Source organism: Eulemur rufifrons, chromosome 17, assembly GCF_041146395.1.
Source record: "Eulemur rufifrons isolate Redbay chromosome 17, OSU_ERuf_1, whole genome shotgun sequence".
Taxonomy (NCBI): Eukaryota; Metazoa; Chordata; class Mammalia; order Primates; family Lemuridae; genus Eulemur; species Eulemur rufifrons.
In genome coordinates, this window is record NC_090999.1 from 52,924,803 (window position 1) to 53,068,981 (window position 144,179).

The 144,179-nt window shown below is 42.5% G+C and overlaps 1 protein-coding gene across 2 annotated transcripts; it reads right to left on the reverse strand.

Moving 5' to 3' along the window:
- Positions 1-22,617: 22,617 nt before the first annotated feature.
- On the reverse strand, positions 22,618-115,343 carry SERINC5 (serine incorporator 5). Of its 2 annotated transcripts, none has more exons than XM_069492151.1 (12): positions 115,204-115,343; positions 69,178-69,345; positions 51,696-51,874; positions 51,146-51,228; positions 49,660-49,753; positions 43,625-43,836; positions 41,705-41,800; positions 38,686-38,812; positions 32,668-32,734; positions 29,659-29,698; positions 28,786-28,930; positions 22,618-26,894 (listed from the first exon to the last, which is right to left on the reverse strand). In XM_069492151.1, exons 1-12 carry the CDS (start codon positions 115,228-115,230, stop codon positions 26,747-26,749), a joined length of 1,386 nt encoding a protein of 461 aa, XP_069348252.1. In that variant the 5' UTR covers positions 115,231-115,343; the 3' UTR covers positions 22,618-26,746. The 2 variants fall into 2 exon arrangements, with proteins under 2 accessions (XP_069348252.1, XP_069348253.1); XM_069492152.1 differs by lacking the exon at positions 115,204-115,343 and adding an exon at positions 114,824-114,859.
- Positions 115,344-144,179: the final 28,836 nt, after the last annotated feature.

A 144,179-nucleotide genomic window follows, 5' to 3' on the forward strand; every position in this document is an offset into this window, starting at 1 on the left:
GAGATCTCCACAATACCTGCTGAACTGGGCCCCAATCTCAAGTGCACAGAAAACAAACTGTTTTTCCATCACTAAATTGAATTCTGTTTTGATCCCTGTCCCCCCAACGTGGCAGAAACGTAATCTCAGTTCATTTGGAATTTACCCACGCCCTGAACCTAGGATCTTGTCAAAGTTCTACAGAGCTCTAAGGGATGGGGTCTTCCATGTCACACAGGTATCCTGTGAGTGCCACATACTGTCATTTTCCTTGTGCCCTGCACAACTGCAGATGCGCCATGCAAAGGCTATATAGTTTGCTATCGCTGCTGTAACAAATTACTACAAATGTAATGGCTTAAAACAACACAAACTTATTATCTCACGGTTTCTGTAGGTCAGAAGTCCAACACGGGTCTCACCAGGCTAACCCGGGTGTTGGCTGAGCTGGTCTTCTATCTGGAGACTCTAGGAAAGACTCCTCTTCCAGGCGGATGCAGGGGCTCACACCTGTAACCCCAGCACTTTGGGAGGCTGAGGCTGGAAGATCACTTGAGGCCAAGAGTTCAAGACCTGCCTGGGCAACATAGTGAGCCCCCATCTCTAGAAAAATTAAACAAAAAATATCTTGTTCCAAGCTTGTTCAGGTTGTTGGCCCAATTCAGTTCTCTGTGGGTAAGGGACTGAAGTCCCCGTTTTCTTGCTGTCTGCCAGGGTCACCCTTTCTTAGTCTTAGAGGCCTTTCTTCAGTCTTTGCACGTCACCCATGTGACATCAAATCCTCCTCACGCTTAGGTCTCGCAGGCTCTTCTGCCTTCCTCTTCCCCTAGATGACATTGGGCCCACCTGGATGAGCCAGGCTGGCCTCCCTATTTTAAGGTCAGCTGATTAGTAGTAACCGTATCCCACCTGCAAAGGCCCTTTCCAATAGAACCTAAATTAGCGTTTGATTGACCAGCCGAGGAACTGGAGAAGGGGCTGGTATCTCTCAAACTCCGCCTACCGCACAGGCCACGGAGTTTGCTGCTCCCTGGAGGAGGCCGTGCAGCGGCCCTGCACGCCCAGTGAGCCCTCGCTCTCCCTGCAGCCACAGTCACTGGGCAGGAGATGCCCTGTCAAAGTCATGGTCCTTTCAGGGCTGAAAGTTTGCTATTACCTTGGCCGTGTTAGGGAGGAACTCGTTCCATTCTGAACCACTCTGGGATGAGAACCTCTAGAAGGGCAAGGTCCACCTGCCTGAACATACCACGCAAGCCATGTCTTCTCTGTGGTCTCCCAGGGCTCTTTCTTATTCACAGGGAACAGGAAGACCCCCACCCCCCAAGGAACCACCATCTCTGTGCTGTCGTAGCATTTCTTCTTCCCCCACCAACAAGAAAATCGCCCTCTCATCCAACCCTCCATATTTCAAATACTTTGGGTGCATCTGGAGTGCCATCCACTCTAGAGTGGTGTTGGGCTTTTAGAATCCCAGGCCTAGTCCTGCCTTCCTGCCTGTCACATCCCACACCCGAGCCACGAACGGGGAAGTCAGCTGCTTGGAGATTGGAGCGGGCAGGGAGCTGGAGGATAGTATAGTGGGGTTAATGTTTCCAACATGTTTTCACACCACTCTCCTGATGTGCCCTGTTCTTTCAAATGCTCTTGGCACTTGGTCCATCACAGGCTCCCATCCTTGGTGACTAAGAAATGGGGTCTTTCTGTCAGTAATGTGTCCCCACATGGCCTGCACCTTCAAGTACCAGACACCAGGGGCGGTGGGCAGCTCTGAGGTATACGCCTTCCCTGTGAATCTTTTGTTCACTCTTCTGGGCCTAATTCAAATGTCACCTCCCCTGTGCAGCTTCTCCAACCCTTCCGGTGGCTGTGATCACTTCTGCTCTGGGCCCCCAGAGCACTGTGTCTAGTTCCTGCCCTGACCACATGGGCAGGGTGCTGGGCCCACATAAAATCAAAAGGGAAGGTTCCAAGGCACAGGTCGGGGCTGGGAGGTTCTACACTTTGTGATTACTGAAAAATTTCTCAGGGACATCCTTCCAGGATTTTAGGAACATCTTCAGGGCCCAAAGACACCTTATTGGGCAGGGCTTCTTCATGCATGCCCCAAGCGTAGGGGCAAAAAAACCCTGGCCCCTGGGGAGTCTGTGTCCAGCCATGGGCATCAGAATGAAGCCAAGATGTCAAACATTCCTACCAAAGGGGAAGCTGCTGGGAGTCGTGAGGGCCAAAGTGGAGATGGGGTCAGAAGGCAAGTGGCAGCCAGTAGGGCAAGGCGGAGGGAGGACCTTTCTCCCTGACCCACCCCACACAGACAATGGGCTGTATATATATGCCCCCAAAATTCATATGTTGAAATCCTAAACCCTGATGGCATAAGGAGGTGGGGCCTTTGGGAGGTGATTAGGTCATCAGGGCAGAGCCCTCATAATTGGGATTAGTGCTCTTCTCAGAGAGCTAGCTAGCCCACCGCCTCTTAAAATGACAGTAGCCCATATTTGTCAACTATATCTTAATAAAGCTGAGTGGCAATAAAATAGACTGCAAAAAAAGAAGAAAAAAAAGAAATGGCCCAGGTTTCTCTGCACTTCTGAGAAGCCCCACGGAGGGCCTCAGCTGTGATGAGAAAACCCGGCAGCGTGATCCCTGGCGACGCTCCAGGGATCTGGAACGCTAGTGCCTGGGCACAGCCTTCTATCTGCCCGAGAGCCAGCTGGCACCGTCAGCGCGGGGAGAGGGCTCCGAGCTTCCTCAGTGGGCTGGCAACATCCCAGCCTCCCTCCCCCCGACCCCTATAAACCATCTGGAAAATGAAAATAATACCTTATGCTTCCTACCAAGCTCCGGGGACCCTGCGGGGGCCAGGGAGAGACTATCCCCGCGCCCCTCACAATCCCACGGCAGGTTGCCCTGGAATAGGCCACTGCCCGGCCTCTAGTGCCCTACACGGCAGAAGTGAGAACTGCTCAGGGCTCTGTCCTGGCCTCCCTCTAGGAGCCCCTTCTACTTCCATCCCACCTGATTGAAGGGGGCTCCCCCAGCCCAACCCAGTCTGACCTTCAGCCGCGCCCCCCAGGGGTGAGCTGAGCAGTGCTGCAAACTCCAGGTGCTCTGGAATCACCTGGGGATTGTTGGAATGCATGTGCTCATTCCGTAATCTGGTGCTGAGCTGCTGCATGTCTAACCTGCTCCCCGGGGATGCTGATGCTACTGGCCAGAGTGGAAAAGTGCTAGACGATACAGCAGGAGGGAATTTTAGTCTCAAATGCATTCAGGCGGAAACCTGGACTCTCAGTCAAGTAGCTCGATGGGTTTTTGGAGCAAAGTGTGGTTCTCTTCCCAGGCTGCTCAGAGGCAGACACAGAAGCCGGGTCTACCTGAGCTTCTGCCCAGCCACCTTCTCTCACAGCTCCAGAGTCAAGGTGGCACATAGCCGGGCTTTCAGTCCAGCAGTTAGTCTTTAAGTTAGGGACCTGGGAATTCGTAGGCAGGCACAGCTCAATTAGGGGATGCTCCTGAGAAACAGCACTGCCTCTCCCCAGATGGCTTCTCTGCACCTTCCCTCCCTCCACTAGGGCCTTGCCAGGCCCGGGGTGAGTTTGTTCTGGTCAATTGCACTGTTCCTGGCAGGGCCTCCCGGCTCATGAAATCCGTCTCTTGCCCAAGGCAGAGCTGGCAGCACAGAGCAAGGGCTGCAGCTAGTCAGGTGTGATCATTTTTTAATGACATCTTTTTCCCCCCTAATTATCAAAATCATGCAATTCACTCTGGAATATTTAGAAAATGTTGAAGAGTATAACAAAGGAAGTAATCTTGAAATGCTACAACTCAGACATGATCAGTTTTAGCATTTTGGAAAACGTCCTTCCAATCTTGTATGTGATCTGTACATGGTTCTGCATTAGGTTCCCCGACACCGAAAAGTTAATGTTATAGAGAAAGCATTTATCCATGTCATTAATTCTTTGAAAACATTATGTTTAATAACTTCATAATAGTCCATCCTACGGTTTTGCCATGATTTACTTAACACTTGCCCTATTTGGGGGCATTGAAGTTGTTTAATTTTTTTTCTAATACAAATAATTTTATGCTGGCCATCTTTCTAATGAAATCTCTAATCCTATGATCTTTTTATTTCCTTAGAATAAGTTTCCAGCATTGGTACACTGGAAAAAAATAGAATACTCTTAAAGTTCCTGATAGACATTGTTGAATTGTTTCCAGAAACCTTTAACAAATCCATCCTCTCTAGCAGTGTGCCTGTTTGAAGAAATGATCAGCATTGTGCATCATATTCTTTTATTTCTTCCCAATTTGGTAGGTAAAAGTAGTATCTTTTCTAGTCTGCATTCTGTTTGACTTCAGTGTGGCTGAACATTTCTCTCTGAGTTTGGTAACCATTCATGTTTCTTCTGTGAATAGTCTAGACGCATCCTCAGGGCTCTCGTTTTAAGGGGAGAGAGAATGGGTCACCAGGTGGTGTGGCATCCACCCATGGCCCCTGCCCGGCTGTGGCCCACCCTGCCTAATGGCGAGGTCCCCCATGCCTATGGCCTTAGTCCTAGCCTCTGGGTGCTTCCACCAATGTTCCTGTCTCCAGATGCCCTCAAGATCACCCAGTGTTCCCAGGGTCCTTCCCTCAATGAACAGGCACCTGTCCTAGTATCTTCAGATTCCTGCTCCATGCTAATTGACAAGGAGTGGGGCCAAACAAACTAATTAAAGCTAAACATCTTCACCTAGTCAAAATATTGGCCATCCACAAAAGCTTAACAAATAACCCTGACTAGGAGTTGTAAGCAAATGTTTCCAATTGAACCAACCATCATTCCCATTTTATAGACAAGAACAGTGCGTCTCCAAAGCTGTGACACTCCATACACCAGGGAAAAAGCAGAGACAAGTCTGATCTTCCTCCCAATCCAGTTGCTCAGCTCCTGGGCTCAATGCCAGGACTCCCCTGTTTTTAATTAGGGAAAATGGAGCCACCTACTGCCCACGTGCAATTGTTACACACCCAGTGTCCCAAAAAATGGCTCTCAACTCCAGTGTGGTTACTGCCTTTCCTGACATCATTTTTAGCAGACGTTTTACCATTGAAATGGCGTGCGGAGGAATCAAGCCGATGAGCTGCTGCCAAGGTTCCCTGTTGCTGGGGTGAAACCAGGGCACGTGGGATAGTGCAACTGCACCAGGGCCAGCCAAAACCTTGCCCAGTGTCCAACTCAGGAACCAACCCAGGAACCTAACGTGCTGTGCAATTACAAGGTTGTCCTCCCAGGTGAGATCTTAGTGGATCCAGAAAGACCCTCTAATAATCATTTATTTTCATTACTTATTATGAACCCATCAACCATTAATTCAATCTTCTTTGAATTCATAGTTTTCAGTGTTTCTCTTCAGGCTGTGGTACATAGCACACTGTATCCTCATTATTTTTCATTTTCTGTTTACTCAACTAGACTTTGAGTAACTTAAGGGTAGGACTTATTCCTTTTCATATTCCTAGAGTTTGACAAATAGTAGCTGCTCTCAACATAATTTTGTTGAAGGAAGAAAGGGATGAATAAAAATGTTCCGAGTTTACTGCATAAAAGACTATTTTTGCTGCTTTACATTTTCTTCTTTTAAGGTCTGCCATCAGTATGGTGACATTTAGTGAATATAATTTCAATCCCAATTGCATCTCTGAAGGCCAGGCAAGAATATTACAAAAAGTATAAATAGAGGTCAAGCACAATTGCCCTCTGCAAGCACACCCGGAGTCCCATTTAGAACTCTTCTATGGCTCTTTGATAAACCTTCAGTGGGATTTCTGCCACTGCTGACAGTGGGGAGAATTACAGAAAGGAGAGAAATCCTTGATCAGGGGTGCTCACTTAACAAGTTGTTCACAAAGTTAATTCAGCATGGAAAGGGATAGAAGGTGTTAATTCCACACACGCAAAAGAAATCAACAATATGGGCTCATCTGGGAAACCCATGCTGGGAAAGGCTGGGGCTGATGGAGGAGGGGTGCGGGGCAGGGCGGACACCCTTCGCTCGTGCAGCGATGCAGAAATAGGCACCTTACCTGAGGCGTCTCTGGCGCTCCATCTTGTCTCTCTCCTCCCTGGAGAAAAGCAAGCTGTATTTAATCAACTTTTCAAATTCTAAAACCAGGCTTTCCTGTCAGAGTTTGGGCCAGAGATTTTTCCATTTCCTCTTGCACTGAGGATATTTAACTCGGGCCTTAAGTCTGTAACATTGATAGTTTCTGGGCAAGAAACAGAAATTCACATCTAGCCTGTGTCCCCCTCCTCTTCCTGGACAGAGAGTAGAACAGGCCCAAGCAGTCCACTGTGAACCTCACTGGAAACTTCTGTCCATGTTCTTGATTCCCTTCTCTAGGGCCTGCATGCCGGGCCCCGCCTTCCCCACCCTCAGGCTCTGTGGTGAGGCAGGGAGTGGGAGCCAGGGCTCACCTGCTTTGTCCCCCACGGCGGGCACAAGCTCAGTAACGGATCACAGACACTGGTGGCTTACCTGTCAAGAGGATGACATAAACTCCCGTGGCCTGAAACAGCCAGAGCTCAGCTGGCAGCCCACCCCATGCATTCACTCATTCATCAACAAACGTCCGCGGATCCAGGCTGCTCTGGCTGGAGGAGAACCGTGCCCCCTTCCACCCCTCTAACAGGGGTCACCTGAGGTTGTAGAGCTCTTGGCTTTAATGACTAAGCAAACGCAGGAGAACTAGTTAAAAGGGAAGATGGTATGGGGACCTGCTTAAGGCAACACCCCGCAGTAAGACCTGAGCTCCAGTCTTCACTCCGTCACTTATTCACTGTCCAACATCACCTCGCTGAACCTCAGTTTCCTCACTTGTAAAATAGGCTAATACTAGTACCTACCTCACAGAACTGGTGGGAGGTTTAGCTGAGGTGATTCAGGTAACATGCTTAGGCTGGTACCTAGTGCTCAATGATAGGTGATGGTGATGAAAGTCTCACACAAAGAAGAGAAAGGGACAGATACTGGTTAATTACATAAGGCCAACTGACTCACCGATTTCAGTTTTTCTTAAAATATGTCAGCATACCGTGCTCCTTCATTCTTGAACTATATCCTCCCTGGTGGTTTTGCTTTTATAAAGCAAACAGAATGTATTCGTTTTCCTGAGGTTAAAAATTACCAAAAGCCTGTGACCTACAACACAGAAATTTATCCTCTCTCAGTTCTGGAGGCCAGAAGCCTGAAATCAAGGTGTCATCAGGGCTGTGCTCCCCCCAAAGGCTCTGTTTGTTGCCCTTTCCAGCTTCTGATGGCCGGCAGCATTCCTTGGCTTATAGCTGCGTCACTCCAATTTCTGCCTAGTCTTCGTATCGCTGCCTCCTATGTGTCTGTGTTCTCCTCTGTGTGTCGCTTATAAAAATACTTGTCACCCAGTGGATAATCCAGGACAATCTCAAGAGCAGCATTAACTTCCTTACATCTGCAAAGTTAACATTTACCGTTCTGGGGATTAGGATGTGGACATCTTTCTGGGAGCCACCTGTCTTAGTCTGTTCAGGCAGCCATAACAAAATACCAGAGACTGAGTGGCTTATAAACAACAAACATTCATTTCTCAGCAGCAGCAGATTTGGCATCTGGCGAGGGCCTGCCTCCTGGTTCAAAGATGGCTGTCTTTTCACTGTGTCCTCGTTGTGAAGTGGCCAGGGTTCTCTCTGGGCTCTCTTTTATAAGCGCACTAATCCCATTCATGAGGGTTCCACCCTCATGACCTAATCACCTCCCATATATCATCACCTTGGGGGATGGGATTTCAACATATGAATTTGGGGGAGACACAAAAATTCTGTCCATTGCACCATTCAGTCTACTACTCAGGGCACCTAGGAACGTGGCCTTTAGAATCAGACTGACCTGAATTCAAATACTGCATCACACACACCCCTCCTCACTAGCTGGGTGATCTTGATGAGATCACTTAACATCTTTGAACCTCAGCTTCTAGAAAAGGGCCAAGAACGCCTATCCCTCAGGGTTGTTTGTAAGAATTAAATAAGCTAATATGTAAAAAGTACTCAATAAATGGTAGCTTGCATTGCTAATGGTAGGTTTACTCTGCCAGGATGCAAAAGCTCCTAAGAGCAGGCACCACTTCTGCTTCCTTCGCAGATATAGCGCGAGTCTGCCAACAGTCCATCCTCAGTGAAGATGGGGCAATAAATTGGCTGACCAAGTGGCCCAGACAGCCAATGTCACCAATTACATAAGATTCTCATTTAATTAACACCACAAGATTGGGTTCAAGTTTTCCAGGGATCTAAAGGAGGGGGTGAGAGGTATCCCCCGACCTGAGACTTGCAGGGACCAGTTGGCTGGGTTTGGGGCAGGAATAGGGCCAGCAGGGCAGGTATAGAGCCAATTGCACTCACTCTGCACAGTTGTTATCGTTCTTTGAAATCCCTCCCCATGACCACATTCCTGGAAATGGGAGGGCGGCTGCACTGGAGAAGCTCCAGAAATTCATAATGAGATTGTGATCCCAAACCAACCCCAGAGAAGGGCACTTTTCCAGACCACAACTGGGAATCTACCTAATCATTTCTGCTGTCCCAGAAGGGCTAGCTGCACTAGTGTATTACAAATATTACAGCACATCTGAATAATCCAGGGAGCGTGTTTAAATGCACATTCCTTGGCCTCAACCAGACTGGCTAACCAAAGCTTTAGTGGGGTGGGGATGGGAACTAACCATTTTAAACAAGCTTCTTAGGTAATTCTGATTCTCTTGGAGAAAACCAACCACAATAATCAAATTATAATCCAACCCATTCCTAGGCTTGGGCTTGATCTCCAAACATTCTACGTAGGAGCCACATGTCATACTGGAAAGAGTAAGAGTTTGGAAGTCAAACGGGATTAAGGTCCAATCCTGGGTCCTCCATAGAATAGCTATGGGACCTTGGGCAAGTTACTTGATTTCCCTGAATCTCAGCTTCCAGTCCTATAATGTGGGAATATACATCTCAGGGTTGTGGTGTTAATTAAACAAGAATTATGTATAGTGCCAGCACATAGTAGATGGAAGCATAGACTGCTCCTATTCACCAACCTATTTCCTCTTCCCCATTGAAACACAGCTAGACTCTATTTCCCAGCACCCTTTGCAGCTGGACATGACCACGTAGCTTGTTCTCACCAAAGGGATGGAGTTGCAAGTTTTATGGTGCCTATTCTGGACAAAGGCTTAAGGAACAGATCTGTCTCCTCCCTAGGGAACTGGGAGCTACAATATGGAAGGAGCCTGGGTGCCTGAATCACTAGGTCAAGGAGAGCCATCCGTCAACCAGAATACCTGCCATGGACTTTTCTACAAATGAGAAATAAGCTCATACACTTTTTGGATCTATTTTTTTTTTTTTTTTTACAACTAATATGTAGTCAGGAAATGTTCACCTCCCGTCTCCACTTCCAAATAATAATTACACATTACCCAGCATTGGTGCAAGAGTTTTATTCTAGTTAAAATTCCTTCATAGTGTAAATCATGATCTCTCTGTAGTAGAACAAATTCTAAGGATGACCTTCCTGAGATTCCTGTCCCCTGGTTATTCAATGAAACACAAATCTAGGTACTTGCATGAAGGGATTCTGCAGATGTAATTAAGGTTCCAAGAAAGTCAACCTTAAAATGTGGAGGTTATCTGGGTAGGTCTGATCTGATCACAAGAGCCCCATGGCAGAAGGGAAATTCAGAGAGATTTGAAGTGTGAGAGGGACTCATGTGTCATTGCCATTGGAAGATGGCAGGACTGTGTGAGAAGGAATACTCAAGGGAGATGAAGGAAACAGGAACCTCAGACCTACAGCCACAAGGAACTGGATTCAGCCAGTATCTTGAATGAGCTTGGAAGCAGATTCTTCCTGGTGACTCCAGGTAAGAGCTCTGCCCAGGTAACGCCTTGATCTCCAGCCCCGTGACACCCTGAGCCTGGGACCCAGTCAGGCCCGGCAGAACTTCTGACCTACAGAACTGTGAACTGACACACTTTTATTGTTTTAAGCCATTAAACTTGTAGTCATTTTTTACAGCAGCAATAAAAAACTAATCTAAATCTGAATCTGTTTCCCCACCCATAGGTGGTAGAAGTTAGATTAGATGACATCCAAGTAACCTTTCAGCTTTACGTTTGCTCAGTTCCTTTCTATTAGTGAGCCCCTTGCTCTTATGGCACTCATAATCTGGTGGGGACACGACATGGTCTGGGTACCAGTTGCAGCTATAGGAACAGAGATGATCCAACTCCCAAGTCACAAGTCTCCAAATCCAGAACTTAGAAGTGGAGCTGCTGTCAAGGAAAACAAAGTTGGGTAAAATGATTTCAAAGCCCACAATGTGTTCACCCTCACTCTCCCAGCAGATTCCCAAGCCCGAGAATGTTAAGGACCCATCAGTATAGACGCCCCCTTTCCACCGAGCCACATGTCATGGGAAGGGGGTGGCTCATTCTGATTGCATGTCCTGGAATAATGTCTCCTGGGCTGGCACATATACCCTTATTTCTGTGCCTCTTGTCCTAAAACACCTCCCTCCAAAAGCTGAAACTGTTCCTGCACACATTATGCACTTAAATTTAAGTAAGGTAAACTTCAGAAGTGTTTAAAAAGCTTCCCAGTGAAGGAAGTAGAAAGAGGTTTTGTCATGAGATACTGAATATACAAATGGCCAGACTATATATAAAAATAGAACTCTCATCCACAACCTGTTGCAACTAGCCCAGGAAGCCAACCTACTATCTGCAATAACCAGTCCAGGAAGCCAAACAATAACCGCTGTAGCAATGGGCCACAAATGGCCAGGACTCGATTAATAACTGACTACTTCCCTAATTTTTGCTCCCACTTCCAACTTTGGGCTAACCAAAGGCCACGGTGTGATTGGCACCCCTAACCAATCACATAGAGCACCTCACTTCTTCCTGGCCAATGTGCAGCTTTCCCAGGCCAACAGCTTTCAATCAGGGCATGCCCAGAGCCTTCTGTTTGTTCCTTATAAGGCTTTCCCACTCTTCTGCCTGCCTTTAAGTCTTTGCCAACGCAAGTGATGGGAGCTGACTCCCTTGCTCTAGCAAGCTCTGAATAAATAGCCTTTGTTTGTTCCCATTTGGGTGGTCTTCATTTATTTCCACCGTCCTTATTTTTCAGGCAGATTTAGGGCTCAGATATAAGGAAATTTCATAAAAGCCTGCAAGAGTGTTTCATGGAACCTCAAGGTCAGGAAAGCAGATGGACCATGGGAAGATCCTAGAATCAGAATCTGGAAAAGCAATCAGAGCTCTTTCTCTCTCTTGCATCTTCTCTCAGAAGTCTTTATCTTGTCTGCTTGCAAACAGGCTTCTCTGGTCCAAATGGCTGAAAATGTGACCATGGACAGGGACTGTGCTTATCTGGTCACCTGCAGAGACAACTCTCTGGGTCCTGAATGCAAGTTCCTGGGGAAAGAGATGCAGACTGAACCAACTTGGGCCCAGTACCATCCAAGACTGATTCACTGAGTGCCTAACCCCAGCCCTGGGTGGGAGTGGTTGCAGGCAGGCTTACTTAAGAATGTGGCAATCAGGAGCCCATCCCTGTAACCATGCGGAGGGGAGGGAGAGAAGAGGAACAGTTCCCCAGAAAAATGTAGGGGACAGACAACCCAAAGGGGTCCACTCCATTCCTGATGGCACAGTGCAATAGGGGTCATGTCTCACACGCTAGACTCTGTGCCTTCCAGTATCCTCGGATTGTAAGTGCACCCCCAGGGCCATTTGGACTGTAATGCTAGGCCAGCTAAAGGGAAGCCATTTTGCTTCCAGTATGCTTTGGGCTCAGGATGCAGCTGACAAGAAATGCTTTCTAGAAAACATGATGCCTGAATAAAAGTCTTGAAAATTAGGGAGGTTGGTAGAAATAGGGGAAGAAAGAATGTTCCGGGCAGAAGCAAGGTTCATTGTCAAGGAGAGCATTTGGGGGAACAAAAAGGAGTGTATGGTTGACATTAGGTATATTGGGGTGAGAATACTGGGAGATAAGCTAGAAAGAGGGACAGAGGTTGTTATGGCCCAGCTGGGTTCCTTGGCCACTGCCCAGTAAAGGCCAATATACTGAGACAGCAGGTGTTGTCTCGGAGAAAGAGTTTTATTTCACAAGGTGCCAGGCAAAGAGATGGGAGTAATTTCTCAAATCCATCTCTCCGAGAATTTTAGGGCTAAGGTTTTTAAGGGTGGTTTGTAGAACAAAGGGCTAGAGAATCGAGTCTGCTGATTAGCTGGGGATGAACTCATAGGGTTGAGAAGCAGAAATCATTTTCTTAGTTGGGAGATTTCCTGGGTAGGGGGTCTTAAGGCTTGTTGGATCCGTTTTCATGCCTACCCACAGGTCTGGTTGATGTCAGTGGGTTCCCCCTGAATGCAGAGTGCAAAAAAAGTCTCAAAGACCAGTCTCAGGCTTTGTACCAGCAATGCTATCTGTGGAAGGAGTTGGGCAAGTCACAAATCTTGCACCTGTCAGGGAGGACATGTGCCATTAAGCAGTAAGCAGTTACAGCAGTAAGGAAGTTAGGGAACAATGGCTGGTTAACTTTTGGCTATATCTATACTTTATCAGACTTTTATTACTATTTTTGTCTTACAGCTTTACATTATTGTAATGTAGGCAGTTTCAAGACTAGATCTGAAAGGACTTGAAAGCCTTAAGTATATGATGAAAGCAATGGGCTTCCCTCACAGGAGTGACCTAGATGACTTGATCTGCATTCTCAAAAGGTCACCATGGCTGAGAACGGATTGCGGGGGAGCCAGATGGGCAGTTGCTGCATTAACCTTGGAGTTACAAAAGTGACCTACTAGAGCAACCTTAGATATGTAGAAGAGTAGGCTGGGGTGGGGAGGCAAAGATATGTAAATAAATTTATTAGTTGAAATAAGAAAAGACAGATTGAGAGAGATTAATTCTATCAGCATGTATGTGGCAGAACCACAGGGCTGACTCAAGAGCCTTCCTACAAACCTAGTCTAGTTTGTTCCTTTCAGAGACTCTGTATGAAAGGGGAAGAGCTTATGAGTCACTGGTCAATATGGTCTTGTGATTTTTCTTGTGTCCATGGGACAAAGGAAGAGTACTTTAGAGTCATCATTATGAAAATTCAGTTAAATACACTGAAATGCCAAAATGAACGGAGGAAAAGGAAAGAACCAAAAATCTGATTTAGTCTTGACCACCAAGTAGAATTGGGAAACAAACACTCAATTAGGCAGAGATCCAATTTGGACTTAAAAAGCTTTAGTTCATCAGTAAGATAGGTACTCATTGTAAAATCAGAAGCAAAGTCAATTGAGCACAAAAGTTTTCGTGACAATATGCAGTGAGGTCCAAAGTGTACTAAATAGGAAGTTTCCTGCCAAAGAGAAATATAATCTTCCCTGGTGGCGTAAGTCAAAATTCCATGATGTCAGCCAGATAACCACAAAAGAATGTATTTTGTAGTGCAAGATGCTTCTAACCCATTCTCCACCCAGCTAACCAACATTCATCATTTACTGATGTACTTATTTGTTTAACACACGCACTCCATTTCATAGCCACATTCTTTCAGAGCTGACAGGTTGAATAGATAAACCTAAAGTACAAGCTTGCCAACATGCATTTTTTCCTTCAATGTTGTGAGATGTATTTTTCTAAAACACTGTTCTACACACACCACCCTTCCTATATTAAAAACAAATTATTTAGTTATCCCCTACCTTTGTTTGTCCAAACAAAATTTATAAATTTTAATCTGGCTACAAAAGAAGTTTTAAATTTTTACTTTGGTTACAAAAAATAAATACTCGTTGAAAACTTTCAAAGAAGAAAATTAAAATCACCCATAATTCCAACACCCGGACACAATTACTTCTGTAAGGTAGGACATATTGATATCACAGGTGACAGGGAGAAAAAATAAGTTGTAAGAATTTTTAAAAATCTCCTAATCCCCATTATGGTAGGTTGCATTATTCAAAATATTTGAACCTATGGGAGGATAGTACTTCCCTGCTTCGTTGCATCAGCCTTAGGTATGTGATTTGAGATGCCCCTCCTCGTGGGAGGATTATATATATCCTCACTCTGTTGACCTCAAGGGTGGCCATGAGACTTGCCTTCATCAATGCAATGATTAAAAAAAAGTGATGTGTGCCACTTCTCAGCAGCAGCTTTGAGTCATCATGTAGTTCTGCTGTGTTCATTCCCTCTTGCATGAAACCAGCAACATCCCACGTAGAGACTGCTACATTAGCTTCAGTCTCAAGAGTGGAGAACTCAGAGCAGAGCTACAGACAGCTCACAATTGATACGTGAGCAAGAACTGAAATTCAGTCATTGTAAACCACTGAAACTTTTGGTTGCACGTTACTACACAATGTAGCCTAAACTGACCGATACACCTACCTCCAAAGCGTCAACTGAGTTCTTATGCCCAAAGAGAGCTTTTATGCATTGAAATAAACATTTGCTCGAGTTGCAATTTATATTTTAGATATTTAAATTATGTATTTTAAAACTTAATATTGAAGGCTTTCAACTTGTGTTATTTTATTTATAAATGAATTACTTTTGTTAATATTTTAGCTTCTTTTATTTGGCTTTAATGCCAAATTGGCTTACAGATTTGATAAAGTACACCCAAATATTTATCAAACTTTTACAATTCAGTTTTAGAATTTTAAATCTAATTTTAATTAACTTTATCAAAGAAAAAAGCCCAATGAAGCAGACTCACATGTCTATAGACAAAATCTTACTAAACACTGAAAACATACTAAGCCTAAAAAGTATAACCTTATAAATTTAATAAATTTTAATAACTTAAACATTTGAACATTGATTCCAAACTTAATTACCTGTATCTTCTTATACATTTTTACTAATATTTTGAGTCTAATATATCACAGTCTCTTTACTCACCATAAAAAGCAGGAACATATATACAAAATGCTGTGATTATAAAATGTCATCTCTAGATAAAATTTATGGCTAGACATAACTTAGCTTGTCATCAAAAGTTTGTTGAAAGTACTGTATTTTTGTTTTCTGGCAATAACAAGATATGCTAGACTCATCTTGATATTTCCTGCCCTAAAACATGCAATACGTTTTTGTTCAGAGAGCCCAGCGCCCTTGCTTAGTCTTGGGGCTGGACTATGGATGAGACGGATCTGCAAAGCAGCCCCTGGGGACCACAAGATTCAGTAATCTTTGGCCTGACACCCTCCAGCTGCTGAACCAACATCCCAGGTGTTTAAGTCCCTGCGGTCCATCTGTTAGTCAAACACAGCTCCTTACTGATACAGTGGTTACCCAGAGAAGCCGGAGAAAGCGCTGCTTACGTGAAGGAAAGGTTGACCTAAACGGGAAGATCTTGCAGGAGAGGAGGCAGTGGAGAAGGGGAGCTGGGAAGGGGGGGTGGGGAGGGAGGAGCGATTTGGCAGCTTATGTACTTAGTAAGGACTTAAAGAAAAGTTTGCTTTTCCTCCTCATGTGTAGAATGAGAATTAGAACAGTAAGGTCCATGGGATCACTGTGAGAATTATGCCAGGCACACATTAAGCGCTCAGTGAACATCAGCTATCATTATTTCATCAAGTGGCCTCCAGAATGGATTAGAACTGTAGACTGGAACGTTCTAAGGAAATCCAGGAAGCTCATTGCCTTACTCTCTCCCTCTGTCTCCTCTCTTTCACAGTAGCTCCTCTGAACATCTGTTTTAATCCTCTACCTGCCTGCAAATCGTCTTTCTTTCTGTGTCAATGATGCTTAAAACAGTCACTAATAACATCTTTTTTTTTTTTTTTGAGACAGAGTCTCACTTTGTTGCCCAGGCTAGAGTGAGTGCCGTGGCGTCAGCCTAGCTCACAGCAACCTCAAACTCCTGAGCTCAAGAGATCCTCCTGTCTCAGCCTCCCGAGTAGTTGGGACTACAGGCATGCACCACCATGCCCGGCTAATTTTTTCTATATATATTTTTAGCTGTCCATATAATTTCTTTCTATTTTTAGTAGAGGTGGGGTCTCGCTCTTGCTCAGGCTGGTCTCGAACTCCTGAGCTCAAACGATCCGCCCACCTCGGCCTCCCAGAGTGCTAGGATTACAGGCGTGAGCCACCGCGCCTGGCCCACTAATAACATCTTTTAAGTTTTTCAATTCCTCAGTTCAAGACAGCAGCCATTCCAAAGCTGCACTCTTTCAGCCCCAAGTGCAGATTCCCGGAGAGAGACTGACTGCCCAGCGTAGATGGAAAGTCCACGCCTGGATCAGCTGACCGACTGCAGCTATGCCTGGAGAGTTGTGTGGGATAAACATGGCTGCGCCTGCTAGAACAGCTCCCAAAATATGGAGGGGGAAGCAGGGTGGGGTGCTGCTACGACACGACTTTATTAGCTACCTATCATTTCCATGCATAGAGCCTCTAAATGAATTTAAATTATTTATATTATTTTGCTTTTATAAACACTGTTCGTAGGATATTCTTGTAACTAAATCTATTGTTAATTCCTTAAGGAAACTCTTTACCTTGGAATTGCCAGGTCAAAAACTGTGCCCTTTTTAAGGGTTTTGACACACACTGCTAAATGTCCCAGGCAATCTGAGCCACACTCACAGCACAACATACAAAAATGCCATTTTCCTCAACATCACCTTCAGCACTTAGTTGAAAATTGTTTGCCAATTTGATAGGTGAAACAAAATTTTCTTGATTACCAGTAACGTTGAACATTATTTTCATGTTTTTTTTTTTTACTTTTTTCTATTAAAGTTTGTTTTTCTTATTGGTTTTTAAAAGATAGTTTAATTATTAAAGATATTAACACTTGGTCAAGTTGCTTATATTGCTTACATTTTCCTGGTTTGTCATAACCTTGATATCATTTTTTTAAAGTCTGATACTCAAACCTCTTCTTTCCAGCATCTATCTTTACATATGCCTAGAAGAGTATCATCTATCTATCACCTACACCTACCTATCACTCTGTCCCATAGCTCACTGCCTAAAACAGTTCAGACATTTCAATTGGCTCTTTTTTTTTTTTTTTTTTAGAGGTGGGGTCTCATTCTGTCACTCAGGCTGGAGTGCATTAGCACAATCATAGCTCACAGTAACCTCTGGGCTCAAGAGACTCTCACGTCTCAACCTCCCAATGAGCGGGGACTACAGGCATGCGCCACCACACCTGGCTTCAGTTGACATTTAAAGTCCCTCACAGGGCACCAAAATCTCTCTAGCCTTGTCTTCCACTACTGACATTCACCAATACTTCTTTTCATCCATTCATCCGTCACCTATTTATTGAGCACCTATTATGTGCCAGCCACCATTCTAGACACCAGGGATACAGAATTGAACACAATAGATAAAAACCCCTGCCCTCAGGGAGCTTATGTTCTTCTAGTGTCCGGGAAGGCAAAGGGACCAAATAAGAAAACATAGTAGGTTGGAGGGTGATGAGTCCTATAGAAAACAGTAAAATAGGAAAGTGGGCTAGGGAATTCAGGGAAAGGGTGAACTCTTAAGTAGAACAGTCAGGGAGAACTTCACTGAAAAAGGTACTATTTGAGCCAGTGTGAGGATGGTGAGGGAATGAGCCAAGTGGCTATCCAAGGGAAAAGCATCCCCGTAAGGAAAGAAGTATGTGCAAAGAGCCTGAGACAGGAGCACACCTCATGAATCTGGAGGCCACAAAGAAGCTGGTAATGTTGGGACAGGGTGGGCAACACAGAGGGACAGGAGATGCAGTCAGAGGGGTGGCTGAGGCAGGGATGGGGGCTGGGTCATGTAGCGTTGCAGGCCCCTGGAAAGACTTTGGCTTCTACTTTGAATGAGATAGGGAACCATTTGGAAAGTGAGGTCAATTGCTTCCAAAGATGGCTGCAAAAAAACTCATACCTCACACAGTCTTTTGCAATGTGACCTTGCCACTCTCCTAGGAAGAGATAGAATCTCTTTCCCCTTTCCTTGAGTTTGTGCAGACCCTGTAACCAATTCTGACCAACAGAATCTAGCAGAAATAATGCTGTAACTTCCCAGGCTGGGCCTTAGGAACTCTGCTTCAGGAACTTTGCCTCTTGAAATGCTCCCCCGTGGAACCCAGACGACATATGCAGAAAAGAACCAAAGATCAGAGCCAATAGTTGGAGCCAAGGCACAGATTCATTGATCTGGCTGAGCTCTTCCAGTCAGCCCCAGCCTTTCTTGTCACCCCAGGTGAGGCTGCAGACACTGGGGGCCGAGATGAGCCATGTTCAATATACTCCACCCAAATTTCTCAGCCACAAATTATGAGCAAATAAAAGCAGTTGTTTTAAGCCATTAAGTTTTTCAATTGATTTGTTACACAGCAATAAATACCTGAAACAAAAACTGGTACCTGAAAGTGAGATGCCACTGTAATAAAAACCTAAAAGCTAATTGCTACACCTCTGGGACCATAAGTAACATCTAAAAGACTGAAGAGCAGAGAGAAGACTGTTGGTAAGGTCTGGAAAGGGAAGGAAGAAATTGCTCTTGGAGGCTAGAGAAAAGGGAACCCACGTTATATATCGACAGATCAATTACAGAAACTATCACTTGCAGCAGTGTGGAAGATAGAAAATGTATCAATGAACTTACACATTGGCTAAGGACTTTTCCATGTGGAATGGTGAAAAGGCCAACTGGTTTCTGATAGTTGATAAAGTACAGAAAAACAGAGAGATAAACTAAACAAGGAAATGCTCACTTTTCAGGCAAATTTTAGAATAATAAAGAGGTCCCAGGATTGGCTAGGCCAGTTAGCAACAGATTCTAAAAGCAAAATAACACTTTAGAGGCAAAGGTCAAATCTAAGACACTCCATGTAAATCGTGGCCTCTGGTCAAGATAAAGCCTTTTGTTAAGATTTACGGAGGGGCCGGGCGCGGTGGCTCACGCCTGTAATCCTAGCACTCTGGGAGGCCGAGGTGGGCGGATCGTTTGAGCTCAGGAGTTCGAGACCAGCCTGAGCAACAGCGAGACCCCACCTCTACTAAAAATAGAAAGAAATTATATGGACAGCTAAAAATATATATAGAAAAAATTAGCCGGGCATGGTGGTGCATGCTTGTAGTCCCAGCTACTCGGGAGGCTGAGACAGGAGGATCGCTTGAGCTCAGGAGTTTGAGGTTGCTGTGAGCTAGGCTGACGCCACGGCACTCACTCTAGCCTGGGCAACAGAGTGAGACTCTGTCTCAAAAAAAAAAAAAGATTTACGGAGGTATTTCTTAAACTCTCATGGCTAAACAGGCTTCTGAAAGAATACATGTGTTGTCACACAGTACCCTGACTTGCAGTCCAAAGTAGAGGGTGTTTCTTGAAAAGATTGGTAGACGTGTTTTTTTTTATCTAATGTAGTGAACTCTAATAAAATTTACAGAAAACTCACAATGGTTTTAAAAGAACTGTATTAACACAAGCACCACCAGCTTGAACTAAGTGGACAGAGACAGTTCAAAATGAAGCCACTGGGCCCCCAACCATTTATGGGCAGAAAGCAGGCTGAAGAAACTATTTAACTGCAAATAGGCTTTTTCATATGGAAAAGAAAGATAACCCCAAAGGAGGAGCTAAGAGCTAAATCAGGTCCAACTGTTGAGGTCCCTGGCGGGGGGCGGGGGGGCGGGGGGGGGCGGGGTTGACTCTTGGGTATGGCTCTGTGAGCGCAGAGACCTGAGAACTAAAAAAACAAGTTAGCTGCCTCGCACAATCCTACTCACAATGTGAAGAGGGAAAAGATAACCATAATAGATAATCCCTTTCAAAAAGTGGGGATGAGTGTACATAAAAACCAGTGGACTGTGAAGGTTTGTAGTTTAGTTAACAGTTAATAGTGTCCAAGGCCTGGCATGGTGGCTCATGCCCATAATCCTAGCACTCTGGGAGGCCCAGGTGGGATGATTGCTTGAGGCCAGGAGTTCAAGACCAGCCTGGGCAACATCGTGAGACCCCTATCTCTATAAAAAATAAAAAGTTAAAAAAAAATAGGATTAGAAGTATCAAGATTAAATATCATAAAAGATATTTTAATAAAAACAGAATTACAAACACTACTACAGAAATTAAAGAAGCTCTATATAAATAAAAGATAAAATCATAGATCAGAAGACTCGATATTGTTATAATGTCAATTCTTCCCAAATTGATCTAAAGACTCAATGCCATCTAATCAAGAGGATTGACAGGTTACAGTGGTCCCCCCTCATCAGCAGTTTTAATATCTAAGGTTTCAGTTACCTGTAGTCAACTATGTTCCAAAGGTATTAAATGGAAAATTTCTGAAATAAACAACTCATAAGTTTTAAATTGTACACCATTTGAGTAGTATGATGAAATCTGGCATCCTGTTTCATCCCACCTGGGACGTGAATCATCCCTTTGTCCAGCATGTCCACACTGCCTATACTACCCACCCATTGGTCACTTGGTAGTCACACCTTAGTGATCAGACCGAAAAAACACAGTATATATGGTACTTGGTACTATCTGTGGTTTCAGGCATCCACCGAATAGATCCCCCGGGGATAAGGGTGGACTACTGTAATTCTCAATTTTAAATGGAAACACACAAGACCTAGAACAGCCAAATTTTGAAAAAGAAGTACCACATTGGAGAACTTATACTACCTTTTTAAAAAACTTACTCTAATTATTGTATTCAAGACAGTGTGACACTAGCATAAGGGTAGGAAAAAGAAAGTTCCATCCACAGGAGATTTCAGAAGAAGATGACAACAAGCGTGGGTTTTCATATTTGTATTTTCAATCTTGACAATTGGCATGACATTGGGGAAAGTGTCTTTCATAAATGGTGTTGGGAAAACTGCATACCCACATGTAGAAAGAAGAATGAAATTAGACCCTTATTTCATATCATATACAAAAATCAGCTCAAAATGGATTAAAAACCTACATGTAAGACCTGAAACCATAAAACTACCAGGCAACAAAAACAAAAGTAGACAAATGAGATTACATCAAACTAAAAAGCTTCTGCACAGCAAAGGAAAAAGAGTGAAGAGAAAACCTACAGAATGGGAGAAAATACTTTGCAAATCATACATCTGATAAGGGGTTATATCCAAAATATCTAAGGAACTCAAAACTCAATAGCAAGAAAGAAAACAACCCAATTAAAATGTGGGCAAAGGACCTGAATAGATATTTCTCAAAAGACATACAAATGGCCAATAGGTATATGAAAAAATGCCCAATTATCAGGGAAATGCAAATTAAAACTACCATGAGATAACACCTCATCTATGAGAATAGCTATTATTAAACAGGCGAAAGGTAAAAAGCATGCGGAGAAAAGGGAACCCTTGTACACTGCTGGTGATAATGCAAATCGGTACAGCCTTTATGGAAAACAGTACGGAGGTTTTTCACAAACTACCATATGATCCAACAATCCCACCACTGGTATATATCCAAAGGAAATGAATCAGTACGTCAAAAAGACGTCTGCACTCCCATGTTCACTGCGGCATTACTCACGACAGCCAAGATATGGAATCAACCCAAGTGTCCGTGGACACATGAATATAAAAAGAAAACGTTGTACATACATACAATAGAATATGTATATATTCAGCCTTAACAAAGAAGGAACTCCTGCAACATATGACAACTTGGGGAAACCTGGAGGACATTGTTAAGTGAAATAAGCCAGACACAGAAATACTGAATGATCTCACTAATATGTGGCACCTCAAAGAGTCGAACTCATAGAAGCAGAGAGTAAACGTGGTTCCCAGACATGGGGGTGATGTGGGTCAAAGAGCCCAAAAATTTCAGTTGGACAGGAAATCAAGAGGTCTATCATATAATATGCTAACTCAAATTAATAACATTGTATTATATACTCAAAAATTACTGAAAGTAAGTGTTCTCACCACAAAAAACATGAGGTAATACATATGTTAGTTAGCTTGATTTAGCCATTGCAGAACGCATATCTATTTCAAAACATGTTGTACACCATAAATACATAAAATTTTTATTTGTCAATTAAGGAATCAGCATAAACTCTACCATGCTTCAGAGAGAACTGATTAACATTTGAAGGCAACGTCTTTGGCAAACACCCACTGGGGGACTTTAATTACATATGTATCTAATAAAGGGAGAAAAAAGCCACCATGGTTTTCAATTTTAAATTTTATTAAAGTACAGAGTTAACAAGTTTTGAGTTTTTTACATAGGAAAAGACTGGTAAACTTCAGATGCCTTATACAAAAATTAACATTCAAAAAACATATATAAATCCACAATTGGTTTTCTGACTAAAGGGGAAAAGTAACTATTTTAGAAGTTAGCAAAATTCTAACCATATCAGAGACCATTATAAATTTCAAACAGTAGATTTACCACACATATTGCATTTTCGAATTCTAATATAGTAAAACATAACCAAATAATTTGGCTATAGCTTGTTGTTTCAGAAAAGTTTAAAAAATTAACAAAGTTATATCTATAAAACTTTTGTAGAGTTTTTTTGCAAAGTAAAAAAGCTTAAATCTTTAATAAAGTAAAACAAAACAATTCTCTTAAATTTCTTATAAATAGCCCTCAAGACATATATTACACATCTGTCGTAAGCTTTCTTTACCTGAGAGAATTTCCCAGGATCCTTTATCCCAAAGGATACCTTCAAGAGTTCTTCCATCACGTCACTCACATAAATACGATGAAACCATTCTATAGAAAAAGGTTGGGACATATGCATTCTCAATCCACTCTTCCCCCATGTAAGTTTTTCTCTGAAAGAATTGTTTTTTTAAAAAAACACTCTTTGGTAAAGCCAAATATTTCCACTTTTCAAAATGACCACTTTTGTGAATGACTTACTGAGGAAGAAAAAAGAGAGAGAGATATAAAGATCTGTGGGAACAGCTCTCCAGTCTTGTGAAGTCAAAGGTCCAACATTAGAAAACCCATCTCTGCCTGAAATGCAAAACTAAGTTTATTAGCAGGTTATGGAGAACATCCTACAGAGAATTCTGTGAGCCCAGTGGCTGCTCCATTGTCCTTGATGAAGGAGGCCCCGGTGTCCTTTCTGGGTGTGCAGGGTCTTACTTAGTTCAAGGCCAGTCCCTCTTTCATTGTGAAGAGGAACAGGATGTGCGCGGACACCAAAATGGGACACTATTTAGAAAGGCAATAAAGGGAGGGGGAAAGCCCAGGCGGCTTAAACACAGGCTCTGGAATTCCCTTCAGAGGGTAACAGGAAGCACCAATGGTGGTAAAACTTGTGGCAAAAATTAAATAAATACATCACCTTAAAAAGGCAGAGGGTGACAATGTTGGGGTGAGCTTGGGGAATTAACACCACACTGAGGTCATTCGTAACGTAGGACCCTCTGAGGAAACAGAAATAAGCAATGTCGTACGGCAAAGAGAACCCCAAAGTCCCAATAACCCCACCCTCCACCCGGCCCCGCGTGCACCGCCTGTCTCCTCCACGAAGCAGCTCCAAATACCTCTGGCAAACAATTACTTCAGACAATTTCCTAGGAAACTGTGAGGACAAAAACAAAACCAATTAAACAGTATTTTAAAAAAAGCTCAGCTGGGTAGGAGAGTGATAAGGTTTCCAAAGTCTCAACAGCAACAGTCTCTAGTGTTCAGCCAGGTAACGCGTCTAGGTAGAACACTCCCCTAAGAACCACTCCGCCCACTCATGTTTGTACTCACGAAAGTGAGAGGGAAAAATTGTCTACATCAGATGAATGACACAAAGAAACGTATACATGCAATTTTTAAAAATCTTCTTCAACTTTCATTGCTAAAGGCGTCTGACCAGCAGCTTCTGGGAATACACTTTTTAAATCCTGTACAAAAAGTTGTAGGAACCAAAGGTCTATTATTTTAAAAAGTTACCAGTGAGTTATTCAACTTAACATCACTATTATAGCAACTCAAAGCAATTGGCACAATTTTTCCAGTTTCTTAAATCCTAAGAGCACAAAAATGTAGACTCTTTAAACCCATGAATGTTGACTCTTCACCTGAGTATTGTCACAATTAATAATCATTAATGTCAACTTATTTATATGCCCTCCGTCCTCAGAGTAGTACATCCACCTCTTTTTCAGCCATCCAGATAAACCTGCTAGCATTTTCAGTTGGGAATAAAAATCAGCGCAATTGGAACTCTTCCTCTTGCATCAGACCAGCCTTCAGAAGGGAACTGCATGCCACGAGACTCACGTGGCTAGAAAACGTGGGCCGGCTGGGCTGGCCCCAGAAGGAAGCTACAGGGGCCTTCCACTGGCAACGTTCCCTGTTTGTGTTTCCCTGAGCTTCTTTCTGCAGAGGACAGGGGGCTAACAAACGCCAGGCAAGGAATACATGGCCTTGTCAGCTCAACCTTGACCTGGTGGAAGGGCTGGTTGTAAAGCTGTATCAGCTGGCTGTCAGACCCAGCTGGGAAGACGGATCAGGGACTCTACCAGACCCCAGCAGGAGGGAAACACGCTGACACCAGTTAGGACACTACCCTGGCTCTTCATCTGCTTTTCTCATGGTGTTTCCTGAAGACAGTTTTGGCTCACCCAGAGCCCCAAGTCACTGCGCCACCCACTGTGTGTGACATACAGCCCCACTCGCCAACCCTGGTCCTGGCCCACAGAGCTTCCGCCCCCACTGGCCTAACTAGGGTGTCCCGGGTTAGCACAGGGCTATTCATTTTGAGACTCCAGATGGATCTCTGAACTGCTGAGTACAAAGAGCTTTTGCTCTTCAAAAAGAAATTTGACGAAGTTTGCCAAGCAAGGTTCTCTCACATATACAGAGTACCTTTTAAAACTGAATCTCAAACACTGAAAATAGCAACGTTCTAAAGGAATTCATCCCTTGTGTTTGGTTCTCCCTTGGTTTTCTTGGGAGGAGGGCAAAGAAGTGAATAGAAATTAAGAGTTTGACAATTTCTCCCACCAGCATTTTGGCACACGGGAGCACAGCTCAGGTGGGTTCCAATTCTGCCCAACTCGTACAGTAGGCCACAGAAAAAACGTCTAGGCTGTCCTTTTATTCTCAGACCCTCGCTTCCAGAGAGCTCAGAAGATTCTTTCTACCCTGCATGAAATACTAACAGAAGAGCCCCCAGGGCAATTTCACTAGGTGTCTTTAACACATTGACTGCCACACTAGAAAAAAAATTTTTCCCTGGGGCCACGGTGTTTTAAAACAAAACGGTCCTTTCTAATGTGTTATTTTTTATTGTTTTCTGTATGTGAGTTATATGCAATGCAATCCACACTTTTAGAGTTAAATTGTCAGTGTTAATTACAACAATAAGAACATCAACAAGTAAGATTTCCGTGAACCAACTGCAGGGTTTGGTTCACGAGGCCCCAGGCTCAAAACCACTGACACGGCAGTCAGTGTGTCAGTGGACTTTGCACTGAGCACAACTCTTCCCTGGCGGGGAACGTCAACACTGAAAATGGACACCTTGGGTAGCTGCCCAAAGTCAAGTCTGTAGGTATTACTGTACGAGTATGTGTTTTGCAAGTTTCTGTGGAGGTTGTCTATGGCTTAATGAAATACCTTTTCTGAAAGTACATTTGGTCACTTCCACAACTTGTCTGTCTAACAGGCCGCATCTGCCTGAGGGCCGTGTGAGGTGGTGCCTGGCATCCTCACCTCAGGAAATTCTCCCCTCGGTCAATCTACCAAGGAAACCATAATGGTCACATTATGGATCTGGAAAACAAAAGCTCTTTTGCTCTGACAATTTTAAAGGCCTCAAGGTGGAGGAGGAACGGAGGGGCCGACCTTAACGGCCGAGAGAGGGGTGCAGCAGGCTCCGTCGGGAAGCGTCTTTTCAGGTAAGGTCCTTAGAGCATTATTATTATTTACGGCACAAACAAGTGAGAGTGACAGCCCTCCATGGCACAGGCAAAGGAAACAACTATAACCCTGGGAACAACAACACAAACAAGCGCCACACTTATTGCAGTTACTCGGACCAGGTAGTGATAACACGGTGGGGAAACACACGGTGGAGATCGGGCAAATTGTGCTTTTTCACATTATTATTGAACACGAAGATGCTGAGCCCGGAAAGGATGGGGAGACCCCTGGGAAGAGAGTCAAGTCTGTGATTCCCAGTATCACACCCTCACAGGGAAACGCTGGGCGGCCACAAGGAAGCAGCTTGTACCCTATAAATATCCGGGGCCCTGCAGGCCGCGTCCTGTGCTCAAAGCCCACCGGGGACGAGGCTCCAGGAAGGAGAAGTGAGAGGGGTCTGGATTCTATCAGGGGCCGGGGGCTCAAAATGGTGGCATGTTTTGCCATTCCAAGGATGAGAGTGACAGGCCACACAAGGTAGGTTTTTATCCCCATGAAAAGACGTTGTGCCCCGAACTCTGTTTTAGTAAAAACATGCAGAAGGAAAATACCGACATAACTACTATCCAGTTTCTAGCGGTAAGACAAATAAAAACATATATTATCACCCATGATCAGTTTGGCTGAAAATTTCAAATCCTTTGGGACAAACTGGTAGTTCCTTTCTGAATGAACAATTAAAAAGCTGATCAGGAGATTTTTTTCTGAAAGCCTTTTCAGACCCACTCAAGCACAGGGCACCAGTGACTGCTCACAGCCCCGGGACACTGTGCACAGGATGTCTTCGCACGGCTGCAGGCCTGCCGAGCCAAGGGCGCTGCCGACGTCCTCACACGGAGAAGTGCGGGGTAGGACGGCAGAGAGGAGCGACCAGCGTCCCCAGGTACAGCAGCACACAGATCCAGCAGGAGGCCATCTTGACCCAGAAGATGGACCAGCTCCCGCTGAAGAAGGCTTCGATGTGGGCGCTTTCATAGCTGTGGAGACAAGAGACCCAGCTGTGGTCGGAGCGGGAACGGGGTGGGGGGGGGGCGGTTGTTCACTGTCTCCCTGTCTCCCTGCTTCCTGTTCCTGTCCCGCGCCCAGCCTTTCTTCTTCCTTCTTTAACAACTCAATTCTGATATAATTCACACCCATTGCAGTACACAATTCAATGGCTTTTAATATGTGCCTAGACAGACGTGTGCAGCTGTCAGCACAGTCCATGTTAGAACATTCTCATCAGCGCAGAGAGAAATCCTGCACCCCTCAGCTGCCCTCCTCTTCCCACTGCCCCCACCCCCCTGCATTCACCAAACTCATCTACTGTCTGTCTCTGTGGACTTGCCTATTCTGTACAGTTGATATAAAAGGAATCATGGGGCCTCTCATAACTGGTTTTTTCTACTTAGCAAACTGTCTTCAAGGCTCACCCACATAGTAGCACGTATCAGTACCTCCGTCCCTTTCATTGCTTCGTTGCATGGATGTAGCACGTTCTGTTTATCCATTCACCAGATGATGGACATTTGACTTGTTTCCACTTTTTGGCTATTATGAATAATGCTGCTATGAACATTAGTGTACAAGTTTTTGTGCGGACATATTTTTCTTTTTGTCTTGGGTATATACCTAGGAGTGGGATCGCTGAATCATACCGTAACCCTGTTTAATGGTTTAAAGAACTGCCAAACTATCTTCCAGAGCATTTTACATTCCTACCAGCAATGTAAGAGGTTCGAATTTTTCAACTTCCTCGACATTTGTTATATCTATTACAGCTCCCTCCAGCCAATGAAGTCTTTCCCAATCACTGTGTTGAGACTGCCACCCCCACCATCCCACCCCGCTGGGTATTCCTCCTTCCCCTTCCTCATTTTATGTTTCTCCCCAGGACTCACCACCAACTGACACGCTGTATTTGATTCGAGTCACGGTCTGTCTCTCTCGCTAGACTATAAGCCCTGCCACCTACAACAGTGAGGCACATAGAAGCCACTTTGCACACATATTGAATGAATGAATAAAGGAAGGCACAGTGGGTCTAAATGGCTAAGCCTAACTTATCACGCAAATTGTGATACAACTCAAACTTTGGATCTGTAGAAAAAGTATAAACCTTTGTGTAGTGACAGGGAAAGCCAGGCCCATCATGCACTGCCAAGTTAAAAAAAAAAAAAAAACTTCAAGAGGGAAAACATGTGCAATGTCATTTATGTTACGAAAAATTCCACAGGCTTGTAAATGCATAGAAAAGGAATGAAAGGATACAACACCGTAGCAGTGGTTATCTGAATATGTGTGGAGGTGTCAGTTTGTCACTTTTCATAATTCCACATTGGTTCATTTTGTAAAAAAAAGATGTTTCAAACTTTGTAATGAAAATGTAGAAAAAATGGGAAAAGAGACACACAAAATTGAAGTAGGGGGGAAAAAAAGGGATATTTTCTCTTTCTTAGAAGCACATGATTGCTTAGGAATTCCACATTTTTGCTCCATTACTATTACTATGTTTTCCAGAGTGCCCATATAGAGCTCACCTTCCATTTGCTTAAAGTTGCAGTAACCATCACCAATTTCCAGGGTTAAAAACATGCTAATCAACTGTTAAGAACTCAGAACTGAGATAAGATTGAGTTCATTCCAGGAGATTTGCTGAGTGTCACAGCATTTATTTATTTATTTTAGAGATGGGGGTCTTACTATGTTGCCCAGGCTGGTCTCAAACCTCAAACTCCGGGCCTCAAGCGATCCTCCCACCTCAGCCTCCCAAGTCTCTGGGATTATAGGTGTGAGCCACCGCACCCAGCCTGTTTTAGCACTTTAAAGAAGGGTACTCTTAACTTCAAGACTGCCCCTTCAAAAATGTCTCAGCAAAGGGCCACTCACTTGAACCAGCTGGTGATGGTCATCATCACATAGAGGGAAGCCAAGAAGAACACGAAGTGGAAGTAGGAATAGTTATAGACGGTGCCTCTCTTCTCGTCGTAAATGACTCTTGGTCCCTCCTTTACCTGCTGCTGCTCTTCAGTGTCTGTGGATCACAGAGGAACCCAAGTTCAACAAGTGAACGCACGTAAACTTGACCGTTTAGCAAAGCCACACTCACCAATTCAATCTCAGGGGCTGTTGAATAGAAAAGATGTCAAAAAGCCACTTGTACCCTCAGGCAACTTAAATCTATGCCATGGGCACAAAACCCCATCCTATCCCAGCAACTTCTGTAATAGGATAAGTTACCTAATGTCACATTTATTTTAACAGAGCAGAAGAGAGCCCTAAAAGACATAAAACTTATTATAAACCTAGCAGAAAGTGAGAGTGGACCAAGAATTCTCAAGCTCTTGGAATCCTCTAATCCAAGAAGGAAAGTAAGTTGAAGGAAAGAAATGGTCCCCAAATAAGGTGACACCTTATTTTGAGGACCCTGTGGTATTTTCCAAATTATTCCTTAAAAAAAACTGTACATTTGCTTCTTCTAGACCTCACTATATAATTTGCTTCTCTAAATCTCACTGTATAATTTAACTTAAATATGAGCCAAAATATAGACTGACTCTCCTTGCCAGCATACCAACACAAACAAACAAAACCCTGCTGCCCCTGAAGAAGAATGTGAAAAGTATATAAACAGTAAACCAGTTTTGGAATAAAAATTTTTCCTTACTATTCAACTTATTTGTGTCTGAATCCGAACTGCCTACAGACTAGAGCGCAGGCCTGCAGGGCCACACAGATGCAAAGAGCAAGTGCTCTGCTTACCGTCGCCACTGGGATCAAAGCAAAAACAGCACCGAGCTATCTGTGAAAGCAAAAGAGACAAAGTCAGGCAGCTTATTTTCTATTCCCTCCCTCCACACCAGAAAGGCACAAGGGGCCGCCTTCCTGCCAAACCTTCCCCGACTGGAGCCACATCCCACGCCCTGAACTGTACACTTTATTCCTTCAGGAGGTTTTGACTAAGCATCTCTTCTTTCCCAGATGTGCTGGGTGCTGGTGACAGGAAATACCATGGATGGAGATGTGCCATCAGTCCCCTTCAAAGGACCTGGAGCTCACTCCTGGGAACAGAGCCTCCAGGCGTCAGCCCCTTTACTCTTCCTGGGTAACCCCCATTGAATGGCTGATGACAGTAGCGGGATAAAGGCCCAGCCACTCTGACCCCCTGGGGACAACTCTGCCCCACAAGCTCTGGCGCATCCCCTGCGAGGAGGGAGGCTTTGTCCCTGCTCGGCCCTTCAGCTTCACTTTCTACCCAATTTTGCCTCCTTCGCCCTCCTCCCTTCGTGCCTTCCACATACACTGATTCCTAATAAATATCCTGCCCGACCAGCTCTGCCTGGGTGTCCGCTTCTGCAGAACTCAGCGTGGACCACACAACGAACACAACAAGGGCCCGCTCCCCTGGCACTCCCTCCGTCCCAGGGCTTTGCTCCACATGCTACTTCATGAAATCCTCTTCCACCCGCGAGGCTGGGATTACTATCCTGTCTACAGTTGAGGAAACAGAGGTCAGGCAGGCTAAATAATCGGCCAAAGTCACCAAAGTAGCTTAGTGACAGAGGGGGACACACCAATGCAGGAATGCAGACTCTGAGGTCCACGATTCACAACCGGTGACACACGGTATCTAGGATATGGTGAAGCCCACAGAGCCCGAGATGGTGAAGCTAACGAATGCGGAAGCAGGAGGCCTGCCCACATTCCCTATGAAAACCAGCTGCTGCGCCAGCCATGGACAGGGATGGACCGGATGCCTTTGAAGCATCTTTGGTACCTTTCGAATTTCATTTCATTATTTCTTGCCTACTCGAAACAGTGAACTTAATTTTTAAAAATCAGGTTATGAAAAATTAGTTTATGATTCCAGAAGGACTCTGGTAAACACAGTAAGAAAAGTACCACGTACCAAGACAGTCTGGGAAGTACTTGGTCCTCAGCACTTTCTGACTCAAAACATCTGAACTGCAAAGAGCAGAGAGCCCGGGACGAGGATATGGCAGCTGAGCCCTCGACCCATGTGTACCTCAAGGCCAAGCCCCTGTTTCCCTGCTTGTCGGGGACACCTGCAATAGAGGTTTTGGCCCTGACAGTACCTTGGGCCAAGTGGCACAGTCAAAAAATCACAAATTAATTCGGTGGGCCCAAGATATGGTATGCTGGGGTCCCAGTTCCTTTGAAGCTTAAGTTGCCACAAGAAACTATAACTCTCCCTTGCAAAGTTATATCCTGTGGAACGTGATGCAGGAGAGCAAAGCGACTTCCACCCCGCATACTCTCCAGTTCAGAAGGAAACACTTGGAGGTTTTTCCTTGGACTGAGAAGAAAAACATCCTCTCTTAAATCTAACTTAGTGACTTGCTTTTCTCTGAGCTTGAACTCTGTACACAATAGGGACATTGAAATTGTAGCCGTCCAACCTCAGCAGGTGGTCACCCAGTCAGTGGTGAGAACAAAGGCCTGCCTTCTAGAGACCATTCCCTTCTGCATAACAGGCGGTAACGTATTCAAACTCAGCACAGTTTTCCCCTTGAAGCGACAGAAAGAGCTGGTGAATGACGCTGGCAGACTGACAAACTTTCATAATGGTTCCCTATCTCCAGGTCAGGTGCGGAAGACCATCCCCCGACACCCAGCTGCAGAGCAAACTGCTCATATCTGGACAGATACCAGGGTCCTTCCATCCAGAGAAAGCTATTAGGATGCAGCCGGTGGCCGGACGCCACACCAGGTCAGCAGCAAAGGCCAGGGCACAGTCCCCAAGCCCCAGGGCAGCCGTGGTCAGGAACACAGACTCTGGGGCTCAAGTGTATGATCTCTATCCTGGCAAACTGAAACCTGCAAGGTTTAAATGATTTAACTTTTCTGTTTTTCTCCTCTTTAAAACAGAGATAATAGCCCCTCACTGGGTTTTGATGGGGATTAAATGAAGTCACATGTGAAGAACCTAGAAGCGTGCCAGCACATGGCGAGTGCTGTAAGTCTTGGCCATCATTGGAACCCCTGGTTCTTTCCATTTTTGGGTCAGGGCTGTGGCTTTTCCTGGCCGCCTCCATGGGATTAGACCTTTCTCACCTTGGAAGATGGTCCATTGAGAGCCCCAGAAAGACTTTTGCACAATCAACACAATAACAGACATTTCATTGACCAACAGGCATCAGCTGAACATCCCAATTCTTTGGATGTGCAGGTGAAGGGCCTCACAAAGAAATGAAACCAATGCATTTATCATTCACAATTCTTTACCCTGAGAAACGCCCGCCTGATGAAACTGACACACAGTTAAACGAATTAATGTACCTACACTGTTCAGCACGGCATCTGGCACACGGCAGATACACTCCCCTCCCGTCCTGCCTTTCTCTCTTCCTTCTGAACAGCTGTTACATAATCTCACAGTCATGCCATGTATGGAGGGCATGGACAGGTACAAAACAGATGAATAGACTAGAAATAAACCCACCCACACTCTGTTATGACAGAGGAAGAGAGCAGGGTGGCAGCCTGACAAGGTCACCTCTGGCAGGGAGTGGGCAGCAGGATGCCACACAATAGGCCAGCTTTGCTGGAGGAAAAATCAAGAACCAACTGATTCATTTTAATCCCACAGTACACACAGGAAAACATTTCTTTTTTGATACCAAAACTTTCTTTCTTGAGCAGAAAAACAGGATCATGGAGTGCAGACCGATAAAGACACAAACACAAAAGGTCCTGCTGTGAAATGGGTCTCTTGAAATGAAGCAGGACAAGAAAAGGAAATGAACTTACTTCCAGTTCGGGAGCTGCGTAGCGCCCCTGCAGGGCATCAGAACTTGATCTTGTTGTGGATGTCAAACTAAGAAACAAACAAAAGTCAGCAGGGCTTACGTGCTATATCACATGGACTAAGGGGACAGCTGGGTGGCCAGTGCTCCAATGAGAGGCTCACTGTAACCTACAGTTCAGGCTGACTGAATAAAAGCAGTCTATTTTAATATCCCACTTTATTCCCAAACTGGCTGGCTGATTCTATAGTTGATGCCCTTTTACATGGATTGCATTAGATCATTTTATGCAAAGAGAAGTTTTTAGGTAGCAAAGTAAGATGGGTTTTGGTCCCACACCTTGGTTTTCAGTATTGGTTTTTGCCTCTCCTCCCTCAAATACCGTAATGATAGTCTCATTTCACTTTATCTTTCCCTCCCTGTGAGGAGATCAAAAGCGATGAGAGAGCCCAGAGATGGCAACAGAAAGCAGGGGCACGAAAGCAAAGGTCACGGTTATTTGCTGCGACAGCCTATGGCACCACAAGGTTTTCTGTTTGGAAATTTAACATAGAGTAGCTGTCAGTGTGATTAAGAAGAAAAAAAAAAAAAAAAAGAAATCTTCCTGTCATTATCCCCATACCTAGAGAGGTAAAATGTTAGAAAATTTGGCTTACGGGGTAAAAGAATATATTTTTCCTAAAAACAAAAACATGGCAACATTTTAAGCAAGTAGAAATATATAAAAATCTTAGGGTTGCAGCTAACTTTATAGATGCATTTAGCAAATATGTATTGGAAGGCTACTACGTGTCAGGCCTGTTCTAAGCACCGGGATTCACCGGTGAGAGGGTGGCAACCCCGCCCTCATGCAGCCTCTGGGCTTCCTGGACAGGCCAGGGAGTGCTGGTGCTCAAGAAGCTGGTCTGCTAGTGGGCATTCATCCCAACCAAATGAACCTCGGGGGGGGCAACACTGCCTTCTCTGTGTGTTCTCATCTACTTTCCCAGGGAGGGATGAGATCAATGAGATGCCCAAAAATGATAAGAAGCCTGCCTTACAAAGAGGTCCACTGGGATCCAGGCACATCTCTTCCCTTGTGGTCCGGCTCAAGTACAATAATATCACTTTCATTTTGGCTTTGAACTGACGGATGCTAATCTAGGCCCTTCCCGACTGTGAGCCTGGTCAGAGGGATGACAGCAACATTTCCCAGTGGCTGTGTCCCCAAGGAACACATATGTGCTGCTGCATTTAAGAGCAGCCCACACTTTGTGAATACGAGTTATGATTCAGTAGAATATATACCGGGGAAAACATTTTTCCGTAAGGAAAACTATTAACTTTTAGTTTTAAGAAGAGATCAGTATCTGAAATTTTCATCTGAAAGATGGCATTCATTCTTTAAAATAGAGTTAGAATAAATATTCCATTTTATAAATTCTTTGGACTAAAATGGTTTCCGAAAAACAAAGTTTTTGATTCTCCTTCCTTTTCTACTTCACCTCACCGTCAAAGAGCACTAAAATGGGGAAGGTTTTGTTTTTATTTCTAAAACTATCTACATTCAGTTCATCATTAGTGCCACGTGACTTCTACAAATAGATGTTATCCTAAATTAAGGTCTTTATTCAATCATAGCCTTTCCCCATGAAACACTCTTGGAATTATCAAGAAAAGATTGTTTTTATAAACTCTTTAAGCCTAGGAAATTCTCATTGTCTGCATTCAGGCTATTACTACAAAGACCCATCTGTTTGGTCAGCACAGCACAAACTGCTAGAAAACGACACCTGGGTTAACTATAACTTCTCTTCTGGGCTAAAGTATGTGTGACTTTAACTCAGAACTTCCCACAGGGGCAGGGGGAGACTAACAGCATTGGGTTGGGACGATGCTTTATCATATGGAGAATATCTAACACACCGCAGTGTGTTTACTGTTTCTGGCCCCCTCCCACAAAATGCCAGCAATGTCTTGCAGTCACTGTGACAGCAAAAAAAAAAAAAAAAAAAAAAAAAAAGCTTCTCCCTTCCTCCACCTGAATCACTGCAGCGTCCAGAACTCCTTCTGTATTGGCAGAATAGTGCACAAGTCAGGTGCCACTCAGCACCTGCAGTTGCTTTTGGAGCTCTGCTGGATCACAGAAAATCTCTAAAGAACATGTACAAACTTCCCCGTTAGACATAACAGATTCTGCTTCTCTGACAAGCTTACAGGGCAAGCACTTAATAGATCTCATGACTATTTCCAGCCTTACTGTGATGAAGCTCAATCATGTTCCCACTGTGCTATATAATCAGCGACTCACAGCCCCAAAGAAGACCCAAGTTCTGTGTGAGTAGGGGTGGGGGCTGGGGGGCACACACCACGCTACGGATACGGAGCCATGGAGATTTCTAGCTGGCAGGTCAGGCAGGGGCAGGATTGCCAAAGTGAGGATACAAACCTCCCCATTACATTTTTTCCCTTAAAGCAGCAGGCCCAGAACATACCAAAACAATGAATATCCCTCCTTGATTTTCCAATTTTTCTCAGTTTAAGCCAATCTTCTCTGCAACAGCATCGTAACAACCTTGTAGCTATTTCCACGTGGCCTGCCGTGCAGCTGCGAATATCCCATTTTGAACTAGGGAGCTGTCTGGCATTTAGTAAAGATTCGTAGTTTTTCTAATTTTATATTCAAAAAGATATTTTCAAAGATAGTTTAAACATTAAGATTTTTTTCTCTTAAGCATAGCTAAAAGTGAAATAGCCAGGAAACATTTTATAGCACAAATGCCTCCTAATAATATAATCATGCAAGTCATCCAGCTTATCTTTTGCCCAAGAGAAGGACAGACATTACGCCAAGCCATTTCAGGAAAAAGAGAGAGAAAGAGAGAGAGAGAGATTATCCACTGTCTCCCTAAATACTCCAGCAAAGGAAACTGAAGGAAAGGTTTCCTGGAAGGAAGTAGAGAGTGACAGGAATAGGCTCCAAGCCTCTGTTTCCTCATCTGCATTAATACAGTGATGAGACTGGACCTGATCAATTCCAGGATCCTGCCCAGCCTGACAGTTTGAGCTTGAAGATAGCAGAATAATAATTTCAAACAAAATCTGCAGACTAAGGAGGGAATTAAGGAACAGCTGGCGGAAGCCAGGGCTCTCTGCAGCAAGGATCCAGGACTAAAGAGGAGTGGATGGATGGGGCCTATAGAAAGAGCCATCAGGGAACCGCCACAGCGGCCAAGGTGAGGGCCTACAAGGGGCCTGAGCTGTGACGCTCCTTCACAGCAATCATTCCTGGGTGCAACCGAACGAGTCCCTGGAGAAAAGGCAGCCCCAGTCCGAAAGCCAGGGGCCAGGTTTTGGCTGAGCCCTTCTCCTGAGCCAAGACAGCAAGGAGTGGAATATATTCCTAGTGAGTAACCCAGCAGTAGGACTCCGGACACAGACGGTCCCCAAAGAAATAAGTGTTTGATGAGCAGGGAGGAAAGCAGAGCAAGTCTTCCAGCTTTCTATAACCTTACAGAAAGTGGAAGTTGCTGGTTTCTTCTCCCTCTAATCCACATACTACCTATAGTCTCTGGTTGCCTACAATTTCTATCAAGAATTCTAGAAATTCCTGCAATCATGCTCAAATGTTAGTTCCTGCCCAGACAACGAGGCCTCTTTTTGCAACATCCTCCATGCCTCTGAGTCAGGAAGGAAAATGTAAATTCTAAGAAGTGAAGATTTGAAAAACCCCTAATTGGGCAGGCTCCCACCTCTAGCAGCATTCCTTTCCTCCCAGGCCCTCCTAAGCCTGAATTCATGTTCTCCTGGAGCTGCAGTGGGTAATTACAGAAAACATCAATCACACCGACCCCTGACAGGTTAACTCGGAGGAGGCATAAACTGCCCGTCCCCACGGAGTTGAGTTCCTGCTCGTGGATTACAGGAGCACCCCACGGAACAAGCTGGTATTCCTCATGTCCACTTTGCGCAAGCTGCTGTTTTATGTCTCCTCATCCCATCCAGCACTACAGTTTTATAGTTTAATTAATAGCATTCAATAACAACATTTGTTGCTGGCATTTAGACAGATTTTAGGTAGCAGCTGTCCGCTTTGAAAATTGACATCTTTTGGGAATTTGAGACTAGCCCTTGCCAGCCTCCACTACGGTGCCTCGATTCTGAGAGAGACAACATTTTATTTATCATCTCTCACTCAAGGGCAGACTTAAGGGTGGCTAAAAAGTGAATCTTCACACCTACTAGAAACTGAAAATCTCAGAGGGCGAAAAGTCCATGTTGTAAAATAACTCCACGTGCGGTAATTCTACACAACACACTAAGTAGAATTTTTGCCATCTTTTCTATTGATGAGTTTATGGCAAATCCAAACTATTTTATCAGAGGGGAAAACTTTTTCTTTTTCATATGTTGTTAGGCACCCAGCAACCCACAAAACCATGATTTTAGTCTGTCAAATACCTTCATTGTTTTTTTTTCTAATAATAAAAAAGTGAAGAAAAGAAATGCTAGCTCACTGTAAAAAAATATATTTTTTTAAATAATAAAAAGAAGAGGAAAAAAGTTATCCGTAATGCCACTGCTATTACAAGTTTGGTTTATTTTCTTTCAGGATTTTTTCTCTATATATAGACACAATTATATTTTATTTTTAAAATGTAATAATTCTATATATACAGTTTAGTAACCTCTTTTCTCCTCACCTGATTTACAAACACATGCCAATACAGAAAATAACTAAGCGACAAGTCGTGAAATTAGCTGACGTTGCTGCCATTTCTCTCCCAAAGCCCAACATTAACAGATGCAGGAAGGAAAACATATTCAAGAAAGGAAGAACTATGGATCAGGATTCAAAACCTCGGCTTTACAGCTTTACTGAAAATGTTCATTGACTTGGGCCTGAATCCCATTCACTGCTTCCTATGTTATAGGTACTCAGTGAACAGTTTATGGAATTAATACAAATGAAAGGCCAGAAAGTGGTCACCATGGTCCCTTCTGTTACAACAAGAAGACTGTCACTGTTATAGACAGATTGAGAATCAATGTATGCAACCATCACCTTAACAACCACCTAAAACACAAGCAAGCATTTCACAGCTTGATGCATAACTCTGAGCAAATAGACTCTCAAAGGTCTGTGTCCTTGTTGGTCCCTTTCTAACAGTAGGAACTGTTAAAAGCTAAAAGAGAAAATACCAACATACTGGGAAAGACATTGTATTTATATAAGCTATCACCGACAGGATTGCTTAGTTTCATCTTTTAAAAGGAAGATTACAATGTGCCTATGACAAGTTGAATTTTTTATACTGAAACATAACAAACAAAATGTAAACAAAGAAGTAAAGGCTAAATGTGAAAAGGTTACTGTCAAAGGGAAGCTTAATTATCAGTGAAAAATATGCCCAGAATAGGTAACTAACCATTTCTATCCTTCACTTTTTTCCTTCTAGCAATCTTTAAACTTTTTAAAGGTGATGTGACCCCCACCATACTGAAATACAGCCCGTTTATACATCATCACACCTACTTTTGAAGAAGCTGACTCGAACTACTTAACAATAGCATTGTGGGTTTTAGCAGAAAAAGGACATTTCCTGTCTTTCCTGTACCATGCACAGAATGACATTTGTAGCACTTTGCATTCTTTCCATCAACAACAGAACTAATGCTATTTCCTTTAGATCAGAAAACTGCCAGGACATTCTGCCACGTACTATCTCTTCCTCCCTTTGGGCTCCCATGCCCTCCATAATACTGTAGCAACCACTTCTCAACCATCTTTTAAAGGCGTTAGGCAGTGGAGCTGCAGCATACCGTATTTTTATGTTATTTACCCCATATAATACAAGTAAGGTAAATGAAGTTCAAACATCAAGAGTTCATGCTTTGATACTACCTTTTTACTTTTAGCTATTTTCCTGCTTCCTCAGGTGGTATTTGTTTTGTTATCTCACAACTGCTGAAACTTATTTAAATTCTTTTCCTGTAATTGTAAAGTCTGCAAAAATGACCGTAAGTGACTCTCCAGACTTACCATGAATACAAGATGCATCCGATCAAGAGACCAGTACCCAGCACAGTCACCAAGGTTTCATCTCTGTACAGGTCTTGACCAAAGCTGGGCACACAGATGGTAACATTCTTCCCATGCTCATCTAGAACTTGTAAAGAAAAAACAAAGTAATCACAGTCAAATTAGAAAAGTCTATTTTAACTCACAGAACCATTCATTTTGGGAAAACGCAGGTAGCTTTGGTGTTCCTCCTTAGAACAATGAACATTTACCACCGGAAACTTCTACTCTCTAGTCTCCTTGCATACAGACTGGACTTTTGCTATTTCAAAGAACCAGACTCCCATGTCACCACAACACACTTGGAACAAGACCCTCAGATTCCAGCTCAGCGCATTGATTTTGTATCCTGACACTTCACTGAATTCATTTATCAAGTCCAGGAGTTTTTTGGTGGAGTCTTTACGGTTTTCTAGATGTAACATCAAATTATCAGTGAACAGAGATAATTTGACTTCTTCCTTTCCAATTGGGATGCCTTTTATTTCTTTCCTTTGCCTGACTGCTCTGGCTAGAACTTCTATCTTCAAAAGGAGAGGTGTGATAGTGGACATCCTTGTCTTGCTCATTTTTAGAGGGAAGGCTTTCAACTTTTCCCCATTCAGTGTGATGTTGGCTGTGGGTCTGTCGCATATGGCCTTTATTACTTTGACGTATGTTCCTTCTATGCTTAGTTTGTTAAGGGTTTTTATCATGAAAGGATGCTAGGTTTTACCAGATACTTTTTCTGCATTTATTGAGATGATCATATGGTTTTTGGTCTTCATTCTATTTATGTAATGAATCATATTGATTTGCCTATGTTGAACCATCCTACCATCTCTGGGATAAAACCTACTTGATTATGATATATCATCTTTTTGATGTGCTGTTAGCTAGGATTTTGTTGAGAATTTTTACATCTATGTTCATCAGGGATATTGGTGTAGTTTTCTTTTTCTGTTGTGTCCTTGTCTGGTTTCAGTATCAAGGTGATACTGGCCTCATAGAATGAGTTAGGGAGAGTGCCTTCCTCTCTGATTTTTGGAACAGTTTCAGGAGGATTGATAGTAGTTCTTTTTTGTATATTTGGTAGAATTCGGCTGTGACTCCATCTGGTCCTGGGCTTTTTTTTTTTTTTGTTGGGAAATTTTTTTATTACTGATTCAATCTTGCTACTCATTATTGGTCTGTTCAGGATCTCTATTTCTTCCTGGTTCAATCTTGGGAGGTTGTACATTTCTAGGAATTTTTCCATTTCCTCTAGGCTTTCTAGTTTGTGAGTATATAGATGTTTACACTAGCGTCTGATGATCTGATGATCTTTTGTATTTCTGTGGTATTAGCGCTGTGATGTCTTCTTTTTCATTTTGATTTTGCTTATTTGGATCTTCTCTCTTCTTGGTGAGTCTAGCTAGCAGTTTACCAATTGTTTATCTTTTCAAAGAACCAACTTTTCATTTCGTTGTTCCTTTGTATTTTTTTTAAGTCTGTATTTCATTTAGTTCTGCTCCGATCTTTGTTATTTCTATTCTTCTGCTAGCTTTGGATTTGGTTTGTTCTGGTTTTTCTAGTTCCTTGAGGTGTGATGTTAGGTTGTTAATTTGTGCTGTTTCTACTTTTATTGCTGTAGGTATTTAATGCTATAAATGTCCCTGATTCTACCGTGACTTAAGTAATCTTTATTGTTAGGCTAATGAAAAATGTTTTTTTTTTTTTTAAAAAGTAGTATCACCTGAAATTAAAAATAAAGTTTTTTATGTTTTTAATTGATACCTGCCTTTAAAAAAATACTGTAAACAAAAATTTCACTCCGTTAAAACCAGAAATTCATATATAAACAGTCATAAAAGAAAGTCTTAGGCTGGGTGTGGTGGCTCACGCCTGTAATCCTAGCTCTCTGGGAGGCTGAGGTGGGAGGATCGCTCGAGGTCACGAGTTCGAGACCAGCCTGAGCAAGAGACAGACCCCCGTCTCTACTGAAAAAAAAAAATAGAAAGAAATTATCTGGACAACTAAAAATATATAGAAAAAATTAGCTGGGCATGGTGGCGCATGCCTGTAGTCCCAGCTACTCGGGAGGCTGAGGCAGAAGGATTGCTTGAGCCCAGGAGTTTGAGGTTGCTGTGAGCTAGGCTGACACCATGGCACTCTAGCCTGGGCAACAGAGTGACATTCTGTGTCAGAGAGAAAAAAAAAAATCATCATTGCATTAGCTTTCCAAATTCAATAGGAAAAAAACTTTAATTTTTAGAGCCTAAATTTATTTAATTTGATTTATACAAGCTCAAATATTCCCAAGCATACACACATTTATATATGCTTATGTGTATCTATACATGTGCATGCACATCTACTTACATATATATGTATCACAAAAGTGATAAAGAGAGAAGGTAAGTAGCTTTGTGTACGTTACTAAAGCGGCAGAATCAGGCTATAAACCCAGGCAGTCCGACTTCAAAGCTCATGTTCTAATCGGTGTGTTCTGTGGTCTGTGTATATAAATGTCATTTAAGGTGAGCAATTCAAGGCCAGACAGGCAGTAAAGGGTGGACCTGGGCTCAGATCCTGCCCCCTGCTTCCCACTCCCCCATGTGCTTTCCACTCTCTCCATAACTTTATTACAGTCAGAAAAATGACCACCTGAAGAAAAGGAAATTAATAACCAAAACAAAGAATAACAAAATAATAAACAAAAACAAAATAAAGCAAAACAAAAATGTTCCTGGAAAACACAGAACAGCAAAGTACAGATGGGGCCTAAAAACAAACTCAACAGCCCCCCTTCACTCATGTCTTCCCTACACACCACAAAGACTCAAAAGAAGGAATTTCCATTTTCCTAGCCCAAGTTAAAGACTTTTTATCATGAAAAAGTCTAGATCATCATCTCTACTGTGATTTATTACATCTCTAATATTTAAACAGCAGCTCACTCACTACTCCACGCATGAAAATATCCACACCACACACACGTCCCCTAACAAGGCTGGCTTACCTACGTCTACAGGTTTGCTGGACAGGGCTGAGAAAGTGAGGTAGGTGACATAGCAGCTTATGAGCCCTGACTGCAGGAGCCCTGAGTGCGGCTGCCCTGGAAAACGAGGAGAGAAACACTGAAGGCAGGTTTTACATTTGAACGGTAACAAAGCATATGCCTCAAAAAACAGATACCTCCTCCCACAACAGTCCTCAAATTTGAGTGTCCACCATTAAAGGAAAGAAAAGAGGTACATGTCAGATATCACTAAAAAGGTATTAAAGGGAGGGAGTCATACACTGGGCCTAAGATGGCTATTTTCAGAGATGCCGACTTCTCTACCAACACCTTATCAAACCTACGGCTGTACTTAAACATACCAGCTAGTGTTCCTGAGGTTCATAACATTAATTCTTAAATCACAAAATCAGGAAAACATTTACCATCATGATTTATCAGACCACTTAGCTTAGTGGGTTAAATGGTAAGACAGATTTCACAGGGCATATGTTCTAGATTCTACAAGGTCATCGGACACAGTCCATAACAAGGTAAAAAGCTCTTATCTGTCAATGGACAAAAAAACCTTTGGGAACACTGATGAAATACAAGAGCTGGTCCAGGCTATTAGGAAGGCCATGGGGTTCAGCATTCATTGGGAGAAAAGCATGCAAGTTACAATGTTTAAATTAAACTAAGAGTTTGGATTGTTCAGAGTAACCAGGATGTGACAGGGGACTTCTCTTTCTTTGGTGAAATTTTCAACCACCTGTAGACATGAAAGGATTTAGTTTCACCCAGGTTTCCCTCTGGTCAAATTTGTTTCCAGAATTATCATTATTAATTATAATTACCAATAAGGGTATAGAAATAGACCCTTTTGATGTTGCTCTTTGGCATGGGACTAAAACATACCTTAGCAACTAATGGCATTAAACCAAATATTTAAAAATATTATGGCTATTTCAAAAGATTAGATTGAACTCAAAGATTTTAATCTAAAAACCAATAGTTTGCTTTAGGAATTCTTAAGTGATCAATTAAAGGGATTGGGAAAATAATATTCTCAATTTCATAATGGACTTGAAATTTTTAGTACAGAAAATCTTTTAAATTATTTGCTATTAGTTGCCTTTTAAAACCACTGTTTTAGAAAGGATTCAAGGGGGCTATGAATTTATTGGCTATGTTTTCCTTTTCCTACCTAGAAACCTGAATATCAGTGCATTTTCATCACCTATACAATAAGATATCTACAAGAAACATCAGATAAGGGACATGCTCTCTATAATCCCAAGGACAGCATACTGCCTAAAGACATCAAGAGCAGCTGATAAATCACTGTTCACACATATACTTTCTAAAGCACTTTCATATCCCATTGTCTTCCTTTTGTCTTTGAAAGAACCATGAGCAAGGCCAGGCTCCTGTGTTGCTGTTGACTTCAGTGAGGAAGAACCTGGGAGTGAGGAAGGCTGGCTCAGCGGGCCAGCTACTCTCTGAGCCAGGATCAGATTTCCTGCTTCCTGACTCCTAGACCACAATGTCCACAGGCTTGAGTGAAAGATGACCCTGGAAACAACTCCTTTGGAGCCCTCTCATTCAAGTTTTATACAGAGATTATAGGCAAGCTCATAAACACTAAGCTTGACATACACTGAGGGCATTTCACATTTAAAGGCTCTATGTGGCACATTATTTAATAAAGGCACAATCTCCCTATTCACTGCCTTCATAAGTTCAAGTCTTTGATGTATGTTTTGGCAATCACACCCAGCCCAAGCGTGGGCTATGAGGGGACCGAAGCCCACCTTTCCAATTGCAGACCTATCCACGGTGAATTAAGAAATGATCCCAGTTTCCAAAATATCCATTGGGTTTGCTCAAAGACACTTACAAAAAATATAAATAGGAAAGAGTAGGAAAAAACATGCTTACGCTCTTGCACCCAGGGTGAGATGGCTACTACAGAGATGAGCAGACAGAGGCCTCCATTGACTCCCAGGAGAATTTTGTTTTCCACGCAGCCGTCTGTTTGTGTATAGAAAACTGCCATCAAAACCAAGCCTCCAGTGGCAATGGAATACATGACGAGCGTCACCAGGGCCAGAGAGGCGTACCACAGCTTGTTACTGGCTGTGCCTGCAGTCCTGTTTCTCCAGGAAGTGGGAAAGAGGGACAGGAGAGGAGACAAGTCAGTGAAGCCCACCATTTGGGACAACGTTTACCATCCCTCAGGCAGTGACGGATGCTGTCGGGCCCCAGGGCTCAGGCCGGCGTCACCCAGCTGCCCGGAAGACACATGGTTTTACCAGTGTTTATGCTCCGACAAAGCTAGAAGGTCTGGTAAATATGCAAACTTCTTGGTTCAGGCTTAGAATTTTCTCTAAACATGGAGAGAACTCCATTTTCTGACTCAAACATATTCATTAACTAAAATGAATACTGTCAACCCAAATAAGAGACTGAGGCAAGAGTCTCCATCAAAGGAGGTTTACTGAGCCAGAGTTTGAGGTCATGCCCAAGAAAACATTAGTCACAGAATTGTCTGTGCCCTGTGCTCCAGGCTCAGTATTTATACATTTCTTTAAAGGGGAGAAGGCAGGCAGGAAAAGGGGCGTAGGTGGTGAGCATTCCTGTGATTTGAATTAATGCCAAGTAAACCTAAGTTATCCATAAGATAAACATTCAAAAAGGGAGCAAAGGAAGAGTTAATTATGTGAAGTCTCAGCATAGGCAGAGGAGAGGAATGATAGATCTCATCCTGTCTTTGTTGTGCACCTGGGAAAAGAAGCTTGTAATTGACATTATCAGTGTAAAATTTAACAAACTTCAGATACAGTTGATAAGTCCTTGTTTATGGGAGGATATGCATCTTGAAAGGGTTAGGGGCCAGCAAAGAGTTAACTTATGAGCGATTTGCGAGGGCAGCCGCAGGGAGGTGCAGAGTGGAGGTGCACGAGGCCTCTCATAGGGGTCTGGCTGCTGTATAGAGCTTTGACAGCTATCTGTTGGGTAAAAGGACAGCACTGCTGCCTGACTCGGTCTCCAGGCTTAACTTTCCCTTTGGCACATAACGAGTTTCGCTGGTCCTGAGGCCTTTTACTTTCCTTTCCAATATCTACGGACTGTATTCTAGCTTCTCCATTCTGAATGTGAACTACCCTGCGACAGTTTCGGGCAGTATCAAGAAGCTCTTCACTGGGGTTCTGTGTTCGCTACAAACGCAGAGCCCAGGAGTGCTGAGAGCGAGTGCTGAGAGCGGCCCTTGCTGGTGCCCACCTTGTCCTTAGGGGGAAGGGAATTGACTTCACTCAGAACCAGACGGGCTGGCCTGAGCCCTTTTCTTCGTGGACTGAAAAGGGCGACCCGCGACAGTACTACTTCTCCAAAATAACATCAGGAAATATTAAAGGAAAATTTGAAATTTTAAAAAAAAGTTAAACAATCAAGAGGAGTAAGTTCTGGTGATCTGCTGTACGGTACGGTGATGACGGTTAACAGCGGGTCTTGTATATTACAAAATAGCTAGAAGAGGGGCTTGGGAATGTTCTTACCACAGAGAAATGATAAATGCATGAGGTAATGAATACGCCAACTACCCCGATGTGAACATTATACAACATGCATGTACCAAAAAGTCAAACTGTACTCCATAAATATGTACAATTATGATGTGTCAATTAAAAAATAAAAAGAACAAAAAAGTGGAGAATAAAAACATTCAGGAAAAGAGTAATGGGATACATGATAAAGAAACTAAAGTGAAGGATTAAAGTGCTTTCATTAATATTAATAAAGGGATAGGAGAATAAGTGGTTTAAATCTATAGAAATTGTTCAGAACAAAGGAAAGAGTGTTCCTAAATGCTAAATGAAGAGGACAGAACAGCACTAGGGAGAATGGATTGAAAGAATCGCTATCCTCTGCCTTATGATTAAATTGCTCTTTATAACCACATTCTCCCAAACCTTCCTTCGCAGAGAAAGCAACTTGCTTAATGTCTTCACAAAACTGGAAAGGGTTCAAGCAACCCAGCTAAAATGTTTTAATGATGAAAAAGTTACTGCAGCCAGAGCCTGAGAAAATAGGGAGGAAAGGCCAAAATGATAATGACCATCGTATTCCTGAAACCGAGCCAGGCACTCCAGTGACCTCGGAATATTCTAACATAAAAGGTACACTAAGGAAATGAGAGAAAATGAGATTTTAAAGGGGGTTGGGGGTGGAAATCTAAGAGCCAAATAATAATTGATGACAGGAGACAGCATGAATTATATATAAAAAGGTAAACACTGCTGACTGTTGTGTGGGTGGGAGGGGACCAATTTTTTCTTTACTAGTCTTTTCAGTTATGTTATTAGTATGCAAATGACTTTCTTATAGTTGATTTATATTTATAGTTTCAAAGGGTTGTATTATCCAACTGCTAATGTCCCCACCTGGAGGTCTAATCAGCATCTCAAACTGAGCACAGGCAGGCTCTGTAACTTCTGTGTTCACACCTCCACCCCTCCATCCTCGAACCCCTTCTTATACAATCTTCCCAACCTCAGAAAACAGCAAGTCTATTTTTTCCAATTGTTGGGGGGGAAAGGGATTTTTTTTAAAAAAAGAGGAACTGTAGTCACCATCCACTCTCTCTGCTGCTCTCCTTTCTCCCACCCACTTCTACCCAGAGCCATCTTCAGAATATACCAGAATCTAACTACTGCTACCACCTAGTTCCAAGCTACCCCTCTCTCCCCTGGATTATCTCCCACTGGCCCCCTTACTTGTACCTCTGACCCCCACTAATCTTTCCTCCGTCTAAAACATAGATTGTATTTCTCCCTTTTCAAAACCCCCTGGTGCCCTCTCAGGTCACTTAAAAACCAAAGCCTTTACACGGCCCCCCCAAACCCTTTGTATTGTTATTTCAATTTTGATACAGCACAAACACTTCAAACCACAATATTTGAGTTAGAAGGGAAAAAACATGTCAAACATTTAGTCTAACCACATCATTTTACAGCGTGAGAACTGAAGTCGCAGAGGCCAAGTCACGTGCCCCACGGTGCAAGCTAGAGCATGAGGGACACTGGAATCTGCGTTTTCCCAGTTTCCAGGCCACGGCCTTTCTATCCTACTGCTTTTGGGATCTTCTCCTTCTCAAGAAGTTTATAAAGAGAGAAAAGAAAGAAAAAGAGATGAAAAGTACTTTAGTGCTCATAGTTCCACCAAGCATATTTTCTAGACTTGTAAACAAGAGTCTCTGATAAAAAACACAGTAAAAAAAAAACTATAAAATTAGATAAATTGAAAGAAAAATAATATTAGTGAGCTTCCTGGCTTATTCTTAATTTTACACAGACAAACCAAATATAAATATTTTGACAAAGGGGATTTTTGTTGGGATATAGGCCTCAAAGTCTGGATAATAACAATATTATTTGTTGCAAAGCTCTTAAGTCATTCATATTGAGTAGTTTCGAGGAAGTTTTTAAAGCAACCAAAACTCTTCTAAAATGCCTGTTAAAACTTGGCATCAATAATTAGTCCCAGCAAATGGCTTCAAAATCAAAACATTAAAGTCAAGGAGAAGTAGCACAAGTATTCTCAAGAGAACATACAGTTTAATGGGCAAATCAGGCACTCAGTATCAAAGATGTTAATATTTTACCATGAAGTTCCCTATTTGAAATATACTTGTGAAAATATAAGGATGATGTATTTCTTCCCTAATAAAAAAATTCAGAGTGAAAGTACATTAAAAATTATCATGGAGGCCAGGCACAGTGGCTCATGCCTATAATCTCAGTGCTTTGGGAGGCCAAGGCAGGAGGCTGCTTGAGGCCGGGAGTTCAAGACCAGACTTGGCAACACAGTGAGACCCTGTTTCTATAAAAAATAAAAAAAGAGGCCGGGCGCGGTGGCTCACGCCTGTAATCCCAGCACTCTGGGAGGCCGAGGCAGGTGGATCGCTCGAGGTCAGGAGTTCGAGACCAGCCTGAGCAAGAGCGAGACCCCGTCTCTACTAAAAATAGAAAGAAATTATCTGGCCAACTAAAATATATATAGAAAAAAAAAAAAATTAGCCGGGCATGGTGGCACATGCCTGTAGTCCCAGCTACTCGGGAGGCTGAGGCAGTAGGATCACTTAAGCCCAGGAGTTTGAGGTTGCTGTGAGCTAGGCTGACGCCATGGCACTCACTCTAGCCCGGGCAACAAAGCAAGACTCTGTCTCAAAAAAAATAAAAAAATAAAAAAAGAATTGCCAGGCACAATGGTGCACACCTATAATCCCAGCTGCTCGGGAGGCTGAGGCAGGAGGATCGCTTAAGCTCAGGAGTTTGAGGCTGCAGTGAGCTCTGGTCATGCCACTACACTCCAGCATGGCCAACAAAGCAAGATATTATCTCAAAAATAAATAAATAAACAAATAAAATAAATCATGGAAAGAATGAAAAAATTAAAATTCATTTCTAACCTATTGTGGGTATTTCTTCTATACAAGTGAGAAAATAGGGTAACTTAAAACTATAGTCACCCGTTTGGCTTATCTTTAAGAAAACTCTGCTGCCTCAAAATAAGATCTAGTAGAGGCATAAATTACTAGGTTTCAAGGATGACTCAAAAAGCAGAAGTTGTATAATTTATATAAAAGTATAGTTCAAACTTGGAAATCTGTATACATGTAGAGATTAAGACAAAAAAATACTAAAACACATATGGAGTGCCACTTGTATGACTATTCAATGTTTTATAAATCTTTTAAAAACTCGTCATATTTGGCTGTGCTTAATCCAATATTTACCAAATAATAAAATGACTAACACTATCCTTTCACTCATTCATACCAACAACTACAACTGCATCTCATGATTTGCTCTTTAAAACCCCCCAAAAAACAACTACCAAGCTGAAGAACAGATTCACAATAAAAAGTACTTAGAGAATTTAGACAACGTGTTTTGTTCTGTCCAGGATAAAAATAAAATCCACATTCACATGGCACATTGATTTTTTTTCAAAATTCAGTATACAATAAAATATACAAAACAACAAAAGCTTTATTGAGTATAAGAGGCAGTTATTTTTGTTTATATAAGTAAAGAAAGTAAGGCAGAGAACAATTAAATGTTTTGTCCAGAATCAGAGAGAGTCAATCTGGACTTAGAACTTAAGGGCTAGATTCTTGTGTACTTGTCATTTCCTTAATGTGGCTTAGCAAGAAATAAAACTAGCTACTAATAGTTGGGTACTTCCCATTTAGTTTAGGATATGAATTCCAGTTTCAAGGCACTTAGAAAGAGTATATCTTTTTAAAAGGTAAGATGGTTTTCTAAGATAGCACAGCAGATCTTCCTAATGAAGGGGTCCTTCTTTCCCTCTGGGAAGCTGAGAAGAAACAAAAAATTTTTAAAAGGAAAGAACTATTCTATCTCATACTCTGCAGAAGATGAACTTCCAGCTCCAATGTATGGGTTTTTGTTTTTGTTTATTTTGTTTTTAACCTCATAACGATAGGAGCCTAAGATGAAGCCGAAACAAGTTTTCAGCCACCACAAAGCCCACAGAGCCAGGATGGACAGGTACCAGCAATGGGGCTGAGTGTGGCTAACTTATACCACTGGTTGACTGACAGCCCAAACAAGACGGGGTGGGCGGGTGGGGTCAAAAAACTGAGAAGAAAATAGGTGCAAGAAGGAAGGGTTAAAAAGGATAGAAGACATCCAACTGGGGCTAGCTTTGAGTAAAAAAAATAAATAAATAAAAATAAAAAAAAGGATAGGAGAAAGTATTGGAGAAGAGTAAATGAAGAGGTCCAAAAAACAGACGTAAAGAGAAAGTGCCAGCAAAAATTGTATTTGGTATAAACAGGCCACTAATTCCTGGCAGAGTAATTCAGAGCAGAGCCTTTATCAGCACTGTGGGCAGTTTCTCTGAGTCAATGAGTGAGTTCACTGGAAGCTTTCCACAAGGACACATACCAGTTCTTGTTCCACTTATGTGCAAACTCCACGAGCAGGAAGAGCTGGATGCCTATAAAGAGGAAGCCTCCAACGGCTCCCACATAGCGCCAGGCTGCAAAAGAACATCGAAACAGCAAAGAAGTGAACTTTCCATGTGATTAGCCCAAAAGAGAATAACTCCAGTAATTTTTTACTGAATGCTCATTGTACCTGTTAATGCATTTAATTCCCACACAGCCAAATCAAGTGGGTATTACTGTTATACTCACGTTACAGATGAGAAAAACTGAGAGTCTATGTAAATGGACAAAAATCGCATAGCCAGGAAAAGGCATAGCTGGGATTGGAACACAGGCAGTCTGGCTCCAGAGTATCCAAGCTTAACCTCCATGCTACAACTTCCAGATATCCTAACAGATGCAGTAATTAATAAAATCCACAATAATCCACAACTTAAAGGCAAAAACACATATTGCCAGAAAAATCAAAGGTTCTAATTTTATTGGGTTTAAAAAATCATCAACATCCAGGGAGGAAATGAGGCTCAGACTAGGGGGACAAGAACTGAGGTCTACTTCTGGCTCTGCCACAAGGGAGCTATAACCTTGGATGAACCATGTCACATGGGTGACAGCTTGTCTATGAAAATGAGCAGGATTAGAGGACTTCTAAGTCTCTACTTAGTCTAAATATACTATTCTAATACATAAAAATATCTCTATGGATAATTAAGAAACTAGTTAACAGTATTTTAGATAAAAGCAAGACTTGGATACAACATCATTAAGGAGTATACGGAAAAACTAGCTGGACCCTGATATGTAACTATTTGAGGGACTAACACAATCTAAATGTTTTTAATATTCTAACTAGGAAAATGAACCCATTTGAGTTGAAGAGTGGTTTCCACCACTGAAACTCAGGCTTTTGACCCCAGCTAATATGAAGGGCCCCCTGTTTCGGCTATGATTAAAGGCTTCATATTAACAAACTTTGGTAGGCTCTAGGAATAAGGAATATAATTCAATGTTTCATAGCTTCATGCTTTCCTTATCCCATTATAGCTGCAATAGATTTTTAGTTGCTAAAAAGCCCTATGCTGCCTGGATTGCTGGGTTTTCTGTACAGTGCTCAAAAAGAACAAAGTCTCCTGGGCTGGCAGGGTCATGCTAATATGCCAAACTGGTTTTCAAACAAATTTTAAGTGCTTCATTTTCCTTTCAGGCCAATAACCTTAAAATTAAAATTCTAATTCTTCAGCCAGCAGAATAACAAAGGTCCTCTTACATCTGCCTGGAAGGTGCCAAGAATGGGACAAGGACAAGGGGCCGAGCACAGGGAGTGTAGAGGATAGAGTGTGGGCAAGTGAGGCAGGAATTTTTTTTTTTAAGCCACGAAAATATCAGTAATGCAAAATACCAAAGGCACCCTGGACTAAGTCTTTAAACAATTTCACAAAATGAGTGAACAAAATAAACAAGTACCCAAAATACCCCATTAGTACCGTGCAGAAAGGTCTCCTGATCTGGAATGAAGAAAGCTCCAGAGCATAGGGCCCCCAAAAGCAGAAGTTTAAAGAACCAAAATCTGGAAGGGGGGAAAAAAAAAAAGAGGAAATGTATTTAAATGATACTCAAGGAAAGACATAAGACTTCTTAGAAGGTAAGCAGGTCAATCCCTGATTCTGCCATAGGCAATATGCTCTCCAAATGGAAGGGGAGCAATTAGGTGACTGAAGAATGCCTTTCCTATAATCCAACAGACTAGGTACAGCCTCTCATGGTGCAAGATACCATCTCACTGCAGGCGAGAAAATAACCTGGGGGGAGGTCTTGATACCTGTCTCCATTACATTTCTCCTCAGGTATCAGGTGTTACAAACAGGATTCTAGCTCTTTGGCAACTGTGTGGTGACAAGTTCCACCTTCTCTAAAATCAGTAATTTCAACTAGAGAAGAGCAGTTAAAGGATCTGCCGAGTAGAAGGGATCCCGGAATAGTGGACTGAACGTAACGGAAGGAGAAAGCTATCCCCACGAACACTGAGAGACTTACCCATTGTGAATATAAGCTCTACAACTTTTGCTGTTGTCAATTTTCAAGGTCAATAGACAGAAGATGAAGAAGAAACAGGCCATTCCAAAACAGACTCTGTACACTGCAGAATACCCCACCAGCTTCTCGCAGGTGTCTCCAGCTTTAATGCCTTTACACATATCTTCAAAAAAAGGAATCTGAGGAGAAAGAGTTTAGAAAAGTCATGTGTTAAAACTGGGTCAAAGGGAGGCTGGCCATGGAGTGTTCACTCAGCCTGCAACTCCAAGTCCTCTGTGGAAATGGATCATGTGTGCAAAGAAAAAGACTGAGGAGGAAAATCTACCCTCTAAAGACTTTTTCTTAATTTTCTCCGAATCTTCTGTAAAGATACAGTGCTCACAAAGTATCAGTCAGCCTTTACTTGCCCCAAATGATTTCTGAAATCTAGCAGCAGAATTTTCAAACATTACATTTGTAATATATGCGCATGATTTTCTTAAAGTGTGTAAATATATAGAATAAAAAATGAGAGACTTGCTTTACTATCACCCCTAAATGTCATTCCCCTCCTCTGAAGAGTTAACAATTTGGTGGTAGGGTATTTTTATTAATTCACATACATAAATGTGTATGTATACATATACACAACACACACACATTCACTTACATCGTACTGTATACGTCATAGTAGGTATATCCAAACGGCTTTTTAAAATAAGATTGTATGTAGTGTTCTGCAATGGTTTTTACCAATTAATAAGCCATGGAGATCTTTCCCTATTAATACACAAAACCCCACCTCATTCTTTTTAACCACTGTACAAGATTTTGCAGTAAGACTCAAAATTGATAACCTTTCCCACATTGATCTTATTATTTTTGTTCGGGCAGGGTTTTTGTTTTATTTTACTTTATATATTTGTTTTTTGCTATCACAAACACTGATTCAATAACCACGTTGTGCAACCTCATTGTACATGTGCCATTATTTACGTAGGACAGACTCCTGAGCTAAAAGTCGAATTAGTGGCTCAAGTAGTACAGGTTGAGTATCCCTGATCCGAAATGCTTGGGGCCAGAAGTGTTTCAGACTTGGGATTTTTTTTAGATTTTGGAATATTTGCATTATATTACTGGTGGAGCATCCCTAATCAGAATATCCAAAATCCGAAATGCTCCAGTGAGGATTTCCTTTGAGCATCGTGTCAGTGCTCAAAAATTTTAGAATTTTGGAACTTTCTGGATTTTAGATTTCAGATTAGGGATACTCAACCTATATCTACATTTTTAAATTTCAACAGGTAAAGTCAAATTGCATTTTCAAAGGCTGCACCAATTTACATCCCACCAATAATAACTGAGATTAGTCATTTTCCCAACCTGGGCATCCAATTTAAAGGCAAAAACCCAACATCCTGTTTTAATGTACACCTTTTTAATTACTAGTGAGGCCCAATATCTTTTCTTAAGTTTATGGCCATCTGCATTTTTCTCTAAATTGACTGCTAATTGGGTTTTTCCTTGATCCACTAGAGCTTTTTGTTTATTGGTCTTAATCTTCTAATAAATGTTGATAATAATGTCATAAAATAAGGATTTAGTCAGTGGTAAAAAAAAAAAAAAACTTGCTTCTTATCAACATCAAAGTTGAATACTTTTCAGAACAGAAAATAAGTTAAATCACAAATATTAATAGCTATTATTCACAAGAAAAAGATATCGCAGAGAAAAAAATGACACAAAACTAAAGGTAAAATTGAAATGTGATAATGAAGAGACTTTTTTAAGACTAGAAAAGATCTTAAAGAAACAATAATAACTGAGGCCATTAGGATTTCCATAACCAAATGTCAACCCAAGTAAGAGACTGGGGCAAGAATCTCAATCAATTAAGGTTTACTGAGCCAGAGGTTGAGGTTGTGCTCAGGAAAACATAAGTCACAGACTCGTCTGTGGCCGGTCCTCTGAGGGATGTTTCAGGAGGCTCAGTATTTATTCATTTCTTTAAAGAGAAGACATGCAGGAAAAGGGGGGTAGGCAGTGAGGCAAAAGGTTACAGTCTCGTGATTTTAATTAGAACCAAGTAAACCTAGTTATACATAAGATAAGGTAAACATTCCAAAAGGGAGTAAAGGAAGAGGTCATTATGCAGACATCTCAGGGTAAGTGGAGGAATGATTGATCTCATCTTGTCTTTGTTCTGCACCTGGGAAGATAAGCTTGTCACTGACATTGTCAATGTGAAATTTAATAAATTTTAATTCCTGGACAAGGAGTTGGGCTTAGGCTGCAGACCTAAAGATACAGTTGCTATGTCCTTGTTTATGGGAGGATACACTTCTTGAAAGGGTTAGGGGCCAGCGAAGAATTAACTTATGAGCAATTTGTGAGGGCAGTCATCCAGAGACGCATGAGGCCTTTTGCCTTTTGCAGGGCTCTGGCTAATGTATAGCACTTTGACACGAGGTTGGGAAGTAACAGCTATTTATTGGTTAAAAGGACAGCAGTGTCAGACTGAGTCTCTGACTCAATCTCCAGGCTTAATTTTCCCTTTGGCACAATGAGTTTGAATGGTCCTGAGATTTTTTATTTTCCTCCATGTAAGAAAAAAAGATTGCCATAAACAAAAGGAAGACTAAATATAATTAGAATTCAGCTTCCTCTAGTCATTACTACATCTGAATATGAAACATGTTTTTCCAAACATTCCCAACTAAGTGACTCAGGCAAAAATGCATCATTTCTGAGCCCCTATTAGTGGGGCTCCATTTTCACGAACAGATGTGAAAACTTTGTGAAGAAATGTCCAACATTTTGTTTTCAACAACCTCCTAAAACTGCAAAAAACTTTTTACATCAGAGCAAGATATAATGGCATATAGAGAGATGTTATTGCGCTGATTTGACTGGGCTGTCAAACTAACACATGTACCGGGTTGCCAGATAAAACACAGAATGTCTAGTTAAATTCAAATGTCAGATAAACAACAATTTTTTAGTATAAATGTTTCCCATATAATATTTGGGGGCCATAATTGGAGTGAATATCATATGGGACATACTTATACTAAAAAAATTATTCTTTGGCAGGAGATGAAACTCAAGACAAGGTACTGGGGCTCAGGACACACCACCCCAAAATATAGACTGTAGGAGACCAGAATAAACTATATTTTGGTATATTTTGAGTAGCTCTGAAAAGCTCTCCCTTTATATGAAAGAAATTTACATTTATAAAGGAATTTTACATTAGTAAAGTTCCTGTACCAGGAAAAGGGTTTCTCCCCAGGAGATAACTTTTATTACACTGAGAGACTTTATCTGCATAATAAGACAAACTTATTCCCCATACACTTCCTCCTGCCACTCTCCTACAACTTGGGTCAACACCCCCCCATGCCCCTCCCCAGGGGTCCCAAGCCTCTCTTCCTTTGGGTAGCTCAGGACGCTACATAAGCTTCAATCATCTCACATTTTGTGAGAAAGTTGAAAATGGTTTTCCTCTTATTAATCAGTCTTACATCAATTTAAGGAAGGTAAACCAGTGCAGGGAAACAGAAATTCTATAGGTAGAACTCACAGTTGGCAGGACTGGATGGATGGCAAGAATGAAGTGAAGGATGCGGGGAGGGTTCTTTTCTCTTTTCTTTTTAAGGCACTGCTTTTCGGGATGCAGGGGGAATACAGCAGGCAGGGGATAAGGAACAGGAGTTTAACACACAGAGTTCGGGACATCCTATGGCATCACTGTGGGGCATCCCAGTGAGATTGTCCGGTCTGGAAACTGCTTCAGACAGCAATCAGGGCTGGACACAGGGAGACAGTCAGCACCCACAGGCAGGAAGCGAGAAGTTGCTCAAGTGCTTTTGGAAGGAATCTGAATTTTTAGCTGTGTTTAATGTGAGTGAGCAACCAGCATGGTTCAAATCTTCAGGTATTGAATGGAGGAGACACACACAAAATGAACATCTCAGATATTCTAGCCCGAAACAAAAGTTAACCTGTATGAGTAGCACTGGTGACAAGGAGGTGACATTGCTTTAAATCTGTAAAAGCAATATTCATGAAGGAGAACCCACAAAACACCTCGTTCATTAGGGTTTTATTTCTATGGGATTTATTGCCTCTATAATAATCGTAGAATTCTTTTCTTCCTCTCTTCTGTCTTCTACTCTCAGCAACACCAATTCCTGAGCCCACCCCTCACCATAACACCGGACATTGTCACCTCTTTCATCTACACCAGTCCTTTTTCATCTTTAGACTCTTCTCTACCTTCCTGCCCCAAACCCACTTCGCTCCTTTTCTTCTCCTTCTAAAACCCATTTCAAAGAGGACGCTAACAGCAGCAGGCCTGAGCTTCTGGCCATCATCCCCAACAAATCCCCTCCCTTGTTTTCTCCAGGCCACCAGGAATGTGCCCAGGGCCCCTCAGCTCTTCAAAGGGTGAGTATGTGGCACTACAGGTTTCCTTTTCTTTTTTTCTTTTTTATGACCCAGAACATTCCCGCAAGTATGCGGCACTGCCGGTTTCATCAAAATAAAAGTAGGCAAACAGCCCCCCAGCTCCAAATACTAACCAAGACCTCCTTTATGCTCTGTGGGTGACTTAGCACTTTTAGCCTTCCATAGTAAGTGGTGAGTATTTTGGGCAAAGAACCTCCAAGTTGAACAAGCTGGCAGTATTTTAGCAAGGGAAATTTGCTCTGATTAAATATTTGCTGTTCCAAACTCCATCCCAGTTTTAGAAAAAGAAAACACACATCACATACAGAGTCCACACCACAGGGGGAAGGGGATGTGCCCGTTAAGGGTGTTTGTTACCTCTTAAGTCTGGCTCTGGGCATCCAAGGACACAGCACGTAAGCCGGGCTCACACACTGCGTCTGTGTTGTTTCTGTACAGACCTGAGAGCAAGGGGTTTCCTTCCAATCCTCAAAGCCACAAATTATCGAGCAAGAATAAATAGTTTACGCAGACCTTCAATCCTAACTCCACTGCTAGCTAACCTGGGCAAGTTACACACACACACACACACACACACACACACCCCCCCTGTGAGCCTCAACAGCCCCAACCTGTAAAATGAAATAGTGCCGCCACCCATCTCGTGCAGCTGCCCTGAGAATTACATCAGATAATCCTGTGACGTGCTTACCACAGTTGCTTACCCATAGCAGTCATTGGGTTAACTTGCTTAATTCTAAAGCGCTACCTACTATATAAAAGAAATTTTCAGGGGAGGGTCAGGCACATCACATGATCCACTGGCTGATATGTTCCGATGTAACCATGATGGGAAACTGAGCACCTTAGAACTCAGAAGATGCTCTACTCACTTTCCTAGAGGATACACTACAGATTAACTTTCAATAAGGTGAATCCTTCCCTGTGTTGGGGCTCAGAAAACACCCCAAAATGAAGGCCTCACAAGCAAAGGTTTTTCTCTGACCTTCTCCTGCCCTCCTGTCTCTCAGTCCCATTCTCCCCCAGGCTGGCCATAGCAACTAGAATCCCTTTTCCCCAAAGCCAGCCATAAAACCTATCATTCTAACTTTCCCCCTAGGCTTTCTGTGTAAAAACTGTCCATAAAGAAATTATCTGACCTACCTTGTTTGACTATAGGTCATAAGACCCCTATTGTAGAAGGGGTCCAGCCCCACACCTGGGAGGAAGGAATACTGCTCAGAGAGGCCAAGAAGAATCTAGACAGGCCCTGCTGGGTTTCCCCACTCAGTGCTAGTAGCATCAGATCATACCCTTTTTGTCCAATTATACTTCTACACGGCTGTCCACACTTTGCAAAACCTAACCATGAAAATGGACAATTTCCCCTGTATCTCTGGGTCTTCCTTCTGAAGGCTCCTGTGTATATACATTTAATAAATTTGTATGCCTCTTCTCCAAGTAACCTGCTTTGTGAGTTGATTTTTCAGTGAACCTGCAGAGGGCCAAGGAGAACTTGCCCCTCGGCCCCTACATCTGGTACATTTGTATAAGAACTAAGTTCTAAAACACAGCACTCAGCTGTCTTTCAGAGACCTAATCACAACCCAAAAGAAAGTACATCTGAACTCACAAATTAGGAAAACTATTTCCAAAACATGAATACATGTATTAGGCTCAAAAGATGGGAGCTAGAAGAAAATTCACATAATTCTGTCCACATAAGAGAGATGCCAGTGTGTCCTTCAAACAACTTCAATTTCAGGCAAATAAATATGAAGAATTAACAAAAGAGCTATAAAAAGGCCTCCAGGTCTAATTGGCCAAGGGGCCCAGATGCTGTAAACAGAGGAAAAATGTATAGGCTTTGGGGGTGGTTATCACAAAATGGAGAGCAAGAAGATGAGAGTTGTGGTTCTACAATATAGTATTCCTTGAGAAAGATGAGAAAATGCAACATTAGCAAAGCTAATTATTCTTACATTTCATCATGTCAAATTTCTAGAGCATTGAATGAAACCAAGCTTCAAAGAAAACTGGGCAGCTCGGCATGAGGGATGAACTAAGCTCATGAAAACCAGAAGAACTAGATCTGCAAGTTCTGTTCAGTATCCCTCGTTTCAAAATTAATTTCGGACAAGAAACTCTCAGTCTGTCTCTCCCTTCTCCAATATTCCCCTTATCTGCAAACTTCCCAGGAGAGTTTGGTTTTCTCCATGTGGTAATTCCAGGGTCTGTGACAGTGATGTCTGCCTGTTACTGACTAGGGGACACCGGTCACGAGGTGGGCAATAATAAAATCGGCTTCCATCTTCCTGAGACAGCCTCTGGGCAGCCAAGGCTCAGTAAGTGATTATCTTTGAGGCCCTTTTGGGGATCTGGGGCTATTTAAAAAACAGTAACAACAACCAGTACTCGCTTCTCTCTTGCGTGGGTATCGGAACATTTTTAAGAGAAAAGTCTACATCGTGTCATTAAAATCCAAAAGAGGAACTAAAATTCTACAGGGTCTGATTCTCTGTGACCCTTCCACCTCTCAAATCAAGACCTACTGGACTTTTGTTTTGAGTGGAAAATACGGTTATGGCCCTGCACAGAACACAGGGTCTATGCAGGGCACAGAACACAGCAGACAACGTGCCGCCCCGAGATGAACAAGGCTGACTGTACATAGAGATGTGAAATCTCTATAAGGAGAGGACTAAGTGCTGAAACAGGCAGATCTATTCTCACCACTTAGAGAAAATGCTAAGAGCCTAAGTGAGCCCCAAATCAGCTAGCTTTCTTCTTAAATGTGTGAGCTTGAAGTGCCGTGGTGACACTTGCAAAATCGTCTTCTGTATGTAATTTTTAAAAACCCTGTGAAATTAGACTTTGCATATGTATTCTTCATTCCACACAACACACTACATGATACACTCACACACATGTATCACAGGACAGGGTTTAATCGTCGTCCACTCTGTCATTCCCGTCTACTATGTGCAGGTATCATTCTAGGTTGGGGGATACAAGCAGTGACGGGAATAGGTTACAAGTCCATTCTAACGAGGAGCTAGCTTTCCAGTGAAATGCTGTGCACACAAACACATGCTCTATTTCATGGATATCTCAAGTACTTTCATCATTAATTTGGACTATTCATGATTTTTGCCTTAGGCAAGACATTAGAACCTAATATCTCCCAAAAGATAGGACTCCGCCATACCTTAACCTCAAGATTTGAGAGCCCCTACTTACCTGTTCCCCAATCCTAGTAGCAGGAACCAGTACAAGGCAGATGTTTAGGTTTCCGGCCCCAGCTTCTTTCCCATCTTACCTTAGACCTGGAATTGAGGGTCCCCAGCGGCCAGGGAACTGGGATGCCCAGACATTCATTTTCTCCATCCCCACTTCTTCCTGATCACCAAAACGCTCAGTTTGAATTGTTAAACAAAGTTTAAGGGGAGCCATTGGGACTAGCCTCCTGCTCCAGGGCCACAGTAGACCAGACCAACCCAGAATGGAGTCACTTGTGCTAAGTGCCACTGAACTTTGAAATGGGGCAGTTAAAAAAAAACAAAACAGGAGATTCTAATCAATGAGTCTGCATAATCAAATCCCCTCTGTTTTAACCTTTTGCTCTCTGTTTCTGTTTTTCTCAGCCCTTTCTGCCTATAAAGCCAACCTCTTCTGCTTAGCTAATTGGAACACTCATTCCATTTTATATTCTATAATCAGAAATAAAATCCAATTAGAGCTGGACACAGTGGCTCACAGCTATAATTCTAGCACTTTGGGAGGCCAACACTTTTTGAGATCAGCCTGAGTAAGAGTGAGACTCCATCTGTACAAAAAATAGAAAAGTTAGCCAGGCATAGTGGCATGTACCTGCAGTCCCAGCTACTTGGGAGGCTGTGGCAGGAGGATCGCTTGAGCCAAGGAGTTTGAGGTTGCAGTGAACTATGATAATGCCACTGCACTCTAGCCAGGGCGACAGAGCGAGACCCTGTCTCCACACACACACACACACACATCCAATCAGATCTTTCAACCACATTTGATATAATTTTGCCTTTTGACAGGATACATAAAAAGACTAATTTTTTTTACCTGTAAAAGATTTACTGTTTATTCCAAAATGCCACACAGAATAACACACAGAAACCATTAAATATGTCATACTAAATTTATCACCACATTATTCTTGCCTAGCCTACCCAGTATGTGGTCCACATTGCCCAATCAGTTAGTTATCTGCAACTTAAGCAAGAACTCTGGTACTCTCAGCACGAAGTTTAGGCCACTTAAGTTTCCTTATTAGAGAGAAGAGAGAATGACTGCATAGAACACATAAAACCACAGAAGGTCCAACACAGGAGTCAGCTAACAACAGGCCGAGGGTCAGGCCCCGCTCGCCTCCTGTTTATGTAAGTGAAGTTTTACTGGAACACAGCCACACTCGTTTGCTAGCATGTTGTCTTGGCTGCTTTACAGGACGGTGGCAGAGCTTAGAGTTGCCACAGGGACCACAGTGCCTACAGGATGTACAGTGGCTCTTTGTAGCTACCCCTGCACCACTAGAACAGCTGAGGAGTGCAGCTGAACTGTTAACTGTAAAGTGCAAATTAACATTTCAAAGGCAAGTGACAACTGGTGATAACTTACTCTCAGATCAAAAGTCAAAGGAGCAGCTCATTGGCCTGTCTTCTGGGGGTCCCCAAACCCTGACACCCTCCACTCCTGCCTTCTCCCTTAGACTCCTCCCCTTCTCCAGAGCTGTCCTCAAATGGAACTTGGGCTTTAAGTGAATCAAGCTGTACATCTCCCATATGTCATTTTTCGAGCATCATATTAACTGCCTTAATTTATCCACCCGCAGAAAGTTTTTTGAGTGGGAGGGGAGGGGACGGGATGGGAGTGGGAGAGAACATGTCCATGAGCTTCCAGTGCTCAAATGTGTGGCTTAGAAGCCCTCATAGCTCCGACAGTAAAGCACTCACATCTGTCACACAGACACAGCCTGTGGAGCCAAAGATAAAACCCACACTGATGAAAGCCAGCATACTGAAAGATAATTTTAGACTTATTTGAAGACTGTAGAGACAGTCTCCCTGGAATTTTAAAACCACGCCCCCAAAATACCCAACCCCTTGTGATGATGCTGACCCTGCCAAATAGGGCGACACACTCTATTCCCTCTCACAAACCTCCCACTCACCTCAGCTCTCAGCTGCCAGAGGAGGAGGGGAGAAAGCATTCCTGAGTTACCACGTGACCCTGAAGGCCACCAGAGGGACAGCTGAGCGGCCACCACTGCCCCACATTTGCTAATGGAGTTCACATATTTTTAGCTTGCAAGCACACACGGTCTAGTGTTGGAGGCTCCTTCTATACACACTCACCAAACTGTCCTCTTTGTCCCCTACCTGAGGAGACAAAGTTCTCTAGGAACAACTGTGTGCTATTCATTCAGATCCCCGGCACCTCCCAGAGTGCCCCGCACCTACAGTTAAATGAATGAATTATGGGATTTTAAAAACTTTTTAAAGAATTAACTCAGATTACAGTTTAATCAAGTAACAGGATCACCCTATTAAACCCTGTGACAAGTATCAAGATTCAACTACTCACAATATTTGTGCATTGTTTGCTGGTCCCATCATCTGGAGGCTACTTTATCTTAGTTTATTCTGCATTGTACCATTTGTCTGTTTCCTCTGGTCCCATTTCTAAAATGACCAACAAAGTTTGTTCCCACTGTAAGCTCTTGTCCCTTCTGTTTATCTACAGGGTCCTCCAAGGCCCTGTCTGTGGACAGTTGCTTAACAGATGCTTTTGATGACTACAGAGAAAAGCGTTAGGAAAACTCTCATTCTCACATCTCCCTCCCACAGCCAGACCAATCGTAAAAGAGATCCAGCTAACATCTGTGTCCCCAAAAGCTTCCGGGTAATGGATCCTTACAGTCCAAGGACAGTAAGTATTGTTTCTTGTTTTCTGGCTCCTGGCAAGCTCATTATTACTGGACAAGGATCAAACCTCTTTGTCCTTGGTTCAGGCTCAAAAAGACTCTCAGCAGGATATCCATTAGTTCAAACTGCTGCCTCCAGTACAAAGGGTTTCCCACCCCCATCCCACATTCACTTGCTGGGGGAGGATGAGACAGGCGAGGGATGGGAGGATGCAGGCACTCGGGCTTTCCCCCACATGTTGTTATGTCTGCATGGCATTTAGACCGAAGGCAACATTGGAGACATGTGTTTCCAGAGTCACCCACCCTAACTTGAAGGGGAGGGAACCCAGAGGATCTAAGAGGTAAAACCGCATCACCTGCTCCGCAAAGGCAAACTCTGGTGGGCCATGGTGAGAATCTTCCCTCCGTGTTCTCTAACGGCCTAAAGGTTTGACAGCCCCAACCCATTTTAACCCCAAACACTTACTCCTGGACACACTTGACACATATAAGGTACAACAAACAGCACCATAAACTCAGCTGCTGTTCAGAAAGAGAACTTTTGAAAAGCATTCCATCTTAGCTGGATTTAAAACAAAACAAAACAAAAAAAACACTCCAGAATCAAAGAACTAGGTCAGCAATATCTTACCGTTAATCCAACGCTTGTTCTAACATATAAACACAAGGAGACAGCTAAGCACATACAGTTCTACTCGGGCTTCAGTGTGCCTGTAACAACCCTGGTGCTGGGTCTCAGGTCCACCAAGGTCTCAACATTCAACCAGTAAATGCCAAGAGCCCGAGCCAAACTTCCCAGCTTCAGCACGAATACCTGTCATTCCATGCTTGGACAAACTACACAGCGTTTTGAATCAAAGTGGAATATTTTAAAAAGATGGTTATACCAAACATAACCTGAAGGCAGGTTCTATTTTACATGCAAAGCCACTGAATAAATAAATACTAGGTTTGTGGCTACCCCTATTTTCTGTTTCAGACTAACAGTCCCTCCTGGAGCTTTACAACAGGCAGGAAGCGGGTGGGGCAGATAAGCTAAAATCACTGTTGAGGGAGGCCCCACGTGGTGCTGTTTCCAGAAGGAATACGTCTCCCTCACCACTAGGCAGCTAGGAGTCAGGAGGAAGGATACACTTGCTAAAAGGCTTTCACTGTGACTTCTGTGAGTATCTGACCAACAAGCAAACCTAGAGGCACAAGCAAGCACTGGCCAGGTGACCCGCAGTCCTGGACTCTAATCCCAGGTCTACCTAGTGTCTCAGCCCTGGACAAGCCACTTCACCTCCTGGGTCACTTTGTCTCACCTGTCAAATGACAGGTTGGTTAAGATTACCACTTAGCACTTTAACACTTATAAAAAAATCTAACCATTTATTCAAATTATATTCTATGCAATATACCCATGTAACAAAATTATACTTGTACCCCATACATTTATACAAATAAAAATTTTTTAAAAACCGAATTATACCCTAAAAAAGATCATTATTTTCTCCACATGACACTTAACACCACATGATATTTGCTGTCTCTTCATAAGGCAGAACATTTATCACAAATGTGAACTGCATCTTTCTTTCCACTCATCTTTTTCACTAGCTGCTTTAACTAGGAGGCTTGTTTCATGGATTTTTGGATCCCTGGAACTAGCACAAGGAGGGCTTCCCACAAACAACACTAACTATTATGCCTTCATATTCCTCTTAATTCTTCAGGTTAAAAATAGGAAATAAAGTAGCTCATCTACCAAATTTCAAAATCTCAAACATATTGGATCAAAGAGCTCTCTGTCAATCCTAGGATCCACTCAAGTACTGTAACATGTCACAGTGAACTGACTACAAGACGTACTTGTGCACAGCCTTCTGAAATCTAAGTTGTTTTTAAGGAGAATAGCTTCTTTATTCATCTATAGTCACTACACTGTGGTGACCCCAGAATTTGGAAATAGGCTACCATTTGGGAGACATATCATACAAGTGGCAAACAGCATCCTCAGCTCAGGCGGCCAAAGGAATACTTCTCTGGAGAAAGAAGTCAGAGGGAAGCCGGGGACATTCAGGAACTATCCAAGTTCAAATAAGGTGAACACAATACATAACATCAAGGAACCTGGCATAGCTGAATCTTGACTGCCTAGAATGCAGAGTAGGAACCTAAGAATTTGATGACCCGTCTGGGGGAAAGTATGTGGTCGGCACTGGATCTAGAACCGGGGCATGGAGGGAGAAAGAATCTATCAGTGTTGCCAGCACTGTCCTGAGTGCACAGTGCCCTTACTAGGGAAGGGACACAGAGGAGTAATCAAAGCCAGAAAGGAATGAGCTGTCCCGGGGAGAGCAGCGGGCAGTGTTTAAGGCACAGGCAAAGAAGAGATGACCACCCCACCCACACTGGGGTGGCTAAGATAAAAAAGATACACAGTAAGCGTTGGCAAGGGTAAGGAGAAATCTGAACCTTAATACATTAATTCATCCTGAATGTCCCACATTACTGGTGGGAATGGCGCAGTATGGCACTTCCCAAAAAGGTTAAAGAGTTACTATATAATCCAGCAATTCCACTCCTAGGTATAAACACAAAAGAAACGGAAACATGTGTCCATACGAAAACTAGTACATGAATATCCATAGCAGCATTATTTATATCATTAATACCCCAAAGGTACAAATAACCCAAATGTCCATCAACTGATAAATGGATAAAATATGATATATTCATACAATGGAACGCTATTCAGCCTTATAAAGGAATGAAGTACATATGCTACAACATGAGTGAACTTTGAAAACATGCTAAGTGAAAGAAGACAGGCACAAAAGGCTATACATTATACAGTTCCATTTATATGCAATGTCTAAAATAGGCAAATCCATCGAGACACAAAGGGGCTGGGGGACTTGGTGGGGGTGGGGAACGGAGTGAGACATGGAATGAAGACAGATCTAAGATGTTTCCAGTTGAGAACATTTAAGACTCTTCCTACCCTAGCCTGGCACACTGAGCTCTCAGGGAAGAAAGCCTGGGGCTGCATAGGTCACCTGTCCTTCCTTCTCCCCCAGGCAACAGGAACCTTCCTTTTTCCTTCTTCCCCAAGTGGCCAAACCTGAATCTGCTTCAAATGTAGAAGTAACATCTTAACTTAGCAGTGCAGGTCAGGAGGCTTTACCCTCACCCACTTTTTTACCTTTCGCGTTCTGTGTTCCAAAAGTGATTTTTAGCGCAGTGGTGCACATCTGTAGTACCAGCTACTTGGGAGGTTGAGACGGGAGGATCCTTTGAGCCCAGGAGTTCAAGGCCAGCCTGGGCAACAGAGGGAGACAGCCCCTTCTCATCTCATTCATTCATAAATAAAATGGGTTTTTAATCCCCCGGGCGTCAACTCTCTCTTAAGTTTGTACCTGCTAAAATTACATGGTTAATGACAAGAATGACCTGCAAAAAAAAACGGCTCCCATGTTTTGTGATGGGAAAAATGCTCCAAGAGAAGGCAGAAATCATGCCCCATTCAGCCACACAGTTGAGCTTTCTCTGAGCCGAAGTTCTCCTTGGAAAGAGGAGTTTCCCTAGAGAAAGGAAGCAGGATGAAGACTGGCCCAGCATCCCCCTGCAGGTCCCTCTCACTCTAACACGGGCCACGTCCTGAAACCAAGGCAAAAGCTGAAAATAACTGCAAAGGGAGCTGCCCTCGTGCTCGGAAGCCACATTCCAGAGGCCGGCGTGACTCTGACAGAATGCCGGGTGGGAGGCGGGTACACTCCTGTCAGGGCCGTTACAGGCACACAGTTCTTTCTCCTCTTCCAGTCACGTTCTCCAGCACTTCCACTGGCCAACAGAGAGGGGGCGAGGACACTGGCAGAAGCCCAGTGTGTGTCCCCACAAGGGGACCTTTCAACGCCGACCACAGCACCGCCTGAGGATGAGGTCAGCCTCTATTCTATAGGCCAAGAAACAAGCTGACTTTGTGGCCAGATGGCCGGCCCCTGTGAGGCCCTAAAGAAGGAAAAGGATTGGTTTTCCCCACAGGGACCTCATTCCCTAGGCAGGAAGCCCAGCCAAGCCATTTTTAAATAGGTACATTGAGGGGACAGGCATAGAAACATTTACAAGAGCCTCTGTGAGGCATCAGGGTTGCCCCCGCCCTCCCCATGCTCTCTGACCTAAATCGCCTGTACCGCTGGGCTCACCTCCCTAAGTCCCTTCCCCTGTATCCATAACGACAGCCCCCTGTTCAACAATCTAGCATGGCTTCCCGTTCACCATAAGACCATGTTCCAACACCTCACCTTAGCACCAAAATCCCTGCAAGATTGGTCACCCACCCCCCGCTCCTCTCTGTCCTTCTACATGTGTCTTGTCCTTGCTCTTTCTCCTCCTCTCCGGTTACACAGCCTAAAAGCTAAAAACACATTCTGTCTGAGTTCAAATCCTAATGCCACCATTAAATAGGTGGAGACCTTGGGCAACACACTTAAAAAACTCAGGGCTTCAGTTTTCCCATCTGTTGAGCAGGGATAATGACATTACCTATTGTTCAGGTGAGTACAGTGGTGGTGAAGAGAGAAGATCCAGGTAAAATGGTCAGAACAGAACCTGACACGTAGTATCACCCAGTAATACTTATCATTACTCATGCAAGTCACTTCCATGAAGCCTTCCCTGGCAACACCAGTCAACATCTTCTGTTTCTCAAATGTCCTATGAACAGTTAGAAAGCACAGACACTGGCAGGATTTGTTAGGGACCGTTTCATGTGGCAGGTTACTTGGATGGTAGTTGGGTGTTAATATTACCATTAAGAAATTCACGTCCTAAAACCCATACCTATGGCTCCCAAATTATCTCTACCTCCACTGACAATGTTTCTGCTTAGTCCACCACTAAGAGATACTATATATTTGTGTGGTTACAGATTTTTGTCTCTTGGAGCCAAGGCTTAATTCTGCCAAGACTAAAAACTTCTCCAGAGTAGGGATCATCCCATAGACGTCTGGTGCACACTCAAGAGTTCCCACCGCAGTACCACCAATGCTTGCTGAATTTAAAAAGAGAACGTTATGTTACATGAAAAACAAAAGTAGTACAGGGGAGATTAGGCCAACCCTCAGAATAAGAGCCAAAACCTACACTTTTGGTATTCCTACTCCCAAACTTCTTGCCACAAACACAGATCAAACCGTGGAGGAAGGAAGGGAGTGGACGGCAAACATGCCAAGACACAGTGAAACACAGTTTAGGCCAATGAGGCAGCCTCAGTTCTTGGCCTTCTTGCCTCCAAACTCCCACAGTACTTCATGATCCTCTCACAGGGCAGTTATTAATTTCCACCTTGTTTTAGGCCTTACAAGACTTCATACCTTCTGTTCTGAACTATAAGCTCCATTTCTCACAAGTTTGAATGCCCTATAGCTCCCAATACAGCGCCTTACTATGTAGAGATCCAATGTCTAAAGCATCAATGGAGAATCTAAATTTCACAAGGCTTGGTTTTCTGTTTTTTGTGGGTTTCTTTGCGGGGTTGAGATAGGGTCTCGCTCTGTCACCTGGGCTAGAGTGCAGTGGGGTCATCATAGCTCACTATAACCTCAAACTCCTGGGTTCAAGCGATCCTCCTGCCTCAGCCCCTGAGTAGCTGGGACTACAAGCGCACACCACCACACCTGGCTAATTTTTCTATTCTTTGTAGAGGTGGGGTCTCACTATAGTGCTCAGGCTGATCTCAAACTCCTGGGTTCAAGCCATCCTCTTCCCTTGGCCGCACAAAGCACTGGGGTTACAGGCCACCACACCTGGCTTGAATTTCACAAGTTTTAAGAGTAGTTTCCACTATATCTAAGACCATACAATCATGATTATAAAAGCATTGCCCAACAGAAAGCTTCAAAGGGCCTGCTTTACTAATGAGTAAGAATATACGAAGTGCTTTTAAGAAAATGGTTGTTCTGAAGCAGTAGAGTGTATTTAAAAGAGTCTTAGTTTCACCCTAGGTTGGGGAGAACACTTCCTGTGAAGAGCTGCTCTCGGTAATGTCAACTCCTTGGCGGAGAGGACTCCATTAGAGCCCGCTCCTGGCTTCCCTCCACCTCACTTGTTTGGCCAGGAAGATGCAGGGCTGAGTGGTAAGTTTGCAAGGGAAATGTGGCCAGCTAGCCTTTCCTCTCCCTCCTTCCCCAGGATGTCAGCACCTGCTGCTCTCCCCGGCAAACCGTGCCCTTGCAAAGCAAGTCTGCCCCGTCCTGGTGCTGACGGTGCCCTGTTGGGCCAGTCTGACTCATTTGGGGGTTCAGTAGAAGGAAGCCCATCTACCTGCAGATATGAACCACATCATCACACATTAGTTTTACAAGGAATAAGGGTGATGTTTGACAACTACCTGCTGACACTTTAATCTTTTTTGTCAATTAGTTCAGAACCCGGGAGGGGAAGAATGGTGTTATTTTATTGGGTTCCCTCAAAAACCCCACCACATCCCCCTGCAATCTGGCTGGTTAAGAGGCCTGCGATGAGAAGAAAAGGGAAATTCCAGAAAAGGTCCCACATGTGTCTCCATCAACATCATACGCCAGGCCCACTTCTGCATACACTGCCTACGAAATAGCTGGAAATCCATCCCTCACCCCTGGAGACACCACCCACCCTGCAAGTCATCTGTCCAGAAAGGTAAAAATGCCCCAGAGCCCACTCCCCATCATTTGTGGGAGTATCTAGGCTTTATCCTACTTCCTATAGAGGCCAAATTAAGTGTTTATAATAGCTGCTACTTGAAATCCCGGCAGCCATCCTTATGACAAGGGAAAAAGACAGACGTCTACAAGAAAAGATTGTACATTTCATCAGGAATGGCTATAAACAATGCTAAGACAATACAAACATCCTCTGCCAAAAGCGTCAGAGTGCATCTATCCTACTACTTAAGATCAAACCATGGAAGTGTTTGCCTACTTGGCCAGGAAGCACGGAACGGACTTCAGGAAGGTTCCCAGAGAACAAGCATGCCCCCAACCACACTGGGATGGGTGGGTCTGTCCTCGAAATCACGTGTTTCCCAGCTGCCCTCGTCAATCAGAAAAAGGAAGAGCTGGAAAGAGACAAACTTACGTGCTCTTTCATCTCGTTGGCCACAGTTTTTGACATCATGATGCAGCAGAGGATGACGACCAGGATGAAGTAGAGGGCGTACATGCAGCGGGTGCTCCGGGACTGTCGGATCTTGGGGCAGCAGTCGCAGCAGAGGGAGCAGCCTGCAGACCCACAGCAGCAGGCCAGCTGTTAACAGGAAAGGAACACAGCGCATCCTCTCAGAGCGTGATACTGTGATATAGTAAGAAATACATATTTGGTCTGGCACAGGAGCTTCTAAAAACCTCTGGAATTTCCTGAATGATAGGGGTGAGAGGAGCATATTTTGTCATTAATTATAAGTATCTTTCAACCATACCAAATTTATGGTAATGAGGCAACTCTTTCTGAGCCCCTAGACAGCTTCAGGATGGGGGATGGCTGCCACAGGTTTGGAGGGGTGGAAGCTTCAGAGCAACCCTCCCACCCCTAGATCTCGGAGCCAAGGTGGACCGGACTAGAGATTCAGTTAATTACCAAAAGCCAACGATTTAACTGATCATGCCCACACAGTGGCACCTCTGTAAAAGCCCTAATCAATGGGATTCAGAGCTTTCATGTTGGTGAGTGCACCCATGTGCCAGGAGGGGGGTGTGCCGAACTCCACAGAACTCCCCCGGCTCCTGTGCCGGGGGCTCTGCTGGGCCTTGCCCTGAGCACCTCTTCATCTTGCTGCTCATTTGTATCCTTTGTAACAAACTGGTAAGAGAAGTAAAGAGCTTTCCTGAGTTCTGTGAGCCATTCCAGCAAATTATCAAACACGCGGGGAGGGTGGTAGAGACCTGATTTATACTTGGTCCGACAAAAGTATGGGAGGCATTCGAAGTGGAGGCAATCTTGTGGAACTGTGCCCTTAACCCACGGGGCCTGCATTGACTCTGTAGTTAGTGTCAGAACTGAATCCAACTGCAGGACACCCGGTTGGTGTCATTCACCACAGCCTCCCAGAGGCTGACCTCCCAAGCTACAGGATGACTATTCTTCTGAGGCACCCTGACCACAGGGCATGCAGGAAAGAGAAGCCAAGAACTAGAAAAAGGACAAAGTAAGGTGGGGAGACCATGAGAAACAAGAAGCTGGGCTCAAGAAAGGGACTTAAACTCTACGAGCCCAAGAATGAACTGTACGAGCACCTTGGCAGGAAATGATGGGAGTGTGTAACCTGAAGCTCAACAGAAATAGGTGTGCCTTTCACTGCATTGTTTCCCAGAACTTCATGCCCCAAATGGTAAACTTTTTAGGCTGAGTGGGGCATGGGCCCAGAGGAGCACAGAGCTCCTGCTGGTAACAGCATACACACCTTTCATTTGGGGAAACTAGATCTTTAATAAAGCATATGGCAATAGAGCACAGTGGTTCAAAGCTCAGGCACAAAGTCAGCCTACCCGGGGCTGAGGCCTGGCTTTGCCACCTACTAGCTATGAACTATGAGCAAGTTATTTACCCTTTTAAGACTCAGTCTTCTCATTTATAAAGATCATAGGTTTCTTAGATGACCTCATCAGATATACCTCGTGTTAGGGAGGGATCTCTGTTAAGCAAACAGGGACGTAAAGAGATTACCATAAACTGCAAATTACAATCCAATCTGTTATGTATTAACACTAAATACATAACACTGTTACATATTTACACTCTACGTAAGCCCTAAAGCCCGATAATGATTTGGAAAGAAGTTTGAGACTTTCCAAGGCTTCCAAACAAGCATCAATTAGAATGCTACACTATAAACATCACTTACAATGAGACGAGATCATAGGTATATAGACAAGACAAATCACAATGAGGTCATGACAGATCTTGGAATCATATTCACTTCCCAAGTTATCTCATCTACTTCATGAAACTGCCATTGTGGGAGCCCTTTGTTATTCTGTACTATTTCATCACCTCAGATTTTTCCTAGTGTACTCTGTCTATCCTACATTCAATTTTCCTTCTTTTGCTTCCTCAAAAGACCCTTCTTGCCTCCTAAGACTAGGGCACTGCTTTGTAAAAGAAGTTATTCTACTCGGCTGGGCTGAGCTAACAGGTCACACAAGTGGCACCCTAACACTACTGCACTGTGTTTTCATGGGCCACCTTTCTTTACAGTTCATTCATTCACATTCTCAATCTCCTATTTCTTCCCACTCACATGCCCGAATTTTACACACACACACACACACACACACACACACACACACGATGCTCTCCCACTGGTTTAGCTGGCTTTTCTCTGGGCCCTGCCTCCCAAATCCTTTTCCCACTGCCTCCTTCATTGGTTACTAACTCTTTAAGCCATGTGGTCTTAGGTAACCAGTCTCATCGTATTTCAAATCCAAATGCAATAAACAAAATACTTGGGCCGGGCGCAGTGGCTCACGCCTGTAATCCTAGCACTCTGGGAGGCCACAGCTGGCAGATCATTTGAGCTCAGGAGTTTGAGATCAGCCTGAGCAAGAGCGAGACCCCCGTCTCTACTAAAAAAATAGAAAGAAATTAGCTGGACGACTAAAAATATATATATATAAAATTAGCCAGGCATGGTGGCACATGCCTGTAGTCCCAGCTACTCGGGAGGCTGAGGCAGGAGGATCACTTGAGCCCAGGAGTCTGAGGTTGCTGTGAGCTGGGGTGACACCACGGCACTCTAGCCAGGGCAACAGAGTGAGACTCTGTCTCAAAAAAAAAAAAAAAAAACTTATCCTGTTTGGGAAAAGAAATCTTTTAGAAGCAGTTAATGCCTCTCACAATAGTACTTTCCCACAGCAGAATCAACATTTAAACTCTCTCTCCACAGAGGGAAAAATGAACAGATACATACAAAACGTGAGCCTAAATGGAACTGATTATTTAAAGGCTCATTTAGGATCATCAGGATCATTTAGTGACAGAAAAGATGTGATTGTGAAATATATGAAAGAAAAGGTATATAGGTTTAATCCTATTCCATCATTAAAGTCATATCATTGTATGGATCTGATTTTTCAAACTTTCCTTACTTTCACTCTTTATATAATGCTACAGTATTAAAAAATATATGTGCACAGAACAAAATCAAACATTATATATATGTATATAGGTTTATATGTGTATGTGTCTGTACATATATACACACATTCCAAATATTAGAATTCAGTAGCCTTTCTCTACTAGTCTAAATGCTATTTTCAAAGCAAACTAGGTACATTAGTACAAGCGCGTTATCTTAAGCTAAACACTGATATATACACCAAGTGGAAATTCAAAACAGCATCCAGAAAAGAAATGCTCACGGGGGCATCTGGGAAAATCTCACAGCCCTGCTGACTGACCACTTGTTTCTGCAGGAGCATAACTTAAATAAAATGGGTTCACGTCCATCCCCTGCCACCTACGGCTTTATTACCTTGAACACGATCCTCACCTTCAAAACTGGAAAAATCAATTCCTGGCCAGCCTAACTCTCAGGGCTTGCAGAAAAGTACCGTGGTCTCATTACTCCTGGCTCCAGGGGGCATAAACTTTTTACTGAACAAGTCAAGGTCTAAACACCAAATAAATGTAGAATGTACAACACCAAGAGTGAACCTAAGGTGAACTATGGATTTGGGGTGATTACGATGTGTCAATTCGGATTCACTGATTGTAACAAATGTACCACTCTGGTAGGGGATGTTGATAGCAGTGGGGGGTGATATAAGGGGGACGAGATATATGTCATCCTAATTTTACTGTGAACTTAACACTGCTCTAAAAAATAAAATCTACTGTAAAAAAATAAAAAAAAAAAAAACAGTGCCCGCGAATCTGTGGCTCAGTAAATGGACGCTGAACAAATAACGCACAGTAAAGTCACGATGGCAACCCTCCTCAAGGCAAGCAGCTGGCAACCCCACTCCGTGAGACCAAGTTCACATTTTCCGCTGCACTGTGGGCTTCTCACACCGGCATCAGATCGCAAAGGGCACTAAGGGCTTTAATTTGTAGATACTGCACACTCTCCTTTTCCACAGGAATTGGTTATACACTCAAAAGGGAATCGGACAATCTCTTTGGAGGGCAATGCTTGCAATCCTTCCAGAAGTTCCTCTTGCAGACACATTTCCACAAGGACACAGAGATTTAGGGTCCAAGTCATTCATTAAAACCACTGGGAACAGCCTATTCCCCAGCGACATGGGGACACGCTAAATGAATTATAAACTATCTACACAAAGGAATATTTTTAAAAAGAATAAGTCAAAGACTGAATTTTGTCCCCCAAAATTCATATGTTGAAGTAGCAACCCGCAGCACCTCAGAAAGTGACTATATTTGGAGACAGAGTCTTTAAAAAGGTAAATACAGGCCAGGCATGGTGGCTCGTGTCTGTAATCCTAGCACTCTGGGAAGCCAAGGTGGGAGAAATCCTTTGAGCGTAGGAGTTCGAGACCAGCCTAAGCAAGAGTGAGACTCCGTCTCTACTAAAAATAGAAAAATTAGCCGGGTGTCATGGTGTGCAGCTGTAGTCCCAGCTACTTGGGAGGCTGAGGCAGGAGGATCGCTTGAGCCCAGGGGTTTAAGGCTGCAGTGAGCTATGATGACACCACTGCACTCTATCCAGGGCAACAGAGTGAGACTCTGTCTCCAAAAACAAATTTAAAAACTGGTAATTATGGGTAAGTAAGGTCAGTAGGGGGTGGTCCTTAATCCAATATGCCTGCTGTCCTTATAAGAAGAGGAAGACACAGATACACACAGAGGGACAACACAGGAAGAAGGTGGCCCTCTACAAGGAGAGAGGCCTCAGAAGAAAGCCACCCTGCTGACTAGGACTCCTAGCCTCCAGAAGTGAGAAATGAAATTTCTGATGTTATACCACCTGGTCAGTGGTACTTTGTTGTGATAGCCCAAGCCAACTAACACAGTCAGTGTGCCCTGACATTTTATAGACATGCACATACGAATGTGGGCATGTGTGTGCAAATACAAGACCACTAACACTGACTACCTGTGGGACAGATGTGGGGAGGAAAAGGAGACCTCTATCTCCTTCTCACTGTTCTGCTCTCCTGTTGGGGTTTTTACCATGTGCATGTATTACTCTTATAATTTAAAAAAAGAAGGCCGGGCGTGGTGGCTCACGCCTGTAATCCTAGCTCTCTGGGAGGCCGAGGTGGGCGGATCGTTTGAGCTCAGGAGTTCGAGACCAGCCTGAGCAAGAGCGAGACCCCATCTCTACTAAAAATAGAAAGAAATTATATGGACAGCTAAAAATATATATAGAAAAAATTAGCCGGGCATGGTGGTGCATGCCTGTAGTCCCAGCTACTCGGGAGGCTGAGACAGGAGGATCGCTTGAGCCCAGGAGTTTGAGGTTGCTGTGAGCTAGGCTGACGCCACGGCACTCACTCTAGCCTGGGCAACAGAGTGAGACTCTGTCTCAAAAAAAAAAAAAAAAATTAAAAAAAAAATAAAAAAATAAAAAAAGAAGAAAACCAACTACTTGAGAAAAACAGCTAAGTTTAAAGACATTGACATAAAAGCATTTGCAAAGGTAGTATTGACTTATATTGATTTTTCTTTCTTTCTGAAGGACCCTTCCCTTCCCCAAACATATTGCAAAGAAAAATCTTTCACTCAAAGAGCCCTGCACACAACCCCCCTTATCTAACTTCTGCTCTTCAGAATGTCTCAAGCAACAGCAGGAATAGCAAAGGCTTTTCTAAATAGAAGGTGCTTTGTCCTTGCTCGGGCAAAGGATCAGAATCAAAGGATAAGCCAGCTGCTTGCTACTACCTGGAGCTGAGCCTCCCCTCTTGGTTTTATTTTTCCTCTCCAATCTTAAGGACCAGTTCCCATCTTTCCTGCACACACACCTCACAAAAAATAAATATCAGTCTCCCTCCCTGTCCTCCCCGCCAGCCTTGGGCACAGATGGTCCTTCCAAAGACTGATCTAGGCCTGTGAAGAAATGCTCATGGAAATACAAGCTAGGGCTGGTAGTAACTTTCAAGTACTTCTGTTAAATTAAAAAGCACAATATCTTCTTTACCTACCATTCCCAGCTGGCAACACCACCAACTGGAAATAGCAAAGAATAAGGAAGAAGGCCAAACAGAGGCTGGGCGTGGTGGCTCACGCCTGTAATCCTAACACTTTGGGAGGCCAAGGCAGGAGGATCATTCGAGGTCAGGAGTTCAAGACCAGCCTGAGCAACATAGCAAAACCCCACCTCTATAAAAAATACAAAAGACTAGGCCTAGGGGTGTACACCTGTAGTCCCAGCTACTCGAGAGGCTGAGGCAGGAGGATTGTCTTGAGCCCAGGAGTCTGAGGATGTAGTGAGCTGGGATGATGCCACTGTACTCTAGCCTGGATGACAGAGCAAGACCTTGTCTCAAAAACAAAAACAAAAGGCCAAATAGATATCACAGATTTGGCATGTGCACGCAAACACGCACACACATACACTCTCATAACACATATACCGTAATCAGAAAACAGTCTCTCTCTCCCTCTCTCAAATCTTATTTTCACAGTTCCAAAGGCTTGACTACCAGGGTCTCGAGCCACAGCACCTAGGAGGAACAAACTGGTGGGAAGAACACACAGGTCCAAGAACCTGAGAACCTGGATTCTAACTACACGACCTTCCCTTCTGGGTCTTAGTTTTCTTCCCCTGTAGACTGAAGGAGCCCAGGAAGATGACGGATGGTAGGTGAATGGGTTCCATCTCACATTCAGTGGACCCCGGTGGCTGCCTGGAACTCCGTGTTGAGGAGGATTCTAGGCTGAATGTCTCAGCAAGGAAAATGCAATGATCATGGACTACATCGGCCGCCATAGGCAGGAGAAGACTGTGGTGGGATCACACCACAGTCTCGTCAACCCTGCAAAAGGTATTCGGACATCCCGACCATCTATAAATCCTTAGATGCTGAAAGACAAACTGTAACAGGCAAGTTAACACTGAGTTAACCCCAAAGTGAGAGAGAGAGAAAATCAATCAAAAAGAGAAGCGAGAACTAAAAAGTGGAGCAGTGGGAAGCTCTGTAAGTATCCCACAGGTACCGGGAGCGTCAGTCAATCGCTGCCCGGGCTGTGTTCCGTGGGGTGGTGTCTCACACACAGAATAGGGACAGATCACGTTCAGGACAGTGGCCCAGGCAACGCGTACGTTCCATTCCCTTCATTTCAATTACCAAAGCAGAGAAATGCACAAGCACGTCTGTCACAGGAATGATCCCAAACGCAGGTCCTGTTTTCAGTTTCAGTGCTTGAGTTCTGGGGAGCATAAATCCCTCGGCAACGTGGGAACCTGCTTTGCTGAAAGAACTTGCTCCTCAAGGGCTCTGGATAGCCAAGCTGGCTTTCGTGTGCCTAAACTAAGCCCAAACCTTACAAGGAAATCTTCGAATCTGACACCACCCTTCATTCGGTCCCTCCTCCTGACTTCCAGAAGTGCAGGAGCCCTAGCAGAGCTGAGGAGAGGCACAGAGATTTTGTGAACTACAAACATGTGAATACAGCTCCTTAACAAAGGACGGTGGGACACAGCGGCACCGGGGCTGCTCCTCAAGCCGTTCACGTGGCCAGAGCAGAACTCCATGCTCCTGGGCATGCTGGGGGTATAATACCAAGGAAACAAAGAAAACTTTAGAGATGTAAAACTGGGTTCAAAAATTTTTAATTAAAGTAGATAAGGCTCTCTATCCTTGAACCATGTTCAGACCTCCCATCTTTCAGCGATACACAATACTACTCATCCTGTGTCAGGGCCCACTTCCCTTCCTCCTCCTTTGAGCCTTTAGGGTTACCTTTGAGTCACCTGTGGTCAGCAGAGAAGAAATGAACAATTTATTGTACTTTGAAGAGCAATATTCACTGAAATTCTGGAACCCACAACCAATAATTGGCAATTTATCCTCTTCATCCCACACTCAGAAACAATTTCCCACTGAGCTTATACAGAACTTTTTCCCCATTACAACAAGAGGTAAATAGTAATTCTTGCCACCATCGTGCCAGGTACTATCCTTTATTGATAGCTATGCAATGGAATGATGCTAGACAAAAACAAAAATTCCTCTGCTCAATAAAACAGTGTCTTCTTGCACAACCGGTGCAGTTGCAGGCTGTCCCTAATTCACAAAATAGTTGTGTTCTAGAAAACTCAACACATATACATGTGAGTTGGTTTGTCTGTGGCTTGCAGTGGCTTTCTCCCATACAAAAGAACACGGGGCAATGTACCAAAGCTTACTGAATCCATAATCATAATGTTAGCTAGCAATAGTTAACACTTACTAATCTTTTACTCTCTGCGAGGTACAACTACAATCATTATTAGCTATTATCATCACCCCCGTTTTACAGAGATGAGACCAAGGCCCAGAGAGGTGGTCAAGCCATGATTTAACTCTGTTGGGCTCTTTGCCATTTTCTCCCTACTGCTGGCATAGAGGATCCCCAGGACAGTAACACTGGCCTGAAACTGGCCTCAGATCTTGGTTTCCTACAGAACAGAGACTGGCTGCAGTGGGAAAAGGAGGCAAAGGAGGAAGCAATTCTTCTTTCCTGCCCTTGTATGTATGGTAGGATTCAATAAACAGAGTCACGGCCCTGAGCCCCTTCCTCTCTCCCACACAACCTCTGGCCTCAGTGAACCTAGATGGCTTCTGTTAGTGCCCTGCCCCAAGCAGCTTGACTGCCCCAGTCCCCAAGCTTCCCGCCCCACCCCCAAGTCCTGCCCCATAGCAAAAGTCCTCTTCCTAATCCTATGGAAATAACCAGGCCATTCACTCACTCAGCTAATATTTATATGCCTGTTATGTGCTTTGTTAATTCCTGGAGTGCAGCAGTAAACAAGAGGCCTTGTTTCTGCCCTCACTAAGCAAATAAACAAAGACATACAGAAGAATGACCACCTACATGTTGTTTAAGAAGAGAAAGGAAACAGATGTTCAATGGAAAAACAAGATTGAGATTTAAGATCAATTAAATTACAGAAGATTCATATTATAGAATATAATGTATCCATTGAAATGATTATACAGCTTAAACAGAAGAACTTACTGCCATGGAAAGATGTCCACACTGTATTAACTGAAAATAGTTAATAACAGAATAGCATAGAGTACGATGGCATTTGGGGTAAAAATATAACAAGACATACAGATCAGAAATAACAACAAAAAACAAACTAGACGGATATGCTAGTACGTCAACAGTAGGTAAGAGAGTTAGAGGATTATGAATGACTGTGCTTTTCTGAACTCTGTAATAAGCACGTATCTTATAATTATTAGAAAAACATTACTAAGAGTTTCTATGTTGGAAGAAAACAAAAAAAAATTCCTTCCACTTTGTAGGTGGTAAACACTCAAATATTTGTTAAAGGAATCAGCCAATGAGTAAATGAAACCTGCTTTGGCTATGTGATTGGTAGAAGACAGCCAGAGTTAACTATTATCGTCATTGAGTCATTAAAAAACCAAAATTCCTACTGTACTGTACACATAAAAAGAGTTAAGATAGTAAATTTTGTTATACGTTTTTTACCTTGGGAAAAAAAGACAATTCCTTAACCCTTGTAAAATTTTTTAGAGTTTAAACAATGTAAATAAACCTATACTTGGTAGAATTTGAAGCAATTAAAAATGAAATGAAAAAAATTAAACAGCTAGTTAGAAGTTTAAGAAGTTGAACAGGAAGCTATCTATCTGCCCATCCCAGGAATGAGCTCTTATATATTTCCTTTATCTGGGTTGCTTAAATTTTCTACTTTTGAGTTCAAAGAATCCCCTAAAACTCTAAGGCCTTTGTCATCATTCCCATAACTGTGGTAGCAGCATTCTGGGAGTCAGCAGAGAGAAATTTCTGACAGGTGGTTTCTTACATCAGCTTTGACATACTAGAACATGTTATTTTCTACTTTCAACATTTCCATGAAAAGCACAGTCAAGGGTCTGCTTAGTACCCCCGACCATTAGAACCAAGTCACAAACAGGGCAAGGACAGGCTGTGAACACACGAAGCCAGGGACCAGCTTCGGGGTTGCCATGGGGCCCGGGACAGACTTTTCTTGTTTGGTCTCTTTCTCATGAGGTTAGGGTTACTTTCAGTGCTACAAGAAATTCTCTCAAGACAGCAGGTGGATTCTTTGCATCATTCCATCACACCACCCTCTGTACTTAGTTATTTTATTTAAAAAAGTCACACTTGATACATTTTAGTAGGTTGATGGAATCTATCAGGTTTAAGGCGAAGGGGTAAACGAACTCCACCCTTTCTGACAACTCAACGGAAAACAAACATTCCTGAGTGGCAGATCGCTCAGAGCAGGGTTTCTCAAAGGGCTCTACTGACATTGGGGTCCGGAAAATTCTTTGTTGTGGGGGCCTGCCCTGTACACTGTGGACTTTTAGCAGCATCCCTGCCCCTACCCACTGGATGCCAGGAGCAACCCCTCCCTCTCCCTGCAAGACATGACCATCAGAAATGTCTCCAGACAACTGCTCCCCAGCTGACAGCCACTGATTACAGGTTCAGAGCAAGAGCTAGAGAGTCAAGACTGTCTGGGTTTACACCCCACAGACCCAAGCCAGGTCTGAACGCAGAGAAGCATCCTAGCCACTTGGGGAAAAGCTGTTTTATGCCTGTAAGAACACTTCCCACAGGCTCAAAAGCTAAAGCCTTTATGTGTTCCTTTATTTGCATCCTTATTTCCACTACAACAAACAAACAAACAAAAACAAGGCTGTAAGAACATTCATTTGCACCCACAGAGGCAACAAATACCTGCAGCAGAACAGGGCTGAAAACAGTGAGGTAAGCAAGTTCTATAAGAAAAAGGTATAAGAAAATGAAACCTCGAAATTCAAAATGGAAAGTATGGGAGAAAAGAAAGGTATTCGTTGGGCTTAAAATATTTTTAAAAATTAGTTTTAAATATTCTCATCAAAAAGGGAAGACGGAGGAATCCTACTTGTTCTAGTTTATAAATAACAGGTTATCAACTGGCAGTTCATGAAACATTAAACCCAAAATTTGCCTCATTGTGTCATGGAGATTATGTCACAATGGAGAAATCTGCCAAGCCCTTTCCAAGAGGTGCTGTGTGCCAGCCCAATCCCTAAACCCTGCCAAGCCACAGAGTGCTTTCCAGGCTGGTGACGGGCCACAGAGCCAACTAGCTGCACGTATACTCTGGGATGGGAACAGAAACGAGCCGGTTTCACTGCTCTGATAGATGGAGGGTGGGGACCTCAGGGCTCAGGCGGGCTCCAAGGGTTTAGCAGCAACTCACTCCTTTCCCCATCAGACGAAACGCTACGCACAACTCCAGTGTATGGCACATACGGATGCACTATAATATGACACATGTAGTTACATACTCATACAACAATGTGTATCAAATGCTTACTAGTGACCAGGCACTGGTCTGGGAGCCAGTGGTATAGTCCCTGCTCTCAGGAAGCTCACTTTCTGCTGAATTTTCATCAAATTCAGCATCTAGAAAATTCAGCCTAAACTGGACTATGTCCCGGAACCTGTGTTGAAAGCCCCTGGTCTAGCCCAGTCCTCTCATGTTCCAGATGTGGAAACTGAGGCGCAGAAAGGTTAGGTGATTTGGCTCAAGGACAAATGTAGTGACGAGGCATCAGCAGACCAGCAAAAAACACACCAGTGCCAACAACTCGGCAGTCCGGAAGGGGGATGACCTAACTCAGCCTCTGGGTTGCACGCTTCTGCAGCTACTGTGCAACATGCTGATAGACACGATAACTAAATGAAGTCATCGTACGCAGGTTTAAACGATGCCCCGCTGACCCTAGTGAACGGCAGTAAGTGTCTAATCATTTTGAAAGGTTTCCATCACAACATCGGTCAAATGAAAAGCTGGCGCTTGGTGAGTTAACCTCAGGGTGGCCACAAAACTGAGCACCCTTGAACAGCCACAGGCTGGGCTGTAAGTGCCCACCCCTGATGTGCCTCCCCTCCCCTCTGAGCAGACAGCAGACGGTCTCCCCATCCCCCCACCCAACCCACGTGCAGGGTCAACTACTGGCCACTGTCCCCCACACACCACAGAAAGGGGTCACCCCTCAAAGGAACCTCTGACCCACGGCCCAGTGACTAGATGTTTCCCTTGCAAGGAGGTTAGTCTAGTAACAACGGCTCTGTGTGAGGGAAAACTCGTACACACTTCATCTACCTTAGATTCCATATACTTCTAATCTTTAGGATTCACAAAACGCCCAATACAAGATGACATTTCAAACCCTTCTAGTATTTTTCACATAAATAAACACATAAATTGGAAGAGAAATGTCAGACAATAGGCCTTTGGCTTGGAAAAACCACGGCTGTACCCAGATGGTAGCAGCACTCAGAGGTAGGAACAGGGAAGGGGAAAGGGAGGGAAAAGTCATACCAGCTTCTCAGGTCTCCACTGCCTCCTACGGAGTCACCCTGGCCCCTCTAACTCACCCTTGTTCTGGGTGAAAGCCTGTGGCCACATGAAAGGTCCTGGTTTAACAGCTTTTTATTGGAGCTTGAGTAACAGCTGCACTGTTTGCCTACAGCTGAGAAAACACTTTCCCACAGTTAACTTTACCTTTCATCAGTCCCTCAAACTTCAGGAAGCCTTCTTTCCAGCTCTCCTCTCCTTTCATCTCTGAAATTCATCTCCTTCTCCCACTTCTAGCTTGAAGTGGAAGGACTGAATATGTGTGTACCTTTGCCCAAGCAAACATCCGCAGCTCACTAACTACCTGTTCAACTTAAGCGCTGCCCAGACGTCCAGGGGATTTGATCAGCACCTCTCTGCCCATTTCTGAACCAGGTCCTCATTCCAAGGCAAGCTGGCACAAAACCCTAGACAGCCTTTGTGTGGACGCTTGCATTCAGGCCTCAACGGTACCAACCGGCAGAGAATACCACGCAATTACCCCCTGTTCCTCCCAGCTTGAGAAGCTTCCTGTTAGTGTTCTTAAGATGCATTTGCAAGCCAGGGCCAAATGCAGGAGCTCATAAATCATATTTCTGAAAGGACAACCTTGTTAATAAATAAGGTAACAGAGAGAGATTAACTAACAGAAAGTGAGAGAAATAAATTCACAGCAACATACTTGCCCCTTTGAAAACTCACAACACAACTGCCCTTTGTTTTGTGTGATTAAACACCTGGGGCTCAACTCCTGTTTAAGATTAACTCATCCCTAAGAGTTCATTTTCACAGCTTTGAAGAGCCCTAATCAGGCAGGAGGGGTACCAGCTCTCTGATAAAGCCAGCCTCAGAGAGAAAAGGAGAAAAAAGGAAAAAGCAAACACAGCCGTTCCTGTTATCAGCTAGTAACTATTTTTTTTCTCTTTTTGTCCCCATAAAAATTCTGAGCTGCTTCTGCTTAGCCCCAACACTTTTCCTTCTTTCTTTTCATGTTGTGTGCCCTTCTCACCCTTTGAAGTAAAATAAATTTTCTTTCTTTAAAACTATTCTGATCTTTGTGTTGAGAAATCTTTCTCCATCTCCTATGAATTCACACCCTAACAATTTCTTCTATCAAAACATCAACAGAAATGAAAATATCCTTACTTGTGCCCCTCACTCCCAACCTTCACCTTCTTGTTTTTCATTCATCGGGTCATTGGCTATGCCTGCAAGTGTGGGTGGGAGTCTAAAGATAGGCTTCCTCTGGGGTAATCTTTTTAATGAAACAAGTCACTTGCTCATGTTGGGAGCCATGCTCCCTCTAGTTTTTAAAATTACAAAGTTGGAAGTCTTCTATCAGCCCTAGCTTGTGAAGACCAGCACCCCAGCATCAAAATCAAACACAACAGACCTCAAAGCGAGGCTGACTAAATGAACTGTTATTGGGCTGCAAAGTAAACAGGCCCAAGGGGTGGGCAGCTCAGGAAATAGACCTTAATTACAGTTATTTGTTCAGTCAAAACTAGCATTTCTCCAGGCAGCTGGGTGGAGTGGATGCTGGACTGAGTAGAGGGCTCCTTTGAAGATTCTGGATCTGTCTCACCCTCCTTTCTCCGCCCCCCGCCTGCCAAGGGGGAGCCAGGTTGGGCCAGGATGGGGCTGCACATGGCACCTCAGAGATGGGCACCACAGCCCTCCCTGGAGAGAAAGGGATCAGAGGGCTCTCAGGCAGGAAACAGGGGGTGAAGTGGGGAGGAGAGCAATAAGGAAGTAGGTAACTAAAAAAACCAGGACCCCAGTGTGGTGGTGGTAGGAGGGGGCAGCCTGGGGAGGCTGAGGAGCTTGCTGGAGGGAGAGGAACAGAGGTCTGGTGGTAGTGTGGATGTGTGCCTGGGACAGTGGGGAAGAAGTGGAGTCTGGAGCAGCCTGGATGAGGGGATGGAGCCCGGAATTGGAGGAAAGCCCCCAGACAGGACAGCCCAGAGCAGAACAGAAACAGAGACTACCTCATGGCAAAAGCAGAGAGCACCAGGCAAGTGCTAAAGTACCTTAGCTCAACGGCACTCCAAATGTGGCCCATGGGCCAGCAGTGTGGGCATCACTGGGAGCCTGTCAGCTTCCAGCCCAGACCTACTGAAAGCAGAACTGGAATCTGCACTGTAAGAAGCTCCTCAGGGGATGATCTGAGACCAGCCCAACAGCAGGTGCAGGTCTGTGTTCAAACCGTGCTTCTGAATACTCCTATGTTTAAATGATGACATGCCACACACTTAATAATAAGTTTCCCTCACCCCTCATTCAGAAGGGCCCTTCTGTGATCAGAAATAATGAATCCAAGTTTCCAGTAAGATTACATACTACTTCAGTATAACAAGATAAGGGAATTATGACTAGCATGCAGTCCCTGAAAAAGATGTCTGTAATTTGATATGGAATAGATGCTAATGGACACATCCTTGGGAAAGATAAAGTAAATACACTAAAAATATTAACCAGGATTCTGGGATGTTAGATGACTTTTGTTTTCTTTTATCTTGTCGTGGTTTCCCAAGTTTTCAACATTAAGCATGAATTTCATCAATTTTTTTAAATTAAGAGAAAATTGTGCAAAATTATAATAGATAACGAATCACAGAGTAGAAATCTTCTGGTCCAGAACACCGTAAAAAGCCTATTTAATTTGCTACCCTTCACACAGGCTATGATTTGCTATCTATTTATAAAATGTATTCTATTGGTATACATCAAAGAGTAAGACAACTTTGACAAAAATCAACAAATATCAGGGCCCGGTGAGGTGGCTCATGCCTGTAATCCTAGCACTTTGAGAGGCTAAGGTGGAAGGATTGCTTGAGCCCAGTAGTTTGAGGTTGCAGCAAGCTATGATGACACCACCGCACTCTAGCCCAGGCAACAGAGCAAGACCCTGTCTCCAAAAAAAGAAAAAAAAAAAAAAAAATCAAAAAATATCAGATGAAAAGATACATTATAAAATGAGTTTCAAGAATAACTGTAGGAGGCCGGGCGCGGTGGCTCACGCCTGTAATCCTAGCACTCTGGGAGACCGAGGTGGGCGGATCGTTTGAGCTCAGGAGTTCGAGACCAGCCTGAGCAAGAGCGAGACCCCATCTCTACTAAAAATAGAAAGAAATTATATAGACAGCTAAAAATATATATAGAAAAAACTAGCCGGGCATGGTGGCGCATGCCTGTAGTCCCAGCTACTCGGGAGGCTGAGACAGGAGGATCCCTTGAGCTCAGGAGTTTGAGGTTGCTGTGAGCTAGGCTTACGCCACGGCACTCACTCTAGCCTGGGCAACAGAGTGAGACGCTGTCTCAAAAAAAAAAAAGAATAACTGTAGGCCGGGCATGGTGGCTCACGCCTGTGATCCTAGCACTCTGGAAGGCCGAGACGGGAGGGTCGCTTGAGTCGAGACCAGCCTGAGCAAGAGCAACACCCCATCTCTACTAAAAAAATAGAAAGAAATTAGCTGGACAACTAAAAATATATGGAAAAAATTATCCGGACATGGTGGTTCACGCCTATAGTTCTAGCTACTCAGGAGGCCAAGGCTGGAGGATCACTTGAGCCCAGGAGTTTGAGGTTGCTGTGAGCTAGGCTGACGCCACGGCACTCACTCTAGCCCGGGCAACAGAGTGAGACTCTGTCTCAAAAAAAAAAAAAATTAAAAAAAGATTAACTGTAATAAAAAGGATCCCAACCTCACTCTCTGGGGTAAGCTATTTTAAGACATTACTTTGACATGGAGGAACATCTACTGCACTGTCCTCCCTGAAGAAGAATCACCCCATGATGCAACTGTGGATGGGCCACTGTTTCGAGGTGGTGGGACAAAGCTTTGCTGACCCACTGTCTCCAGTGATCACCTCCCATCATCACAGACAAGTTCAGTGTCTACAAGGAGACTCGAGAATTTGTGATATGGTGGCCCCTAAACAGAGAAAGATTAACTTCTTAAGAACAAAACTGAACCACCTGGGGACCAAATCCCAAACTGTGGCCTCACCAGCTCCACCGGGTTCTTACACCCTGCACCTTGTATCACTCACATGTCACATGCTGGACCAAGCAGTCCACCACTGAAATTAAATCATGGTAGTTTTCTCCTAATTTTACAGGAACAAAATGTAATTTGTTATTTTCTGTATTCTTCATGCTCTGGAACCTGGGGCTTTGCTGTCCCAGGAGGGACTGATCCTCCCAGAGATAGTTAATTCCTAGAGATAGCAACTACTCCCCTGTGAGCACAGCTTTCACATGCAAATCAACCAAGTCAGAGCCCATACCAGCCAATTGCCTCCTCTACTGGGCTCTTACACTCAAGAAGGCAATACTCCTCTGCTCTCATCATCCCAGGGCCAGGTAGCAGACAACTAGAGACAGCCCCTGCACCCCAGAGCCCATAGAAACTATTCCAACTAGCCAGCCTAAGCCTGTTTACCCTGCCTTGCCTGGCTTTCCCCTGGAAAGCCTGTGCTTTTCCCGGTTCCTTCTGCCTCCAGCTGACGCTGGCGCTTCCCCAGGTGGCCCTGTGTGGTGCGGTGTGGCCCTTCCTCTTGGTAATTTAATGAAATATCTTTTCAATGCTGTTGTCTCCTGACTTGTTGTCTTCTCCATACCTGAATAATAATAAAATCTGCATTTTAAAACACACACACACACACACACACACACACACAAATGGCTTCATTTTCTCAATTTTCATATTTTAATCCCACAAATTTTCCTTAAGTCCTTGCCACCTGCTCCCAATTATATATGGGCATATGGCAAACAGAAAGAATATGTCGCAAATATTAATGGAAAATTAGAAGATGATATGTAGCTTGCTTTTTCATGAACAAATATCTTTGGGATTTTTTATAGGACACACAGCTAGCTGTCCCTTGGTATTTGAGGGGGGTGGGATATTCAAGTCCCTGATATAAAATGGGTTATAGAAAATTTAACCTACACACAGCCTCCTGTATACTTCAAATCATCTCTTAGATTACTCATTCTACCAAATACAATGTAAATGCTATGCAAACAGTGGTTATACTGTATATAGTATAGTGGTTACACTGTATAATATTTGTATTATTTTTATTATTATATTGTTATTAATAATTTTTATGGTTTTGATTTTTTTTCAAATATTTTCAATCCTTGGTTGGTTGAATCCAAGGATTTAGAAGCCATGGATACAGAGGGATGACTGTATTTATAATCAAATTCTGTTATAAAATTATATCTGGTTCACATCCTAACTTTCTCATGTATACAGTAAGGATGGGGTACTCATGCTTTACAAAGAGTATCCCACCCTGAGAACAAGTTCAAAAGTCATATTTCTCATTAAATTAAAATAAAATGCAATTATACAGAGTAAATTTTCCTGATACCCTTAGGCAACCAGAATGACTTGAAAGGAAGCATTCCTAAGCTGGGGCAGGGAGTGGGGAAGAAGCTGTCACCAGGGCTAGGACTAGAAGAAAACCCAAAGACAATCTCTAATGATACAACTTCCTATTCACCAACTAGCAAGTCAGAAGTGCTTGATGGGCAAGCATTTTAGCCAATGTCCAGTCTTTCCAAAGAAGCAAGGGAGAATTTGGGGAAGAGCAGAGAAAACAAGATAAAATAGGCAGCAGAAACAACAGTCAAAGCAGCAACAACTATTGACAAGTATGTACAAACACAATTTTCTGAGTACCTACTATGTGCAACATATACTGTACTAGATTCTTAGAATTTAATGTTTATCACAGCCCTATGTTGTTATCATCAATGTCTACTATAGATGAGAAAGCTGATCAAAAAACAAAGACACATCTAACAAGCAGAAGAACTGGAATTTCTGCCTCACTCAAGTGACTCCCTAAATCCATTTTTTTCTGCTACTTTATAAAGTTGAATAATTGGTGTTATACTTTGATCACACCTTCACAAACTCCCTCTCATTCTATCCTTATAACCACCTCACATGATAGGAGGGAGAGTAGTATCATTCTCATTGTATGGAGGAGTGTGAGGTCTGGAAAAGCTACCTATTTTCAGAACTCATTCTCCTTTCCAGCATAACACCCTGCTGGATGAACACAGTGAGAAGCAAACCTTGATGGAGCTGGCGGAGGAGACCAGCGACGCTAGAAAAGCCAGACTGCAGCTTTGCTACCTCCAGGCTGCCTTGAAAGCACAGGGCTACTCTGTCCACGTTTGTGTGCACCAAACAAAGTCCTAAAGACAGAATCGAGACCCAGAGCCCCAGCCCTAATTCACAGTGTCAAACTTTGCTGTAAAATCAATAATTTAAGAAGGCAGAAAATTATATGCTGTGCTCCCATCAAAACACCAAAATTAAAGATGGGAGTGTCTTAGGCAACCAGGGAGATCCTTCCTCCCAGCATTCATTATAAAGTAATAGTTACTCGCTCAGTGCAGTGGCTCAGGCCTGTAATCCCAGCACTTTGGGAGGCCGAGCGGGGAGGATCGCTTGAGGCCAGAAGTTGGAGACTGCAGTGAGCTATGATGACACCACTGCACTCTAGCCCCGACAACAGAATAAGACTCTGTCTCAAAAAAAAAACCAGTTACCTATCATTTCGTAAATACTTTCTTTGTATCAAGGCACTACCCTAAGGTGCTTTTAAGACCTTCTTTCACTTAATCTTCAAAAGAACCCTATGATGCATCACAATCCCCATTTTACAGATATGGAAACCTGAGTCTCAGAGAGGATTAAGTGACTTTGGGAAAAACCAAAACCCTTATCTCTGATTCCAAAGCTCACCAGGATCCCAAAAACAGTTTTACTTCACCAGGTCTCCAGGAGATCTGAAGTACACTGTTTGACCCCTTCTCCGCCCACTTCCATATAGAAACATAAAACCACATGAGACCGTAAAGCAGACATACGCACGCACGGCCCGGGGCAGTCAGAAGAGCACCTCCCTCACCTGCCCTGCTGAGCACCAGGGCTGACCCCAAGATGTGCCTGTCCAGATGCCTTCTAGGAGAACACAGCCACAGCCGTAGGCACCCATTATTATTCCAAAAGGCAGTCTTCATTCTTACAATTTGTGGCAGTGGTACTAATAATTTTTTAAATAACAGAAAATTGCATTGTGTATTTTCTAGGTGCCAGGTAGGGTCCTCAGTTCTTGGCATGGATTCATTTCATCCTCACAACTCCATGAAGTAAATACGCTTATTGCCATTTTTTGACAAATGAGAAAGTATTATGTAAATTTTTGGCATGAATATGTACTACTTTTTATAATAAGAAAAAATTTTAGGCCAGGCGCAGTGGCTCATGCCTGTAATCCTAGCACTATGGGAGGCCAAGGCGGGAGGATTGCTGGAGGTCAGGAGTTCGAGACCAGCCTGAGCAAGAGTGAGACCCCCCCATCTCTACTAAAAATAGAAAGAAATTATATGGACAGCTAAAATTATATATATAGAAAAAAAAATTAGCCAGGCATGGTGGCACATTCCTGTAGTCCCAGCTACTCGGGAGGCTGAGGCAGAAGGATTGCTTGAGCCCAGGAGTTTGAAGTTGCTGTGAGCTAGGCTGACGCCACGGCACTCACTCTAGCCCAGGCAACAAAGTGAGACTCTGTCTCAAAACAAAAAAAAAAAAAAAGAAAAGAAAAAATTTTATTAGCTATACTGACTTTGAAAAAATTAGGAAAAGACAAAATACGAAGCAAAAGATACAGAAAGAAAAGAGAGAAAAAGGAAAAAAGAACTCCATTTTTTTTTTTCACAAATGAGAAAACTGAAGTCTCTCCTAAGGTCCTGAGACATGAACTCAGTCAGCCAGGTACTAAAACTCTCTCCCTCACCACTATGGTGCCATCTCTAGAATGAAGCAGCCACCAAAAGTCACTAATACACTAGTATTAGTGACTCATGATTAAATTATGTTCTGCACAGGGTAATGATGTTTAAAAGTTTCTAGCAATTATTTTGAACTTTAGTTAAAAATATGTACACTCGGCATAAAACAGTCAAAACTGACTTTGGCACTTGTAATATGCACAAAATTTGAATCACAATCCAAATCTTTTATCATTGCCTTCTTCTTTCAACTATTATAAAAAATTTAAAGTTGCCTTCATTCTCATTCACTGATTCTGCACAAAATGTCCATTTCTAAAATGTCCCACACAATTCACCTTTTTCCCATTGACAGCATTAGAATACATCCCACTCATTCTAAGATAAATAAAAAGATGATTCCAAACTCTTCAACATGAACTATAACAAGATACAAGAACAAAAAGACAGAAAATAAAAATTATACCTAAGCTTAAAGCAAATTTAGTGATAAATTCAGAAAATTCCCTTTTCCTCGAACTATCACAAATACTTTACATACTTATAAACAAATATTTTCCTAATTTAACATCTCGAGATCCTCTCTTTTCAAAAACTGCATAAAACAAAATAGTTTTGCAACCAACCTTTAAAGTTATCAAACAATGACCAATATAAAAAATGACCAATATAAAGAAGAATTTGAACTCAACTACATTACCAATATGTAATGACCAATATAAAGAAGAATTTGAACTCAACCACATTAAACATTCACTGTTTAAGGCAACAATAGGAAAGAGTAAAAGTAAACAAATAACAGAAACTTGCTCCCTAACTTGGGAAGGAATCTCTTGGCAATGAAGCAATACAAAAACAGAATTGCTCACCCATATCAAGTTATACATGAACATCTGTGAGGATTACATGAAATCAGCCATGTAAATTGCTTAGCACATGTGCCAGGCATATAATAAATGTTCGACATTAGCTTGTATTACATTCTCACTTCATTCAATACAAGGTTACTTAATTGCCTTCGTGCCTCTGCCGCCTCTTGTACAAAACAGAGACAACAGCAGCTCCTATATCATAGTGTTACCAGTCTCCGCCTGGAGTGGAGGTCTTTTCAGGTTTTTGGTGATCGTAGGAAAAAAGGATTTCAGGACGCACCACAGAAACCAAGCAAGCAGCTTTTCATTGAAAGATAGAAAGCAAGAATACACTGTTGAGAGAGAGAGAGAGAGAAGAGAGAGAGAGCGCGCGCGCTTGAAAAGAGCAACCGCCCTGAAAGGAAGGAGTTTTTGGTCTTGGGAAGTCTTACTAATTGAGGGGAGGAATATTCAAAGCTAAGGGATTGAGTTTTACTAAGAATTTAGATAGTACTTTCTAGAATTGGGTTTTCTCCCATTTTCATACTCCATATGGTTGATTCAGAACTGTCATGTGATTTTAAGGGTGGAGAAAATTTTAAACTGCAATGTAAATGATACTGTAATTAGCCAAAGTTTATGTAAGGTGACCTATTAACAGATTGTTGGCAAGCTGGTTGAAGCCAGTCCTCGTCTGTGGTTATATCAAGCCCCCCTTATTTAGACTTTAAAATCTGCACCCACTCTGCAAGCCCCTGCATCCCGCTGCTCCTAGCCTAGCAGCCTAGTTAGCTTCTGCCTGAGGGTTGTTTAACAGCCGTACCCACTCTGCAAGCCCTTGCATCGGGTATCAGCCCTGTCTCCTAGGCTCCTACTCTAACAATGGGATTATTAGGATTGAGAATGTTTTGAAGGTGCTTAGAACAACAGCTTAAAACAACAAAGTTAGCTGTCAATATTATTCTTAGTTCCCTCAAAAAGGAAGCTCAGAGCTTTATAGGGCTGGGATCTGAACCTAGTTGCTCCAAAGCACTAGCATCACGTTTCCTCAAACTCAACCTGTAGCTGATGCTCAGTCAGGGAGATTTACCTGGTTGTCAGTTCTCTTCCCATTGCTCAAGGAAATCCCCAGGGGACAAGGGACAACCCAAGGACCCGCCACCTCTTTGCAACTCAACCCGCTCCAAGAACTTGTAGCTTCAGCATCCTCAGCTCCATCACCCAAACCTCACTCCTGACCACAAATCTATTCCTCTTTGTGCTTGTGTTCGCCAATTACTAGTTTATCTTTTCCAAAGGGGACTTGGGGCTGGGGGGTTGTAACTACTTAAAACAAACAATAATGACAACAATGGTAACCACTCTCATTTATGCAACACTCACTTCCCAATGCTGTCACAGACTCCATGACACGTGGACAATTTCTCCCAATCTGTGAGATGGTTAATATTATTATTGTCTCCACTATAACAATGGGAACATCAGACTCTAAGAAATAAACTGCCCAAGGTCTCAGCTCCTCAGGGCTGAGGACAGGGCCCAAACCCAGGTGTAAATTGCAAAGCCAGTATTCTTAACTGAATGTGAAAAAGAGAAAAGAGAACAGTACCTTTTAGAACCAGCTACTACTCTCCACATGGCAAAGAAGTGTACTTAAGTCCTGACAACTCCATTACTCAGGAGCACTGTTGTGACACATGGATGGCTCCAGTGACTATGGCCACAGTGTTTATATTTTGTAATTTATATAAACAAAATCATCTCTCATGCCTCTAACAGCATTTTGTAGGCCTTTGTAACTTATAATTAAATCTCTGTAAATATTGAATCTCATGATCACAGAAAAAGATTAGTCAACCATCTAAGAATGACTGGTCACCTGTCCCCACAAAACACAACATCCAGCCTAATGAATACCAACCCCAGGGTGTCTAAATTCCAGATGAATAATTCCTCCAATGTATAGTCAATTTTTAAAAAAAATTCAATGGAATTGAGAGCCTAGAAATAAACCTTAACATTTACAGTCAATTAATTTTGCCAAGACAATTCAATGGAGGAAAAAATAGTCTTTTCAACGAATGGTAATGGAACTGGACATTCAAATGCAAAAGAATGAAGTTGGACCCTTTCCTTATACCCTATACAAAAATTAACTCAAAATGGATCAAAGGCCTAATTGTAAAAGCTAAAACTATGAAGTTCTTAGAAGAAAATAAGACTTAATCTTCATGACCTTTGGTTATGGGAGACAAAGGAGCACACGTAAGAAGTCATGTTTGCTATTCCGCTTGCCAGCAGAATTTCACAAAGCCCTGACTCAGTGACTGAGCGCAGCCCTCCAGAAGAATGCCCTGGAGACGGTAGGTAAGCAGGACGGAGCACAGGTTCCCACGCATCTTGCTTGAATTTACTACGTTTTCAGAAAAGATCCCACTCCCGGTTCTTCCTGTACCTAAAATAACATCTGACGGGATTAATAATTATGGCTCTAATCTAGAACCAGATGTACCCTCGTACCCAAACATTGATGAGATTTTGCTCTAATCTAACTTCTGAGCACATTTGATGTAACTTCTGAGCACGTGCAGAACCACCACCTGTATATAAACTGTGGGCTGGAACACTGCTTGGGAACAATCTAACAAAAACTCTCTGGAAGACTCTCCCAGCTTGCAATCCTCAGTAAGACTTCTGAATAAAACTAACTTTAATTCTTTAAAAGCCTGATTTTTTTTCTTTAGTTGATAGGCAAAAGGTTTCTTAGCTATGACCAAAAGCACAAGCAACAAAAGAAAAAATAAATTAGACTTCATCGAAATTTAAAAATTTTGTGCTACAAATGATACCATGAGGAAAGCAAAAAGAAACCTCGGAATGAGAGAAAATATTTGCAAATCACATGATCTTACAAGGAACTGAAATATAGAAAATATAAAGAACCCTTAAAACTCAGTAACAAAAAGGCAAATAACCCAATTTAGAAATGGGCAAAATATCTGAATAGATATTTCTCCAAAGTTGATGTACAAATGGCCAATGAATACATAAAGATGATCAACAATATTCCTCATTAGAAATATGCAAATCAAAACCAAAATGAGATAGCACTCACACCCACTAAGATGGCTACAATAAAAAAGAAAGACAATAACTGTTAGCAAAGATTTAGAGAAATCAGAACCCTCATACACTGCAGGTGGGAATGCAAAATACCTCTTTGAGAAACAGTTTGGCAGTTCCTCAAAAGGTTAAATATAGTTAACACATGACTCAGCAATCCTACTCCTAGGTATTTATATACCCAAGAAAAATGAAAACATACATCTACACAAAAACTTGTACATAAATGGTGATAGCAGCATTATTTAAAACAGTCAAAATTTGGAAACAACCCAAATGGTCAACTGATAAATGGACAAGTAAATGTGGTCTATTCCATAAAAAGGAATGAAGTACTGACACATGCTACAATATGGATGAACCTTTAAAACACGCTAAGTGAAAGAAGCCAGTCTTAAAAGACCTCATATTGTACTGTTCCATTCATATGAAATGTCCAGAATAGGCAAATCCATAGAAACAGCAAGTAGATTAATAATTGCCAGGGCCCTGAGGGACTTTGGGAGGAAACTGGGAGTGATTGCTAGTAGGCATGAAGGTGACAAAAATTAAATTGTCAGGATTGTTCCACAACTCTGTAAATATACTAAAAACCATTGAATTGCACGTTTTAAATAGGTGGTCTGTATGGTATGTGAACTATATCTCATGAAACTATTTTTTAAAATCTTATAAAGAATTTCCTTATTAAAAAATAACCTAATATAACACTTTTAGGTTTGGGCCGGGCGCGGTGGCTCACGCCTGTAATCCTAGCACTCTGGGAGGCCGAGGTGGGCGGATCGTTGGAGCTCAGGAGTTCGAGACCAGCCTGAGCAAGAGCGAGACCCCGTCTCTACTAAAAAAAATAGAAAGAAATTATATGGACAGCTAAAAATATATATAGAAAAAATTAGCCGGGCATGGTGGTGCATGCCTGTAGTCCCAGCTACTCGGGAGGCTGAGACAGGAGGATCGCTTGAGCTCAGGAGTTTGAGGTTGCTGTGAGCTAGGCTGACGCCACGGCACTCACTCTAGCCTGGGCAACAAAGTGAGACTCTGTCTCAAAAAAAAAAAAAAAAAAAAAAAAAAAACACTTTTAGGTTAAATAGGAAGTGTGTAAAAAGAATCAGTAATTCTAAAATTATTTGTTTGGACATTTCTGCTCAATGGAGAAGTAAAAGCTTGGGAATCTCTCCAATTCCACTGTAAGAATAAATAAAACTATGACTTCTTTTGAACACGTACCTGTTAATCTAAATAGGAATAAAGTGTCCCCAAATGGAAATTCCCAGCACTTTGGAAGCTAAAGTTGTTTCATGTGTTTCTTACATTATTAGTCTACTGTAAAATGCTTTGTAAAGTTTACATAAAGTATTTTATGGATCTTTCCACTTTTACTTTTCTTAAGAGACTGCACATTTGAAATGGCTGAATCTTAGCACCAGAGCTCCCATTTCTCTAACAATTTTCCTGCCTTGTATCAAAGCAGTCCTTTGAATAATACTTCCTAGTAATCCACAGCCAGCTGGAGCACTCTGACAAAGACTGATTTGACAGCTTAACTATAATCTTAGCACCACTTTTTAGGGGTGGCACACCCTTTTTTTCCTGGTTCTATTCACCTCAGTACACTATAGAGTTAAGAAAAATCTACATTTACACATGTAAATTGTAAACCATGCAGATAAAAATAAACCATAAGTTCATACCAGTTGTACAACCAAATTGATAATATTTCCTTTCTAATGCAAAAAAGGGTTAAATCTGTTACCTCCAAATCCACTTCCTAAAAACATCACACCCTCCTCCCCCTCCCCTTTCTTCCTCCTCTTGTTCAAGGGGCCAGGGTGACGGCAAAACAAAAACGCTGCTAGAAAATGCAATTATACAGCAAGTTGAATTTCACACATTAAAGGTTTGCTAAAATAAGCTTTAAAAATTTAAAGAAGTAACCAACTCGTGCTTATGATAAATTCAAACAGCACAACAAGGTGTCAAATGAAAAACAAATGCCCCCAGCACTGCTTCCTACCCTGCAGCTTCTAGATTTTACTCTACTGCAGTAACCACTGGTGCCAGTTTCTAATGCATCTTAAAAACTCTCAGAAATCTTAATGCAAATATCTACATATAGAAATATCTACATGCCTTTCCTTTTTGAAAACCATATGTGTGAGTTCATTATACACATACTGTTCTTTAACTTCCTTTTTTTAAAATCCCTACTTAACATTATATCTTGGCCACCTCGTCCTCTCTGTACAAATTTACCTCGTTCTTTTTTTTTTTTTTACTATAGTAAAACACATAAAAGTACAATCCTAACCATTTTTAAGTGTACAGTGCAGTAGTGTTAATATATTCACACTGTTGTTCAGCAGATCTCTAGAACTTTTTCATCATGCAACACTGAAACTTTATACCCACCAGACACTAGTTAGTTCTTCCTCCAGGTCACCTCTCCCTAGATCTTGGCACTTTTCTACTTTCTGTTTCTACGATTTTGACTACTTTGGATACTTCATATGAGTGGAATCACACATTACTTGTCCTTTTGTGACTGGCTGACTTCACTTAGCATAATGTCCTCAAGGTTCATCCATGTTGTATCATATGACAGGTTTTCCTTCTTTATTAAGGCTATAGAATATTCCATTGTTAACTTAATTCTTTTTAATGGCAATGTGGCATTTCGTTGTATGGAAGGCTAGTAACTTTTTATTTTAAAATTAGTCTTTACTATTGATGATCAATTAAGATATTCCAAGTTTACTTCTAAGACAGGAAATAAAAGTGAAATTGCTAGATCCAAAAACAGACAGGCTGGTGAGGTGGACGTCTATAATCCTAGCACTCTGGGAGGCAGAGGAGGGAGGATCGCTTGAGCCCATGAGTTTGAGGTTGCAATGAGCTATGATCACACCATTGTACTCCAGCCTGGGTGAGAGAGTGACACCCTGTCTCTTTAATTTAAAAAAAAAAAAAAAAAGGTCATCCATCTTTTCTCAATACTTTTTATGGACCCATTTTTAACCTATTTTAATATGGTTAAATGTTGGAACTGCATATTAATTCTGATAGAAAGGGTGTGGATCAAACTTCAGACTTCAAAGGCAGCTGAGTCTGCAAGCCCTCGAGTTAGTGAGCTGACTAACAATTTGGACACTAATACCCCAAGGGAGAATGACAGCCCTCTCCATAACAACAACTAACATTTATGAACCCATACTTTGGGCCAGCCCTGTTCCAAGTACACAGTCATGAAGAAGATCCTAGGAATTATCCCATTTTACAGATGCAGAAACTAAAGCACAAAGAGATTAGTGGCAGAGAACACATATGAATTTAGGCTGCCTGTCACCAGAATTGGCTCTTAACTACTCATCTAACTCACCTCTGTACTATCTGAACAAAAAAAGCTGAAAAAACACACACCAGAAATCTGTTTAAATTAATTATCTTGCTATAAAGCACACTTTTCCTATCCCTATCAAACACATAACTTTAACGAGTTTAGCTTAAGCACTAAATCTTAATATGATACTTCTGGGCAATGTTTAAAGTAAACGACCTCTGAAGTACAACCTGACATCTCTATGTCAAGCTACATATGCAGGCTGGGCACGGTGTCTCACACCTGTAATCCTAGCATTGTGGGAAGCCAAGTCGGGAGGATCAATTGAGGCCAGTTTGAGACCAGCCTGGGTGATAAGTGAGACCCTGTCTCTACAAAAAATAAAAAATTAGCTGGGCATGGTGGCACCAGTTTGTAGTTCCAGCTACTCAGGAGGCTAAGGCAGGAGGATCGCCTTAGCCCAGGAGTTTGAGGTTCTAGTGAGCTATGACGACACCATTGCACTCTAACCTGGGTGACAGAGACTCTGTCTCCAAAAAAAAAAAAAAAAAAAATACATATATATGTTAACATGGGATCATCCACCTGGCTTATTTTTGTCCTTGTTAATCTCTATGACTGTACACTACTGGAAACAGGATTCTGTCCATTTTGCAGGAATTCTAAGCTGTATGAAGAAAATCACTAAGCCAGTCAGTGGTTCTTATCCGGGCATCCCCCAGGGGCCTTGTGCTTTATGAAGATAGGAAGTTCCTGTTTTCACAAAGACTGGTGAGTGCTACTGGCATCTGTGGGTAAGCAAAGATATGAAATATCAGCTAAGCACAGGGAGCCCTAATACAAAAGAACTGCCCCACCCAAAGCACCAACAGCATTCCCACAGGGAACACTAGCTGACACCTCCCCAGTGCCACCACTCCCTTAACTAACTCGCAGCTTTTTCTTTACTCTTTTCTAGTATTAATAATTACCTAATAGATACCTTTTTTTTGATCAGGAGCTCTGGACTTGGTTTACAGTAGCTAATTTTCATTACTCCCAAAATCTTACAAACATCAGGAAAGGGGAAAGGAAGGATAAGGCTGAGTAGAAGAGGAAGGAGTTCTCTGCAATAACCTGAGAACACCCTCAAACCATCCATAACGAGGGGCAAATGCAATGAGCATTGGTGTTCTATTCAAGCACTGAGCGCTGCTTTCTTTCTGGCACACCACTGCAGGAAAAAAAAACAAGTCAGAGACTCGGCCCTGCTGAACCTCTTGATTCCAAGAAAATGCAATCCGTGGCAATTCTCATCCCTCCCTGCCCCCCATCATAAGGAAATAATTTACTGCTTCATGCTTTTCAAAGCCTCCAGCCATAAGCCGCTGCTGGGCAAAACGGCTTTGCATAAAGCGCCTCATTGGTTAACCAGCTCTGAATAAATAGCCTAATACCCCTTACTCAGCAACCTGCAACTTTCACAAACTACATCCCTGGGCGAGATGGCACAGTCTTAAAAACCGCTTTCTGTTCAATCCTACAATCCACATACAGAGCAGAACATTCTGGGAAAAAATTTAAACAACTGCTTGGGAGTTTACGAGAAAGGAGGGGACAAAAAATTTAAACTGATTTTATTACAACAAAATACAGTATAAAAAAAATCAATCTGAGATTTAAACCATAAGATTCTGTTTAAAAATCTATAGCCATGAGCTCTCTTTGTTGAACTGCTCTGCAAAGACAGTCTCCAGGAAAAGCCCAATATCCACACATTCACTCTCTCATCATTTACCACTGGGGAATGGCAAAGGCCAGGGGAGCAAGGTGGCAGTCTCAGCTCTTTGTTGATTAACTGTGTGGCCTTGGAAGAAGTACTGAGACCCGTTTCCTCCTCAGTAACTTCAGAGAAGTGGATATGCCATTCCCTTAAGGATCCTTCTAGCTGCAGAAGGCTGCGACTTCCCAGATTCTCAATATCCCATGGACAGTCCATAAGCCGTCTGAGAATGGCACCCAGGACCTAGCATGATGGGCATCACTTCCATCAGAAACCTCTTCAGCAGAGCGAGACTTTCTCTGTCTTGCTTCCAACCAAAGACTGCCCAAGATGGTTCTAATTCCACATTGCGTGATCATTATCCTTAAAAACTATTTGAGTGTGCTAAAGTTCTAATACATTGGCATCCGGGTGAAATTACTCACACCCAGCGACACAATTCCCCTGTACCAGCATGTCCCAATTTCCAGTTTATGGTTTGGGTGGACACTGGGGATACTTATAATCAGGACCGGGAACATCAACCCAATTGCAGTCCTCTATGACCCAGGAGCCATAGACCATGCCCACCTTCCACAGTGCCACTTTTAACTCTACTGTGCAAAAACTACTGTATCCCTCCCCAGGATACAGACAAGTCAATTCAGCCTTGGGAGGCCAGCAGGAAGAAGAATTAAACCCAAGCTCTCTGAGAATGAAGTAGAGCTGCCTCTGGAAGACAGGAAGTGCCTATCTCTGGAGTTGTTTGCTTGTAATAGTATAAGAAATGGAGCACAACTGGGTCAGAAGAGCAGAAGACCCTTCCAGAAACAACTTGCTGAGAGTTGGTCCAACAGGGGCCAGGGGCCAGCTCCCTCCCTCACACAGCTAACAGGACTGTGACTTGGTCAGCCTTGCTGGAGAAGGTCTGCAAATCCAGGGCTTCTGAGCTATTCATCCTATACTTGCTTTGAAAACACAAATTTGTTCCAACAGGAATGATATGTTAGGGAACAATCCGAGCATAACAGGATGTGCAATTCTGTCTGTTGAGAAACATTAGGTGAAGGCAGAAAACTGCACCAGCCAAACTGAGCTGCATAGTAATATACAAAATGCACACAAAAGCAGTTCAAGGAGTGTGTTCTGAGTCACACCAAAATACATCTGGTGTTTCAACTTTCCATCCAGTTTCAGATAACCCTCCTACCAATTCACAATTTGAAAGCTGTAACTCTTCCAACACCAATATTCACAAGCAAATTTCAAGTCTTTTTCAAATAAAGTGCCAAATTTATTATAGTATTTATGTCTCTCTTAACCATTTAACCTTTGTAAAACTGTAATATTGTTTTCATTAGGTTCCTTTTTTTAATGTGTCACTGACAAAGTTTTAGAATGCTGTGCCCCTAAACAAATTTTTCCCATAAGATCTGCGGCTTTTATTGTGAAATTTTGCATAGTGTGGTAATTTTTAGAATGCATATGTCACGTTGTATCATAGCAGAACTATTTCCAGGGCTCTAGCTTAGAATATGAGGCACTACTTACAGTAATTTTTAAAAATTCCACTAAGTATCTAAAAGGAAAATAACAAAATACATTTGATATAGCTATTAAAAATGTTTGCTTTTGAGAATTTTTTTTTTTTTTTGAGACAGAGTCTCACTCTGTAGCCCAGGCTAGAGTGGAGTGGGGTCTTCAGAGCTCACAGCAACCTCAAACTCCTGGGCTCAAGTGAGCCTCCTGCCTCAGCTTCCCAAGTGGCTGGGACTACAGGTGGGTCCTCACCACACTCCACACTCAACTTATTTTTAAAAAATTTTTTATTAGAGATGGGGTCTCATTCTTGCTCAGGCTAGTCTTGAACTCCTGAGCTCAAGCGATCCTCCCACCTCAGCCTCCCTAAGTGCTAGGATTACAGGCGTGAGATAAATTCTTATGATATGTGAAAATATCCACAATGTTATGTGAAATTAAGTTAGGATATAAAACAGTACATACAGTATTTTACTTTAATACTAAAATGAAATACAAAAAAAATACTAAATGTGTTTACTCTTTCTGGGATTACAAGTGTAAAGGAAAATAAAAATCTCAGGACCACAGCCCCAGCTCCTTAGGCAAAAGGAAAGGTCAAGCCTGGAGGCTGAGTCATGCAATACCCTCTTGGAATAAATAACTTACTAACATTATGCATTAGCCAGATTTCCCACAGACAGGTAAAAGGCCTCAGGTATCTACAAGGACTGCTCCCACAGATCATTCATAGGAAAATTCCTCACTGGCCTCCTACAAACAAGGACATGCAAATTGTAACTTTAGATCTACAGGCTAAGTCTAGCTCCTAAAACTAAAGGCCAATTCCACACTAATAATATTGATTACAAGTTTATCTTCCCAGGTGCAGAACAGAAATAAGACCAAGCATTCTTCCACCTACCCACGGACATCTACATAACTGATTCTTCCTTCACTCCTTTTTTATCTTCTAACATTAACCTTGTATTAGGTAAAATGTAGATTTCCTGGGCCCCACAAGAATGTAATGTAACCATTTGCCACACTACCCACTCCTACCTTTTCTTTCTGTATGCTTATCCCCCTTAAACACTGAAGTTCCAAAATCCCTCTCTGAAAAAAGTCACACATCTGTTGCTTGTTTTTCCCAGGCACATCCTCAAACTTTGGCTTAAGAAACCTCCACTGATTCAGATGCTTGCCTCAGTCACTTATTTTAAGTTGTCACAAGTGATATTTATTTTCTTATTTAAACTTTTATTTCCCAAATTTTCTATAAAAATTATACATTATTCTTATAAAGCATAAAATACTGTTTTAAAATTATTTGTCAGGTAATGTTACTTGATTCATATTGTAAGATTCAATCAGTATCTGATAAATTGATCTGCCTGCCTGGTGATGTGAAAACTCTTGACTCTTATCTCTTTTTCAAGGTGCTATATACTGTAATCTTTGGAACATCTTAAGAAATAAAAAGGCAATCAAAAGATAGTGGAGGCTGGGTGTGGTGGCTCATGCCTGTAATCCCAGCACTTTTGGAGGCCGAGCTGGGAGGATCACTTGAGGCCAGGAGTTCAAGACCAGCCTGGGCAACAGAGAGAGATCTCCACCTCCACAAAAAAATTTTTTTTAAATTAGCCAGGCGTGGTGGCGCATGCCTGTAGTCCCAGCTACTCAGGAGGCTGAGGCAGGAGGATCGCCTGAGCCCAGGAGTTCAAGGCTACAGTGAGCTATGATTGTATCATTGCACTCCAGACTAGGTGACAGAAGACCCTATCTCTAAAAACAAAGGATAGTGGAAAATATTCAATTAACCTTCTCCTCAAAAAAATACAAGAACGACAAAGAACAGAGGGGAAATGAAATGGAAACTGATCAGTTTATAGCCTTAAACTCAAACATATGAATAATTACATTAAATGTAAGGGACCTAAGCATTCGATTAAAAGGCAGATTGTTAGATTGGATCAAGAAGCAAGACCAACCTATGTGATGTTTGTAAGAGACATACTTTTAGATATAAAGAAAGATACAGGCCGGGTGCGGTGGCTCACGCCTGTAATCCTAGCACTCTGGGAGGCCGAGGCGGGTGGATAGCTGGAGGTCAGGAGTTCGAGACCAGCCTGAGCAAAAGCGAGACCCCGTCTCTACTAAAAATAGAAAGAAATTATATGGACAACTAAAAATATATATAGAAAAAATGAGCCGGGCATGGTGGCGCATGCCTGTAGTCCCAGCTACCTGGGAGGCTGAGGCAGTAGGATCGCTTAAGCCCAGGAGTTTGAGGTTGCTGTGAGCTAGGCTGACGCCACGGCACTCACTATAGCCCAGGCAACAGAGCGAGACTCTGTCTAAAAAAAAAAGAAAGATACAGATGAGTTGAAAGTCAAAAACGTGGTTACAGGCATACTAATACCTGACAAGTACTTAAAGACAGATTACCAGAGATAAAAAGGATTATTTTATAAAAATAAAAGGATTGATTCATTAAGGAGACATAATCTTAAATATGTACATCTAATAGAGCTTCAAAATACATTAAATAAAAATTAACAGAATTAATGGGAGAAAGAGACAAAAACACAATCATACGCGAAAAATGTAATATCGTTCTCCCAGTAATTAGTAGAATTAGACCAAAAAAAAAAAAAATCTGTAAAAATGGAGAAGATTTGTGCAACACTATCAATCAACCTGAACACTACTCAATAATTGTAGAATACGTGGTTCTCTTCAAGGGCACATGAAACAGTCACCAAAGTATGTCATATTCTAGACCATAAAACAATAGATTTAAAAGGAACGAATGTATCTCAGACACGTTACTTAGCTACTTTCAAAGAAAAAAAAAAAGGAACGATTATATACAGACAGAATATATTCTCTGACTTCCATGAAATTAAATTACAAATCAATAGCAAAAATACTCCTGGAAAATCCCCAAATATTTGGAAATTAACAACATACTTCTAAATAACCCACAGCTCAAAGAAGAAATCACAGAGAATTTAGAAAATACTTTGAACTGAATAATAATGAAAATACAATATATCAAAATGTGTGGGATGCAAATTTATGGTTTTAAATGCTTATTTTAGAAAAAAGATCTCAGGAGTTTGAGGCTGCAGTGAGCTACATCACAACACTGCACTCTAGCCTTGGTGACATGGTGAGACCCTAGGGGGTAGGGGGTGGCTAATAAACCCCCTAGCTAGGGTCATCAAGTAAGGAGGAAGAAAAGATAAAAGAAAGAGGGAAAGAGAAGGGACACAAATGACCAACATCATCAGGAATCCCTGAAGAGACATAAGCACACTGTTATTTAGAATAAGTTATCTTAATATAAACTCTAACAGATTTTTACAAAGGACTAGCATTTAGAAAATCCATTAATTAACCCCCATTATGGTGGAAAAATCAGACAGGAGGATGACAGTATTAGAAAAAACTATACTTTAGCAGAAAGATCAATTTGCTGGCAGTGTGGGAAAAACAATCATGCAATGAAAGTGGAGGGAGAAAACGCATAAAGAGCCTCTCCCTTAGTCCAAGTGAGAAATGTGTTTATATACATCCCAGAGTCCTGCCTCCAGGCCCAACGCCCTCCACACTCAGCCTTATCTTAATTAATGATCAAGCCATCCTGAGCAGGAAGACAGTGCTAACCAGGGTAGAGTTTATCATACCAATTACTCATAGCCTTTGCTCAATATGGCCAGTTGTCCCACTCTGCCTCCATTCCCACCTTCTCCTACATGTCCTCCAGGATTGAATAACCTATAACGTTAAAGCACAATTCCCACACTCCTTTGCTATTAGGGTCCTGACAATTAGCAGCACTCACAATATTTGGAAAGTGAAAACAAGGTGGAAGCCACCCTCCTGCTGTGGTGTCTGCTACCAGGCAATGTCGTGGGATAGGACAGGCAGTTGCAACAGCCAGACACAGGGCTCCTGCATCAAGCCACCAGCTGGCAGGTGTCACGAGGCAGTCATGGTGGTGGCAGCAGCTCTGGCTTCCAACCTCTGGATCACTGCGTTCTTAAGTTCAAGAGTACACCTTTAGTTCTTCCAACTATTTTTCAAACACACCTAATTCCCTACATGAAATCCTCTTCTGTTTAAAATATCTCAAGTGGTCTCGGCTTCCTGCAGCGAACCCTGACAAAGCTGCATCATCACTTTACAGATAACAAAAGACTCCCACATATATACCTTATTTTTATCCCTAATACAATCGTATGAGGCAGGCAAGACAGGAATTTCCCCCTTGACAGAAAGGAAACGAAAGCATAGAAAACTTAAGAACTAGGAACAATAGTAAGCTCCCCAATGCTGCAGAAGTTCAGACACAGATGCACACTGAGGAGGAGCATTGAAAAGGACATCTAAGCTTCAGATGGGAAATTAAAAAGGGATTCCTACTAAGGTCTCTTCCAAGAGTTTCTGATTCCACGATCCACTTCAAAAATCAGCAAGCAAGCAGCAAAACTTGGATCTCTCCAGAAGTAGACTTGCCTCTCCAGAATTTTCCAAAGAAGAATAGAATCCCAGTTGACAAGACTCAACAAATTTAGAAAAAAGTGGGAGTCAGGGGATGTTGAAGATGAGGGATTTCTTCAAAGCAAAGAGAATCTAGGGGATGGAGGCCATGTCTGGACTAAATTTTGATACGGTACAGGTTACAGGAGAACTTAAAGAGTACTTAAACTTCAGCATCCTGCAATTAGGGGGCAGAAGTGTCCAAGCCTACCATCCTTTAAAGGCTAGCCTAAACCTCCTCAGGCTCAACCTGCTCCTCATTTTATCTTTCTTTCTTTCTTTTTTTTTTTTTTTTTAAGAGACAGGTCTCACTATGTGGCCTAGACTGGTGTCAAACTCCTGGCCTCTAGCGATCCTCTCATCCTCCTGCCTTGGCCTCCCAAAGTGCTAGGATTATAGGCATGATCCACCATACCAGGCTTTTCCTTTTATCCTAAAAGATAATGACCTCCCCTCCCTGGCTTCAGTTCCTCAGCTCCCAGTACTCCATAACACAGGTCACTCTACCTTCTGTTGCCTGGAAATTGAGGATGCCAAACACCCAGGCTCTCTCAAAGCCCCCAGGCACTGATCTCCCTCTCCCTGGACTTCTGGGTGTCATCTGACCAGGCCAACAGCTCTACGGCTCTTTCCTCTCCAGACAGGCTTTTTAAAGTTCATGTCATTGTCTTTCTTTCCTGTAGGAGAAAGGGACTGTCTGCCTTTTAAATGGAGAGGTCTCTCAAGGTTCCATGGTTGGTCTTTCCTGTGCCTCTACACCTGTGTTTTTCTATGTCAGAAGATTTCTTTGAGAGGCTGAGAAATAGGACCTACTTCTGAGCAAAGCGTTCAGAATACACACAGACACGACTGTGTGTGCTTCTGTGGGGTTGCATGGAACTTCTAGTGCCTGTTGATGGGGACCCACTCTCCACATGCTCCCCTGGGTGGGCTCATCTACTCCCAAGAGGAAGTGTCCCCCACTCACCATCTCCTCCCCACCTCTTCTTCCCAGAGATCCACAAGCCCTCGGTCTGGTCAGTGAGGAAGTACTGCCCCTGCAACAACCTTATACTGCTAGGAAATCCAGCCTCCACTCCGAAGTTGCTCCCAAACACAAAAATGGGTCTAGCTACTGACATATTGCTTTAGGGAATTTGTTAGCGCTTTAAAAAAAAAAAAAAAACAATAACAACAACAACAGCTGCAGCAAATGAAATAAGTCAACAATGTCCTAGAATCCTTAGGGATAATGCTAGCAAAACTGAAAAAAAATTATTGCTATAGAATCCTATTACAGAGAACAGTTTGATTACTATGGAAACAAAATAACTGCAATTGTTTCCACTGGGGGAGATCAACGAGCATGGGATTAAGAACAAAAGACTGAATTCCTCCCCAGTTTTGGTGAACCACACTAGCCAAGGATCAAAGCATTAGGAGAATCAGCCCTCTGCTAAATTACTGAGATATAATGGGAGAACAAAAAACTGGAAAAGGAATTCCACAAAGACCTCAAGAGCTTTGTTTCAAAATGCAGTTGGTTAGCCAGTTTATAAAAAATGATACTTAAACAGAAGTCTGATTTTCCATTTCCCCTAGTTATCTTTTCATAAATAAGATTTAAGGGGTTGTGTATGTGTTTTTCCTACTTTTGTTTTGACTAGACGGTTTTCATGAGGGGTAAAAAAATGCTGTCTAATCACTATATGCTGTAACCTTACTTCAAACCCACAAATTGTTTCAAAATTTATTCTGTGATAAAAACACACTCTAAGTTTTTCCATAACAGCTGCTTTCCTTAAACATCAGCAACTTTAATTTCACAAGACAAACTACAGAAGAAAAGCCAAAAGTAAAATCCTGTTTCCTTTAAAAGTCAACCAGATGTTTTATATAATCAAATTGATCCACTATTTGAATTTCCTACATACCCTACACTGACTCCCGGATTAGGTTCTAAAATCTTTTAAAATATCATTAATACACAAGCTAGAAGATATGGGGATATCCCCACTAGAAATGTTTTAAAATGCATTTTAAATAGGACTGCAAAAGTTTACCAGGGACTACTTGGAAAGCCTAATATTCAGGGACAATCAGTAACTTGACTGATACTGCTGTCAGCATCCAACCATAAACCTAAAGTCAACTGATAATAGCAATATGTAGTGAAAATTCACTGGCAATGCTGCCTGACTCAGGGCACTACGAGAACACAGGATCTTTATAATTAGGCAGGAATTACCATCTTTTTAAAAATCTGAAAACAGCTGGATCAAGGAATAAAAAGGAATTGCACATAATGTCTAGTTCTGCAGACATACCAGTTCATATGAGGACTTCCTTTTTAACAATTTATCAGAGATGATCTGGCCATGTACTGCTCTGAAATAAAAGTAGACAATGCCATAATTACTGCTCTACCCTCTCTGAGGCTTCTAAATGGTGATTACATTACGGCACCTGGGAAACTGAAAAGTAAAGCTTCCAAATCTCACAGTTGAATCACTCCCAGATACTCAATATCTGTGGGAAATCTACAGGCAATATTTATACAGAAAACGGGGGCGGGAAGCAAGCTATGGGAAAGGGGGTGTTACCTTTTATCTCACGAGCAGAGAGATGAGTCAGAGGCTGCCTTCCACTCCCTACAGACTGGCCTCTCAGCCCTCCCAGCAAAATCAACCCACTTGCTCTTGCTGCAGCCCAAAGCTATTTGTCAGCTCGCCAGGTCAGCTATAAAGCAGCCCAAGAAAACAAATCTGAATAAGCAACCTTCATGCTAAACTCTCCAACTGTACCCTTCACTCTCTTTACTGTTCAAGGTAAGTGACAGAGACTTATCTGAACTTGGCTACATTACCCAAAGACACCTCCAAACCACCCTTCCTATATCAGCTCACCAGTGAGCTATACAATCGTTTCCCCTTCTCTCCTGGGGATACGTTCCAAGCCTCCCAGTGGATACCTGAAACCTTGGATAGTACCCAACCCTATATATACTGTTTTTTCCTATACATACATAGCTATCTATGATCAAGTGTAATTTCTAAATTAGACACAGTGAGAGATTAACAAACAGCATACCATTTAGGTTATAAATTAGACACAATAAAGAGATTAACTACAATAACTAATAATAAAATAAAACAATTATAATAATATGCCAGCATCACTACTCTTGTGCTTTGGGGCCACTAAGTCCAATAAGGGTGACATGGCTTCTAGAAGAACACAAGCACTATAATACCGCAACAGGCAATCTGATAACTGAGATGACTCCTAAGTAACAGAGTGGATATGCTGGACAGAGGATGATTCACGTCCCAGGCAGGATGGAGTGAGGTTTTGTCACACTACTCACAACAGTGGGCAATATAAAACTTATGAATTGTTTATTTCTGAAATTTTCTATTTAATATTTTCATACGCAGTAGACTGCAGATAACTGAAACCACACTGTGGAAGGTGAAGATAAGTGAGGACCAATGAATCTGCCAACAGTTCAACATCAGCCCAATCACCACCCTTTGTTAATATGGTAGAGCAATTATGTGGGCATTTTACTGCATTTTGCCCACATGTTATAAAAACAAATAGAAAAATAAAATAGTCCGGGACTAGTGATAGGAAGTACAGGACTCAAACTTAACGCAACTGAAACAAAGATGGGCACCTTCATATAGCAGGAAAACAGTGACTCAATCACCATTTAGATGGACAGTATCTGTGTAAGTAACTATAAAGAAAAAGATCAAAGTTAAAGAAAATGTTGAAAATGAGTGAAATGTATTGTCAATGATGACATCTAACAGGGATGTAATTAGGGATTTTTAAAAATTATTTTTAGACTTTTAGAAATAAAAACACACAAAAAACTATTAACACATAAATGTATTAAGTGACTTTCACACATTCAACTTTAACATCTCTACAGAAATATCATGGGCTGATGTGAGCGCAGTGGTGTTTATAACTAATTGATCACAACCAGTTAGGTTTTTTGTTCCTTCTCCACTGCTTCACTTGACTAGAGGGAGGAAGGAAGGAAGGAAAAGGGGAAGGGGAAGGGGAGAGAAGAAAGAGAGAGAAAAGAAAAAACAGTCATGTTTGAAGGTAGATCTCCATTTGAATGTAAGTTCAAAAAATATTAATGGCAGCAATTTAGTGACTGGTACATGTTAAAAAACTTCCTGGGTCACCATAATTGAGCAAAAAGAGTGGAATCAAATACAGTGCTCCCAACATAATCCCAATTTTGCAAAGTAAAATCATAAACATTAAATATAAGTGATTGAATATAAAACATCAAAATATGGTTCTCTCTGGGTAACAATATGTGTGTTTCACAAATACCTTCGCATTGTTCAAAAGAGTGTCAGTCATGGAAAGAATGAATTTGTGCCTGGATCCCTTCCAATGGTGGAAGCAACATGTAATATAATGAGGACCTAACGTTTCCAATCACTGTAAACAAAGAACAGTAGGGAACAAGAGTTTTGTAACCAAAAGCACTCAACAGGGGGTTCAGCTAGGTCATGGCATGTGCTCTGCCTAGGACGAAAGAGGAAACACATCCTTGCAGCAACCAGGACACAATTCTAACGCCATCAGATAACTAAGTACTAAGTGGTTTGGACAAGTCTAAGTACAAAGCTCTGCAAGGCCTCTCAGAACAAAAGAAAGATCTTGACCTGGGCCTTCAAAGTATAGATTTGGGTTTTATAAAGAAGGAAAGACATTTCCGGGGGAATCATTATTATTATGTGGTATTTAACCAACTTTTTAAATAAGTCGTCATGGAATCTGCATGGGTGTGTTTTAAGCTATATCTAGGGGCGGTCAGTTGCCCTGAAGAGAAGACCCATTCCAACCAACATTTAATCAGAGGCCAGACTCTAAAGGCGTCTCCTGCATGGACTCCGGTTACCCTGTAACTCGAATGACATCAGAGGGTTTGTTAACCAGCATAATGGTGCAAAATGTTGAGAACTCCAAGAACTCTCAACTCTCTAGGTCCATACTGACTCGGTCTAATCCCCTGCACTAAGAGACCTGACCAAACTTTAACGTGGTTTCTGGCAGCCTAAGGCCGAGCCTGACTGGGCCCCCCCTTTTGCATTCCAGTCTGGAAAAGCTCTGGGTTGTCAAAAGAATTTACTGTTTGTTCTAGCCGACACCTGAAGATAGGCCCCAGACCCCCCTTCCTTAGAGCATTTACTAAAAAAGGTTTACAATGGTGAATCTTTCTTGTGTCCCTTTGAGATGTATACATACCTCCTAAGCCACAGAAGGGTCTTTCTCAAAGACCTAAAAGCCATTCTTTTAAAATGTAATCATCAGGAAGTAAAGGGAGAATAGAATCCTAGCTTTGATCAGAGCCAGCCAGCAGGCAGCTGACCTAACTGCATTTACACTGACCAGCCCTTTGTAACTGTTCACTTTCCTGACTCTGCTTGAGCTTCCCTCACCCTCCTCCTTACTCCCTTATTCTCCCTTTTAAGTGCCAAGTCACCTTTGCACAAAACAGAATGGCACTCAGCTCTTTCCCCTACAGTCAATAGTTAGGGAATAAAATCTGGTTTTACTGCTTTAACTAATGTCAGGCTTTGTTGATCTTTGACAATGGATAGTCCCTGGTGGCATTCAGGGCTTTGTTATTAATATAACAAGCATTAGAAATGGGTTTTCTTTTTTTCTTGAGACAGAGTCTCACTCTGTTGCCCAGGCTAGAGTGAGTGCCATGGCGTCAGCCTAGCTCACAGCAACCTCAAACTCCTGAGCTCAAGCGATCCTCCTGTCTCAGCCTCCCGAGTAGCTGGGACTACAAGCATGCACCACCATGCCCGGCTAATTTTTTCTATATATATTTTTAGCTGTCCATATAATTTCTTTCTATTTTTAGTAGAGATGGGGTCTCGCTCTTGCTCAGGCTGGTCTCGAACTCCTGAGCTCAAACGATCCACCCACCTCGGCCTCCCAGAGTGCAAGGATTACAGGCGTGAGCCACCACGCCTGGCCTGAAATGGGTTTTCATCAGGGAAAATTTTCATGATCAAGAAACACAAACTGACTGTCAGGATAGAGAGTCTTTACTCTGAGAACTGAGAACAGCAACCAGGGACTTCACCCTCCAAGTAGTCCTGCTGGTGCAGTCGTCTTAGTTACCAATCAACCAAAAAGCTAGCATGTCTTGCCTACTAGAATGCTGTCCCATTTGCCTCAGGTGAACTTTCCAGGCAAGAGGCATGTCAGAGCACCATACAGGGCAAAGAGTTCGGAAAAGGCTGCATGGCTGTTCTGTGCATGCCTGTCACTACATGTCTGTATGTGTGGCAAAATGCGGTCTGAGACTTTGGTCTTTACAACTTGAACTAGGTATGAGGAAGAAGTTAAACCTCACCCAACCATAACTACCTGCACCCCAACAGTATCTACCAAAATAGCTTAATGGCTGTATATTCAAAACTGCCTCAAGTCCATTTGTAACAGTTATTATTACTTATTCATATTGTAATAATGAGGATAATAAGAAATATAAGTCTGGGACAAAGGTCACCCAACTTGAGTTGGGTGGACCAGTACTCAAGGCCTGGCTCCACCATCATGTAACATCAGTCACATAATGTATTTCTCTGTACTTCTGTTGACTCACCTGTAAAAGGAGGCCAAGTAGAACATCACCCACCTCACAGAGTTTTTGTGCAGGATAAATCATATAATGCACATGAAAACAGAGCATACTGTGGGCTAAAATAAACTTCAGCTATTATTGTTAGGTAGATAGGGAGGGATTCCGGGTCTCCTAGAGATGAAAGTGGGTGCGGTTGCCCCTATCTTGGTCCTGCCCAATCCTGATTCTCCATACCTGGGAGAGGAGGGAATACCCTTCGAATCTGCCAATCAACTTGGTGGGCCATCTGCAAAAGAATGCAGAGGACTCTCTAGCCCACAGGCCAAGCCACATGGATACCGCAAAGTCCAGAAAGTGACCTAGAACCCACATGCATAGGTAAGGCTCAGGTCATGTGACTCCCAACTGTCCAATCAACGTGGTTTCATGGTGGCCTCTGAACCACGAGGGTGGTCCCTATCCAGGCACTATAAAATAAGACGTAGACCACAGTCAACCCCTCTCTCTTTGCCCTTCCTTTTGCTTGCCCTGCTGTGACAATGGGTACAGTCTTCATCCATGGAGTATGTACCATGCTCTGTAAACTTATATCTTGCTCTTGCCCTATAATCCTATCTTTCTCTCTTCAATAAACCTCATTTTCATGCTTGCCTAACTTTGGCATGTCTGTTCCTTCTTCGGCCATGAGCACACCAAGAACCGACAGTTTCAGACTAAAACCTGACAATATTATTATGATCATTAATACTCATACTTGCCTGCAGCAAACTCTCCCAAGCCTTACTCTCAAATTGCCTTAGAAAGGTTGTCTATATTTTTCAAGTACACACCTCACTTCACCTCTGACAATGTGCGCTGTCATCTTCTGTAGCTTCCCCCACACTTCCCAAAGGTATTGTTGAGTGACCACCTCCCTGTAATCGCTGTCTTCTTAGCATCCATTAGCCAACCACCTAAGCAAAGTCTAAGTGAATAACAGAGTAGATAGAAAAATAAAATAAGACGACCTACAGACTGTACTGCTGCAGGTGGGTTATGTTCCTCACTCCAAATCCCATATTAGAGACTTCACATGTAATCTTCATAATAACTCTAAGAAGTATTATCACACCCATTCTACAGTTGAGGAAAACTGAGGTAATAGAGGGTAACTAATTTGTCTACAGTTGTACCGGCCCTTGCTGTCCAGATTTCCCAATTCAAACTGAGTTCTGAGTTCAAAGCTTAGGCTCTTTTTTGGGTTACGCATTGTTCCTGAGGGTCCTCAGTAAAAGAATGCCCTCAAAATTTCTATCTCCACCCTCAAACTTTTCCCCTGACTTGAATATCCAACTAGTGACTTCCCAACTCCATTTACTTTATAAGAGGTATTAATATCTCTGATGCAAAAAAGCCAAAAGAAAACTATTGGGTTTTCCTCACCAAATGTCCTCTTCCTATCAGCCTCCTTCTTCACCTCAGTAAATGGGATAATCATTTTGCCTAGTGGCTCAGGCCAAAAAAAGAATCTTTCTCATTCTCATACTGCACTTCTAATCCATGCTCAAATCCATTTCTACCTCTGAAATATATCCAGAAGCCAACAATGTCCCACTGTACCTACTCCTACAGCCGTAGCCTAAATTAAGCCTAAATTAAGAACGTACCACGTTCTTTCCTCCCTGGACTAGAGCAACAGCAGACTGCCACGATTTAAGCTCCATCAGGAAGGGATTCCTGTTCACTGCTGAAGCCTAGAACACTGTCTGAACATAAGAGGCAGTTCAAAAATATTCACTGAATGACCAGCTCAGACTGCTCTCTCCACCTCCATTCTAGTCCCTGGTATAGTCCGGCACCCCCAGGTGACCTTCTAAGTGCAAATCAAAGCACAGCACACCCTGCTCACAATCACAGCATTTCACTGCGAGCAGGATAAAACCCAAACACCATCAGCAGATGGCCATACCTGGCCCTGCCCACCTCTCTGACCTCATCTGCCTCACCTCAGTCCAACACACTCCAGCCACCCTGGACTTCCTTCTATACTCCGACCCAGGCGTGGGTGCCTCTCCACACTGATCAGTCTGAATTCCAGGGGCACCTTCTCAGACAGACTCCCCCAGCAACCCTACGCAAGGCTGCTTACCACACAGTCTTGTTACAGTACCAGTATTTATTGTTTCATTGTTTACATGCTAATGAATAACCACCCCCACTCTTCTCCCCCCAAGATGGACCACTGAGGGCAGAGATATCAGTCTGGCTTAAGACCATATAGCCAGCTCCTGGCACATGGTGGGTGCTCAAACAAACAAAAGAATTGGTAGACACAGCTTCTGATGGTGCTATAAGGTTGTTTTTTTTTTTTAACTTCTTAACAGCTCCATCCATGTGAAATCATAGTGTGATCGCCATCACACTGCAGTTGGAACCCACCACATTGATGCCACCTCAGGCAGTCCTGAGAAAGCAGAAGTTAACTTTTCTGTAATGAATGGCCAGGATTTGGTTCTTTCCAAAGTCATGGGAGGGAAGATTTTTAGAAACAAGTCATTAAATGCTGTCAAAATATCAATATCAAAATAAGTCTTTCACAAAACCCACTCCTACACGGCTGATAATTTATAAAGCCCTAAATTAGGCACTTGGAGTCACAGAAAGAGCCTCAAGGGGCTTTTGAGAGACCAGAAGGAGAGAAGCCCCTAAATATCTGTCATGTAATTACTATATAACGAAAAGTGTTGCATTATATTGGAGAGCAATATTCTCAAAACAATGAGAATAAAAGATTTGCAGAACTTTCTAAAAGCAGCCTTTTCTGGTCCACCTTGGTCTCAAATCGCTGGTATGGTGGTGACCCTTCTCTCGCTGCCTGACTCAGGGAAAAATCATTTCACCTCAAGTCAAAGGCCTCAATTTTCTCATCTCTGAAAAGGCCAGCTTGAAAGCATGCCAAGAACACTATTAGACCTCAAAAATCAAGATAACTCCACACTGCCACTCCAAAGAGGATGGATGATCTGCCAGCATAGTCGCTGGTTACAGAAACCCACAGCTTAACCCCTATGCCGCTTACCACCGGCCTCAACTGTCCTAAGGCGGAGTGAAAGCAACACCCCTGAACCTGAATGCTCCCCAGAACCAGATTCATTTGGGAAAACACACCATTAGAACTCTGTACAGAAACGCTGATAATCATCATGGACGGGGAGAGAGCCTGACGTCCAGAAGACTTTACCTACTTCGTTTTTTTCAAACTCCGCAGGAAGGAGTGAAATAGCATAAAAAGACTGAAACCTACTAATTCTGCACTGCTGCACTAACTAGTAGGAGGCGCCTATCCCAGGTGGACATAATATGTTTTAAGATATCATGGGTTTAACAAGCAAAAGTTACAAAACAGGTTTGAGCAAGTTTAGTTCCAAAGACAGACAGGAAGGCTCGCGCCCTAGCCAGGCAGTCGTGCCAGGACCGAGCCAGGGTTGGGTCGGGAAACTCAAGAAGCAGAGATGAGTTTGCCCTTCGCCCAAACCTGCGCCCGGTAGTCTGGAAATCAGGCTTCGAAACATTCTCAAAGGTATATACAGCGCCCACGCGCCAGACTTCCAGATGTCAAGCACTACCTGCCTGGGTCGTCTGACCCGAGTTTGTTCAGGGTATGGGAAAGGAGACGTTGTCCAAACCCACATTTTTTTCCTGGGTTCATCCGACAGGCGGAGCCGGGACAGCCATTCACCAGTGTCCTGGGCGGGAGGCGACACACCCCTGGGGCGGTCAGGATACTCCGCCCGAGCCCTGCACGCCCCGCCCCACGCGGAGTCCCAGAGGCCGGACTGGAAGACCTCACGGTAGTCTCTCCGGCTTCCCCCTGCGCTTCCCGCTCGTCCGGGACACAGGATTTCCCGGCCCGAGGCGCTCACCCAAGCGGCGCGAGGTCAGCCCAGGCGACCCACCCCGACCCCTGCTTCGGCCGCGGAGCTGGAAGCACCCAGGCAAGCCCGCAGCGCCAGGACTCCTGGCTCGGTCCTCCGATCCGACAAGCCCCCGCGGCGGCCCGCCTCGCTCACCTGGCCAGCACAGCACCGAGCAGACATCGCGGCGGCCAACGCCCACGGGTGCGCCCGCTGGCTCCGCTGCGGCCCCCGGCTCCCGGGCGCCCCTCTCCGCCGCGGCTCACGCCCCCACGCCGAGCAGCCGCTGCCGAGAGCCTAGGCACCGCCGCCGGGGTGAAAACAACCGCCGCCAAGCCCCGCCCCGCCGCTGCAGGCCCCGCCTCGCCCGCCCCCAGCCCCGCCCCGTGCCTGCCCCTTCCCGGGCGCCCGGCGGCGGAGCAGGCTCGCCCAGAGCTCGCACTTCCGCTGGCGTCAGGCGGCTGAGCTGGCGCGGTCACTTCCCAGTGGGGCGCCGGGCTCCGAAGTCAGCCTGCCGGGCCGGTCCCTCGCCCAGGAGGGCGCAGCGCCCCTCCGCCTTTGCACGGGGAGGAACTGCTGTTTGTTGGCTCCAGTACAGCTCAGAGCCTTAAGTGAGCGATTCCCGAGTGTCCCGCACTGATCCGCACAGTGGGGACCGCCGGGTGCAGGTCTGAGCTCTGCCTCGCGCCTCCCAGGACATCCCATCCGCGAGATCGCAGTTCCTGAAATCCCTTTACCTCTTTCATCTGCCAAGAAAACGTTCAACTTTTGCGCTTTTTCCCCTGCCCAAGCTTCCTCGAATCCCTGCGCTGATGTTCCCACGGCATTTTAGGGGATCCGTTGAGATCCCGTCCCATGCACCCCTAGATATGGATATATTTTCTAGCCTGTCCTCCCCGCCGGCCTGAGAGCGCTTCGGGCCCAGGGACTCAGTTGCGTCCCTGCATCACCGGACCTCACTAAAAAGAGGGTGCCAAATAATTGCTTGTTTCGTGCAGAAGGCAGGGAGGGTGCCCCTAGGATTTCTCCCACTTGGATCTGCTCTTACAGCCACCTCCCTAGGAACAGTGAAGGTGTTTCTGTTAGTGCGAATTTTGTGCCAAGCCCTTCACTCTTTCAAATAAACATTACCGTACCCGTTTTAGAAATGAGGCAACGGAAGTCCAGACAGGTTAAATAACTTTCCCAAAGGCTCACGGCAACTTTGAAACAAAACTGGGGCTGAAATCCTCTTGTCTGCCCCGCTCTGGCGCATGACCCAAGGCTAGACCTCAGCCGGACTCATCTCCAGACAGAGACTTTGGCAAAGGAGTGTCTTGTGGGGCAGGTTAGGAGTTGGAGACTAAGGACAGTTGCGTGAAAACTAGTCCTTGGGTTATAAACTGCGCAGCGTCTTCCTGCATGTCAGATCCAGGCGTTTAGAGGAAGAGAAATAATCGAGCAGGCCCTACTCAGAGCCACTGGAAGTAATGAGAGTTGGCTCTAACTCAAAACAAAAATAATGTAAACCAAATCAGGCAACCTGCTCTGTGGCGGCCTGTGACTCATCAGAAACTGAGGATCTCACCGGGACTTTCTAGTGAGCTTCATTGTTTGTTGAGGCAGTCACTTCACTTCACTTCGGCCCTGCACCTGGCCTGGGAAAACCAGTTGGGCCCCCAGAACATTTCTGCCCCTCTGGGAAGATCCTAGCAGCTTAATCTAGGGGTTGGGGTTGGGGGTGGGGGTACAGTAAGGGCGGGCCCAAAATGTACAAATGTTTAAGCCGGCTGGGACTCCGAGGCCTCCTCACCTTTTAGGAAAACTGGGTCCCAGGAAGGCCGGAGACCCTCACCAGACGCCACTGGGTTAGGGGCAGAGTTGAATTAGGATCCAGGCCTCCTAACCCTGAATCCTGTGCTCCTTTTTGCTGTGGAGGCTCAGGGTACACTACCCCGAAATATAAGTAGGAGACCAGAATATGCTGCCCCAAAATATACTTCATTGGCATATTTCAAGCTGGTTATTCTGAGAAACTGCAGACACAGGAGGAGTTCTGAAAAGCTGTCTTTTTGTAAAAGAAATTTACATCTATAAAGGAAGTCTACATGATAAAAGTATCTGTATCAGGAAGAGGGCTGCTCAGAGACAACTCTCATTGCCAGAGACTTTATCTGCATAACAAGACAGACTTTGTTCACCAAATATTTCCTCCCCTCCTCCTCCCGTAAGCTGTGTTGCCCCCCCTCCCCCTCAAGCCCCAAGCTCCTATTTTTTCTGTAGCTCAGAATGCTATATAAGCTTCAATCATCTGGCCCTTCTTCCAGTCTCCAGTTTTGTGGGTCTCCTGTGCATATGCATACAATTAAAATGGCTTTCCTCCTGTTAATCTGTCTTATATCAATTTAATTTGTAGCCCAGCCAAAGAACCTAGAAGGGGAGAGGGAAGCCATTTTCCCCTCCCTTACATAGCCAAATCAGTGCCAATGTGGGAGGAATCTGTGAGAATGTGGGTGTCAGCCTCCCGGAGCAAGAAAGACCACAAGTCTTAATAGCCTGGAGACTTGCAGAATATACCTTAAGGTACCAGAAAAGGATAATGAGCCAGAAAGTTGCAAATTCTAACTCTACCAATAACTGGCTGGGTGACTTCCGAGCCTCAGTTTTTTTCATCTGCAAAACCAGACTGACAGTACATTCTCCAAGGATTAGAAAAAACCACCCCTACAGACCCCACACTGCAGGACCGGGCCTCCTTGTAAGGCACTGACTGGTAGCCCTGACTGGTATTTTTTTTTTTTTTTTTTTTGTTGAGACAGAGTCTCACTTTGTTGCCCAGGCTAGAGTGAGTGCCGTGGCGTCAGCTTAGCTCACAGCAACCTCAAACTCCTGGGCTTAAGCGATCCTACTGCCTCAGCCTCCCGAGTAGCTGGGACTACAGGCATGCGCCACTATGCCCGGCTAATTTTTTCTATATAGATTTTTAGGTGTCCATATAATGTCTTTCTATTTTTAGTAGAGACGGGGTCTCGCTCAGGCTGGTCTCGAACTCCTGACCTTGAGCAATCCACCCGCCTCGGCCTCCCAGAGTGCTAGGATTACAGGCGTGAGCCACCGCGCCCGGCCTCCTGACTGGTATTAATAAGCTTGTTAAAATGATATTAAGAAACAATCTATGACTTTTTTTTCTGGTCCCAAGTGCTTTGGGAGCTGCAGGCTATAGTACAGACATGGCCAAGTCCAATAACCACACCACAAACAACCAGAAAATGGCTGGCACAGACTTGGCATCAAGAAAACCTAATTACAACGATATGCATCTCTTAAGGGGGTAGACCCCAAGTTCCTGAGGAAAATGCACTTTGCCAAGAATCACAAAACGAAGAGCCTGAAGAAGAAGCAGGCCAATGACTCCCAAGCCTTCAATGTGCTTGCTGTGGCCATCAGAGCCCCCGTAAAGTTCAAGGAGGCTATTGAGGCTCAAAAAATGATACTCCAAAATGAAGACCTCAGGACCAAAAGCTTCTTTCTGACATTCTCTTGCCCGCCTGTCTCTGGCCCCTCATTCTCCCCAGAGGCTAACCACAGAAACTAGAATCCCTCTTCTCCAAGGTGGGTCAGAGAAATGAGAATACTTTTTCCCCAAAGCCAGCTTAAAACCTAAAAATATTACTCTTAACTCTCCACCCCCCACCCCCGGCCTTTCTGTGCAAAAACTGGCCATACAGAAAATTATCTGACCTACCTCGTTTTATTGTAGGTCAAAAGACCCCCATTCCAGAGAGGGTCTTGCCCCATACCCAGAAGGAATGCTGCACAGAAGGACCAAGAAGAATCTAGACAGATGGGCCTTGCTGGGTTTCCCCACTGTCTACTAGCATTAGATCATGCCCTTTTTGTCCACTTATATTTCTTCAAGGCTGTCCATACTGTGCTGAACCTATGCATAAAAATGAACAATTTCCCCTGTATTTTTGGGTCTTCATTCTGAAGGCTCCCATGTCAGATAAACTATGATCAAATACATTTATATGCCTCTTCTCATAATCTGCCTTTTATTGGTTGATTTTCAGCAAACTTTTAGAGGGCAAAGGGGAAGTTAGCTCTTTGCCCCTACACAGTCAAACCCAAAATCCCAAAGGGCATCAGCCAAAAAGCTCAATCAACTTCTCTACATCACTCACTCCAAGCTCAGGAAGCATGCTCATGCCCACCTGATAAAGGCTGGCTTTGCGGACCAAAGGCCAAGGCCAAGGCCACAACCAAGGCCCAGGCTGCTGCTGGGGCTCCAGCTCTGGTTCCAGTTTCGGCTCCAGCCTAAACTCCCAAAGGTGCCCAGGCACCCACACGGCTCCTGAGTAGAAGCGTCTGTCTACCAATGTGAGGACGGAAGGACTGCCGTCTGCATGGGGCTGGTATCCTCCTTTGCTATTTGTACAAATAGACCCGAGACAGAATCTGTCAGTCCAAAAAAAGAAACATAATTTATGCAGCCCCACTCAAAGGTCTCCAAGGAACGTGGCCAGGTCTGGAGGTTTACCTGCCTTCCTGGCTCTGAGGACTTTGCAGTTACTATTTAAGATCTGGTCAGTAGCCTCCTCTGCATCTGCGGTTGGTTAAGAAGACTAGAGGTAATGTTAGCAGAAATAACATGAAACAGTGGTGCCTTAATTTTTATTTTAAGTAGTCTGCAGACTTTTTCAAGGAAGACATGGTGTTCATGACATGTAGGTAGTTTTACAGTCAAACTCTTCTGATGTGGATTTTTTAGTAACAGACCTGTTTAAATAAGACTGTAGCTCTTGGCAGACCATGTGAAATATTTCCCTCACAAAAATTTTCTTAAATTAACTGAATTAGCTCCTTTTATACAATATAATTATATATGTATATATAGCATATTATTAAAAAACTAGCTTATAATTTATTTTTTCCCCTCCTGAATTTGAAGATTTTTTTGGTAGAGGTCAATGTTGAGTTTTAAAAACATTACACACTGACCTGAAAACAGTGGTATACATATATTATTAAGGAAAAAAATCATAGTCACATTTTTTCCCTTTAATGAATTTAGAAAACTTCATTACAAATTTAATTTCCAGTTCAAGAATGACTTAAAAGCAAATAAAAGTAATTATTCTAATTCCCTAAAACTTTAACAACTGAAAAAACCTAGTGAAGCATCTGTTGGTTTTTAAATATAAAAGGAGAAATTAATCTTCACTTATAAGGGCTCTAGAGACCTCAATCTAGTGGTTGAATTGTAATAAATTTCAATTAAAAGTAAACAGGCCAGGCGAGGTGGCTCACGCCTGTAATCCTAGCACTTGGGAGGCCAAGGCAGGAGGATCGTTTGAGCTCAGGAGTTCGAGACCAGCCTGAGTAAGAGCGAGACCTCGTATCTACTAAAAAAAATGGAAAGAAATTAGCTGGACAACTAAACATATATAGAAAAAATTAGCCGGGCATGGTGGCGCATGCCTGTAGTCCCAGCTACTCGGGAGGCTGAGGCAGAAAGATTGCTTGAGCCCAGGAGTTTGAGGTTGCTGTGAACTAGGCTGACGCCAAGGCACTCTAGCCCGGGTGACAGAGCAGGACTCTGCCTCAAAAAAAAAAAAAAAAAGAAAAGAAAAAGTAAACAATAATGAGCAGCTAAAAAAACAAACAAAAAATTCAAGAAGAATGAGCAGCTTAAAAAAAAAGAAGAAGAGAAAAGTAAACAACAGGTTGGCCAGGTGGCTCACACGTATAATCACAGCACTTTGGGAAGCCAATGGTGAGAGAATCGCTTGAGGTCAGGAGTTCAAGACCAGCCTGGGCAACATAGAGAAATCCTATCTCTATGAAAAAATAAAAAAATTAGCTGCGTATAGCGGTGCGTACCTGTAGTCCTAGCTCCTGGAAAGGCTGAGGCAGAAGGATCCCTTGAGCCTAAGGGTTCAAGGTTACAGTGAGCTATGATTGATCCACGGCACTCCAGACTGAGTGACAGAGCAAGATTCTGCCTCTAAAGAAAAAAGAGTAAATAAAGTATTTACTTACAAACAAATAGCTATAAATTTGGGGGCTCCAGGCAAAAAATAATCGGAGCCCTATAGTGCCCCTACTCCATTCCTTCCGGTAAATGCACAGTCATTTATTTCTATTAAATTAATATATGCTCCAAGCACAGTTGCATTTTTTAATTAATTAATTAATATATGCACAATTTTTAAATGTCATTAATATTACAAAAAATAAAATGAAAAATAGCATCTCCCGTCTCCACACCCTACCTTTCAGTCCCGTGCCCTTGCCTCCATATCTTCAAATAACATTCTCCTGCTGTAATTTCGTGATCTGTGGACTATATTTATTGTGCAGTGTCTGTTATGTTTCACGTGGGCTGAACTCTTAAAACCCACTGAGCATCTCCACCTGCCATCTTGCCAATCTAATTATATCACAGTTTTCATAAAATTTAACAGCCAACATCTATGTGATTATGCCTAGTAAAATTATTCACTGGATAGCCACATAGTGTATAATGATAGCATTTCTTTCTTTTTTTTTTTTTTTTTTTTTTTTTGAGACAGAGTCTCACTCTGTTGCCCAGGCTAGAGTGAGTGCCGTGGCATCAGCCTAGCTCACAGCAACCTCAAACTCCTGAGCTCAAGCAATCCTCCTGTCTCAGCCTTCCAAGTAGCTGGGACTACAGGCATGTGCCACCATGCCCAGCTAATTTTTTCTATATATATTTTTAGCTGTCCATATAATTTCTTTCTATTTTTAGTAGAGGTGGGGTCTCGCTCTTGCTCAGGCTGGTCTCGAACTCCTGAGCTCAAACGATCCGCCCACCTCGGCCTCCCAGAGTGCTAGGATTACAGGCGTGAGCCACCGCGCCCGGCCTATAGCATTTCTTTCTTGTCAACTTTTTATTTTCCAATCCCATCCCACAGTATATTCTAGTGGTTAGGGTTAGGAACACTGAAGCAGGACCCTGGGATCAGATCTTTTCTTTGCCACTTGTTAGATCTGTGATCTTGAGAAAGTGACTTAATTTCTCTGTACCTCAGTTTCCTCCTGTATAAAATGAGGAAGATTAATAGATGTATACAGATTAAAGCACTTAGCACCTGGCATGCATTAAGTACTTGGGTTATATGTTGCTTGCCTGGTTTTTTATGTCCCTATCCTGATTCTTCTCCATTTGTCCATCTGATCAATCATAATCTTTTTTCCCCAGTTGATCAACCAGATAATCTATCAAGTCCATTTTCCCAAAGGCCCACTCTTTCTCCCAGAGCTCTCCACACTACTGCAGTCTGGATTCTTCCAGGTGAGACAGTATAAGAGATGGACTTTGGCACCTGCCAGAGCCTTGAGCCAAAGCTTAAGTTTGCTTATAATACTGAACAAAAGCCTTGAAAGTGATGAACATCCAGCTTCAGTAGAAAGTAGTTCTGCTTTCTTTAACAGGACATGGCAACCATCAGAGCAGGAGCCCGCTGACCACATCAACAGAGCAGTGGCATGCCTGTAGTCACAGCTACTCGGGAGGCTGAGGCAGGAGGATGGCTTGAGCCCAGGAGTTGGAGGTTGCAGTGAGCTGTGATGACACCACTGCACTGTCTCAGCAATAAAAATAGAAGCCCAAAGTTGACCTTTCCCTCATTTGAATGCTAAAAATCACACCTAAGGGTAGATATTTAACATAGGATGCATGAAGAAGCATGATCACAGATGGGCAGCTGCCACCAAAACTCTGCTTCTACGTGCCATGATTTCAGTCAGTACTGGCGCTAGACTTTTTCTCTTTCTACCCTTCAAAAGTTCTCCCGCCCTCTGTTTGGAAAGCCAGAGTCTCGTTGCTTCTTCACAAGCATTGTCTCCCTTTTGTTCAAGCAAAAGTCCTGATAAAGCCTTGCCTGTTTAAATTTCTTGTTTGGTCTCGTGCCAGTTTCTATTGACTTGGGAACCAAGAACTATGAGGTTGGCAACACAAGCTGCTGCTGCACTTCCATCCTGGGACTCCACTTTGTCACTCTCTTCTGTTGCTTTGGCTTTCTGGAGTCCATGTCCTCTTTTTTTAATTAAAAATAATTTCTTAAGATACAGGGTCTTGCTCTGTCGCCCATGCTTGAATACAGTGGCTCAATCATAGCTCACTGCAGCCTCAAACTCCTCAGCTCAAGTGATCCTCCTGCCTCAGCCTCCTGAATAGTTGGGACTACAGGTGCAAGCCACCATGCCCTGCTCACATCCTCTTTCTTGGTTTATTCCCTCATTTTTGGGAGCTCATCAGCAGCCTCTGGACTTCAGAACTCCTGCTTTTAACCCTGTATTGACCTTCCTTGAGCTGCCCAATTTAAAATAAATATTGTTCATCTTCCTTGTTAACACTAATTACTTCATTTTGCCCTCAGTCTATCTTTAATTTCATTACCTCCTGTCTTTCAATTTTCTCTCTTGCAAACATTTTTTTATTTTTATTTATTTATTCAAGACTCTGTCGCCCTGGGTATGTGGTCATCATACCTGACTGCAAGTCAGACTCCTGGGCTCAAGCAATCCTCCCACCTCAGCCTCCCAGAGTGCTAGGATTGCAGACGGGAGCCACCACACCCTGCCAAATTTCACCTAAATTAAACAGCAAATGAAAACCTCTCTTTGCCTCAACTACCACCCTTTCCCATTTCTTTGTCCTAAAACTTCTAGAAAACAAAGGGTGGTGCTCTGTGATCAGAAACTCTCTCTGGCCTGGCTCTTCCCCTCCAGGCCACCCAGGGCCACTGGAGACCCCTGCAGCCTACCGATTGCTTTTGACAGAGGGAATAACTCCTCCTTAAAATGGTTTTCTATTTAACCCTTTATCCAAAGGTAGAAAGAAAATTGAAAGTAACTCTACTAATTCCTATTGAGAGGAATCTTTAAAGAAATGAGCTTTTATTTTCCAAGATCACACAATGACTGCAAGTAGGCTAATGAGGTGTTGCCTGGTCATGATTTTTAGGGGAGATGCTTAAGGGGACAGATGTACTCACCATCAGTTGTTTTGTAATCATGGGAAGCTGATGATTCTTCAGCCCTGGGAGGGTGCTTGAAAGGTTTGGCCTCAGTGTTTTAAAGATTCTCCCTTTAATGGCTTTCACATTTTTAATTTGCATGGCAAGTCCTTTGAGTATAGATAGTACAAAGGAAAATCCTACTTTACACACCCCAGGGAACCCAAATTCCAAATTAATGAAGAGAGTAGAGAGTTGCTCAACAGGTTTTTCAGCCCTGCTCAACCCTTCTGGGAACAAACTAATTTTTTAAGTCCTGTTCGATTAGGAACCTATTCTTCATATCGATAAAGAGAGAAAAATAAATATTTTTTCTCTACATTGTATCAGGTACACTCAGATTTTGAGTTAATCTTTTGTCTCAAAAAAATTGTTTAGAGAGGCTTCGCCTCTTTCACTTAATTAAAATATGTAATAATCTTTGGGTAGATTTTTGAAAGTCTTCATTTTCTTCACTTAGAAATAAATGTTTGGGTAAATCAGGCAAATAATCATTACGGTCACTATTCAACTTTACTATAAAATGTAAAAAACATTTCTGAAGACAGCTCATTTCTGTTCTTCTGCATACCCAGGAAAATTATTCTGGCTGCTTTGGCTTTAAAACTCAATCCAGAAAACTTTCCATGTCCTGATTTCAAGTAAACACATTCAGACATGTTTGAGGTTGGGGCGGGGGCGGGAAAGGACGAGGCCAAGAGTAGTCTTTCTTTTCAGTTTTCCTGGTTAATCCATTCTAATTCATTTCCTGAGGGGAAGTACAAGAGGTGAGCCCATTTCTTCAAATAACAGCACTTTGTGTTGTTTTACCTTTTTAATATGTATTAAGGAGACTATTCCTGTCAGTTTCTTTTAAATTCATTTCATATGATGCACACTTTGAAGTAAGCTGTCTTTGGAAGTGCTTGGTGTTAAAAGAACCACACTGCCAGCTAACTGGTGAAAATCAATAGGTTTTCATTGAGGGTTTCACTTGGAGATGTTTACATTGTTCTAGGAGGGATGGAAAGGCGGAAGGAGCTTCCTGAGGTTTCACAGGAAGGCAATCCAGCCTATTTATTCATAATGGGATTTCAGTTACAGAAGAATGTTTTGGAGTCAACAGTAGGAGAATTTTAAAAGGCTGAGCAAAGATGATAAGAAACTGTTCAAAGACCATTTCATGTTGTTTCCCTCTTTAATGCAAAAGGATAGGAAAACGCCCAGTGAAGAAAATTAGTGACTCTGAAATCCAAATGAGAAGTTTAGAAACAGCTGCCTTTTTTTTGAGATGGGGTCTTGTTCTGTTGCCCAGGATGGTCTCAAACTCCTGGCCTCAAGCGATCTTCCCACCTTGGCCTTCAGATTTGTCTCTAGCTCCTGAAAGTGCTGGAATTATAAGCATCAGCCACCATATTCAGCTGCAACAGCTCCTTAAAAAAAAAAATATATATATATATATATATATGCATTTATTGAGCTGACATTAATCAATCAAAAATTTTGGATATTTTCTTTGTGTGTCTTATTTTCCCATGCCAATTGTGCAAGTTGAAAGCAGGAATAAACATTCTTTTTCCTTTGCTTTATTTAAAAGCAGCGAACTTCTACTCCACCACGGGACTACATTTTCTGAAAAAGTAAATGAAGCCTCAGGTGCATTCGTTTCTGATCCGCCACTCAAAGTATGAAATTGGAAATAGGCGTGTGTGACTAGAGCCAGTGAGCCCAGGCAGGGAACTGGCACCACACTTTCTTGCTGGGCCATGGGATGGATTAGTGGAAAGCACAGAGAAAAGGCTCAGCTGAGCCTCTCCCAAGAGAAACTAGATAACAATTTGTGAAAGGCCTGAGCTGCTGCCAACCTCCAGATTTGCGTCTAGCTTCTAAGAGGCTCCTGGTGACAACTTCACTCCCTCATCGAGGAGGAGATAACTTTGGGAGGTTTCTCATTTAGAAGTACAGGATTTCCTGGTACTATTATTTTTAAATTCCTTTGGACACACAAAGGCTTTTGAAAAAATAGGAGACAGAATGTTTTAGCTTCTATCCTAAGTGTAGGGTTCAGTTCTTGTAAGGAAAAAATACCTGTAGACGTAAAGCCTTCTATGCACTTATGTCTTTGAGAATGTCAAATACTTGCAGCCTTTACTGATTGATCTACGTGCCGCTGCAGCCAGATGCTGGTAGCCAGCCGGGCTGGGTCAGCTGTCCCACAGGTGGTGGGTGCTTGTAAGCACGAACCCTCAGGAGGAGATAATACCTTAACCTACACTGAGGAGTTCTCTGACTCTGGGAATCAGTCAACAGGGAGTGCTTGGGTGCAAACAGATCTTTGAACATTTGTTAGTTCAGATGGGATGGAAATTTTAGGACATGCACTCTTGTGACCCCTGTGTACCATGGGTGATATGGGGCCCTCAGATTTCAGGGAAGAGCCTGAGGCAAGAATTACCACCTCCTGTGAGATGGGAGGCTGGGGCCATGGAATCCCGTCACGTCACGTCCCAGCGTGTATGTTTAGGAACATCGGGAGCCTTATCTCTGCTCTATGTCCAAAGCAGGACAAGGTTCTCAAGGGCACATCAGGATGAGGACAGCTTGCATGGTAAGTCTTGCCTTATATTTTTGTTCTGCTAAAATAATTTTAAAGTAAAGGAAGAGAAGTTTGGGGCTCAAAATGGCAGACAGAATGACAACATTTATTTCCCCTCTTTTTCAATACCTACAGTACATTTATTCCTTTAAAATAGTGGTAAAGGAATAAAAGGGACAAGTTCCCCACATTAAATCAGATGGGAGTAGATGAGAGTTATGGAGTAAATGATATGGAATAAATGTTTTTAAAATTATTATTTTTTAAATTACTTAACTGTATTGCTGAGGTAGACAAATTCAAGTCACAATGATATGCCATTTTGTATCTGCCAGATTATAAAAATAAAAAGTACAGTAACAGGCCAGGCACGGTGGCTCACACCTGCAATCCTAGCACTTTGGGAAGCCAAGGCAGGAGGATCACTTGAGCCTAGGAGTTTGAGACCAGCCTGGGCAAAAAAGTGAGAGAGACCCTTTCTCTATAAAAATTTTTTAAAAAAATTAGCGGGCATGGTGGCACGTACCTGTAGTCCCAGCTGAGGCAGTAGGATGTCTTGAGCCCAGGAGTTGGAGGTTACAGTGACCTATGATTGAAAGGGGCGGCTCTCAGGAAAATACCTAATCCCCAGTAACAGTGAAAGATCAATCCTAATGAAGTCTCTCAAAAATGGGCACTCTGCAGGAGTTCTGTTTTGCACAACTTCTGAAAAGAACTAAATGGACAGAAAAGAGATGTAAATTTCTCTCTTTCAAAAATTTTTTTTTTTTTGAGAATCTGCTTTTTTACAGTCTAAAGAGTTCCTGAGTGAACAGCAGGCTGTGAACTCCAGGCCTCAGCCCTATCTCCAGGATAGAGTCACATCTCCTATGATAATCCTTTCTCCAAGGAAAGGCAGGAGAGCCAACTCTCAGACTTTGACATCCTCCCAGTTTTTGTTATCGACCTGCTGCCAAGAAGAAAGGAAGGGGTGGATGCAGCAGTTTCTCGACACTACCTGCCATTTTTACAGCCCCGATTAAAAAGCCCCAGTAGCTGGTTTTCGGGGCCAGCACACTGTTCCCTTTCCACCTCTGTGCTGGTCCTTTTCCCCTCCCCAGGAAAAGTAAATAAACCTCTTCTTTCTATCCTAATCTCTGCATGAGAAATCTTTCTCCACCCTCCCGTGAGCACCTACTAAGTTTTCCACCCTAACAATGATCGTCCCACTGCACTCCAGCCTGGGTAACAGAACAAGACTCTATCTCTAAACAAAATAAAATAATAAAATAAAAATACAATAATAAGTGTTGAAAGTATTAGGAAATAGTTTCTGATGTATAGTAAGTTTTATATAAGCATTTGCTATTATTGTTGCCATCATCATTACATTATTGCTATTATTACTACTGCTAATCTTTTGTCAGTTATATGTATCTTTCCCAGTGTGTGGCCACTGTTTTCACAGTGTTTTTTTTTTTTTATGGTTATATAATAACCTTTTATCAATAAAAATGCCCAAAATAACACCATTGCTTTCTCTGACTATGAAAGCATTGCATTCATTATTTTGAAATAATAAGTGCATAAAGATGACCAAAAAATTTGAAAATTATCTCCAATTTTACCATGTGGAAATCATCACTGAATATTTTAGTGAACATTCATCCAGAGTTTATCTTGGTATTAATGTCTACACACAGATATACATATATGTATATTCCAAAATAGGATTATAAAGCATACATACTGCCTTTAATTTATTATACTTTTAAAAAAAATTTCAGAGTATTATGGGGGTATAAACATTTTGGTTACAAATATTGCCTTTGCCTGGCCCAAGCCAGAGCTACAAGTGTGACCTTCCCCCATACAGTGCACTCCCCCTCCTGTACACTATTAGTTGTGAGTTTACCCACCCACACCACCCCCTACAGTGTTGTTGGGTTTTTTGTTTTTTTTTTTTTTTGAAAGAGTCTCATTCTGTTGCCCAGACTAGAGTGCCGTGGCGTCAGCCTAGCTCACAGCAACCTCCAACTCCTGGGCTCAAGCAATCCTTCTGCCTCAGCCTCCCGAATAGCTGGGACTACAGGCATGTGCCACCGTGCCCAGCTAATTTTTTCTATATATTTTTAGTTGTCCAGCTAATTTCTTTCTATTTTTAGTAGAGATGGCGTCTCACTCTTGCTCAGGCTGGTCTCAAACTCCTGAGCTCAAGCGAGCCTCCTGCCTCAGTCTCCCAGAGTGCTAGGATTCCAGGAGTGAGCCACCGCGCCCGGCCTGTCCTACCTCCCCCTTCACACTACTATATTTCATTGATTCTGAGATGTTTTTTTTTTCCGCCTACATGCTAATCCTCCTGAAATCCCAAATTCAGGTTACCATCTGTATTGGCCACGTAGCAGTCTTGCCATAGCTGTCTTTGCCTGACACCTTCTGGTAACAGCAAGAAAGCCCCAGCATCAAAACTTGAAAAATAGACGATGTCAGTGACTTAGAAAATCCCTGAGAGTGGAGCAGTGTTTGGGGAAATGCTGCTTCGCCAACGCTCTAGATGCCCCTAAGACAATGTTGTAAGGGAAAAGCGGTTATCAACTCTGAGTTGAGGTGTGAGCCACTCTGGCTGCAAAGACAACTTAAAAATACTTTAACCTGTTTATTTACAAGGTTAAAAAATGGGTCTAAGTGAGTGTTTTAAAGATCTTTCAATAAGTGTAACATTTCTAAGTGATAAGAGAGCATTATCATAAATCTAACTTGCAGTGTTTTTCTTCCTTATTGGCCCATAAAATGATGGTACATCCTGTAATTAATGGGGTTGGATTCAATTAACTACAGTAGTGCTTCTTGTACTTTATACAAGAAAGACATTCCCCTCAGCCACTCTGCATCTTTATGGTTCAGTGCCCTGTCCTGGATTGTAAATGCCTCCAGGGAAGCCTCTGTTAGTGATTAATCTAGGTATATAAACCTAACAAAAGCTTTCTGTCATTCCCAGACATGTGTTTCTAAAAGTGAAGTGTTGCATTAAAATTGGGAGTATTTAGCTTTTGGGGGAAGATGTAGTGGACCAGATACACTGTGGTTTGGATATTGGGAGTGATGACAGTTTCTACTTTCCATCCCCAGACTCTTGAGGGCTATGGGTTACTTTCGAGGGAGATTTGAGTGAGAGGAAAGCAAAAAGCATTGGTAAAAATATTGGATGCCAAATGGCTATTCCCCCTCCATACGTAAATACAAGACATTCCTTTCAGCTTAAGAGTCATTCCTAGGCTGGGGAAAGCAAAGCGCCCTGAGCTCTGCATGAGCACAACATAGTGACACTGCTTCTTCCAATGGAGCGGCCATGTTTTCTGGGACTACCTAGTCTCAATGTATGTAATAAAACCCACAGCTAAATTTTCCAAAAATAACTTCTTTTGGATTTGAAGACATTATTTAATAAGACTGTTAAAACACATTTTATCAAATTATGTCATAAAACACTTGTTCCAATTATAGTCAATCCTCATCTTATTTCCTCTTAAAAATGTTTAATATTTTCTATCTCCTGTTAATAAAAATTAAAATTATATGCTAGCTGGGGGATGTATTAGTTATTTTACACACACATACATATATTATTGTCTTTTTTTCCCTTAAATAGATGAAAAACTTTGATCATAATGGCTAATGGAATTAATGGTGTTATTTCTGAAAATTTTATGCCTTTTATTTAAATATTTCCAAAAAACGCCATCAGAATTCAATGCACATACTCATTTACTGAACAAATACTGTGTCTTCTAAAAATCATTTTGTCCTTTCATAAGTAACTGATAATTTTAACTGCACATTACACTATATTATTGCAAATAAAATAATAAGAAATGGCATATAGATTTATTGTTGTTCCTATAATTTTTTAATAGAAATAGATTAATTATGAGTACTATGTTATTACCGTGTTAATCTGACTGCTTTTAGTAAACTATCTTTCCAAATGCATTTTGAGTTTTTTTGTTTTGTTTTGTTTTGTTTTGTTTTAACAGGGTCTCTCTCTGTAGCCTGTACTAAAGGGCAGTGGTGTCATCATAGCTCCCTGCAACCTCAAGTGTCTGGGCTCAAACGATCCTCCTGCCTCAGCCTCCAAGTATTGTAGCTGGGATTACAGGCTTGTGCCACCACGCCTGGCTAATTTTTTTTGTTTTTTGTAGAGATGGGGTCTTACTACGGTGCTCAGGCTGGTCTCTAATTCCTGGCATCAAGTGATCCTCCCACCTCAGCCTCCCAAAGTGCTGGGATTACAGGCGTGAGCCACTGTGCCCAGCCTGGTTTATGCTTTAACAGGAAGGACTATCTTATATGGTGGACATTTTATATATATTAATGAGTAAATGTGTAGTTTTATGATTTTTAACAAATAGTATGAGAGAACATAAAAGCATTGTATCAAAATATGTTGCATTAGCAAAGTGTATTAAAATTTTAAAATTTAGACCAGGCAACATAGCTCATGCATGTAATCCTAGCACTCTAGGAGGCCAAGGCGGGAAGATCACTTGAGGTCAGGAGTTTGAGACCACCCTGAGCAAAAGCGAGACCTGTCTCTACTAAAAATAGAAAAGATTAGCCATGGGTGGTGGCGCACGCCTGTTGTCACAGCTACAGAGGCTGGGGCAGGAGGATTGCTTGAGCCCAGGAGTTTGTTGCTGTGAGCTAGGCTGACGCCACAGCACTCTAGCCTGGGCAACAAAGTGAGATTCTGTCTCAAAAAAAAAAAATAAATAAATGAAACAGATGAACAATTAAATTTTTGTCAAAATTTTAACATGTGGGAATTATATCCTATGTACCAAAAATAAATTTGATGAAAAATATTAGATGTCAAACTAAAAATGGGTGAGGGGGTATATAGTTTTTCAAAACTTTTATATGGCCTATATTAACTTGAAAGATTTGAAGGCCACTGGTATAGAATGTTGACAACAGATAGTTGTTCATAGGATTCGACCTGGTGACAGGACAAGGGGCCACATAGCTGGATCCGTGCAATAAAGGGGGGCTGGAAGGGGTTTACAAATATTTTATCTTTTACTTTTTGCTGTGACTAGAATAAGGTTCTTCCATTGGCAGTTACATCCTAGATAAACTCCTTACCCAGCTTTTCTGTCTCTGACTCAGCCCAGCATGGTGGCCTCCAGCCGCCAGTGGGGACAAAGGAGGACTGACTTGCTCAAGGGCAAGACTGGAAGGTAAGATGAGACTCCTTTGAGGATCAGGGGGAGGTAGGTTAGGACAGATGAGAGCAGAAGCTGAGGAATGAAGAAAACCATAAGAGCTCTGTCAAGCACATCCAGGAAAAGGGATCATTCAAGAAATATTTAAATTGGATTGTATGAATACTCTCTGATGAATATAGACACACACACCCCCCCACACACAAAATTCCCCCCTTTCTTTCTGAGTAATTCAAACCCAAACTCTCCCCATTTCTAGCCCACAGAATGCTCCAGATTACTTTGGAATGAAGACAAAAATAATTCACTTCATCTTCCTGTACATTCCATCACTAATTATGGCTTCTTTTGCAAGGCAGCTATCTTGGCTCAAATTTAGGGCTGGGATCTTCTTTAAAGAATTAGAATCAGGCTGGTGTATTGGCTCATGCTTATAATCCCAGCACTTTGAGAGGCCAAGGCAGGAGGATCACTTGAGCCCAGGAATTTCAGACCAGCCCAGGCAACATAGCAAGATCCCATCTCTATTAAAAAAAGAAAATAGCTGGGCGTGGTAACACATGGCTATAGTCCTACCTACTCAGGACGCTGATGTGGGAGGATCACTTGAGCCCAGGAGTTCAAGGCTACAGTGAGCTATGATTAGGCCACTGCTCTCCTGTAGTCTGGGTGACAGAGCAAGACCTCATCTCTCTAGAAAAAAGGAGGCATTAGAATCCATCTTGCTCATGTAAAAATTCTATTTCTGTGACACTCCTTTGACACCCCTTTTTATGTTTCATTCACCTCTTGTAGCACTGTGGCAGAGACAGCTAGCTATCTACCCCAATACCTTTCTCCCTTTCTAAGAACTCTCAAACCAGACAACGCCAGCACAAGGAAAGAACATTAAAAATCTCATTTATAAACGTACATGGAAAAATCCTAAATGAAATACAAGAATCACAAATCACTTCCCCTTACATCCCATTGGCCAGAACATGTAGTTGTGACTATATTTAGTCTCAAAGACAACTGGAAAATTTACTTTAGGCAGCCTTGTGACCAAATAAAAACTGGCTTTAAATTTTCAAGGAAGTCATTTCCCCCTCTCTCTCCACTCAGCAACAAGGTCGAGATAAGCAAATTTCCTTATTCTCCTCTTCCCTGGTGTGCACTTATTTCTAGTTTACTCTTATGCAAAGGGCTTAGCCTCTTGCAGACCCAGCTTTGTAGGGGAATCTTCTATTAGACTCTGAGATGGATTCTGTCACCTACCCTTCTGTATTAGACTCAGCCATCAAAACTAAAATTCAAGTTCACCAGCATTTGGAGATACCCTGAGGGAAGAATCTAGTTTCTTGCTTCCTCCAAATTCCTGCTCTTTCTTGCATTTTGATTATTATTTTATTTTTTTTGGCTAGCTCAGCAATACAGTTACATAACTTTAAAAACATTCACTTCAGCATACTTAGTAGTTTTACTGAGAAGATTGTCTATGGTATCTAGACAACATCCTGCCCAACTAGAAGTTCACCCGGGCCGGGTGTAGTGGTTCACGCCTGTAATCCTAGCACTCTGGGAGGCCGAGGCGGGAGGATCGTTTGAACTCAGGAGTTTGAGACCAGCCTGAGCAAGAGTGAGATCCCTTCTCTACTAAAAATAGAAAGAAATTGTATGGACAACTAAAAATATATATATAGAGAAAAAATTAGCCAGGTTTGGTGGCGCATGCCTGTAGTCCCAGCTACTTGGGAGGTTGAGGCAGGAGGATAGCTTGAACCAAGGAGTTTGAGGTTGCTGTGAGCTAGGCTGATGCCACGGCACTCTAGCCCGGGCAACAGAGTGAGACTCTGTCTAAAAAAAAAAAAAAAAAAGAAGTTCCCCTGATATTTTCAGAGGTTTGTTTAATAAAACTTCAAAGGACAGCTAATCTTCATCTTACACGAACTATTTCATAGAAGAGAAAAGAAGGAAAGTTGCAGAAGTCATTTTGCAAGACTTGTTTAACCCTGACACTCAAATCAGACAAGCTCAGAACAAAAAAGAAAATTAAAATCACTCTTATTTATAAACACACATATGAGCAGATTCTTCAGTTAAAATGAGACAATAAACTCTCTTTTGTGCTAAAAAGCAAAACCAAAAGCATTGCTCATAAACATAGTGTAAAAGTCCTAAATGAAATACAAGCAAATCCACTTCTATAATATATTTAAAAAAAAGAACATGATTCCTAAATAATTCAAGATGGGTTTTGTTTTTTTAAATAAATTTTATTGTAACAGGCTACGTTTGCTGGGCTAGTGAGTAACCAGGCCAGGATGAACTAAGGCTGCTGACTTCAAAACTTGTTCTGGGTGTGCACGTCGGGGATGGCCGGGAGTGTCAAATGTTGCTGAGGACAGTTGGTAACGATAGAAAGTTGTCCTTTGGCTTTATTAGCAAGGACAACTTTAAGGAATTTTGTAAAGTTCTGGGCAAGAAGGCAGATTTTAGTGGTTTGAAGAGCAAGTAGGAGTGAGGAAATGGGAACAGTGTTCAGCAGTTTGCCTGGTAAGCAAAGCCAGGTGGGGCCCTAGCTAGGGGTGAGAGAGGTGGCAGTGCTATTGTGCAGGGGTGTGATCATAGCTCCCTGCGACCCCGAACCCCTGGGCTCAAGATACCTCCCGCCTCAGCCTCCCAAGTAGCTGGGATTGTAAGCATGGGCCACTGCACCCAGCTTTGTTTTTTATTTCTTAGAGATTTCAGCCCTTGTAAACAGTGACAAGTCTTTGCGGAGGTAAAAAGGTCCACATTCTGGGTCCAGCGGACATAAAGAAAGGCTGGCAGGGTTTAGTCCTGACAGTCAAGAGAACTGAAATCTGATACCTGGAAACAAGCTACTTTGGTTGTTAACCTTATTCTTGCATTGATTTCATTGTGCGCCCTTTTTACTTTAGCAATCGAAGCTTGTCTTTAGAAATTAAGAAAGAAGGCAGAACTGATGACCAAGAAACATCATTGTGATTGGCAAGAAAGATTAGTTACATCATTCAAGTCCTCTCTAATTCTTTTAATGCAGTTACATTATCATTAGTCTTATTAATTACCATAAAAGCATGCCAATATTAGGTTTATAGCATGTCATCTTTACAATCTCGCTGTCTTCAGAGCTTCTTAGAGTTCCTGAGGCACTTTATTGCAGGAGTTAGAAACTGCCTGGTCTAATTGGGCCAACAGTGAGGTCTAAGTAAAAACCAGGGGAGGAGCTCTACTAGTTCTCAAACTTGGCTGCACGTGGAAACCTCCTGGGAGCTTTAAAATGTACCAATGCCCGGGCTTCAATCTACAGACTGTATTCAAATTTTAATTGTCCCAAAAACATATAGATCACTGTTTTTCAGGATCCAGTCCAGGATCACATATTTCAGCTCGTTGTCATGGCTCCTGAGTCTCCTTTAAACAGTTCTCCAGTCTTTCTTTGCTTTCATGATCTTGACTTTTTTGAAGAGTATAGTGCGTTATTTATAGAATGTTCTTTAATTTTGTTTTTTTCTGTGTTTTCTCATGCTTACATTCATATTATGTATTTTGTCCATGAATGCTATAGAAGTGATGTGTCCTCAGTATATCATACAGGAGGCACAGAAAAATTTGTTTGTCCCTTTACTGGTGATGTTAACTTCGATCACTTGGTTAAGGTGGTGACTGCCCGGTTCTCCACTGTGAAGTTACTTTGATCCCCCCTTTCCGTACCCTACTCTTTGGAAATAAATCATTAAGCTGTCTCATAATCTGCATTCCATCCCTTGTATCCTCGGCCTCCTGGTTGATTTTTTTTCTAGTTTTCATACTTTAAGGTTCACCCTTTGTGCTTTAGGGTATCATGGGTTCTGATAAACACATAGAGTCATATATCCATCACTCCAGTACCAACATGGGTCAGTTTAGAATACCCCGTGCTTTCCCTGTGAACTTCTTTCTCTCCTAATCCCTGGATCCCTGGAAACCACTGATCTGTCTTCCGTCCCTATAGTTTTACCATTTCCAGAATGTCTTCTCAATGGAATTATCCAATATATAGCATTTCCAGTCTGATTTTTTTCACTTAGCAAAATACATTTACAATTCATCCATGCTACTGTGTGGATGAACAGCATTTTCTGGTTTTCTTGCTAAATAGTTTTCCATTGTATGTACCACAGTTTGTTTATCCATTCACTTGTCAAAGGACATCTTGGGTGCTTCAAGTTAAAAATTTTTTTTTATTTAGAGACCTGGTCTCACTATGTTGCCCAGGCTGGAGTGCAGTGGCTATTCACAAGTGTGATCATTGCATGTTACAGCCTAAAACTCCTGGGCTCAAGTGATCCTATCTCAGCCTCCTGAGCAGCTGGGACTACAGGCACATGCCACTGTACCTGGCTCCAATTTTTGATAATTATGAATAAAGCTGCTATAAACATTCACATACAGGCTTTTGTGTGGACATAAGTTTTCAAAGTTTTCAAAACAGTTGGGTTAATACCTAGAAGCAAGGCCAGGCACAGTGGCTCACGCCTGTTATCCTAACACTCTGGGAGGCTGAGGTGGGAGGATCACTTGAGCTGAGGAGTTTGAGAGCAGCCTGAGCAACATCGAGACCCCTGTCTCTACTAAAAATAGAAAAATTAGCCAGGTGTGCTGGCATGCACCTGTAGTCCCGGCTACTCAGGAGGCTGAGGCAGGAGGATTGCTTGAGCCCAGGAGTTTGAGGTTGCTGTGAGCTAGAATGACGCCATGGCACTCTAGCCTGGGCAACAGAGTGAGACTCTATCTCAAAAAAACAAAAAAACCTAGGAGCATAATTGCTAGGTCATATGGTAAGTCTATATTTAATAATATAAAAAACTGGAAAACTGTCTTCCAAAGTAGCTATATCATTTTTGCATTCTTACCAGCAATGAAAGACAGTACCCTTGTTCCAAATCCTTGACAGCATTTGCTATTGTCAGTTTGTTTTTTATTTTAAATATTCTAATGTATATGCAGTAGCATCTCATTGTTTTATACTTTGCCCTTTCCTAAATGAAAACTGATGTTGTGTACCTTTTCATGTGCTTATTTGCCATTCAGATATCTTCTTTGGTGAAGTGGTCTATTCAGATATTTTGTGTGTTTGAAAAATTGAGTTGTTTTCTTATTGTTGAGTTTTAAGAATTCTTTATATATTTTAAATATGTCTTTTATCACATATGTGATTTGCAAGTGTTTGCTCCCAGTCTATGGCTTGTCATTTTGTTCACTTCACAGTGTCTTTCACAAGTAAAAGTTATTAATTTTGAGAAAGTCCAATTTATCAAATTTTTCTGTCATGGATTATGCTTTTGGTGTTAAATCTAAAAATTTATTGCCAAGTACAGGGTCACATAGACTTTCTCCTATGTTTTCTTCTAGAAACTTTTTTTGTTTTTCAAATAGATACAAGGCTGGGCGAGGTGGTTCATGCCTGTAATCCCAGCACTCTGGGAGGCCAAGGCAAGAGGATTGCCTGAGGTCAGGAGTTTGAGACTAGCCTGAGCAGGAGCAAGCGAGAGCCGTCTCTACAAAAAAATATGAAAATTAGCCGGGCGTGATGGAGTGCAACTGTAGTCCCAGCTCCTTTAGAGGCCGAGGTGGGAGGATCGCTTGAGCCCAGGAGTTTGAGGTTGCAGTGAGCTATGATGACACCACTGCACTCTACCTGGGGTGACAGAGGGAGACTAAAATAAAATAGATACAAGATCTCGCTATGTTTCCCAGGTTGGTCTCAAACTCCTGACCTCAAGCGATCCTCTCAGCTCGGCCTCCCAAAGTACTGAAATTACAGACATGGTCTACCATGCCTGGCCTCTTCTAGAAGTTTTACAGTTTTGTATTTTACATTTAAGTCTATGATTCATTTAGAGTTAATTTTTATCTAGGGTATGAGGTATGTGTCAAAGTTTACTGTTTTTGCGTGTGAATGTCCAATGTGTTCGGCACCATTTGTCAAAAAGACTATTTTTTCCATTGAATTGCCTTTGTTTCTTTGGTAAAAATCAGTTGACTGTTTGTGTGGTCCATTTATGAGCTCTCTATTTTGTTCCATTAATTTATGTGTCTATCCTTTCACTAATATCACACTGTCTTGATTACTGTGATTTGTATTATAGTAAGTCTTGAAATCAGGTAATGTGGGACTTACTACTTTGTTCTTCTTTTTCAAGATTGTTTTGATTATTCTGGATTCCTTGAATTTTCATGTGAATTTTATGATTAGCTTGTCAATTTCTGCAAGAGGCAGCCAGTATTTTGACAGGGACTATGTTAAATCTGTAAATCAATGGGAATATTACTGACCTTAGCAATATTATTAATAAGTTTTCACATCCATAAACATGAGACTTTTTCCCATTTATTTAAGATTTTAATATCTTACAACATTGTTTTGTGGTTTTCAGACTGTAAGTTTTGCACTTCTTTTGTTTAATTTATCTTTACATATAGCTGATTCTTGTCATTTGCAGTAGATATATTCTGTAAAGTCACCTTGAATATTGAATTGGTGAATACTGAACTATTGTTTCTAGGGGCAATACAGGTCTAGGTTCTTATGAGCTTCTGGTCTCAACATTTTTGTCAGTTGAAATGCCATTTGCGTTATATAAGTTTGTTTGCCAACGTGCTTGTAAAACAAGCCCATCTCATCAGTGTGGAAAACCTGTTCTTCCACTTAGTCCTTTTCCTGTATAACACTTAGCAAGTATGGCTTTTAAAAATTCTTCCAAGGCCTCTTGATCTGCAGAACCTGCAACTTTAACAAGGCAGGAGCCTTGGACTCTAATCCCAGCTCTCATCATATAAGTAGATGTAACTTTGGGCAAGTCTTTTATAATCTACACTCCCAAACTCTGAAAAAAATGACTGTGGATGAGAATTTCTCTAAGGTTCCACTCATTCTAGAGTTCAGATATTATGCCACACACACACACACACACACACACACACACACACAGACACACACGGAATGGGTGCATGGTGATTTTTTTTTTTAAAGCTCATACCACCACCTGGTGGTCAAAGAGAAGAGGACAGCCGAGAAAAAGGGGTTCTGTACTTTGATTTTCGGAATAAAAATTACAATCTTCAGACAATTTCCCCTCTAAACTGGCTACCTATAAGTGCACTACTACATCTGTTAATAAAAGCATCATACAGATAATGATGTTTAAAATCACACGCTGTATAGGATTCCTTGTGAATATAAAGACTCTAACCTTTGGGTAGTCAACTAGCTATTTTTCTTTGGTTAAAAAAAACTATTAAATAATTACATAAAATAAAAATATGTTTTATTTTACCAAAAGTTTGCATTATATTAAAATTATTCATATGGAGAATGAGTGTCTGTCAGGCAAAACCAATAGATGCTCACTACATTGTGCCTAAAACAGAATAATAGCAGTTTGTCTCAGTTTGTGTTGATTTAATTTCTAATTATTATTAGATTGAGGTTATCCATTTTTGGCAAGATGATACAGAAGTGATATGTCCTTCTCAGGACATGTACCCGATGACATATCAAAAGGTACATGATGTCAATATGTTTTATTTCTGGTGACATTAACCTTGATCACTCCATTAAGAGGTTATCTGAGGCCGGGGGCGGCGGATCACGCCTGTAATCCTAGCACTCTGGGAGGCCGAGGTGGGCGGATCGTTTGAGCTCAGGAGTTCGAGACCAGCCTGAGCAAGAGCAAGACCCCATCTCTACTAAAAATATATATAGAAAAAATTAGCCGGGCATGGTGGTGCATGCCTGTAGTCCCAGCTACTCGGGAGGCTGAGACAGGAGGATCCCTTGAGCTCAGGAGTTTGAGGTTGCTGTGAGCTAGGCTGACGCCACGGCACTCACTCTAGCCTGGGCAACAAAGTGAGACTCTGTCTCAAAAAAAAAAAAAAAAAAAGAGGTTATCTGCTGGATTTATCCATTGAATAAAGTTATTATCTTCCCCTTTGTAATTAGCAAACATCTAATAGATACTTTGAGACTATGCAAATATTCTGTTTCTCCTCACGTTTTTGTCTACTAATTTTAATACCCATGGGTGGATCTTGCCTCCAACAATTACTGAATGTGGTGTTCTAGTAGTAGTTTTCTGTTTCCCTTATTCCTGTTATATTTATTGACTGGAATTATTTGATAAAGAAGACAGTCTCTTTTCCTTTATTTATTCATTCAACTATGTGCTTATATGAGTATAAATTCATATTTATTTTATTCTGTAGGTTATAATAATTTATTTTTTACTCAAATGTATATGAATAATTTTAATATGATAGAAAGCTTTTTGTCATAATAAAAATATTTTTATTTTATGCAATTATTTAATAGGTTTTTTGTTTGTTTCTTGTTTTGTTTTAAGAGACAGGGTCTCACTATGTTGCCCTGGCTGGTGTGCAGTGCCTATTCACAGGCACGGTCCACTACTGATCAGCACTAGAGTTTTGACTCTGTTTCCGACCTGGGCAGGTTCACCGCTCCTTAGGCAATCTGGTGGTCCGCCACTCCCAGGAGGTCACCATATTGATGCCAAACTCAGAGAGGACATAGTACACGATAGCCCAGAACGCCTGGGTTCAAGCAATCCTCCTGCCTCAGCCTCCCGTGTAGCTGGGACTACAGGCACGCGCCACCATGCCTGACTTAATAGGTTTTTTTAAACCAAAGAATAGCGGCTGATTGGTGATGAGTATTCAAGAGTTAGAGTCTTCATATTCACAAGGGATCCTATGCAGGGTGTGATTTTAGGCATCATTATTTGTATGAAGCTTTTATGTATTAATAGTCGTGCACTTCTATGTAGCCAGTCTAGAGGGGAAATAGCTTGAACATTGAAATTCTATAAAATAACTGAGAAATACTCTTCAAAAATGTCACAAAAAACAGGGAAAGATTGAGCTTTGTCACAGAAGAAAATAGACATGACAATTAAATGCAGAGTGGGACCCTGGAACAGAAAAAGGACATTAGTGGGAAAACTGGTAAAATCCCAGTAATCTGTAGTTTAGTTAGAAGTATTGTGCCAGTGTTACTTTTGACAATTGTACTATGATTATGTAAGATGTTAGCGTTAGGAGATGCTAAGTAAAGGGAACTTTCTGTACTATTTTTGTAGCTTTTCTCTAAGTCTAAAATTTTTTCAAAAAAAGTTAAAAAATGTATTCACACATAAAAAATGGATTTTGGCCAGGCATAGTGGCTCATGCCTATAATCCCAGAGCTTTGGGAGGCCAACACAGGAGGATAGCTTGAGGCCAGGAGTTTGAGATCAGCCTGGGCAAAAGAGTGAGACCCTGTCTCTACAAAAAAAAAATTAAAAAATTAGCCAGGCATGGTGACGTGCACTTATAGTCCCAGCTATTTGGGAGGCTTAGGTGGAAGGATTGCTTGAGTTCCAGGCTGCAGTGAGTGATGATCGTGCCACTGCACTCCAGCCTGGGTGACAGAATGAGACCCCATCTATTAAAAAAAAAAAAAAGGGTTTTATCAGAATCTCCAAGGGATAGAGTGTCTTTCATTTGGTTAGAAAGCAGTGCCTTGTGTTATGATTCTGTTTTAGGCACTATGTGGTAGGCAGCTGTCCATTTTGCCTAGCATCCACTCATTCCCCTGTATTCTGATACAACCCCCAGCATGCCACTCTTTCTCTGATTCAGCCCATGCGCTGACCACCCCAAAACTCCATGGGCACATGACCCAAGCTGGGCAAATCAATGCCTTCCTTGGCACTTTTGCTGGAATTATAAAGAAAGAGACATTTTCTTTATAATTTCTCTGGGGTTCTTACATTAGTAGGAGATAAGCCTGGAGCTGTCTGGCACCACCATGTAGGGAGGGAACCTTAAGAGAGAGGCCCAGAGACAAAGAGGCAACTCAGCAATGGGGAGGTCAAATCCTAATTATTGAACTTGAGCCCCCTAAATCCAGGTATGCCAGAGGCTACTCCTTCCTTGACTTTTAAGTTACATGAGTCAATGACACCCTCAAACCCCTCAGCCTGCCCTCTGCCTCAGTTTATTTGGCTTAAGCCAATGTGAGTTTAGTCTCTGGCATTTGGCACCAAAAGAATCATGAGTAACACATTCTATCTATTGATATTCATTTTGAACTTCAAATGCATTAAAGATGAACACAAGATTTTATATTTTTGTAAAGGCAAACTGGTTTTAAAAAGAGAAAAATTCAATACAAGTTTTTCCTCTAATAATTTTTTTTTAATTTATTTTTTTAGTGACAGAGTCTTATTCTGTCGCCTAGGCTAGAGTGCAGTGACACAATCATGGTTCATGTAACCTCAAATTCTTGGGCTCAATGGATCCTCTTGCATCAGCCTCCCAAGTAGCTAGGACTACAGGTTCATAACACTATGCCTAGCTAATTTTTTTAATTTTTTGTAGAGACGGGGTCTTGCTACGTTGCCCAGGATGGTCTCGACCTCCTGGCCTCAAGCAATCCTGGCTCAGCCTCCCAAAATGCTAGGATTACAAGTGTGAGCCACTGTACCTAGCCCTCTAATAATTTTAGAAACAGCTTTTTGCTCTTTTCTGTAGTTCTTTTTTTTTTTTTTTTTTTTTTAGTCATTAAGCTATGGAAAACTTAGTAGATAGAAATTGTAAGACAATCCAAATGTGTTTAACTTCCATGGTTATTCACTGGGAATATGGGTCAATAAAGAAAAGAGGACCACTTAATGTTTTCCAGCACCTGTATACCTTTCAGCATCTACAGTAAACTCAAATTTCAGTAAAATTAACAGAAATGTTAACTGGAATTCATTATAGTTATAAAGAGAAAGGAAATATTTAAATCCTTTTTAGATTAAAGAAAAAAGATTATCTTGGTATCTTGACCAAGCTATACCTTCAAGCCAGTTTTCATTAAAAAAACCAAGACAAGGGTAATATTAGATTTATGTCCAACAGCATCAAAAAGCTGCAAGCATAAGAGAAAATACAGAATACATTTTCTTTTTAAGTATCCATGAAATATACATGAATAGTGATAATTAGACCAAAAAGAAAATATCAATTTCAAAAAGTAGAGTTACTACAGACGTTTTCTGAGTACAATAAAATAAAGCTAGAAATTGATTACCAAATCAGAAAAAAATTCCCCTTGTCCTGGAGATTAAGAAAATTATCTTAACTGATACTTGAATCAAAGGGGAAATAACAACCAAAGTTGAACCTTATAAGATAGAATTAAAGCATAAAGGCAATTGTTAGAGTCTATGGCATCATTGTGTGAATTAGAAAAGGTGCTCTTTTTTTCAAGTAAAAAGACCAATACTGCTGTATCTGGGTAGTCAAGGACGATGGCCCTGAGCCCAGCTGGCTGAAAGATTAGCATGAGCCTCAGGGAAATTAAAGCCAAAATGAGTTGGTAGCTGTAGAAGGAAAAAAAACAAAAACATAAAAAAAAAAAAAACACATAAATTTCTCTTCCTTAAGGAAAAATAATTGAATTTTCCCTTAAGATTGAAAGCAAGCCTCTAGTAAAGTACTCACTAGCAAGATTTTGAAAGCCAAGAAAAAAAATCATATACAAGGAACGTTTTCTTTGAATTTCATATTCTCAAGGACCTGACTCGTAAGGACAAAAAGACAAGAATGCACTAAGTTTAATGAACCTCAGTGGCTATTCTGTAACCCCCGAGTAGTTGTTTCAATGCTTTAGATAAATGATGTCATTTTAACAAGTTACTGTGAAGAGCAATGATTCAAGTTTTCTATCATCTGGTGTAAATGATTCAGGAGTAAGTTGCTAAGCCTATGTTCAAAGCCAGGAAAAGTCCCAGTTTGTAATTGTGTTGTTAAATAAGCATTCAGATAGTTTCTTTTCACTGCAGTAGAATATTTTTGAATGGTTGGATTCCTGACATTATTTTCCTAAAATCACAAAAGATGCAGCACTCTGGATTCTGTTTCATACGGATAACTTTCTTTTATAGTAGCATCTCTCCTACAATGGGAGCGGTAAGGTCTCCGGGTACTTTGGAAGAATGGGGACCTCACCAGGGAGGGCTGAGGCTCTGCCATGACCTTAGGAGGTACAGAAACACTGCCTTGGAAGTTGGAGCTGTGGGGTGTGAGGGTGAGGTAGGGAAATAACAGTGCAGTTAGAATGAGATGAATAGCAACCTAGAAGTGAGGAAGAGAAGGACTGTTGTAGATCTTTCTGGGGTGAGGAGTAGGTGTAGCCCAAGGTTGATTTTGATGCATGAGTCACTGGGCAGGAGCTTAAGAGGCTTCTATTGTGACACAAAGGAGACAGAAGTCAGGGATGGGCCACAATGATGCAGTGACAAA

Bases quoted from the DNA above. Each gene is read 5' to 3' on its own strand.
- SERINC5 (XM_069492151.1), bottom strand. From the start codon at position 115,230: ATGTCTGCTCGGTGCTGTGCTGGCCAG. The intron at 41,801-43,624 runs GTAAGCATGTTT...CTCGTTTTCCAG, and splicing joins CTCACCCTGGGTGCAAGAGC to GGCAGCCGCACTCAGGGCTC. The intron at 38,813-41,704 runs GTAAGCCAGCCT...TTTCTTTACAAG, and splicing joins CAGCAAACCTGTAGACGTAG to TTCTAGATGAGCATGGGAAG.